The 144179-nt window shown below is 36.9% G+C and overlaps 3 protein-coding genes across 6 annotated transcripts; 1 reads left to right on the forward strand and 2 right to left on the reverse strand.

The window, feature by feature from the left end:
• Nucleotides 1–23420: 23420 nt before the first annotated feature.
• VTA1 (vesicle trafficking 1) lies at nucleotides 23421–63837 on the reverse strand. 2 transcript variants are annotated; one of them, XM_032184626.1, is made up of 8 exons: nucleotides 63678–63837; nucleotides 49656–49750; nucleotides 46283–46410; nucleotides 45548–45623; nucleotides 39099–39210; nucleotides 32776–32949; nucleotides 31573–31653; nucleotides 23421–25619 (listed from the first exon to the last, which is right to left on the reverse strand). In XM_032184626.1, exons 1-8 carry the CDS (start codon nucleotides 63787–63789, stop codon nucleotides 25474–25476), a joined length of 924 nt encoding a protein of 307 aa, XP_032040517.1. In that variant the 5' UTR covers nucleotides 63790–63837; the 3' UTR covers nucleotides 23421–25473. The 2 variants fall into 2 exon arrangements, with proteins under 2 accessions (XP_032040517.1, XP_032040518.1); XM_032184627.1 differs by lacking the exon at nucleotides 63678–63837 and adding an exon at nucleotides 63443–63461.
• A 5374-nt stretch (nucleotides 63838–69211) lies between these two features.
• On the reverse strand, nucleotides 69212–73035 carry GJE1 (gap junction protein epsilon 1). Its single transcript, XM_032183884.1, is given in 4 exon segments — nucleotides 69212–69607; nucleotides 70022–70134; nucleotides 70137–70197; nucleotides 72946–73035. Coding segments are annotated over 4 exon segments (660 nt in total).
• A 4003-nt stretch (nucleotides 73036–77038) lies between these two features.
• On the forward strand, nucleotides 77039–97975 carry NMBR (neuromedin B receptor). 3 transcript variants are annotated; one of them, XM_032185789.1, is made up of 3 exons: nucleotides 77039–77479; nucleotides 93132–93480; nucleotides 95751–97975. In XM_032185789.1, the coding sequence occupies exons 1-3, from the start codon at nucleotides 77064–77066 to the stop codon at nucleotides 96150–96152; spliced, it is 1167 nt and encodes a 388-aa protein (XP_032041680.1). In that variant the 5' UTR covers nucleotides 77039–77063; the 3' UTR covers nucleotides 96153–97975. The 3 variants fall into 3 exon arrangements, with proteins under 3 accessions (XP_032041680.1, XP_032041682.1, XP_032041681.1); XM_032185791.1 differs by lacking the exon at nucleotides 77039–77479 and adding an exon at nucleotides 89228–89392; XM_032185790.1 differs by lacking the exon at nucleotides 77039–77479 and adding an exon at nucleotides 89822–89909.
• The last annotated feature ends 46204 nt before the right edge of the window (nucleotides 97976–144179 follow it).

Consider the following 144179-nt stretch of genomic DNA (forward strand, 5'->3'; position numbering starts at 1 on the left):
ACATTTAATAAAATTATAATTATTAGATCAAAAGGAATAGGGGTGTAGAAAGATGATGTAAAAACTTAAACTTGGAATTCAGACGTTGCAAACAAGTATTTTTATAACCATTTTAAGAATATAACTTGTTATAACTAACAACTAATTGTTAGGAATATAACTTTGCTATATGGGAAATGTACTTTTCAGAGCTCTGTTTTTACATATCATACATACTATTTATAAGCATGTGTGTAGGAGTAATTCCCTCTATTCTAAATATTGGAAGGATGAATGATCTAAATCATCAAAAGCCATGAATTTACAGTCATTACATTTTTCATCCATTTCCCATTATTTTCTTTATTAACTTGGATGCAGATATTCATTGAGCTAATGAGGAATATGGAGCTGAATTTGCTCTAGTGTCTGGAATGGCTTCCAATGCTTCTTGGTTCTATAGTCAGACAGATTTAAATCTGACTTTTGTAGAGCTTCCATAAATAACCAGCTCAGATCAGGAAGATCTAAACACCCCAAATTTCTAATGAAGTCAGGAAGAACAGTATCTCTTAAACTGCTCTACAAAATTTGTCCCTTTATTTTATATCAGAGGAAATTCCTCTACTGATAAAAACAATCCCCAAACAAAACTTTCATTTTGGAGTTATAATTACGAGTTACCTTGAATTATTGACATAAACATTTCAAAGGACAAGAAGAATCATTATGATGTCTCCAGTGATGGTTATTAATGAAACAGTTTTAGAAGCTTACAAGTTGTTCTTAATTTATTTACTCTCAGTAGAGAAGAAAAAAGTCATTTATCTGTTGTTTCTTTGGCAGCTGTTAATAATTAAGATTATTAAAGTACAGCTAAAAGAGTATAATAGTAACTCAATACACCATAAATTTAGCTGTAGTGTAGTCTCAGGACAGGTTACGGATTTCAGCCAGTACTTCTACTGAAATCAGCAGTGGAAATAATTTGAAACTGCTCTGCCTACACAAGCAGAGCAGATTTCCCCCTGAGGTCAGGGGAAAGGAAAAGGTTCCCACTGACTTCAACAGGCTTTGGATTAAGTTGTGAGTAAGGAGCTGCACAGGGTAAATGATGGTGACAGAATCTGGGGCTTTGCCAGGTAAACACAGAAAGAGAAACAGGGAATTTAAGAATACTTAATTCCTGGAAGAGATGAGACTTTCTATCCTTTTTTTTTTTTTTTTTTTTTAACTGTAATTAGTCCTCATCCAAAAAAGGCCAGGAGGAAAGAAACAGAGAAAAATACGGAATTTTTCTTTTGTTTTCACTTCTTCCACAGAATGTGAGAACATGAGAAAGCAATCTGTTTTGAATATTCTTCACTAACAGTGACGACAGCCAAAATACAAGAAGATATGATCTAGGAGAATGGTTAGTGGTTTCAGTGCCATGGGCAATTCTTCTAAGCATGGTTTTAGATTAGACTGCATACTATAGAATTGCCAGCCATCATCTGTTGTGTGCTTGTTTGGAAATAGTTTGAAAATTAATATTGGGATATCATCTTTTGTAAAATAGATAATATGCCAATAAATGACCCCTTTATTGAATTCTGGTTTAATTGAGACATCCATGTAAAAGTTGATTTTCTGTGGGGACATAGCTAAAATTGCTCTGAATTTTCCATTGTTTTCATGTTTGTAAATTAGTTGTGTTAATTCCTTTGGAATTACACTAGATTTAAAAACTATTACAAGGAGGAAGACTTGAAAATCAGTAATGTATATACTAGACCAGATTTAAATATCTTGACTTATTTTCATGACATACATGTATGCTGGACATGTAACACAGTCATCAAATTAGGCATTGCAAGTGCTTAAACATTGTATTCTTTAGTTCATCAATAGATTAGCCTTTATTTCTCTTTTTAAGCACTTTCAACTGAAATAGACACAGGCAAAAGCAGCAAATGTTAATGCTATATATATGTAAACACTATATTAATTTTGTTGTGGTAAACTGATTTTTTAAGATATAATAGATAATTTTTACTGGTTAGCCATATTTGAACAAAGAGTGTCATAGGGAAGCAAGTTCATAAAGACTATGAACTTTAGTATAGAGGAAAGCATTTGTCATTTTCTGAGCCAGAAGCACATTCATCTTTACCAGGGTCAGCAGTACAAATATATGGAATTTACACATAATTTCTAAGCTGAAAAAATGTGGCACTTGAGGCTTTCTTCTTTTGCAAATAGAAAGTTAAAGAAGTTAAGCTTCCAGCTTTTATTTATTTATTTATTTTTATTTTTTAATCATGTAAAATGGGTTGGGAAACACAACTAAAATATCTTGACTGTAACCCATTCACCCCCAAACTCAAATTTAGCAGGAAAATAATACAGTGATACAGTAGGGTTCTTTGTCATGGCATAACTATAAAAATCATCCTAGCAATTAGATTACTATAGCACAGTAAATATAAAAAATGCAGTTTTAATTACCAAGACAAAAGTTGTTACGGCAAGCTTGAAGCAATATTTCATGTTCTACTTTTGTTAGTTGAGGCAATAGGTATATGAGTCTTGATGGGATTACAGGTCTTCTGACTTGGTTCTTTTTAAGGATGGAATAGGTTTTTTTTACTTTAAATGCATAATAGATCCAAACGTCTGAGGTTTGGATTTTATTTTCCCCTGGTGTATAGCTCCTTGACAAACTCACAAGGCTTTTTCTACTTGATTTCTATAAGAAATAGCAGGGCAGGATGAATATATAGTACAAAGACGTCCCTCTTCAGAGAAAATGTTATATGTCACTATCACAACATTTTTATATATCTTATATACATACAGTTATATATAGTTGACTGAGAACTAATTAATTTATTGCCTGCATGAGGATTAAGAACCCTAAGAAGCCGTAGATGCATGCTAAGAGAATGCTGTATTCAGAAAATAACACAGAAAAACAAGCAGCTTGCTGATATGTGTATTACTCAAGTAAAATATTGTGCTAATAAAGGAGCTAAGAACCCACTTGTGGCTACATAAATATATTATGTTATAGCTTATAGCTCTAGATTATATTAGAATTACTCATTTAAATTACCAACGTAATAAAGCAAGGTCTTGCACAGCCCAGTGAGTAAAATCACCCAGACAAGAGTTAAGGTCCATAATCCAAGTAAGGGTAATGCTGTTTAACCAAAAGTGTTTGTTTCCTCATGTAATATTTTATCCATTTATTTCTACTTGTATTTAAAGAAGATTAAACTGTCAAAATCAACCTTTTAGTCATTTCTCTCTAAACCATGATGCACTAATTTTTCAAAATTGCCTTTTGTTTGATGGATACTGAACCGTGTCCCCATGGTGTTGATACCCTAACAATAGAAAGCAACTACTTGGGACAATTTTCGTATCTAGAATATGGCCTTCTCTCCAACCCTTCTCACTGCCCACCTCTTCACAAAAACTCCTTCTTCTCTTCATTCTCCCCATGTGGTGGAGCCTCCAGCTCTGCAGCTTCCATCAAACAAACCTCAGCACTGTTGTATGTAGTGCTCAGGGGAATGTAAAAGGATGCCAGCCTGGCTCCCGCTCTGCCAGGGCCTCTGGCTTTCTTCCCTGTTGTTCTTATAAAACAAATTATTTCCTGTACTGTCTTTCTTAGAACCATGGCCTTTTATCTATGTCCCTTTTTCTTCATGCTCCCTCTGTCCCAGCCCGCCTCTCTGAATCCTCAGACTCAGAAAGTAGGGTTGTTAAATGAGAGAGACAAGCCAGCACAAATCAGACAAAATAAAGGCAACTGGCAGAATTTAAGTAACCTGTGGGCTGCTTGTAAAGAAGGCTGTGGGAAGTGGAAGTGGGAAAGATGTCTGAGCCATTATGGAACTATCCCTGTACTTTGAGTGGCTCTATGGCTGGTTCCAAACACAGTGGAAAAACAAATAAGCAAGTACCAAAATAAAAGTTTTGTGTCACTGAATTATACATTTTCTCACAATGCTATTGGATGCTTGGTCCACTGTAGAAGCAGCATGGATTTTATAAATAATTTTATACCTAATAACTGAAAATATAAAGTAGAATTCCCTGAACAGATAAAAGTTAAGTTATATAAAGGATAGGCATATAGATTAGCACAGGTATCTATGCTACTTCCTTTGTTAGGGGAGAGAGGAATAGCTTTAGAAAAGCTGTTCCATGTTTTTTGGATTATCTATAATGAGCTGGGAGAATTGCTTGCTGAAAGATGCAGTGACCACAGGAGTGAAGACCATCAGCTTACTGTGGATGCCTAACTTGAACCTGACCAATGTCACATGACATGAATCCAATATTCACTCCACAAAATCATAATTTTTTCCTTCCCCTTTTCCTCTTATCTCACCAACTCTTAGACTTATCTAGACATCTATCATACACTCTCCTGTAACTTACAGACCTGTTACAGAATGACAGAATGGCCGAGGTTGAAAGGAACCTCTGAAGAATCATCCAGTCCCAACCCCTGCTGAGCAGGATCACCTAGAGCACATTGTGCAGGGTGGCATCCAGGCAGGTTTTGAATATCTCCACAGAAGAAGACTCCACAACCTTGCTGGGCAACCTGTTCCGGTGCTCTGTCACGCTCGCAATAAAGAAGTGCCCTCTCATATTCAGATAGAATCACCTGTGTCTTCAGTTTGTGTCTGTTGCCTCTTGTCCTCTTGATGGGCACAACTGAAAATAGACTGGCTTCATCCTCTTGACACCCTTTCCTCAGATATTTATACACATTGGTGAGGTGTCCACCTCAGTCTTCTCTTTTCCAGGCTAAACAGGCCCAGCTCTCTCAGCCTGTCCTCGTATGACAGGTGCTCCAGTCCTCTAATCATCTTTGTAGCCCTCTATGGACTCATTCTAGTAGTTACATGTCCCTGTTGTACTCGGAGCCCAGAACTGGACAGAATACTCCAGGTGTGGCCTCACCACAGCTGAGTAGAAGGGGAGGGATCACCTCCCTTGGCCTGCTGCATCACAGTTCTGGACTGCAGCCCAGGATACCATTGGCTTTCCCTGGGCACAAGGACACATTGCTGCCCATGGTCAACCTGCTGTCCACCAGGACTCTCAGATCTCTCTCTGCAGAGCTGCTTTCTAGCAGGTCAGCCCCCAGCCTGTACTGGTGCTTGGGGTTATTACTTCCTGGTGCAGGACCCTGCTCGGAGTCAGGCATGTTTTAAAAATCACCATGACTAATGAACTGGCTATAACTGGCAGGATGTGGGGGACAGGAGGCTGCAGGGAAACCTGTGTAGGAGGAAGCCAAGAGCTGCTCTTGCTGGTTACAGATGGGGTTCAGTTGGCTCTGAGACCTGTGTGGGTAACCTGTTTCACACCACTACAGCTTGACAGAGCACTTCTCTTTGGATACGTAAGAAAGAGCAGTAGGTGCTAGGGAATGAGGTACAAAGGAGGGAAGCAGAAGGGGACATTGCTGGGGACACATCTGGAGACCTATCCTGGTAAGAGGTGTTTCCCAATAGAGCAGTTAGTATCTCTAAGTGACTTTAGTTATGGGTGACCTACGCAGGGCAGGGACAGCATGTTTAGACTGTGGCCCATGATGACCACACTAGGGCAGAGGATGGGTAAAAAGTGAAGAGCAGGGGAGAAAAAGGAGTAGCAAGGGCTGGCAAAAAGTAACCATTATGCACCAACCCCAGTCACGCACACTACTTTGTTATAAACACATTGGGACACTCTAAGTGTATCAGGTAATGCAAACAAAGGGAATTGAAATGAGGAAGAGGGTAAGAGAGGTATTTGACTGAGGTTGAGTCTGAGAAGGAAAGAGGAAAAATGTTTCTCTATGTGTTTATTTATTATTATTATTATTTTAATCAATAATTAGAAGTTTTTGTTAATTTGGAAATAATAATTTAAAATAGACATTGTTTTGTCCAAAATACTTTTGAAAACCCTTCTGGTATTTATAAGCTCTGGCGAGCAATTTCTTCCCTCTTAGCCTGGCTGTGCCTTTATTATTATTGAGTCATGGCAAGCTGAAACTACTTTTCACATGAAAGAATGCTTTTTCCCTATTTCAAGATAAGCCTAAGTTTTTCCAAAACATTTCAGGTAAAATTATGTCCTTAGCTAACATTATTAAACAATAGTTCCAGGTGAGGATAATTCCACTGTAGATTTTGTTAACTATGTAAACGTCATTGATAAACTTATGGAGTTTCACACAGTGAGATTACAGGCAAAGTCTTTGTCCTGACAACTGATGCTGATTTTTAAGAAAAGTCTGTTTTACATGTATATATATATGCACATATATATATGCATATAAAATTCCTGTTATGCAACAGGACATGTCATCTTTATTGGCTCAATAAAACTGCTTCACAAAATAATGAGAAACATTTTAAATAGTATTACACTTTAAACGTAAGACGGTGAGATGTAAATAATGAAATTCAGTACCAAAACACTTGATCTGCAACTCCTGACATATCCTGTTATAAACTTTAAGACAGGAAACTGCAATTTCCCAGTGCCAGCATTTACTTTAGGATTATTCTAATCAGGATCCCTGTATACCAATGATTCACAGGTTTTATGTGTACACCCTTATTATGATATACATACAACCATACTTATGAAAAACTTGGAGTACAATGTTACAGATATACAAAGAGAGATTGAGGTAAGCTCCAACAGAGATTGTCCTTAGAGTCACAGAGTTCCTTTTACTCCAGAAGAAATTACTCTAAAATGCTTACTTATTTGCATGACGTGTACTTGGATAGTAATTGCCGTATTCCTTTAGATGTTTTTTTGGCAGCTGAAGGTTTTATGGCCATTTATATTTGTTAGTTTGTCATCCACTTCTAATCTTTCCTTTACAGAATTAGTAAGAAAAGAGAATAGGCAAACAACTTAATTCAATCACAGCAAATGAAAGATGGAAAAGACACCCACTCAATAGTTGTATTTCCTTTCTCTCTTAAGAATGATACTGGCATCTAACAGAGACAAATTGAAGATGAGAAGGAATCTGGCTTTCATTTTTGGAAAGTATAACCATAAGCCAATGGTGTGTTTACAGAGACAATCATAACATATCAATCTCCACAGTTGCTTTTGGCAGTCATCCTTAGGTCTCAGTTTCCCTTACACAGTGTCAGAGTTCAAGGCACAAATGCTCTCTTCACCTGGTCCAATCTCCCTTCCCCTCACAACACTTATTGCTATGGTGGATGACGACCCAGGCTTCAGGCAGGTATTCCCTAAAGTGAGTGATACATGGTCCAGACCAGGCTTGTTCCAACTCCTTTCTCCACACTGTTTCCTGGGAATCTGATTTTCTTCCTGATTTGTCCTCTTATGATCATACCCACATGTTTTAGTCTCGGCACTACACCAGCTCTCTAGATGCCAAGTGAGAGAAAACATCCACCAGTGGGATTTCATCCACCTCCACGGCTGACCTCTGCTACTGCAATGCCATCTAACAAGGGCTATGCCTGATCTTAAGTGTCCAACTTTTCTCTCCTGTATTGAATCCATATTTCTCCTTCAGCTAGAAAGAATATACCTTAATCATTACCTCTACCATGAATGTTGATTATAGATTTTTAACTTTCTGCCCATGTGGTAATCCTGTCACATTTACTGAAAGCTGCATAAAGCCTTCAAGATTTTGTCTGTTGGATAGTATGGTGGGATCTCAAAACAGTGAATGTTTTGAGGTGGGTGTGCCTGTACTTCTTTTTAGAAGGGACTGTACTGAAAACCACAGCAAGAACTTTCACATGTACTGACATAGTCAGAACACAGGCTAAAACCAGGTAACTCAAAAGAGAGATCTTTAGATCAAAGATCTTTACACAAATCAAACAAAAAATCAAAGGGTTTGAGAAGACATTTTCTCTGTTGCCTACTCATGTTTTTGAATAGCAAGACCTTTATTTAAGTTCTGATTTCTAGTCTATTTCCAGTAGCTTTCTGCACAGCAAAGAGCACTGCACTGTTTCCCCTGGAGGTCTATGAAAACTACTTTCTTTTACTATTAACTTTCGTCTCATTCCTCATAATGCTCCTAATATTCCATTTGTTCTCTCTTTCACATTTGCTTTGTGATCTTCTCCCATGCTAAACTTGCTTGCTTTACAGCAGTGGTGCAATCTTCAACTTCTTTACAGGGTTTCCTAGGATGAGATAGCCGTTGGTAACACACAAGGTAAGCCTTTCTTATGAACATCTATATGATCCAACAGTTTAGAAAGATTTTTCTTTTAAGATCTGAGAACATTAATGGGACATTTTCCTTACTCGGTGTGTCTTCTCAGAGGTAATAGGGTGACTGATGATAGCCATGTGCATATAGTTTTCTACCATATGGTTTAAGACATTAGAGAAATGACTTTGAAGGAAAGTGTAGTGGGTTTACGTGTGCAAGGTTTTGGTAGCAGGGGGCCATAGGGGTTGGTTTCCGTGAGAATGATCTAGAAGCTGCCCCATGTTGGTAAGGGCCCCACTGCTGACCAGAGGCCGAGCCAATAAGCGATGTTGTTTTGTGCCTCTGTTCCTTTCCCTATCATACAAGAGAATTTCACAGCTGAGGCTTTCTTATCTGAAATATTTTTGTATCTGGTTTAGTAGTTTGTGGAGCACGATTTACAATACAGAATATGGAACTTAGCATTAATATATAGAAATAACCCATGTGTTTGACTGTAGGTGGAAATGGATGGGAGAGTACACACAGCGCTACCTTTTCACTAATTTCACTTGAGTCAGGCCCTCCTGCCTTTCGCTGGAACTCTTTTTAAGATTGGAATTCCTTTGGAAGAGTTTGCAGGTGGCTGCAGTGCGCACTAGTTGACTATGCTATTTCAGACCTTTTCTTTTTACTGAAACTGCTTCCAATTTGCAAGTGATTTGCAGTTTTTGTACTATTGAGAATGCCTGGTGCATTTTATTTCATATGAAAATGTATTACCTTGCTTCCATTAGAAAATTCTTTTAGAAAGGACCGCACAATGCTTTAATTATTTTGTTTTCATGATGATTTTTATGATTATATAACACTTCACTGTACACATGAATCCCTGTACACATCTTGGTTTTGCATTTACTTCTGTGCTCTGTTGTGAAATATATTTATTTTGGCTAGATGCAACAATCTATTCCTGTTCATAATTTTGGCAATTTCAAATTCAAAATGCTACCCAGGACTTATTAGAATTTGATTAAAAAAGATACAAAGACAAAACATAAGGATAATTCCAGAGGTAAAGAGTACTCCCTAAAAGTTGAAGTTTTCCATTTATTTAGTTATTTTAAATATTGTAGACAGGTTTTCTTTGCACAGAGATTGTTGCACTTGAACATCTGAGACAAATGATGCAATCATACGCTAAGCATGGACTTGGTAATTCTGAAATAATTTACATCTACCTGGAGGGAAGACTAAACTACGCAGTAAAAGAGCTAAATTTACGTTCCCAAAAGGAATTGTATTGATCTGACTCCCTGTAGAGTTCTACCAAAACGCAAATCATATAATTCAGCCTAAGGTGGCGCTGAACTAAATATTACATTATTTTTTCAAATCAACTACAGAATTAACAGGTTTGATTTATCAGTTATTCAATAAAAACTAGAGTCATATACAGTCAACAGAGATACACCATTGCTCCCAATAATAAAGTTTGAGAAACTCTATATTAAAGTGTGGATACTGAAAAAGAAAGCTTTGCTATTGTCAACATACAATTGTTATGGCCCTCTACATTGATATTTAATTAAACCGATTCATATAAGCAGTCTTAAAAGGGTAATAGACCTAAGGAGTAGCATAGAGTCAATTTTAAGACTGTTTTTCTGGTTTGTATACATATATATTTGTGTGTGTGTGTGTAATCTACTATTTCCAGTTATTGTTTACAGTTCTTTCATTTCAGACTGCTGCTGGTTATTAGACCATTTTGACAAGTCCCTCAAAATTTATTTATTTTTTTAATCTTCTCTAGAACTAATTTTTGTAATACTGACATAGTAATCATAAAGAGCAGGCTGCAGTCCAGACAAAGTCAGTTAAATTCAAATTTAGCTTAAGGGACAGCAGATAAAAGCTAACAATGCTAACACTGCACTAATGAGAATGCAGGCTCCACTGGAAAGTAAGTGCTTACACAGACTTAACAGAAGCTAAGTACACTGAGAGCTAACACCTGACAGAGAAATAGGCAAAATCCTTAGATTTTGGTGGTAAAGCCCTCTATCTTCCTTGCTTTCGTGTAACACTCAACTTATAATTCATCTTTCGTCACTTCAGAGAAAATCTTGTGCACTAGAATCATCTGTATTCCATATTTAACAGGTATTCAAGTACCTCCTGCAAATAGGATACAGCTTTAGCAAAGTTTCCAGAATCAAACTTACCTGGTGATGGAGAACATGATATCATTACCTGGAACTGAAAATTAGAAACATACTTTAGGAAACTTCAGTTTCCTTGGATAAAGTTAATTTTGGTGGATAACCTTTTCCACCTGAATATAGGCATATAAAGTAGATGTCAGTGAGGAAAACAGTGTAGCTTGTCACAGAAATATGCTGCACAAACTTCACTACAGTGGTTCACTTGGCTTCAGTGAATTTGAGCGGAATTTTAGCTGCGTTAATATTTGCACTTTGCATTTAACTGTAGCATATTTATATGATAAGGAAACTGCATTTATTATAACCACTTCTTTAGCACTGTTCTGCATTGACATTGAAGTATGAAAGCTTATAAAGACTCTTCTTCCACCAAGATGATTTTTTGCTTGGAAGTACTTTGTCTGAAGTATAGGCAATCCATGTGAAAACTCTAAAAGAATTTAAATATAAAAAGGAAACATTTTTCCATTTCTGCTAAGGGGATATATTGCTGAAGTATAGCTGATGCCAAATACTTCTCTACATTTCACTTATTAGTAGGATTTTCACATGCACTCTTTGGAAAACAGAAAACATTTGTGCAAATTAAATGGGATTTGGTATGGCTCCAAAGATGTTTCAGTCTGCATCAGTTTCAAAATAGAATAACTATTGTATAGCAGCAAAATAAAAGTCTTTGATGGCATTTTGGTCCGATTAAAAAAAAAAAAACAAAAAACATCAGTGGCTGAAGTTTCTGCACCAGTAGAAAATGCAGGTTTAATGCATTAGGAATAGTATTCTTAAAGTCAGCTCTCCCCCTGTAAAGGGCATAATCAAAATGCTTAATTTGACAAAGGAGTAACTGACAACGTTGTTCACTGTTCAGAAGAACCCGTTTAACACTTTAAGCATAACCTGGCTACTTAAACAGTAATGTACAGAGGTTAATATTTAAATGAACTCATTTCAGGAAAGCCCTGTAACTCCGTTGTTGCCTTTTGTAGCCACCCACAGCATTACTGTCAGTGAAGCACCCTGACACAGGTTTCAGTTGCAGCACCAGCACTCAGAACCACAGGGCAGTGAGGTAAACCAACAACATCAAAATCCAAGTTGCTAAAATATTGCTGTTAGCAGTATATAATAAAATTTAGATATGGCTACTTTTGCTATACTAATACTCCTCACTTGGAGTTTAACAGCCTTCCAAAATATGTCCTTGCTTTGCATAAAGAAACAAAGAGCTCCCTCTTGGCTTTATCTGTTGGTCTGAGTATTTGGGATTTCGACTGCATGGGGAGAAGGAAAAGGATATTTACACTACCCAACTTTAAGCACTTAATGTACTTCCTTCCCCCTTGTCTCCAATGTCTGCCAGGTTTACATTTGCTGTGGCTATAGCACTTCTGTCTTCTCTCAGAACAAAACACCAGAAACAGCCTATCACCTCTAGGCTTCTGATAAGCCTCAAGGAAACCACACTTAAATTCATAACAGGTACTCAGCTAATCATTTTTAATAAATGATAGTGCTACTATAAATATTTAATAAGGAAAATGTGTTCATGTGTACAAGCAGCCATTCACCTACTTCAAGTTTTCTACAGAGAAGTAAGTTTCTGATTTACTCCATTAATCCCCCCCCCCCAATTTATGCAAAATTATGATAATAAGCCTACAACATCAACAGTTCTGGTGAGATAACAACTGGAGAGAAACATCACAGGACATCATTTGATTTTCAGCTATGCAAAGAATTTATCTACAGAAAGCTATCAGTGTCATCAGAACTATCACTGAGTTGAGGAATATTAATATCAAACCAGGAGGCTGAACATTAGTAACAACGAAGAGTATGTCTTCTTTCCTCAAATTTCCTACACATACAACTATAGATCTCATAGAACACTCGTACCTGAAGCTTCCTTCACCTTGCTCTGAGAAATGCAGGAATATATCCTGGATGTGCAGCTCTGGAAGGCTCTGCTCAAGCAGAGGGGCTGGAGGAGTTGGACCAGACAACTTCCAGAGTCCCTTCCAACCTCAGCCATTCTCTTGTCCTGTGGTGTGGAGGTTCCTACCTGGAACAACTCTCAACCTTGGCAAATAGGTAATTTAAATGGAACTGGCATCTGTCTGGTGTGTTGAAAAAGTAGTTTTAAATAGTACATATCGATGAAATACAGATGTTCTTCACATCTTTGGGCATTATACAATGAGATATGTTTGCTCTATACCATGTTTTACCATCATACATGGAACTATTAACCCCACCCATCTGGATATAAGAAGAGCTGGACTTCTCCTGAGTCAAGTCTTTAGTCATGAAAAAGAAGCTGAAAGGCAACTGAAGCTTCTACTTTTGTGTTGTGTTTGAAAATGACTGTTAAACTACCTGTGATCACTGTCAGAATATTTCTGTGTTTCTATACAGATTTTTTGTGTTAAAAAGATACAATTTTAATAGTGACATGCTCAAAAGAGTTAAATGTTTGGAATTTCCTCATTTCACTAGAACAATACAATCATCCCTATTACACTGATTTAGTTTACAAACCATCTCTGTTCTTCATTGTGATAATTTCCAGAATGTATGTTTAGTACACAGTCCTTAATGTGTAACACCTTGTTCAGATTGTTCTCATCTAGGAGCTGTGATCACTCAGCCAAAAGCACAGCTTAAATTCAACAAAAGCAGAACTGGTGTTCAAAACTGGAAGTATGAAATCTGGAAGTATGAAAGGACTGGTTTAGCCTTTCTAAACTAGGTACTCACTGAATTCCAGGTGTGATTTAATTTTTTTCTTTTCTAGGCATTTGGATAATTTGGACTGCCACAAAGAAACATCCATGGGTCTTCTGTGTAGTACCATAATGATGCTGAGTCTTAGATCTTTTTCTGTAAGATTGAAATCTGGTACAGGTTATGGAAAGCAGAATTTAGCCAAAGATCTTTGCCTAATGTGTCCCACAACTTGGATAGAATGCATTGTTTCCCCCTTGTGTCCCTTCTTCAACACCAGTGTAATTTATATCTAAATTATTGTATTAGCATGCTTCATGATCAAAGGTCCTGTGTTTATACACAATACTTACTAGACCTAAATATTTCCTTCAAGTTTGGGCAGAACTACAGGAGGAAAAAAAAAAAGCAGAAAATACTGGGAAAATGAGATTAAAACAGAGATTCAGATTAGATCATTTGCTGGAGTAATCTGTCAGAGCACTGGATTCCAACTCCAAGGAGCAAGGAGTATGGGCCCTGTTACTGCTCTGTGGAAGTTGCTTAGCTCTGAGGAACAGATTTGTGCTGAAAATACCATTTGTAAGAGCACATTTGCCATTATGCATTTCAGGATTGTTGTTTAAAAGTTATTAATAGCCTATTTTTACTGCCAGCCTCTTTTGCGGGAAAGCAGAGGTCAGTGAAGACAGAACTCTCACACTTTACATTTCTTGTTGGTGAACATCTCCATAGATGTCTGTCTCTTTTCTGAGACAGAATCATTTAATAATTTGTACACACATTACAAAGTTCCTTTAGGAAGAAAGTAAGATATATTAGAACCTTTATAATCAACAAATTTTGTGATTAATAAATCTTAGGTGAAATAAGAAGCACTTGATTCTTGAGCCTTTTTTGATTTTTTGCTTACCCATAACAACAATTTTTCTTCAAATTGTTGGTTTTATTGAGCTTGTACTATAGAAAATAGAAATACCTAATAAAATGTCCACTAGTTGAATGAGACTAAATGAATTTACTAGTAAAAATAAATATAAAAAATCAGCTTTATACAACAAAAATTCATCACTGAATCATAGTAAAAGCAAGATTTATTTGTTTTGGTGCCAGTCCTATGTTAGTAAGTAAAACAAACAAATATAAAAACATACACCCTTCAGAAGTTCTGATCTATTAGGATGGTAGGAAAGTCAAAGCTCTGTCTGATCCTCTTCTCTGCATGGCTCCTATTTTTGCCAAGGAAGCAGTACACAACATCTATTGCCTCCAAACAGGCAGGAGTAGGAAGTCTAATTAGTCTGCAAAGAGATGGTTATTCCTTTGCAGTCGAACTGCTGCTAGATCTTAATACACTGCTGATTTAAAAGGAGAAGGGAGCTTTGTAAAGCTGACATACTTGCATCTTAATCTGTTTGTTATGCATTGTACTGTGGTCAGAAGTACTGCTCTTGGCTACCTCTCAGGAGTTTGCACTGCAAAATAGTGACTTATGCCTTATTTTCACCTAAATTAGGGGTCTTGGTGTAGTGGATTGTCATTTTGGCAAGTCTAGACAAGTTTCACATCCAAAACTGTAATTAGAGAAAATACACCGAGATGTATCCTGTTAAGAAATAATACACTCAAAACTACTATGGAAAACACTGAAAAACAAAAACAGCCACAAACATCCAGCATTTGCCAGTGTGGATTAATTGTGGATTTTGCCAGTGTGGAATAAGGCAAACGCTATATGAGTTTCTATATCCAGAAACTCACAGCAATAATACCCGTGAGGCAATTTTCTCTTTCTAGTTCACAACTTGCTTGTCTTGTGTAAGATGCTCAAGAAAAATATATTCAGGAATATTTGTAAGAAGAAAAAAATATCCTTGGCTAGTTTGCTGACTTTCAGGAGAGTTAGCAAGGTAAGTGAATCCTTCCATCCAAGACTAGGCTGCTTTGAACAAGAATGCATATCTAGAACAAAATGTGAGAAGTTGTGGAAATCTGTGATAGAGAACTGTATCCCAGAAGAAAACAAAAAGAGATTCTACAGCATGTCAATGAGTTCATGCTACAAGCCAAAAACTGTAGTTTTCGGTAGTAGACAGAGTGGGGTAGGCCAGCTGATCGTTAGGACATCTGCTTCTAAGTAAGTCTTGAAAGCTGCAAATACCATAAAGGTAGGAAGGAAAATACCTGATAAACGTGATATAAAAAAAAGTCTTCATTATATATACATAGTTCACTTTGTACCATATGTTCCACAGATACTAGACCCTAGCATTGCAAAGCAAATGGACAAAATCATGACACTCATTGATGAAATTAATTTTGTATAAATTTTGAACCCGCGTTAAGAAACTTAAGGGGCAGTTTAGCAGCTACAAATCTTCAGAACCAAATAAGCTCCAACTCAGAGCTGATTCTAAAGAGTATTTTGCTGTTTTCATTATCTCTTCTTCTTCTTCTGAGGAATCTCAATGTGAGTTCTCCTGCATCCTCAAACTATTTCCTCTCTCTACCCCTGGAGGCTTTCCCCAGTTCTCCTTTACTTTCACTGCAATCATATGTCACCAAAGAAAACGATGTCTCCAAGAACCTATTGATTCCTGTAGCAATTACAAGGACTCACAGAAATTGTGCTTGCAGCTATGCATAAAATAGCATACATATGTATAAACATGCTTCATCTTAGGAGAACAAAGCAAGTCATTCACCAGCTACTCCTAGTTTTTACAATGGAATGTCAATACTCAAAAAAAGCTATTGAAGAGCCTAAAGTACCTACCATTACTGTTGCCACATTGCAGGGCAGTGATTGAGTTTCTTTTATACTGTTTATGTGATTTGTTCATGATTCACGGCAACTTCAGCAAACAACAAGCTAGCTATGTGCATAAAACATTTATTGAGAGCAGTCAGAGAGAGAGGTAAACAGAATAAAAATAATAACTTTTCCTGTACATAAATATTCTTATTGCATAACTTCCTCTACACAGGATTCCACATACTTTCTTAAAGTTCTAATTTTGTCCCCTGGAAAGTGCTAATTTCACCATTTTAGTCAAAGATATCTACAGCCCTAGATTCCTCCTCCCATAAGCAGACACCTACACACTACATCTACAGACTAAATTAGATATGATCATCCAGACATTAGTAAACTAGAGGCCGGTATTCATACGCTGAATTTTATTAGCTTTCTTTTTATGAATAATCTGTCTAGGTCACTTTCCTCTCTCTCTGCCTATTTTGACAATACAAATCAAAATTTGTGGTGCCAGGGAAGCGAAACATCAAAGAAATCACTGTTTACATTCAACAGCTGAAAACCTGCAACGGATTTCAGGGTTTAGTGTGATCATGAAGAATGATGGCTTGTTTGCAAATGCCAAAATGCAAGTTACGATCTGTAATTTGGTGGCAAATTTAGCATTTAAAAGTATCAGATAAAAATGGATGTGCTAACTTTTAAAGCCACATTTCTCGAGTGTGGAATACATTTAAATGTCTATGGTGTGAAAAAAAAATATTTGCACCTAATATTCCTAAAATTTTTGTTTCTATGTGGTGTAAAATGCAGCTTTATGTACATTAGTTAGCTGAGCACTTTAACTTAGTGGATACAAGTCTATGGAAATCTCTCTCCAGGAAATCAAATGAACCTATGGTGTAATGCACTAAGAAAGATACATGGAGGAGGAGAATTTTGCTGTAGAAGTTTCCTCTCCCACTTCTATCCTCTTTTACAGTTTGCTGTTTTGAGATTTGAAATACATAAAACCTCTGGTTTCAGTTATATTTAACCAGATAGAAATATTAATTACATTAAAGTATGTTAAAGATTAGTTTGAAAAATTAATAAATGATAACTGTTTATGCTCACATGAATTAATCATGTTTATCTTATAAAGATGTCTGCATGACCAATGGTTTCAAATGAAACTCTGATTCCCATGTTCACAAAAAAATAAAAGAAGTGAATCCTTGGAGTCATTTCTCTTCTCCAGCCCATAACCTATCTCCTGATGGTAGAACATCAGGTTTGTGGACCTGACTCTTTCCTATTCTCCTGATTGGATGAATAGCTAGTAGAAAAAGCATTTTTTTGACAGAAGGTGGAATAGCACTTTGTCAGCACAATGGTAAATCAAAAATACAATACCAATATTAAGTCGCAGTGAGGTTTCTGGTTCTCAATAAATGGAAGAACCATCACACAATGCTTCAAACATAGTAGGAGAAAATATGCTGAAACCTGCAGCTACAAGCACCAGCTGCATCTCAGCTTCTGTGTTCAATGCTTGAGACACATGATCAGCTGGCTCCAAGCAAAGTGAAGAGGATCTCTGGGACTATGAATAGGACACTAATCTGGAATTGTCCTTATCAGTACTTACAGACTGAGAAACTGGAATTACTGAAGATGGCTGATTACTGAAAGATATATTCATGTTTTTAGGGGTTAAGACTGGCCTATGATATACTTATTTTTGACGTCAAGAAATAATTTTAAATTCCCTTTCTCTGAGGCACATTCTGAACATGATTCTATTAGAAATCTAATGAGATAATGGAAGCCTAATGGGAGGAGTTCTAGAAGAGAAACAAAAGAACAAAAAGAACAGGAGTTCAAATGTGGTGAAGAAAAAAATGTTTCATAATTTTAAGCATGTCTGAGGTTACCAGCTGTTAAACACTGGAGATGACTTGCAACTAAAATGAGATTAAGTCAATGAGGCAAGTCATAGTACAAAGGATAAAAAATTTGGATTCCATTCTACAAAAAGATTTCAAAACACTTCCTCTGCAGCTAGAACATGTAACTTCAGCAATCATATTGGTATGTCTGCGGAGGCTCCTCCATGGCGTTTACAAGAATGTTACACATGTAGGATTTTAGCAAACTGAGGGTAAGGGAACACAGCATACACAACAGATTATTTTTGAAAGTGAAGAGAGGTCCGCTAGAGACAAAAAGTATCAGGTAGCTATCCTTATCAAAATGACAACCTCACTGTACAGGTGCTAAACATGGTTTCCTTCAATGGATTACTCATCTTTGCAAGTTAAATTTTCTTCAGGAATAAAGAGACACAGTGGACATGCATGATATCTGTTATTCTCCTGGGACACCCACAGTCATGTGACAATAGCTTTGTGCTAATAACATACCAGAAAGCTGGAAGAAATTATTTAGCAAGTCTTGCAAATATTGTCAATTTGTCAAGCAGTTGTCTGTCTTCTATTATAAAACAAAGACACTCAAGTTTTTGTTTGATCACTCTCTTTTAAGGCTGTAGTAGACATGGTGGCTACTGAGTTTGGTCATAAGAACAAAACAAGCTTCTTCAGAAAACAGTACTTTTTTTCAATGTTTCTAGATTCAAGCATTATGCCAAATCTTTTGAACAGTGGGTGAGTGGCAGTCAGTAATACATTTATTTTGGAGTGATGATGAAAGAACCTAGAAAGATGTAGGCTGATACAACACATATTCCAGGAGCAGTACTTATGCCAGTTGCTTGCCAAAACCTCAGAAAAATGCTATAGTTTAACAGACTTTAACAGACAAAGATGAAGAATTTCAGGAAAAATGGCTGATACTCTCATGTCTTCTCTAGAGTTCTGTAGAGTTCCCTACAAATATCTTTCAAGAAGAAAGCATTTTCAGTCTCCAAAAATTTCACGTTTGGAAAATTCAAGGTTCCCACCCTGTTTTGCATTTCTCCTTTATAAAGGCTTGAACATGAAATAGCTTTTAAATCGGAAGTCATAAACAGATGTTTTTTTTCTTTGTTGCTCTAGAGACCCCACACTTTGGGTTGACTGAAGATCAAGAAATTTCTAGACAGAAGACTAACAGCAGTAGTTATTGAGAGTGAATGCTTGCATAAAGTCACTTATTATGCAATCTAAGACTGGAGCTGTGTGAACAAAGCAAAAAAAAGCAGCTGTTTTGTGGCTTGTCCTGAAGATTTGCATAGTGCAACATCTGTCTCTACATTGACTAGAAAGACTCAAAGCCGTCAGAATAAGCAAGATGACCTCTGAAAACTGAACTGTGACAGAAGAAGCTGCAGAATAGTGACTTGGATTTCAGTAGTCTTGGTAGATATTTCCATTGTCACATACTAAAGAAATGTGCAGGTGCTAGCTGTGCAGTAGCAGGATGCTTAGCATATTTCAATGTTCTTAAGTTCTATGAGCTTAGACATTTAAATAAATATGCATGATCAGTAAATTTGGCATATACCGGAGTAATCATTTACAAACATTGCTTCCCAGAAAGTTGACTAAGCAGTATCAAGCATCAGTTACTATGAAAAGTGGGCTAAAGAAAGAAACTTCACATTTTACACTGTATCTCGCTTAAGCTGCAGCAAGGGATGACTGACTACTTAGTATCCCAGAGCCTGCGGGAGAAATCATGTAAAGCTATGTGGTATAGGGAAGAACATTTCAATAATGCTATCTTCAAAAGAGATTAATGTTCTAATTTAGGTAGGTGATCGAGAGTGAACAAGAACAGAAGTTGCTGTCTTTCATGACCACCTCCTGCATACATGGCAAGTCTGTTATTGCATGTGCATGTTCCTGCAGATGTTGAGAATAAAAATTTCTTTCTAATAGAAGCTGTGTTTAGATATATTTGGACATAAAACAGACAGAGCCCTCAACAGAGGGCTTTTCAGCAAGTCTAGAGCAATTATGTTCAAAAAGATTTGTCATTATTGTTTTATTTAAGTCCACATAAAATCTCACCATTTCCCAACATAAATAGAAAAAAAGTTGGACTTCTGTCTCAAAAATATGTCAGCATAAAGATTATGAGATTGGGACCCCCACACTGGTAGAACTAGAGGTATGCCAGATTTAGCTCCATTAAAGCTGTTGCTATTGTTCTAGCTATACTTTACTGAACAACAGGCAACATGCCTCTTGCCAAAGCTTTCTATCGTAATACAGCAAACACTTACATACACGAGTACTCTTATTGCCTCAATAGGAACATTCAAATGGGTGAAGTCACTCACACAAATAAGTGTAGGATAAAGGCCAGATGTGTGTAAAACTTCTATTATCAAAGGGTTGCTGAGCTGAAGTGCAGTGATCATGAGCACTTGCACACTTGTTGCACAGTTTTAATATGTGCACCGAGTAAGGTATATTTCCCAATACTGTGCTGATATATCTGACTACCTTGACTACCTTCAGCAAAAAGTGTTTTTTTTTTTTTTTTGTTTGTTTGTTTGTTTGTTTGTTTGTTTGTTGGTTAAACAAAACAACACAGAAAAAAACAGTTTACAGGAATTTTATAAGGAGTAGGTCCTGCAAAGCTGTATTCACATAACAGGTATGGCCTCTATTTTAAGCAGCACTCTATCATGGCAATATGCTATACATCTGAATCTTTGATAAGCTTCTCATATGACTTCTCATATTTCTGCACTCAGACACATGCTCAAATAAAATACTTTGCATCACAGGGATATTTACTCACCATCACAAGTAAACACACAATAGGTATTGAATTCATACAATGCATAAAGATATTTTCATTCTGTCCTGTATTCACTATAAATCACAAAATGCTTCCAATGCACCATAACAAACATTAGATCTAATCAAGACAAAATGATGCATGGCTGGAAGGTACTGAGATCACGTCATCACAGTATCTCAGATTCTGCAAAACATGTTTTTCATGGGTAACATTTCCAGGTATTTTTGGTGATGGACCATGGTCCAGAAGCCAGGAAGACCTCCAAAACTCAGTGACAAATTGAAATTTTAACCCCAGAATAATTTCAAACTTATAACGCAATCCCATCTATAAAATTAATAAGATGTCTTAAAATAAATTAATCCTTTGTCCATAATGCCTTAAGAAAACCATTCCATAACTAGACTCATTCTATTTTCAATACTTAAGAAATTCAATTTTTCTTTATCATCTACTTAAGAATTTCAATTTTTCTTTATCATCTCAGTATCCCTTCTTTTTATTTCTTGGCAGTTAGTAACTTCCATCAACAATGATCGGAATCAAATCAAGTATTTTAAATAACAGTTTACTCTCTGGACTGAAAAAAAAATCATCCTACGTGTCTACTCAAAATCAAAATGCAAGGAAAAATCATGATTATGTAACAATTGTTAAATCTAAAGAAGCCCATTTTACAGATGGGTTAATTAAGGTAAGCAAAATTGACAATTTCAACAACCTGTTAGCTGGAGGTCTCAAAACTTCAAGAAATCCATTTGTTGAGCTATGATTGAAGAGCTAATTTCCACACAGCCTTCTGCAAATATTATAGTCATATTGCTGCCAAAGATTCTCTGAAAGCTCAGGGTTGGTGGAAGTACAATCCCCACTTTTTCTTTATAGTTCACATCAGGTAAAAACCCAGACCTGTTAACCTTCCCAAATTACCTGTGAATGTCTGAATACGTAGGCTATCACTGACACTTAGAACTGTAATAAAGCAAAACAAACTCCCCTGTACCTGTGGGAAAACTACAGAATAAAAACAGCAGAAAAAAATAGAGGTAAATCATCATGCGAAGGACAGCACAAAATCAGGAAACATTTTAAGGACAAACATGCATCTTTGCAGGTCTCTGCAGATACTATGTTGTTATTTATGAGATGTCTTACATTTTCCAAAGGGGACACCCCAACCCAATTTTAATAATTTACTAAACATGATGTACTTTAATGAGCACATTGGTCCCAAGGATGAAAAGTTCTGCTCCTCTCCATTTTCAGAATACTAACGACTTTTTTCCCCCATTTTTCTTTCCTTTTAGAGCTAGACTGTCTCTGCTGTAACTTACCTTTTCCACCTTGTTGCTCATAGCTTCCCCCCCCCCCCCCACTGTCATTCTAGTGCTTACACTTACATATTTACCTATCTTCCTGTAATCTTTTGCCTTTATGTCCAGCTTCTATCCCATCTCTTCCAAGGCCCTGAAGAAATCTTACTGCAGACACTGTGGGATTCTAAATATTTCTTCCATTCTCTTCTTCAATCATTTCTGTGTCCTCTCCAATTTTGTGGAATGTGAGATTCCCCCAATGTAAGAGATACCTCTACTCTCTTTCAAGTTGGTTTTCAATGCTCCCATTTATATCCCATTTATAAAGTTCCTATTCTGAGATCATCGCAAGCATTATATTCAGAAACATCTTTATCACCAGACTGTTCCAATAGACTTGCAACCCCAAAAGAGCTCCACTGGCAACTTCAGATTCCTTTATTTCTTGCTGATAGTGAAATATTTAATATAAATTCATGTTTTCTCCAATTCTCCTGTAACTACACCTGTGCACTGGAAAGCTGCAATGCAGTAAGAAAAAAACTTCATTGCATCACCTACTAAACTGGGTAAAAATTCCAACTTAAAATTAATGACTGAAGAAAATTGTGATCACTATTGGGAAGCACCAATGGTTTAGAAGCTTAGCACTGAACTTTAGGTTTCCCAAATCCACATACCCGGGCTCTAATTCCATAAATTGCACAATAAAGGGCATTATAAAAGGAAGCAAGAATAATACTTTATAAGTCAGGGAACCTTGTAATCTCAATCGGAACATTACCACAAAAACTTTGAAGTCTTTTTAAGTCTAATTTTCTCTAAATCTGTGTTCTCTCTCTTAACAGGCTCCTATTTTTACTGTTCAGAAGAAGAAAATCAAAGACCACTCATTTGGAACACTGCACAATTAAAAGCTAACTTTTGGCACTATAGTAGTATATTTAAAGGTCATTAAAAACACTTGTCAGAAGTATCTATATATTCATATCTGACATTTTTCCAATACTTGTAAACAAGATACAAGAATCCCTTTTTCTGAAGGCATTCTTATAGTTCACCATTGAATTTACATGCACATTACAGATGCTCATACACATGCACGTTGCCACCCCTTCCCACCCCCCCGCCCCCCCTCACTTTAGAGGGTAAGTTTCTCGGTTCTTGATTTCTGGTAGGTAAGTACCATAATACACCAAATAGTATAACTAAAATCATGATCATACTTAAGTCTGTGCTTCAGAAACTCCATTTACAATGGATATCCTTTAAATATTTCACCTGGTATGAGTGCAACAATTTGGAAAGTACACCTTCAGTATTACAAAACTCAGAGTACACATTTCATGAACAGCAACCTGATCTGCAAAACACTTTTCCAGAAGGAATCCTGAAGTATAATCTGGGAACTTTCCCTGCAGACATGTAAAAGCATAAAGAACTGTAAAAGCATTGAGCAACACCAAAAAGCCTTTTAAGTAACAAATATTGAACAGATTTACTGAAATTCTAGTTTACATAAACAGCACAACTGAACATGGAACATCTGAAAACTATTTTTCTTCTTTGCTAAACAAGGTTAAGATTGAGAGCTCACAATCCAAAGGAGAAAGGTGAGCACACATGGGTTGTAATCATCAGTGAAGAAGAGAGATCTGTTGGAGGTAGGTAGCAAACAACAGAAACAACACTCTCTTTTAGTTACTATTGTATGTGTCGGGAAGTGGCTTAAGAGGAATTATGGGTTGGTGCTTTATCATTTAGAGCAGTTGTAAAATGAATCAGTCAACACACAGACAAGCTCACACAATATTTAACAATGGGGCCATAAATTCCAGTGCCTACCACGAATTCCAATTTGGAATAATTAGTCTATCTACCCATGTTCTCCTGACATTTTCAAATAATTACACTTTTCAAACTGTTCTGCAACACTAGTTTGAACTTAAGGGTATCTGTCATATTTAAAGCTGTGCCAGAGGCTGTACTTAATGGAATTGACATGTTTTGCTATAATTTACTTTAGGCATCAGTTTGGACAATAAATACCAAACATTACCAGCTTAAATATGTGGCTTCAAACAAAGTTTGGTGAACTGTTGTAAAACTCCTACATTAAAAAATAAATGATTCTAGCCATTAAATCTTGCTTAATGATACATTACTAAGTTTCATACTACCCTTTTCAAACTTGTTGTCAAATAGGTCTGCACTCAAAATGATACCACCAGTGACATTTCAATGCATGCTTATGTGTGTGGTTTTTTTTTCCCCACCTTTTTGCTTTGAGTATCAGACTTATTTCAGACACTGAAAAAACAGTGCAGTTACAAAGAATATGTATATTTGATCTGGCAGGCTGGAAAGAAAGATGTTAAAAGTTATTACATAAATCGCACGTGCTTTGTGGTGTACTTAATTACTATGTCACACTGGTTAAAAGACTACTTATTCTTTCTTTCAAAGAGTGTGGATGAATTTTTAACAATCAAGAGCTCTAGAATTGCAAGGGTACACTTTATAAAGACTCAAAATTCCATTTCCAAGATATTTTAATTAATTCCCAAGTCCAAATAGTCTCCACAACAAAGCAGACAGGAAGAATATTAGCTGGAAATACAAAGTTCTATGACATTAGTACCAGAGATGAACCTGAACTGCTTTAATGGTTGAAGAACTGGTCTTTGATTCAGCCTATTAAAGAGATGGAACAGCCATGAAGTAAATCTCCCTAAAAGGTCACATTGTTTAGAACCTCTGCCTCTGGTTTCAGCCTCATCTCTGATAACTATTAGTACTTTCTCTAATTATCCATATATAAAGAAAATTGTAAGTGTTCATGTAAAAGGAGCAAGAACCAACGATCAAGACTACATATAGCAGCCCATGCAGTTGTAAGGAGTTTGTTTGGAACACTATCAAAATTATTTGCTCTGATGTATGAATAGATCCTTTTCCTGCACGTTTTAAAATTAAATACAAACATCCTCAAGACTCTCTTAACTTTATGTTTCAGATAATACCCAAATAACTTAGATATAGAAAAAAGTCCTTCCCACTGTTTATTTGTCAGTCTTCTCACATGCTCTCATTTCAGGAGGAAGCCCTGAATTTAGTTACCATTTTAAAGCTATTAAAGTTATCAAATAATTGTTTGAAATAATAAAATCAGCCAGAATTTTAACAGAGCTTTCTTATGTTTAAGCTTTTAACAGATTCAGCGTTTTTCCATTTTGATAATCTAAATATTGAAACATGAATTCTAACTCTTGAGCAGTGTCCACAGTACTTCTGTATTTTGCTTACAACAAACCACCGCGTTCATATGTTTCTAGCTCCACAATTTGTAAAATGAAAACAGAGATTCCTACTGTACTCTTAACTGCTAATCTGACACTGAAACAGTGATTTCATTGTCACAGGTGATGGAATTGAGAACTTCTTTATATTTCCACTCCCCTAATAGGTACTGTAATAAGCTGTTAGTTCTTTAGGCAAATGACATTAATCTGTTGAATAAAGGCTTCATTCTCTGCCCGTAATCAGTAACTTGAGGGCCTTCTGTAGATTCTGCACAGCAGTGCTCACATCTTCATATTGCAAAGCACTGCCAGCATATTTGCAGTATTTCTGAGCTCTGGCAAAGTCCTCTGGTGTCAAGTGGACTTCCCCTGCAAAAATATAATTATTAACAAGTTACAAAAAGGGATATCTGAATGACACTTCCCTCTACTTGGTTTCTATGTTTTACTCATATTTGCAGTAATATTACAAAGATCAGGCTGATATCTGTGGCAATATTATGAAGATGAGACCATGGTCTTCTGTTCACTCTTCTTTCCATTCATAGAAAGCTTAACTTCTTTGCTGCTGGCATTTGAAAAAGTATAAAAGAACCTTTCAAAACACTGTTTTTTATATGACCCAGTGCCTTTCACAGGTAAGTCAATACCTTTGAGAAAGATCTGCTCTTCATCTAAGGCAGCAAAAGAGAGCATTTTAACAATAAGCTAGCTGTAATCATATCTCAACTTGCAAGAGAAAAGAAATGTTTTTTGTGCTTACAGTATAATTACTTTGCTCTCTTCTTCAGGAATAATAAAATCAGTTAGAAACTGTTCACTCTCAACTGGACTGTTTAAGATTTAGAAGTATTTCTAACTGGGGTGTTTCTGCACATATTATATTTCTGTTTTTCTAAGTAATGTTTATATTTCAAATTTTATGTAAGGTGACCGCAAATGATAGTTTCATTAAATTACCCCATTTTTTTTTCATATTGGCGAACTCTAGTAAAAATATTCTCATAATAAAGTATAAAACAGTTGTCACTTATTAATCAGTGTATTTCCTTGACATAAGGTCCAACATAATGACGTCTAATGCTCACACACATGCATTCAACATTCTATAAAGTATAGTGGAGACTTAAGCCTTAACTAGAAAACATTTAGTATGTAATCACTGATGTGTGCATAACATAAAGCACAGTTATGTTAGTATCCCACCTCCCACCCATGAATTCACTGGGAGTTTAAAGGCTAATTCCATGCCACTCCAATAACTTCTGGATAAATTATAAAGTCTTTACTCAAGTACTTCAGAACGACTTAATTTGTAAAAGACAATTTTTATGAACACAGATAATTATATGAAATAGTAGAAACTAATAGACATTTATTTAGTAGGTTTCCTACACTGCATTTTATAAGCAATAAAGAGATTTCATAGACTGTGAACAAATGAATTTTTAAAAGCAAATATACTTAAATGCATTTTACAGGGTACAATTTGAGTTAGCTGGATCAATTTCTTTCAAAATAAAGCTCTACTGTTGGTAATACTATGAGAATGTTTACTAAAGAATCTCAGTTCTTATCAAAAAATGTCTATTATATTTGCTTTTCCTTACCCCAATCTTATTATTAAGAACAGTTCTTGAACAAATAAAATGGAAAACCTGGGAATATAAAAACTAGACTGATTTTCTGGTTTTCAAAACAACCTTACCTGAATAAAAAGCATGAGGGTAATTGCTTTTAAGATTAATTTTATCCATTTTTAAAATACACTCTAGAACTTTATTTTCCCTTCAATAAATAAATCTAACCACAAAATAACTTTTCAGTACGTGACAATTTGCTGGCCTTGTTTACACTGCAATGTATATTAGTTTACTGTTGAATAAGTGAAACCACATTAAAATCTCTTAAAATACACAAACATGAGTAAATACGTGTGAGGGAGTGCATAAACATAAGCATATGCTTAAGTTATTTTGCAACCTAAATAAAGTCACAGACTAAAAGCAGATGGGGTAAATCTGTGACCACATTACTGAACATCTTTAAGAAATTTGAAAGACCAAGTTCTCCTCAAAGTGGCTTTATGCTATGATGCCAAAAGAAACTACAAAATGATTCTTTAAAACCTGGCCAAGGCATCAGTCCACTATTCAGCTAACTTACTGGAAGGAAGCCTAAATTCACCAGTCTAATCTTATTTTTACAGTATGAGCCCTATTAATGTTTTGCTGGCATAAAGCCTTATTTATTATGAAATCTACTTTAGATGCTATTATGACATAACTTGAGGGGAAAAAAATAACAATTTTAAATTTATAAACCAAAGTTTACACAGTAAGGGTGTTGCTCTTTTGATGTGTTCAGTGGGCTCAACTCCTATTGAAGTCAGCAATTCACAATGGACAAGTAGAATAGAAATAGAGCAGCTGTGTTGTAAAGTTTTCAAAATAATGAGAAATTTAACTATAACATCTGTGTATATATATGTGTGTGTGTGATATATATGTGTGTATATATATATATATTATACATACATATAAAATGTACTCACATCAAGAGTGTCACCTCAAAAGTTGGTAACTAACTTCAATTTATACTTTCTAAGGGTTAATTAAGCAGCTTTGCAGCAAAGGAAGGACCTGCAGGTCTTGGTGGACACCAAGATGATTGTGAGATGACAACGTGGCCTTGCAGGAAAGAGAGCTAATGGTATCTTGAGCTGCCTTAGAAGAAACATTGGCAGCAGGTGATCCTTTGCCTCTACTCAGCATTGGTGAGGCTACACATGGAGTACTGTGTCCAGTTACTGGGCTCACCAGAACAAAAAGAGCTAGTGCAAAATCCAGAGAAGGGTCATGAAGATGATTATGGGACTGGAGCATCTCTCATATGAGGAAAGGCTGAAAGAGATGCAACTCTTTAGCCCACAGAAAGTTCTTGGAGATCTCTGAAGGAAATCTGTAAGGAAGGTGGAGCCACATGCTCTTTTGGTGATGTCCAGTGACTAGACAAGAGGCACAAACTGAAACATGGGAGGTTCCATATGGAAATCAGGAAATGCTTTTTTGACTGTGAAGGTGACTGAGCACTGGAACACGTTGCCCAGAGCAGTTGTGGAGTCTCCCTCCCTTGAGATATTCAAAAGCCGTCTGGACATGGTCCTGAGCAACTGGCTCTAGGTGTCTCTCCTTGAGTGGGGGGGTGGGACCAGATGAACTCCAGAGGTCTCTTCCAACCTCAACCAGTCCGTGATTCTGAGCTCTAAAATTACTAACAATATTGAGATGGGAAAAAGTGTACTGAAACACACCACTCCTACGTTCATCTGAAATTATTAGTAGTTATATTTATTACTGAAATGTGGCAGACATGGAATCCATAACTAATGTCAAAAAGCATCATTCTTTTAAGAGAATGATAAAATAAAAAAACAAAAGATGATTAGACTGGTGATGCCAAATATCATGTTAAGAAAATAGTTTTAGAATAAAATGTGTATTTTACATATGCATATATATATATACATATGTATATATGCCTCTCCTTGATATCCTTTTATATTTGTCAGATGTTCTTCCTTTTTATGAAATTGCCCAAATAAAAGGCAGATGATTTAAGAACAGTGTAATAAAACCAGTGCAAACTGGTATATAAAAATGGAAATGGCAAAGAATAAAAATGCTTTTTAAGCCAGATGGTTCCCCACCTCCCCCTCCCCCCCATTAAAGCAGTTATGACATTCAGGATACAATTCCTTAAAGATTTTTTTCTTAAGATTGTAAAAACATATGAAATGTGAAATTATTATTTTTATTTTCTGTGTGGAAAAACAAACATTATTATGAATGAACTAGAATGAACAAATGGTTTCTCTATACTATGCCACCTGTGGAGGGGAACATATGGTAATGTAAGAACATTTTATAAAAACTCAGTGTAATATAGCTATGAATGAATTTAGTGTTAGCAAAATCTAGAGGTAATAAAATTTTTAAACACCCTACCATCAGAGAAGTACATGAACTCACTATACAAAGTTGCTACATAGCTTTACATTCTGCTAGTAGACATTAAGCAACGCTTAATTGCATATACTTTGACACTTTCAAAAGCCAATGTTCAACTCTGAAACCTGTTCCCATAGGACAGGACAATTACTGAAGGTCTCGTGCTCACTAAAATCAAAGGACTACTCTTATTTTAACTAAATTTTCTTTTGATGAATATTCCAGTCTTCTCCACCAAAAGTTTCTTTCCCATCATAGCATTAATCAGATTGCTTCTCCCATGTAATGGGAAGCAAAGAAAATATATAATTTATTTTAAAAATATACATTTGATCTTACTACCACAAAGAGTCTTGCAGGAATATGTGGAATATCCTGTTTGGCTATGTCAATACTAGTACATTAAACAGTGCCAGGGAATGTGTCCCAACACTTAAACTTGACTGTCTACACTGTCAAAACTACTGGAACAGATTGCAGTATGGTTTTAGCCATGACAACTACCATTTTCCCAAACAATTCCTGGCACGATTCGTGGTTAGAGCAAGCTAAAGACCATTCAATATTGGCAGCCGTAATGAACTACCTTGTTTAAAAGGTTTAAAAGTTTAATAGTATGGATGTGAGCAGTTCTGTGCCATCTGTTCTCAGTGTCAAACAAATATTTACAGGCATATTTACTAGTATAGACACAGACATTGTGTCTAAATCATGGAGTAAGTGTACTCCACACTAAGCTAGCTGTATGAATCTGCTGGAAAGCTATACCAATCCCTCTTTCCCTCCCATAGGAAACTTCAGTTCCATAGGAACAGAGCATACCAAGACTTAACCTCAATATGCAGTCAGAATATATAGCCTGAATATATTTTGTGACTCAGAAACTGGGGAGGACTCCTGGGTCCCACAGCTTAGTATGTATGTTGTGAAATACAGCCATTTCCTAATCTACCTACAGGACAAGGCTATTCCACAGCACAGTACTGGAGGTATAAAAAGGAATCCTCAGCAGTCTAGGGAGAATGAAGATATTATTCTGACTAGCTGAAGGGAGAATGTTTTAGGTAATGATCATGCATGTATGGCAGGATGATGATAAGGTAAGGACCAATGCTTTTGACTTCTCATATGCATACAAAGAAAATGTTACTGTACTTCTACTGACTGACATGTCCTATACACCCTCTCAAGCTCCTGCATGACAGCTTATTTTCTAAGTTTTCAGCTAAGTTTTCACTTGTAGCTACCGAAACTTATAATAGCCGCCAAACTGCAAAACCATCACTCAGATTAAATGGTTCAGTAACAGGTTGGACTTTTTTTTCCCCAGTAAAAGATAACTGTAATAAGAGATGTTTTATTAATATGCCAGACAGAAAAATTAGGATGCACCTTTTGTTCTTCAAGGGAACACTAGAAATGGATTTGTAACTATCAAAGATGATTTTTATGATTTTTCTTTTTAAGACATCATTGACAAAATTGGCTTCTTAATATATTATGATGGACACATCCTTCAGGATTCTTATTACAACAGACTAGAATCAAGCTAAACACTAAATTTCTATTATAGTATTCCACTGATTAAAAATGCTTTTTCAGTAAAACTTATTTTAAAACAGAAGTAAGACCAGTGACATTTTAGAAGATAAAAGCCTTGACTAAATGGTAAATCATAATAACATCACTAGCAGTGGTTCCTTATATTATTTAATACAGGCACTACTTACAATCAACAAGCACTGCTGGTATGGAACACAACTATGCTGCAACAGAAAACATCACTGGAATGTGTTTCTTGATTATTTCTTGAAATGAATAAGTAACTTACAGACTAAGCCCAAAGAAGAAATTTTAGGGAAAGGGAATGTGTGTTAATTACCAAAAACAGAATTTAGAAAGGCTATCAGGAATACAGACTTTGTTGAGTATACCAGAACCTCATCTGAGAAACAGCTATGCAAAAGCTTAATACAAAGCTAGCTCACTGGCTAAAAATAGTAACAATAATTAAAAATAAAAATCACACATTAAAAAACCTAGACAACACTAAGCACACACTATTGGAAAGATTTCAGTAACTATTAAACTTTCAGCAACACAACGTTGATGATGTCCATTCTTTTTAAAATCTGTGAATTTATAGTGTTCTGATAATAGTTATCATTATTATGGCATTCTTCTAATGGTAATGATTACTTCTCAAACTTCTTAAGTGCTGCAAATTAAGCTATGAGGAAGCTGCAGGGGACAGGGAGAAACACACAGGACAGCACATCCATGTGTGGACAATACAAATGCCACCACCTTACCTGCAGACTGAGCACTGTAAAGGGCAGGATCTACTAAAGGAATATTCTGAGGAGCAGGTTGAATGGTATTACTTGTCACTCCTGCGAATCAATGCAAACAATTGGAATTGGGTTATTTTTGTTTATAGACTTCCACTTCAGATTAGGAATGTTTTATTAAATAATACTGAAGAATTTACAGTCTCATTTTATCACTACAGTACTTCACAGAATTTTAAATTTCAAGCATTAAACAAATTCAGAAAATACTAGTCCAAAAGACACCGTCTACCCTATTGTATCGAGGAAAATCTGCTAAGGAAGAGTATGAGTAAACTTTTTACATGGAAACTTATACTCTGCCTCTTCACATTAGAGTCTCTATTTTTAAAGCCCCATGTCTGCCATCTAACACTTGCAAGCTGTGCCCTTCCTAATTCCTTTGAAAACAGTTGGCGAGAATAAATAAGATAGATTTGAAAAGGAAATGCTGATGCTAGAAGAAACAGCACAGTGGGGTTAGAACTAAGTAATACACACAATTCATGTACTCCAACAAGCTACATATTCTATAATTTTCAGTTCTAGCAAAAACATAGAGTTAAACAATTTACCTAGTCTGAATATAAAAAAATAACACAAGCACCCCTGCCTCACCCCCCCAACTATCTGAAGGATTTCCCCTTGATAAAGTTGAAAAAAGAGCATCCTGAATTTTCACAGATTGTTTCAGAGAAACATTCTTAAAATAAGAAAGTAAAAGAAGGGGAGGGGATGCGTGAGAAAAACATCTCATATATTCCCTAATATAAAAATACATCTGAACAATCAAATGATCATCAGGATTGAAGACAAGCTTTTCACTCGGTAGCCTTACATAAAACTATAAAAAAGGCAAAAGGAAGTGGAAAAGGTGTGGGTTCACAAATAATCTAAAAATACAACTTTTTCTTTTTAATGCAGCTATTGGGAAGAACTTCACATTTTTAAGAACTTAGTTTTGGTCCAAAAATTACAGAGAATAAGAAGGATGTAGGAGCCAATATATTTAGCAGTATTTTTCCTATGGTATTTTTACAGCTTAAATTTATGAGGTTGCATCTGCCATAAAACATAACACATCTAAATGTTTTTTCTTTATATTTAAATGGAGGCCTATCCTAGCTAATCACGGAATTTGCTCCTTAATAAAGGTATGTTTTTTTGCATGTGATTGTGATATACCTGTGTTATGAGGTACTTCAGCTGGAGTGTTGGCTGGCGCATGGGCACCTGGTGGTATATGTATGCCAGTGAAATTAGTAGTTGGTGTGTTATTCGCTTCATATGTAGATGATGATGTTGGTTGAGTTGTTCCACTATGGAGAGATGACGACCCTGCTTCTTCTCTTTCAAGATCTGTTAATACAACACAAAATAGGAATTAGTCTTTTGTAAAAAACACTTGAAAAGTTAAGTGTTTCTTTTAAAATCTCTTATCAACTTTTCTTCGTAGAAAAAGTGCTACCACCACATTGTGATACAGAGCATTTAAACAAAACCACTTACCGCTGATTTTAACAAAGTTAAAAAAGCAACATAACACAGGATAAAGATCTAGAAACTCTCACACTCTCAAAGATCTCTTCTGTTTAAATTAATGAATCATTTCAGTACTGGTTGGAATATGAACAGTTTGGCTCATTAGTACAATCTTCCATGTACGACTTTTATACTTCCCTGTCAACTGATGCAGTTACTCCATCATAGGAGGCCACCAGATTGGTCAGGCATGAGTTGCCCTTGGTGAAGCTGTGCTGACTGTCTCCAATCACCTCTTCATGTGCCTTAACATTGCCTCCAGGAGGATCTGTTCCGTGATCTTCCCAAGCAGAGAGGTGATGCTCTCTGGTCTGTAATTCCCCAGGTTTTCCTTTCTACCCTTTTTAAAAATGGGACTGATGTTTCCCTTTTTCCAGTCACTGGGGACTTTGCCTGACTGCCATCATATACGATGGAGAGGGGCTTGGTAACTACATCAATCAGCTCACTCAGGACCTCAGGACCTGGGATGCATGGCATTGGGCCCCATAGGCTTTTCAATGTCATCAGGTGGTCTCAAACCTGCTCTTTGCTTATAGTGGAAAGGACTTTGCTCCCCCCGCCCCTGCCTGAAGGTTCAGGGAAATGAGAGACATGACAAGCTTCACTGCCAGTGACGTCAAAGGCAAAGAACTTGTTGAGTACCTTAGCATTCGCCATGTTAAATTCCATCCATGCCTTGGCTTTCTTGATTTCATCTTTACACATCCAGATAGTATCCCTGCACTCTCCCTGACCACATGTCCTTACCTCCACTGCCTGTGCATTTCCTTCTTGCACCTCAGTTTGACCTTTCTGCAGGTCAAAAAAGTTGAAAGAGGCAACTGCACTTCAGTTGGTCATTTCTCAGCCATGACAGTTTCCTGCCTTCCCTGCTTGATTTCTTGCACATAAGGATGGAGAGCTCTTGCACTCTGAGAAAAGTGTCCTTGAAGAGCTGCCATCTCTGATCTGTTCCTCTGTCCCTACATATAGCATCCCGGAGGATCTTATCCACTAGGTTTTTAAACAGCTGGAATTTTGGTCTTCTGTTCAGGATACTGAGTTTGCTCTTTGTGAGGCCCATATTCCTTGACATCACAAACTCAACCAGGACGTGGTCACTGCCTCCAAACTTAATCTGTTTCATGAGTTTATCCACATTGGTGAGCACAAGATGAGCTTCTTTACAGGAGTGACTAATTAATGGTTTCTAGGCACTCCTGTAGAAGTGGAATGCTACGCAACAATTGTTCATTCCCATCACCTCCTAATTTCCTTGTCCAGGAACACCTAATTGCAATGGTAGCCCTTTTCTCCCTATCCCTCCTGGTTCTCTGTCCCAACTTACCCTCCCCCTGCCATACCTCTCCCTCAGTTTGGACTCTGCCTTTGAATATGGAAGTTTTTTTCTGTGCCAAGCCAGTATGGAGAACACATAAAGCTTCCTGCTCTTAATTGCCAGTTTCCCACCCACAGCAGCTCTGAGATACAACTGTAGGAGCAGGAAACTCCCCTCAGCCTTAGGATTCTCCATTACATGGAACCTTTAGGGAATTCAGCTGTAAAATTCTAGCAAGCTCAAGAATTTGCAAACTGCAATTTCTCAAAGGTACAAAACTTGGGCCAAACACAGTCAGATTTTCTTAGAGACAGGAAAAGCCCATCCCTGGGAACTAGGGAAAGAAAAAACATCAACTAATCTTCTGCCAACTTCCTTCTCCAAGTTTCAAGCCCTTGCTGTCCATCTCTTTCTCTCTGATCTCTTTTCAGAAACAATTCTGACTAAAATTAATAAAACGAAAAAAATCTAAAACAAACAAAAAAACCATCAACTATAAAGAGCTCTGGCCATAGAAGATAGGAATTCAAATGGTTAAAAGTCCAGCAGTGTTAGAAAGAAGCCAGAAGAAAAGTGTTGGCCACCCTTAACAGCAGTCCATGTAAGAGGCAAATTCACAGGAGGGCAATATAATTTTATGCAGGCACAAAGAGATCAAGCTCAACTGTTTGCTCATTATGCAACTGGCAAATGTTAAACTGTATTAAACATAAAAGTAGCTTTGTTTAAATTAACGCTTATTAAGTGTTTACAGTAGCCAAGTGTCAACAAAGCATACTAAGTATTCTTACTGCAAAGTAAATATTTAAAATTTTATTAAATCAAAGATTAAATATTAAGACTATGTTGAGATATGTGCTTGCAGTATTCCTGAAGAGTTTTAATAGTAGTGGTGTAAATAAAAGAATTTCAGGCTGCTGGAAAAGTTTAATTCAACAAACTGTTTTATAGTTCTGTGATCAGAATATCCATAAGATTATTGAGAAATACATACTTTTCAGGGAATGAATGCTAAAAAATTAAAGACTTCATTTCTCATAAAGCAGTAATTACTCCAGAAATTTGAAAGACCTTTAAGTTTACTGAAATACTGTAAAAGAAGCCTGTAAAAAGAGTAACATTCACATTCATTTTTAGCTCCAGCCGAGTTTCTTGTCTTGGAGCCTCCTAAGCCTTTGTGCTATGATCTTAGTAGAATGGATCAAATCGGCTCTTTAGATTTTCCTCAGAAGCTGCAGTACTATGGCTATCACCAGCTATCTGTTTTGCTCTTTGCTTATTTTTTTACTGAGGGTAAGACTTTCTGGAATAAGGCTGATACCAAGCATTGGTGCTAAAACCATGTGTCCAAAAGATATTTTTATATAAATAAAGGATTCTCAAGGCTTAACAGTACTCCTTGTTAACCACCTAGATTACATCTACTAAATTTCTGGTAACACAGGATGTTAGTGATTTTGAGATAAACCCTAATACACAGAAATAAGCAGATGCTTGACATGTAGAACTGTAACAAACCTCAGGAAGTTAACTTTTATGAATTGATATGAATTGTGCCAGAAGTTGCAGCAAACAATGTTTAACATTCTCAGGAAATCTTTTTTTTTTGATGCATTCTGCATCACTTTAAAACTATCATCTAAACTAAATCATATTTTTATTATCTGGCAACATGCACATGCAACAAGTAACTTTGATCAAGACACTTACAGATCTAAAATTAGCCTTAGTAAAACACTATTAACATTAATAGTTGCTTTTTTTAAATTGCTATAGGAGGTTTTGCAACCACATGGACAGCAAAATCCATGAATTCATAAGTTTCGAAAATCTGTAAAGTGACTTCTTTCTAGAGTCTATGGGTTGACTGGGTAAGGTATGTAACTTAACCTACATTATCACTACAAATGGGTGCATGCTTTATATCAGAATACTGCATACAAATGTTTTCCCAATATTAACTTGATCACAATGTCTTTTTAATGTTACAAAGTATTATGCATTAAGATGTCAAGGAAAAACAAGAAACAGTGTATGGAAATGTACTGTCTAGTGTAAGGAAGTGGCAAACATAACTGAAATTCAACAGCCCAGAAGACTAAATTGAAAATTAGCATAATTTTTAAAGAGTCCAGAGATTTAAAAAGATAGTATTTTGGTCATCATCTTATAATTTTAATGTAAAAAAAAAAATCAAGTCTTTCCTACCTTGAGTTGCTAGAGAGAAGGCAAGGTTCTATTGGAACACTGCTTATTTTATATATGTATGTATGTATACATATATATTATATATTTTTTCCACCCCAGCATTGAGAAATAAACTATAAAAAAAAATCCACTGACACACTGACAGCTCACATACTGATCTTTCAGCTAGTTGGGACTATAAATGTTTCTTGGAACTCTGCAATATAAATGTAGTATATTTATTATATATTGCAATGAAAGTAGTGACAATACATTTTACTGTAGCTACACTGTGATTATTCAAGAACTTTTTCCCATATGAAATTATACTTTTAATTTTTCCATTAGTATTAAAACTTGTTGGATGACCTGGGGCTACTACTAAGTGACCTTTATGTGTACTCTACAACTTGTATTCCAAATGCATTAATAAATAACGCATGTCACTTTAAAGTTTCCATGGTGGCAACTTGACAAAAGCATCCATAAATCCAACAGCAGAACCGCATAAAGCATGTCTATGTTACTGTAAAAACATCTCTAAGAGTTACAGTATAGTTTTCAAGGAAAATAACACTTTGGAAAAAAATGGTAATTTGTCAAGCTACAGAGACCTAGTTTCACTCTGTTTAAACAGACATTTTCCACTTGCAAGGGAAGGAAGAGAATGAGCAAGCAGAAAGGAATGGGGAAGGTCCAGTTGTACATTCAAACAACGTTTCTTTTCTTCTTATGATGCACAAAGCAAGTACTGACACTTCTTTATTAAACTGTATCTTCCAGTAAAATATAATTTCCAAGTTTTTTTTGCCTTTGTTTACAATTCATTTTGTATCAGGAGAACTTCGTAAATATTCCTATAGCTATGCGCCCAATCACTAAAGAATATTCATCTAAAGCTATAAACATTTAATTGGGCCATAATTAATGACATAATTCATAACATTCACTCTGAAAGATTTTTTTCCTCACATCTTCTTCATTGAATTCCTATCAAACTGGTGTAATTTGACTTAAAGATGTGGCAATACTTGCAGCTGGAGTTGCAACATAATTCTCTCCTTGCAGCTGCACCAGTAGTTAAAAAACTACCTTGAAAAAGATCATATGTTGAAAAAAAAAACCAAAAACCAAAAAACAGTTTGAAAATGCTTTAATTGAAATACAGCTGTTCTAAGACTCAGGCATATTACAGTGGGTAAGATAGCTGTTCTAATGATGTAGGGCATCTTTAGGTAAGCAAAACAAGAAGAATGAAACAGTAGCTTGGAAATCAGACTAACATACACATTACTTGCTCACAATTACTTGAACTTTGGCTGAATGGCTGAGGTTGGAAAGAACATCTTGAGATTATCTATTCCAACCCCTGTTCCAACAGGGTCATTTAGAGGAGGCTGCCCAGGACTGCGTCCAGCCAGATTTTGAAAATTTTCAAGGACAGAGATGCTACAGTCTCTTTGATCTTCTACCAGCATTTGATCAGATTCATGATGAACATTATTTTTTCCCCTAATAATTAATCAGCATTTTCCTTATTGCAACCTGTCTTGACTTTCTCTACACTTTCCCATGAGGTAGTTAAAAAGAGCATTAAGAACTCTGTTTAGACTTCTCTTCTAAAGACTGAAGAAACCTGCTTAACTCCTTGTACGTCATATTCTCCAGTTCACATTTGGAAGACAATAGAAAGAAACCTCATACCTCAAGTGACACACTACTTTCTAGCAATGGTGAGTTTGGAGGGAGTAGACTGCCTATCTTTTTTCTATATTGCTCACTGTCAGATAAAGGTGGTAAGCTAAATAAGTCACTGTTTTCATTCAAGCTGCTTTGTCGTTTTTATCTTCTCCTGTACATTTAAATTCTGATAAAGAATCAGCTAGTGGCTGCCAATTGGAATACGATGATATACCTTCTTGGAAGGGACAACCAGTCTGTAAAGAGTAGGTCATGCTCATCCTCTTTACTCACAGACAAACAGGAAAGAAGCTTCAAAGTGTGGATTGCATGACAAAAATTTGAGAACTGGAAGAAACGCCAGTTTTCTAATGTTTTGACGTGTATAAAACAAAACCAATGTAAAGGTGATTACAAGTCTATTTAGAACATATTTGGAATTACAGGTTCAGATTTCAAAATCTACCAAAGATCCAGGTACAGAGCCCAGACATGAATGAATAACAAATAAATATTTAAGTGTGTGTGTACACATGACATATAGATCATCTGTACCAATCAAAACTTTATTTACCAGTTCACTAAGTCCCATTTCATGTTTATCTCCAATCTGGCAGAAAGAAAAAAAAAACACAACACTGGATAAATCAATCAAATACTGAAGTCCAATTAAAAGAGAAGATGACAAGAGAATGTAGAAAAGGGTTCATCATGAATGCAACTCTGCACAGGGAAGCTATACTTCCTGTGGATGTTCATAGAAAAATGCAATACATACCAAAGCTCTCTCCTTCCATTCCAATAGGTCCAGGCTGAGGAGTCTCTCCATTCTTTAAGCAGTTATGAATGTATGCTGCCTTCCACCTGGCATACTTTCTGTGCTGAACATTCTGAGAAAGGTAAAAGGCCAGCTATTTTAACCACTCACTTCTGTGAATTAATGCATTCAAGAAAGAAACATAAGTAGGTTTTCCACCCTGACAAGAGATTTCTAAGCTGCTATCGTTTGACGCTCATTTAAAGATAAGGCATGTGAATCTAATCAGTGAATAAAAAAAATATAAAAAGAACATCTCTAACAGGATCTCAGCATGAAATGAAAATGTAGAGATCTTCAATTAGTGCAGCATGTCAGGAAAAGGAAAAGGAAATAGTTATACAAAGACTATCTACTGTGAAAGACAGACCACCATGTAATTACTGACGTGAAATAATAAAGAAAACTTCCTTAGATGATTATTTACTTCAGATTAAAAAATCTGAAACAATGCTACTCTTTCTGATCAATAATATTATATTTTTTCTCATTATATTACTTTAAATTACAAATAGGTATTTAAAAGCATGAATAGAGAAAGGGTGGTGTAGTTGTGGATTAATGTGTAAGATATTCTAGACAAAATGTTTTAATTTTCTATCTTTACAACATTGCTTAAAATTAGATAAAGCACTTTAGCAATATATAAACTAACTGCAAAGAGACGGCTTATCATAATAATGACTTTAAATAAAACAATATTGTCAGGTCAATAGTTCAGTTATTTGTAACATGAGTATTTCTCGAAAAAAAATTACTATGTTGGTACTCAATTTCACTTTTGCCAATTCTTATCTTGTGAAGCAGTATATTTATGAAATAATAAAAGTGAGAAGCCAATCTGCTACTTGCCTTTCTGATTCTACCTCCATGGTTTGAACATTAAAAACTCTGGTAGTAGCCAGATTTTGGTATTTTAAATTATTTTAAAGAAAACAAATAGTTTACAGTATTTTAAAGAAAACAAATATTTTTCACTATTTTCAGTTTCTGGAAAAAAAACAAAACACTGAGGAGAAGCATTTCACTTGGGTTTTCAGAGATTATTCTCTTCACGGGGTGGAAAACGAGTGACAAATAAATGTCAGAATCTCACCTAGTCTGAGGTTTTCCATTTCATTTTTAAAAATATACTTGACTTTTTTAACATACAACACTAACATTTCAAAACATGACAAGAGGATTGGCCATTTCATATTTCCTGGGGTTGTTACGCTAGATTTTTTTTTAACAATTGAGAACTCTTTCTGGATTAAGAGAAATCTTAAACTGATTATTCAAATCAACTACTCTGTCAAAAGTTGTAACAGTAGCAACCAGTCACACATTCTGACAATTACAGGCTAATATATTTCATGGGATATAACTGAATGTGAACAGAGATGAGAAGTGTGGAAGGATGAATGGAATAATTTAGCCATATGAACAACGCAGGTTGATAGTGTGCCTCATACCAACAGTAACATCTGCAAGGCACTATTGAACTCAAATTTCCACAGTAACAATCACAGGTAGAGTCGTTTGGAAGCAGGTAGACACATTCATTTCTCTTTAAAAGTCCTGACTGAAATTACATCTGAAGTAAGAAAATTAGTAAACTGAAATGACAGATTTTACTTTACAAAGTCTACTGCACTATTACCTATGAAGGGAGAGAGAGCTATAGCATACTGGATAACTCCAGCAAGCTCCCTTGTTATCCACCAGAATGCTTATGCAGCTTAGTAGAAAGATATGCCCTTTTGTTTTTGCAGATGAAATGATCTCCAAAATAGCATACCCTGATGGCAAATGTTTAAAAATGCGTTCACTATACCTCAGAAAGGAAAAGCACAACTAGAAAGTATGACTTTCTGTTATGTACTTCCTTTGAAGCATCTTTCCTGGCCAGGTAGTGTTGCAGATTAAATTCTTTCATCATTCACAAATACTCTGGAAGCCACCAAATGCAGAATTATGTGTCCAGAACATTGTGCAATTCTTAACGGCCTGTACATCTCTCTTCTGTTTTCAATACACTGAAATTATTTCTTGATAATGTGTTCTATAAACATTATTATAGGGGTGTGGAAATGCTGTTGTACTGGGTGCCTATGTTAAGGTTTTGGCAGCTGGGGGATCATCTTTGAGAAGAGGCCAAGCCAGACCAATTCAGAACAGCTGAGCCTACAAGCCACAGGCACAGCACCTTTAGGACAATGTATTTAATGAAGGGCAAAAAAGCCCAAAGCTAAACCCAAAGAAGAGGGAACAATCAGAGTGAGAAACAGCAGGGGGAACACCTAGGTCAGAGAAGGAGGAAGAGAAGGTGTTGCTCCAAGCACTATAGCAGGTATTCTCTGCTGCCTGTAGAGAGGACGGTGTCAGAGTAGAGATTCACACTGCAGCCTATGGAGGACAGGGGAAAAGCCTATGGAACAAGGGAAATGTGAGAGGGAAGGAGAAGCAGAGAGGAATCAGCATGTGCTGACCATAACCTGCCTTATCCACCTCTGCAGTATTCAGGGCAGAGCAGAAGAGGAGTAGAGAGTGAAAGCATACATTAAAGCCTGGGAAAGCAGGGATGAAAGGGATTGTTTTAATGTTTCTCACTACCTGAATTTATTTCATCTGGCAATAAATTAAATTAGTTTTCTTCAAGTCTAGCCTGTTTCTCTAATGGTAAGCTATCTCCCTGTTTCATCTCAACCCACGAGCTTTCTCACCCTATTTTCTCCATCAGTACTGTGAAGAAGAGGCATTGAGCAAGTGGTTGAGTTGGAGTTACACTGTTAACTAAGGTTAAGAACACCACAGCTGTACAGATGTAGTTTTCACTTAAGTTTTACCTATAAAATTATATATGAAATGTTATTAACAGACTGAAATAAGAATATAAAAAAAAACAAAACAAAACACTCCAAATACCAATATAAAACACTGCAAAGCATACCAGACTAGATTAGATTACACTTTAGGATCTCAGGAATTAGATACCATTTTCTTCCCTGGAATCTGCTTTCCTTCGTATAGGTCTGAAACCAGATCATCTATTTTCTGTTCTTTTATTAAATGGCCATTAAGTAACCATAAAATTCAACTGCAACAGTATACTTGTTGATGATCTTAAAGAAGTTATTGAGCAACACTGCACAAAATGATCGATACAGAGGTTTTGAAAAAACAGTTGAAAAGCTAAACTATATTGGAATTCTATCCTACTTTTTCAATATTGAATACAACATTTTCAGCAGCATTTCTTGAAAATTAACTTTACATTTTTAATAAAGAGGTGTAATGTTACACTACAAAATATTTGACAAAGTTCAGTAATCTGTATTAAATACCAAAAGGACGTTCTAAAGATAATTTACCTAAAGAAATTTAACTGGAGTGTTCTGCCATACTGATGCAGTAAGACAGAATTCTTCAAGATTCACAGTTATGGGCTAGGAAAAACTCTTCCAAACGCCATTACTATTTTTAACACTCCTTTGAAACAACCCGAAGTTTACAGAAAACTTCCCTGAAAAAGTAAAAACTGCATTTCTCAGAAACTGTGAATGCTTTATTTTAATACAGTCTGTGAATGTTTTAAATACAGTCAACTAATTAGTTTTCAGTGGATGCTTTTCAGGAGTGCACGAAACACTGACATGCCCACTAATAATTTATCTGAGATTTAAATTAGTCAAAGTTATTTCCATAAGCTTTCTCCAAAATGAATAGAAGAAAATACCTAATTAATGGAAAGAACAGCTAGGGACATTTTGGACAGCCCACAATCACTGACTAAAATTAGTATTTTGGTAATGAACATTTCAGTTAAAGAAACATTAAAAAAAAAAAGCATAATCTAGATTTTTTTTTATTTAAAGGCATTTTTTTTTTCTGGCAGTGGTAGCAAGGCAATTTGAAGAATCTATAAAAGATCACAAAATTTATAGGCAAGTAAGTGAACCCTGTTTGACACATTATTATGCACGTAAATGTGTAACTCTAACGCCTGAACCCAGATGTTGCTTTTAGTCTGTTTTCAATGTGAATGTCTGTTTCTTTTCAGGCTGCCCTCTGAACAGCATTACTGAGGTAAAGGAAAATAACTCTATTACCACACAACTTCTTACCGATCTCATATGAGCTGTGTAAAACATGTCTTCTAGAGAACCCTTTTGTCTAGCTCTAATGCTGAGATACGGAATATCCAGCATTTCCTTTAATATAATCCATTCCTACTAACCTACAATCAACCACTTGACAGTTAGAAATATACACATTATTTAGAATACTGAATTTCTAATTTTAGGTGTCAAGTATCTGCTTTCTATGCTTTTTGCTGTTGATTTAAAAGCATTTTAATAGTCAACATTCCATACATGTGAAGGCAATTACCTACTGAAAAGAAACATGGATAGTCTGAATAGTAAGAAAAGGTAGAAAAGTTAGATATCTTGCTATATAACCAGGAGTCAGACTGAGACTTCCTTCAGGCTAAAAGAGGCTTTTGAAAAAATCTAAGACAGTCACATCATACTTGTTCCACCATTCCTTCATGTGACACTGGATAAGGAAAATGGTGAAACTTAATGATGCTAACCAGAAGTGCAAGCCTTTTACTGTATTTCTTGTACACACTCTTTTAATGTCTTCACTAATTAAACAACCAAAATGAGATAATTCTTCTTCCTAATTACAAAGCACTTCTGTACTTTCAACATCAATGAAAAAGCAGCATTCAGCAGTAAACATATCACTCCTAGCATTCCATTTCATTAACATTTTATTGTTTTTTCCCATATACATGACGGATTTTTTCAGGACTTCTGAAAGCTTGCTGAGTATTGGTAATGCACTGGATTCCTACAGTCAAAGGTGAGTGTCTTTTCGGTCCATTACATTACTCACTCTCTGGCTCTAGGGACTGTTATTATTTCATACCATAAAGGATGTGAGTGTGCAGAGCAGCCAGTTTAAACAGACCACATGAAACAACACTCGTACTTGTTGCACTTGATAGATGAAAAATTTAGATTAGTATATTCTCAGGTTATAGAAGATGTAGAATCGTGAAAGAACATTTGTATAAGTGTCCCCTTTCTTGCGCAACAACTCTATGATTAATATGAACGTGAAGCACACCACCACCAAAACTATTCTTTTACTTTCCTTCCAATGTTTACAAATGAAAGTAGCCACAGTTACTGCATTTTAAATGTAACAAATATGCCTGCACATGAAAAATGTTTATTAGACCTGAAATCTACATACAGAATGTCTAGTTTGTGTATTCCTAATATGGCATGGAGTAGTTTGGGACCAATGTAACCACACGTTTACATGATCAGTCCTTGCTGATTTTGTCACAAATTGTTTAGTATCACTGCCGTTTCTTATTTAAGGTATTTCAACCTTCCTTTAACAGCCTTTGAAACTTGCCTTCACCAGTCAGTATCATTTTTCTATATATTTTTTTCTTTGGCAGAAGTTATCAACTATACCATTACATTTCCAAAGTGAGTTTATCATTCAATTAAAACTGAAGTGTTCATTGCTAAACTAATTCTCAGAACAAGAAATACATTAAGAGTAAAGTATCTTCTCCACCATACTGGAGAGTAACTCTCCTGTGTGGCATGAATAACAGATAGCTGACTATACACCTAATTTAAAAGTTTTCTTTAAAAAAGACCAAAAGATTGTTTTGGTATACCTTAATAAAATCATGATTTTGTTCAGCCAGTTCTGGAAAACTTGGTTGATTGCACATAGTCTGCCAGAAAGAATGCTACAATGTATCTGTGTTAGTTACTTTGGTAGACAGTTTTTAAAAATAGAATATTCATTTCCAAATGGTCATACAGCAAGCCTTTTTTTTTTTTTTTTTTTTTTTTTTTTTTTTTTAAGTAAATTCATATCCTTTCAACTTAATATATCACCTTGTAAAGGTGAGATTTGTTGTGACAACAAAGATATCCATCATAGCTAAAAGTGTATATAATTCCAACTCAAATGTTAGCACTGAAGTTCTTGCAGGGTGAAAAATAGGAAGATGGAAAAAGCCAAGAGCCTTGCATCATTTTTCCCTATAATCATTCTCATTTGCTTGATATAACACTGCTGTTCCTCAGTAAAAATCTGACTTTGAAATTCTAACTGAATACTTGTTAAGTCTTGCTTATTTGCTAAGTCATCTTATAGCAGATATCTAGTATTTCACATTATTTCTAATATTCTATTGCTAATGTTTATCTAATATTTTACATAAAATTTGAAATGGCTATCACAATTCCTTACAATTTAGTGACGTGTATTTGACTACCTATGTTCTTTGAAGCTTGTATTCAAAGCTATATTAAAAAAAAATATTGCAGAACTAGAACAGTAACTTGCAACTCTGCTATGAAAAGCAATCATACATCCTTACCACTTACCTCTTCAGAGAGCTCCCCAAATACTGTCAGAACGTCTATCAGGAGGCTTGCAGTATAAAAGGACTTTATCATGTTTCTATTAAAAAAAAAAAGAAAAAGAAAACACTTTGCTAACTTGGCAATGTCATCCTCTTAGGATCATGTTTTAATGGTTTAGATTACACTGTCTTGTATTAAACAAATCTTCCCTCATTTCTTCTTTTAATCTGATGCTACAGAACTTCACAATGTTAAAATTCAGGTACATATTGACTAATACCATGCATACTATGCAGAAAGTCTTCAATATTTTTTCAAGCAGAACATGTGTTCTACACTTAGTTTCTAGTTTGGAATGTTCAATACAGGACACCCGACATCCTGTACTATCTTTAAAGGGCCCAGCCAAATCATTATCATGCTGTAGTAATCTCTGTAAATCAAACAACATCATGCATTGTCACAACAATTTTGATATCACTGGACAGTAAAAAATATAATATGCATGACGGCAAGTTCAATATTAGTCTGAGAAGGCTAATTAGAAGGCTTAACAGAAGGTGAGCAACCACTTAAAGAGCACAAGATGGAATATACCAGTGAAGTTAGACACAGAAATAGTAACACTTGGAGTTTTCTGGAAGATGAATGCATTAAAGCACAATTCCTGCTTATAGTCAAATTGAAAAGAGTTTAAAATTCAAATTTTCTGACCAATATCTTAATTCAGACAACAAAGCAAAGATTTTCACGTACTTATGAAACTGCCCAGCTCTGTCTTCATTGTCTGCATACAAAAACATCTTCAAAGCATAATTCTCCACATGAGCAGAACCAACAATATCCTGAGTAATTGCTTCATTATCACCAAATTGCTTTTTCATCTGAAAAAAAAAAAAAAAGTTGAAAAAAATACATTCATTACCTTATTAGACCCTAGGACTTCAATCTAATTCAAACACAAGAAGCAGCTGCTGATTTAGACAAACCTGAGTACAATTTAAAAAAGAAACCATATGCACTTCGATTATTTTTTCAAATCTCTACCTTCTAACGTAACAAACACTAAAAGCAGCATGCCAGAGAGAAGATACACTCTTTTGGAGAGAGAAATGTTAAGAATAAATAGATCTTAATACTATCTTCTAGTAGAAAATACTTTTTAAAGAAAAATCACCTTAAAAACAAACACAAAAACATACAACTGTAATATTCTGAAGGAATATCTGCAGATATTTTCCCCTTTTTATCCAAAAGACAAAGCACTCTGAAGCATGCACTGCAATTCAACACAGCTCAATTGATAAAGTATTGCATACATTATTAAGGTACTGTAGATCAGAGTGATTAAGCATCTTCTTTCTTATAATATATTTCACTGCAGTGCATTACATCTTTCACCAAGTTTGAGCCCCACCTTAACTGGTCTAGTGACTTATGGATTTACCGGAGTTTTCAGTCTAAGCAGTGTACTGCAATTGAAAGACCTCTTTTCAAAGATGCTGGAGTACAAGAATCCTCGGGTTTCCTAATAAAAATCAGTAAAGCAAATAATCCACTAACAGTTACAACAGGTGGACTTACAGCTTCTGAATAGGCTTACTGTTTGCACATAAGGAAATCTCAGGTTATCCTTAGAGAACAAAAACAGGAACACGGCATGATACTAACCTGCAGCCTTTATTTTGCCAAAAGATTTAAAACCAGCATCTGAATGGCTGTTATTTTTCACTTTGAATGTGTGAGGAAAATTTAATCACACAAGCTACATTTCCATAATATTTTTTACCTTGCTGCCAACTTTTTAATACACAGAATATTTTTTTAAAAATGATTTCAGTAGTGAAAAATAAACTTTCTAAATAGTACTTCAAATCTGCAGACTTGTCAAACTCCTACATATTTTTCAAAAAGTATTCATTTTACAAGTTATGACACACATGGAAAACAAAAGTTATACTTTGTAAACTGCAAGATATACTTCTGAAATGAAATACTGAAGTTCACAGAGAAATCAAATTGCTAATATGTATTTTACCAGCCTATATGCATACCTTACGCTTGGAAAATAATTTATTGCCATACTTAATCTAGTGTTCAATAGAGATAATTTCAAATGCACAAACGGCACTCAGATACATAAGCTCCTCAAAAATTCAAGTTAACCAAGTTATTTACTTCTGAAATTATCCTTCAAACATCTGAATTTGTGATTGAGTACAGTAGTGCCATTTTTTTAAAACTGTGATTCATAATTTGACCCTAAAATCAATCAAAATTGTATTTACTAAAATTAAACCATTTAAATGAAATAGTTACCTATTGAAAAAACAAAACAATACAATCATAAATAAAAATATTTCTGACTGAAACAAGCATATTATATCTAAAATCACTGTATTTAATTAATTACACATACTTGAAATAGTATGAAATTGCCTGCAAATTAACACACTTGGTAATTTCGAGATAAACCTATATTGATTTGTTCTTTGCTAATAAAAAATTCAGGATCACTTGTAAATTTCTGTCTTAACCTCTAAAATAATTGCGGCGAACCACAGAAAGCTGTGTGAACCATATAGCACAGACCTGTAACACTCCTTTGTGCCCCCTGGTGGTACGGGTAGACTGACAATGTTTGCTATTAAATTACTGCAGAGGCATTCACACACCAACTTACCAATACACTCAAGCTTCCTAGCCCTCAAATACTGTATTACACCTGCTTAGCATTCTCTCCAGTCTTCCGCCACCTGGCTACATAAAAGGAATGTTGATACCCTAGCATCAGTTGTCACAGAGAGAATCTTAAACTGACAGATTAACCTGTGGGTTTTGCTGGTTTTCTATTTTTTCCAAATTTGAAACAAAAGGGGTAACTGCACACTACAGACAGATTACCGCAGTACCACAAGGGATCCAATACACCTTCAAGAATCCTTACGGAATGAAGGTGAACACCTTTCAGAGAGCATAGGATTTTATCTTATTTTATCTTTATCATAGAATTTAAATCTTATCTCATGCTACCTCTTCCCTTTTCAGCATGAGAACCGGACCCACTAAAGATGTCAAAAATTGATGCAATAACACACCAAGTCACTGTACACAAGATTTTCCATTGCTAAAAAAAATCAGTAATAAAACATAACATGAACAACAAGGTACGAATACAAGGCAAATGGTTCAAGTCTCATTTTTTCCCTTGAAGAAATGAAGGCTGTTACATTATTTTCACACCAATTCTTCAGGTATTGCTATGGTTAGTTTGTGGATGGAATCATTAACACTGAACACAAAAAGAAGTGCCACTTCATTTTTCAGTGTTACTTTCTGCTTCCAAATGAGCACTTAAACCTTAAAATCCATGCTCTACTTCCTCCCAGGCTATTGAAAACTACTCTACAGAACAGGAACACAAACAGCTCCTGGAATTTAAACCATCTGTACAATGACTACCTTTCTTACCTTAACTCTGTTCTTTTCAAGACTGTTTGCTTTTTAATACTACCAGGTCTGCTCAAAAGAGCAAGGCATAACTACCTCTTAACCACAACAAGTAAGACTATGCTTACAAAAAATTATAGTACAAGATCCCTAATCTCTAACAGAGGATAACATCAAAAGTACCTTTATCTTTTAGAGAACATTAAAAGAAACTCCCAGGATACAACTTAGGTCAAAGATTTGAAAAGCAGTAAGGACTAAGCTAATCACTCCTACAGCATTACAAATAACTCTTACAGACTTCAAGGAAAGGCAAATCAATAAAAAGGTCTCCAGCATATATTTCATATTTAATTATGATTTCTCATGATAATATAAAGTATCATAATTCACATTGTCTAATCAAAATCTTATGGTAAATGTCCACTGCATGAAGCTACAGTTATGCTTATGCATGCATATATATACACACACACACAAATACACACACACAGCTTTATCTCCTTCCAACCCTTCTACTGATTTATGACAGACCACTTAAATTCTTACATTAAGCCTGCATACAGAACAGCTGCTTCAAAGAATGATGATAGAGAAAAGACAGTATTTACAGAAGCTTAAACAGAAATTAAAATAACATCATGAATAATTTTAAAGGACAGCAATAAATTATACTTACAGCTTCCAACTGATCCATAAGCTTAGATAAAAATTTACGGCATTCTGGGGTTTTACTATCGATCTTCATGCCTGTTTGCATTGCATACAAACGACCTTAAAGGAAACAAAACAAGAAAAAAAAATTACGTATCTAAGGCAAAACCCATAGCAATTCACCCCCCTAATATATCTGAAAGACAAGCTCATAAATCCAATACTATAGTGCTACTGAGCACTGACAGGTAATTTGAGATCTACTCAATCTTGGATAAATACTAGGAAATATTTTTTTCTAAGATTTATGCTTTATTTTTCACAATGAGTATCTCTGCTCATTTCAAATCGATGGTTGTATCACTGTAAGTGCTTTTCTAAATAATCAACACGCTACAATGCAACTCTCTAATACGAGCTTCAAGTTGATTTTTTCCCTAAGTGTCCACAAATAGTTTTCACACAACTCATATATAAGTACATAGTATATGGATATACCTAAAAAAAGATGAAGTTTCCTGTAGCAGGAACTAGTAAACTTTAAAACCATTACTTTAATAAATGGAATTAACAATCTGTTGTACCCACATAAATGCATACACATCATCAAAAGGCAAACAAGACACAAATCTGATCTTTAAATCAGACAAAACAGACTTTATTAAACTTTCCCTACAAGTAAAGTTTACAGTTCTTTTGTGTGATCTTGAAAAGCTTATGATTACTACCCTCTGGTTGAAAACAATGAACAGAATTATCAAAACCTATGAATTTCATATATATACATGGCAAAACTTCATATGCTTTAGGAAACTGTGGATGTAACCAAACAACTAATATTTAACAGAATTACTACACGCAGAAAGGATAACGGACAGAAACATTCAGTAACCCAATGGAGACAGTAACATTTTTCCACAAAAACACTCTATTAACTCTCATTTCTGACCATCAGAGGTGTCCTGCAAAACACCTTCAAATGCAGAGTGGAAGACCTATACATTTTTTAACTCTCCTGAACATTATCATGAACATTACAGCATATCCCAGTGCTATTTAAATTTAACGAGTTTATCTAGGTTTTAACAAGAGTATTTCCTGTTTCGTGTACAACTGATTATTCAAACCAGACAGAGCATATATATATATATATATATATATACACACACACTCCGTATTTAGGACTGCAAAACTGACACATTTTTGAATGTTAAAGCTGTTGGACTGCCCAACCATTTAAAGACCAAAACAAAACAAAAACATACACTGAAGTATGTTTTCTCTGTGTCCTCTCATGTCTCTCTGCTCTTGCATACATATCTGATAGAACAACCTAGCAACTTTCTATTTAAGTTTCCAATGAAGGATGAGAGAGAGTGAAGAATGGGGAGATGAGGAGGGGGTGTTGCCCTTTACGTCAGTGAGCAGCTGGAGTGCATGGAGCTCTGCCTGGGATGAGTATTTAAGGGTCACTTTCTCAAAGTTCAGGAGCAATGCATCCCAACAAAGAGGAAGTCAGGCAAAAATGCCAGAAGGCCTGCATGGATGAATAAGCACCTCCCGGACAAACTCAAACACAGAAAGGAAACCTATGGAGGATGAAAGCAAGGACAGGTAGCCTGGGAGGAACACAGAGACACTGTCCAAGCAGCCAGGAATCACGTTAGGAGAGCTAAAGCCATGACAGAATTAAGATCTGGCCAGCGACATCAAGGGCAACAAAAAAAGCTTTTCTAAGAATGTCAGTGATAAAAGGAAGCCTAGGGAAAATGTTCACCCTCTCCAGAGGGAAACAGAAGACCTGCTTGCTTACCTGGGATATGGAGGAGACGGAGGTACTCAATGGCTTTTTTGCCTCAGTCTTCACCAGCAAGTGTGCTAGCCAGCCAAGGCACAGAATGCAAAGACATGGATTAGAATGAAGAACCACTCACTACAGGAAAGGATCAGGTTCAAGACCAGCTAAAGAACCTGAAGGTGCACAAGTCCATTGGACATAATGAAATACATGTACATACAAAGATCCTGATGGAACTGGCAGATGAGGTTGCTAAGCCACTGTCCATCATATTTGAGAAGTCATAGCAGTCCGGTGAAGTTCCACTGACTGGAAGAGGGGAAACATAACCCCCATTTTTCAAAAATAGAAAAAATGAAGACCTGGGGAACTACAGGCCAGTTAGTGTCACCTCTGTGCCCTGCAGGACCACGGAGCAGATACTCTTGGAAACTATGCTAAGGCACATGGAAAATAAGGGGGTTACTGGTGACAGCCAGCATGGCTTCACTAAGGGCAGATTGTGCCTGACAAAGTTGGCAGCCTTCTATGATGGGGTTACAGCATTCGTGGACAAGGGAAGAGAAACTGATGTACTCTACCCGCACTTGTGGGAAGCATTTGACACTGTCCTACCTAACATCCTTGCCTAAATTAGTGAGATGTTGATTTGATTGATGTACAAGCCAGTGGATAAGGAACTGGGTGGATGGTTGCACCCAAAGAGTTGCAGTCAGTGGCTCAATGTCCAGGTGGAGACCAGTGACGAGTGGTATTCCTCAGGGGTCAGTAATGTGACCAGTGCTGTTTAATTTCTTTGTTGGCAACATGGACAGTGAGATTGAGCACACCCTCACCAAGTTTGCCAATGATGCTAAGCTGTGTAGTACAGTCAATATTCCGGAGGGAAGGGATACCATCCACAGGGACCTACCTGGATAGGCTGCAGAGGTGAGCCCGTGTGAACCCCATGAAGTTCAACAAGGTCAAGTGCAAGGTCCTGCACCTTGGCTGGGGCAATCCCATGTACAAATACCGGCTGGGAGAATAATGGATAGAGAGCAGCCATGAGGAGAAGGATTTGAGGGTGTTGGCCAATGAGAAACTCAACATGAGACACCAATGTGCACTTGGAGCCCAGAAAGCCAATCATATCCAGGGTTACATCAAAAGAATTATGGCCAGCAGGCCAAAGGTGGTGATTCTCCCATTCTGCTCTCATGAGACCCCATTTGGAGTGCTGTGTTCAGCTCTGGAGCCTCCAGCACAAGAAGGACATGGACATATTAGAACAAGCCCAAAGGAGGTCCACAAAGATGATCAAGTGGCTAGAGCACCTCTCCTATGAAGACAGACTGTGGTAGTTGGGGTTGTTCAGCCTGGAGAAGAGAGGGCTCCCGGCAGACCTTCTAATGGTCTTCCAGTGTCTAAAGGGGGCCTACAAGAAAGATGGAGAGGGACTCTGTATCGGTACAGTGATAGGATAAAAGGTATTAGCTTTAAACTAAAGGAGGACAAATTTACATTAGATATAAGGAAGAAATTCTTTACTATGAGAGCACTGAACGTGGTTGTCCAGAGTGCAGTTGCCTAAACTGTGGATACCAAGTTGGATGGCCTTCCCAAACCATTCCATGATACTGTGAACAACCATATAAAAGTCTACTCTGAGTCAAAATTCAGGAATGAGTAAATGCTATGAACAACTAAAATAACTGATGCAGACAAATTTTAACAAAAATTGTATTTGTTATGTAGTTATGTGACAACACTAAAATTAAACTAATTACTGATATATTCGCTTAAACTCATTTATCTTTATGATCCTGTCACATTAACATTTAAATTCTGAAACTACGACATGTAAATTTGAAATTATATTGGAAATAAATCCAAACAGAGAGATAAAGAGAACTTTATTTCAGGAACTCAAATTAATTTGAGTTTACTGCAGATTAAAGTCTCGTGATCTTACGTTCGTACTTAGTCTTCAACTAAATTGATCTTTAAGTACATATTTGATTGCAAGCTTCCCGGAACACGTTTCATGGCATAAAATCATAGAATATAATACATGCTCTACCTATATGAACACAGACATTCTACAGATTACTTATGTCATCTGAGCTAAGGTTAACTCTGCTCCACCTGTCACAGCAATGGCATTTCTGTATTGCACAACCAAATACATAGAGACATTTACCACACCTAGCCATCAAACTGTCTCACATTTACCAGCATCACAAGGGAGAACTCCTGCATCTTATTAGCTGGCAAAAGGTCAAAGCACACTTAAGTTAACTTAGCAAATTAAAAGAGTTTGTGGCAATCTTTAAGAACTTTCAAAGTTCAGAATTTTTACATGTTCACCTCTTCACACACAGTAATAAGTTCAAAAGGAATACTGCATATCAAGAGACACGCCTCTGATGACACAATCACTGAGGTAAGGGCAAAAGCTTTTCCTCCTTTCTCAAGAAAGTGGTGACCAAGATTATGACACTTATGTAAACTACTGTTGATGCTTTCCATTCTTGGAAGTGTTCAAGGACAGGCTGGATGGAGCTTTCAGCAACCTGGTCTAGTAGAAGATGTTCCTGCCAACGGCAGGAGGGTTGGAATTTGATGATCTTTAAGGTCCCTTCCAACCCAAACCTTCATCATATAATTCTATTAAAATGCTGCTAAGTACATTTTGGTGCTCTAGTCAAAATTCTGTTTGGAGGTTGAAAAACTATTATCAATCTTTCGATTCATTATGCAGAAATAAAATGAAATAGTTGAAAAACTGAAAGAATACAGAATTTCTGACAAAAGCTGAATAGGACACAGAGGAAATAATATTCTTTTTGCCCCTACCGACAGTACTGAAATAAAAATAATATTCTTTTAAAATTTTGAATTTTTGCTTTTAAAATTATGTGTATAAAGAGCAACGGACAAGTAAATACGAAGACACTAATCACTAAAGTTGTACTTACTGCATTTTGACCTAAATACCTTACCTTGTAGACAGTGACGAAGTGCTCAGTTGTTCTACTTTTTACATTTCCTACAAGACTACACTGTTTTCAAAACTACTACTTTTGCCAATTAAAGTGACAGAAGTCTTAAGTACCTTTCACTTTTACATGTAGTTTATCACACAAACATTACTTTTGGTAAGCATAAACAATAGTAACTAAAGATATGTTTTGATCTAGTATAGGAAATCCATTTACTGTCCTTATCCTATCTGACTTACAGCAAATAGGTAAATTCACTTCATTGCTGAATTTTCAGCAGGAGTAAACAAAACATTCTTTCTATGTTAGTATCCTCAGCGAAATTTTAAACTAGTAATTAACGTTCAAAGAACTGTCCTCTATGTTTATGTTGACAAGTAATCTCCTGAGCAAGAAGCCAACTATTTATCACCTCCAAAATGTTTGCTGTGAAGGCCAAACACAAGTTAAGATTTTTTTTCTCTGTTTCTGAAAGAAAACAGAGAAATTATTTACATTCCTTTAAATACAGCTATCTTGGTTTCTATAATACTGTAAACGCAATAGAGTGCATTATTACTGTGATTGCTAAATCACACATTTTTTCACATTTTAAAAATACAGCACGTGAATTTTTAAATGACTTGAGATTTCATTTTACATCAAAATGATTTTGGAGCACTTTTCTTCAAGAACCTGAGTTGTAAATGTTTAAAATGTCCTCAATGACCATAGTAATATTTCATAAAACTAAACAACTTGACTTATATTACCATATGCTTGGTAATATTTGATATTAGGTTTCTTATGTGAGAAGCCAAGCCGCTAAAAATGTTGATATAAAAAGACAATGAAAACTACATCGTAGCCGGAAAAATTTCCAAGACTTTAAAGCCTAAACAAAGTATTTGGAGAACGCATCCACTCGTGGAAATAACTGACCTATAATTGTCATCTCTATTCAATACTGTGATGAAGATCTGGAATACCTGCAAACACACCAATGAATGAAATTACTCGGTCTTTTTAATCTATATTTACAATCTAAGTTTTTGTCTCCTTTACCCAAACCAAGCAGAAGGAAAGATTTTTAATGTGACTAACAACGGGAGTATATGCAGAAAGTGAAGCACAAAAGAGGTAAAGACTACATCGTGCTTATGTCTAATATTATTAATATTTTAAGTAGGGCTAAAGTCACTTGTAATCTTTTATGCACAAAGACAGGACTGTTTAGCCAATTATTAACTAAAAGAGGGTTTGCTCTCAGTTTGCAGACAGGACATTTATCTTCAAAGTCATAAAGACTTGGCAAGCAATCATTCTCAGAAAAATGTTTTGCCAAGACAACGACAAAATTTATGTCTTGATTTGTTGCCCTTAATCTTTGTTCAGTAAATACTAAGTGTGGGTGTACTGGAAGGAATTATACAGTGAGCTTTACAGAAACTTCTCTGCTTTTATTTATGTCACGTAATACCACGTTATTTTTCCTTTGCTAATACACAGCACAATTTCAGAGCGAGTATTTCGTCTTCAGTATGTGCCAGGCATTCATTCCTAATACACAGTAAGTTATTCCAGATTTATGTTTGGATAACAACTGAAACTCCCCCTGCTCCCATTTTAAACTAACTCTGTGCCAAGTAAAAATACTGGATAACCAAGGTTCTAGCCAGCAAGTATGCACAATACACCGATTCTGTCTTCTCAATTCTGTCCTACTTATCTATCTTGATTTTTCCTGGTCTACCAGGATCAAAAGATTACAGTTCTTTTCCCCTAACACGTATTTAATTTTCTTCCAGTACAGAAAAATAAATTAATAAGAACTGGAATACTTTTAATACTTTTCATTCACATGTTCCACAATTAACATTAAATGGTAACAAAAACATTTCCATAACCTTCAGTCATATTTTGATTCTGATTAAGAACTGAAAGCTTTTTCACTCTGTAATTTATTATTCACTGATATTCTACACCTTCTTCTTCCCACTGCCAACCAACCCACTGGCAGAAAAATGTTTGTTAACTGCTTGTAACAGGAAAACAATAGCTGGAATACAAATGCGGGGAGTAGGGAGACACAAAAACATGAAAATTAGATTGTACTAAAACTACTGTAAAAGTATTTTCCTAAAGAAATCTGCACAGGAAACGAATTATTCTTTCTTCCATGAACATTAACGTATCATACCAATCACATAATTTTTGCATGCATATCATGAATATATGCTATTTCTACATGAAATGTTGGAGGGTCCTATACCACTTCTCCATTATACGGTGCTGAAGGAAATTGGCACAAGACAAGAAACATATTAGGCTAGTAGCATCCACTCAAGATCTGAAATTTTCCACAGAATACAAATTATTTATAAATACTTTCAAGTAAAATTAGTTAAAGGAGAAATGCAAGAGAAAAAAAAAATCTTTCTTTCTGAGGAGAAAGGTCTGGTCTGGGATGAAGACAACACAAATTTCACTAGGAAACCCAAAACAATAAAAGGCTTGACACCCTCTTCAGTTCAGATTCTTTTATAATATTCTAAATCCTATATAACAGAATTTCAAGGTTATGTTACATGCGAGACAAACCTTGTCAGGTCAAAATAATCTCAAGAAAAATGTTTTAAGAAAGAAAACTACTGAAAGTTGCAGTGAGTTACATTAAAATTCACCATTATTCCAAGAACAGCAACTTGTAAACAAGGTAAATAATGAAAAAACCTGCAATTTCAAACAATTGCGTTAATTGTTAAGGTCAGATGAGACAACCCAAGTAAGCTAACAGTATCTATTATCTATGCTATGACTCAGTATTCTATACTTCATGCCATTCTTCACCACAGTTTAAAGACCACCTTTGCTCTCAAAAATTTGAATAAGTGATCTATATGTGGAATCACCACGTTTCTAAACTTTTGCACAATATTTAAACAATCTGTATTTTTAAAGCCTATCTAATATTCTAAAGCCTATTCTAATATTCTAATACAGATAACAAAACATTTATAATTGAAATAGAAGAACTACCTGAACTGTAGGATGTAGTAATTGAGCTCTCAAGAAGGCAAAAAAGAAGGCAGATACTCTTCACTTACGGACAAGTTCATATGGATAAAACAGCTTGTAGCTATTCGAGAGCAAATTTGAAGCATTCGTGTGGAACACCTTCTAGTTAAGTTTCAAGTGGAAGAAACCCATTTTGCGCTCTCAACTACTCTGTGAGGTGAACCAAAGCACTCTAGGTGAGCACGACTCAGATATGTTTCCTAACCTTAACTGCTAACAGCATCCTGCACTGCATTAGGAGAATGCCAGCAGGTTGTGGGAAATTATCGCTCTTTCCTACTCAGGTCCAGTGAGACACACCTGGAGTGCTGCATCCAGTTTTCTGCTCCCCGGTAGAGGAGACATGGGAAGTAGCACAAAAATGACGAAGGACTAAGAGAATTTATCATACCAGAAGAGGCTGTTTGAGCTGTGACTGTTTGGTGTTGATGCATGATAGTGCATCAATACCTGACCTGGGAATGAAGGGAACAAAGACAAAGCCAGACCCATCTCAGTTGTTCCCAATGACAGGACAAGTGGCAACAGGTGCAAAATAAAATATTAGAAATTTCACTTAAATATAAGAAAAAAACTTCTACTGCAAGGGTGGTCAAACAATGGAATGGGTTGCTCCCAGAAGTTGTAGAGTCTCCATCCTCAGAGACATTCAAAACCTGCCTGGACACAGTCCTGACTAACCTAACTAGTGACCAGGAGATTACACTAAAGGGTGTCCACAATTCTCTTCAACCTCAATGATTCTGCTATTCTGCAAACTGAAACGTTGACATTGATGCACCCCTTCTTCAGAAGTGCAGCAAATCTCAGGCAGTTCTTCATTCTACTTTCAGAGGTTCAAGTTGAACAGATCCACCAAAGGCATGTGAAATATTTGGTGGAAAAATGCATGTTAGTATATTCACACCATACAACTGAACTTTAGGATTTTAAGATAAATACACACACCTCAGAAATTAAAATTAAGTTTTAATCTCTGAAATGCACTTTTATATTTTCATTCCTCTCTCTGTCAGAGTAGTTGCTTTTAAAATACTACCTCTGTAATCACCAGCACATGCCAGAAACACTATACAGTAGTTAACGTCTTTACTATTTAGTTCTACATACAGCTTGTTCTGAGGTCTGTGGATTTCATGTATTTATCTTTGTTATTCCCATCAGTTCTGCCTGTTCTTCTGTTTCTACAGAAAAACAGTGCACAATGTTCTGAGTACAGTTTTCCTACTGTCACAAAACAGTTTTCTCAGTACATTTTTCCTACTTACAAATCTCTGAAACAAATCAGAGCAAATAAACTAAGATTGAAGACAAAAAAAAAAAAAAAAAAAAAAAAAGCAATGGAAAAAAAAAAAAAGAGAAATACTTTAAGTTTATACTCATAGCACAATCAGAAAAATTCTCCAGTACATTATGGAGATCTACTTCTTAAATATTTGACTTGATCAATTAACTTCTTATGGGTAAAGAACTGAGTAAATCTATTCTTCAGTACCTGATCTCTAATAATAGGTTTTAAATACTTTGTACTATTAGTAGCAAGCAAAACTGCTTTATGGCAACATAAGATTATGGTAAATGTACTCTTACAAATGGATTATATAAAACTAGTACAGAAGTATTTAAACCAGAAAGCTACAGAATTTGATTTTAGTAGCTAGCTGATGTTAAGAACATTATTTCATGCATTTCAATTCTAGAATGTCACAGTTAAACCAAGTCAGTGAGTATACGCAGAGCCTCTCCAGTGAAATATAGCAAACATTAGTCAATTTTATTTCCATTTAATACTTATGAATTACATGCATCTTCCTAAATAATCATTCCAAATTAGGTCAAAATGCATCAAGATGAGTAAGAAGTTGAATAAAATAGAAGTTCAATATTGATTATTAGGGTTCTCTGCTTTGAGGAAAAATCATTAGACAAAATAGTGTTTAAGTTGTAAAATTCAAAGGTCATTTTATATTCCTAAAGTTCTGATTCAGGACAGAAGTTCTACTTTGTTCTTCTCCCCCACAATATAAATTATAAAATTATAATTTATAATAAAATTATAATTGGTTTGTACTGAGAACCTTGCTTCACTGATGTCTGATTAAACTTGAAAGTAAAAGACTGTCAAATTTAGCAGATGGGTATTCCACTATGAGCTGAATGACTTCTGATTCACGGGACTGTCAACTAGTTGTGGGGGAAAAAAATCACCTCTTTTTCTCTCCTGCTGTATCCCACGAAAACACAAATGTCAACACAAAAGTAAGATCCTCTGAAATAATTATCTTGCACTTTTCTATTTGAAGAATTTAAGAATTATGGGAGATCTTCACATCTTCTTAAACAGATCCAGTCTACTGATTTCACGTTAATGCTTTCTGATGCTTAGCTGACTATCAAAGACTTTCAGAAGCTACTAGAATCATATGATTTCATGCTGCATTTACTAGATACCCAAACACCACGTGGGTTTTAGGATGTCACTTCGAATATATATTTTTCTGGCAACTCACTAGCACTCTCTCAAAACGTTTGAATTAAAACATCAAGGAGTAACAGGTACAAAAGAATAAAATTAATAGCACTACCAACCATCTTTAAAAAGATGTACTACTGAAACACTACCGAAAGCCTGAAACAACAACTATTAAGGAAAAAACTGCTTTAAACATTAAAACAAAAGTCTTTAGAACACAGACCTACCTCGCAAACAATGCAATTTATCAAAAAGTAACTTCGCAATATATCTGCCTATGGCACAATTTAGATTTCTTCAACTACTAAGCAGGCCAAAGATTTCTTATCAAAGCCTGCCTCCTTGTGTTTGCAATACAACATCTCAAAGTAGCCAAAGAGTCAAGTTCATTAAAGAGTCAAGTTCATTTAAGTGTTTTTTGTTTTTTTTTTTTTTTTTTAAAACAAACAAACAAACAAACAAACAAACAAAAAAACCAAGAAAGTTACTTTATTGACGAACAATCACTTCCTTTCCTTTGCTGGGCAACCTATGTAGCATTCTTTACTGGTATTCTCTTACACCTATTGAAACAACTGCCCTTTACTGAACACAGAGTAACTACAGTAAGACTATAACAAAATTATATGAAATGTGGAGTAATAGGGAACAATACAGATTTTAAAGGGAGGTAGTAGAGTATAACAGGCCTGAACATTTTATTGACTATAAAGCATCTCCTAATCTCTTTAAAAGGAGAATAGTGTCGGAAGATAGTCTTGTATGAATTAAAAAATAAGCATGGTATAATTGTTCTTCTTAGAACATAGACTGTAGAGAAACAATTTTTACAGACAAGTAAATTTACAGTACATGCTGTCAGAAACCAAATATATTTTTATTGTTTCTACCAAAAGTTGAAAGTTCTGTTCAGCTATTAACAGTAGCTATGACTAAAAAAAGTCATTATTTTCATACAACGTATAAAGCCGATTTGATCACATACCAATCTGAACGCTAAAAACTGAGTGAAGGGCTTGTAAGGAATGTACAGAACCACAAGAAATAAAATCAGATCTCAATTTCTGTGGATTTTCCAGCAAGCACCACAACAAATACCACTTGTCATGCTGCACAAGAGCACCAATGCTGTTCTGTAACATTTGATTTTTCATGTGGAAAAGTACATGCTTCTTGAAAAACACAAACCATCCCTGCTGCAGCTATCTGTATTGTGTAAAACAGAGCTTAACATCCATCAAATTACATTTTCTTTAAATTAACATAAACCAGCAACACCAAAAAAAGTCCTGCTTTCTCCCCATGTTACTGCTATTTATTCCTTGCCTCTGTGCATGAGCACAGCTGTTTAGGTGGTAGCAAACTGGCCTGGCTGAAAATGCCTGCTGTTCCTGTTCACCATACAATTACACCAAGGTTTGCTTCTGAAGTATTTTTGGTGTGTGAATGTGAGACCAGAGACAAACTACAATATCTTCTTGAGGTAGCAGCACTGGTTTATACTAGCTTCAGACTTCAGATGAACTACATCTAAAAAAAGTAAGAGAAGAAAATTTAAAATGGGATATGCAAATGAAATGTGCAACTGCCATTGAAATTCCAGACTTTAAGAACACACCCCTGCCAACAGCAGATGCTGAAGAGACACAAAATATTAACGTGTAGTAAGTGGTTCCCTCCGACAATTTTATTGCTAAGGCACAGGATGTAATATTTTAGGCTGCAAACACATCTTACCAGAATCCATCTGTTTCTGGTATTCAAATTAGAATGTGGAACAGCTCTTACTATCGGAAACATATAAGTGAAATTAAATTAAAATGCACGTAAATCAAAATCCTAGCCAATATATGTCTGTGTTCAAAGCAACAGTGCCATGAAGATGTTACTATTAGGATGAAAACTTTCGGCTGTGGACGAACCACTTCTGGCAATACACCAAAGCTATAAACACCTTCCTGGCATCTCTGCACTGACAGCTATTCCCATCATATTACCAAATGGCAGATATTCCCCCTCACACAGAGGTGTGCAAGCAGCCCCGTGACAGAATAGGCAGCACTGTCCCATCTCGTGACCACAGGCCCCCCTGGCTGACTGCTGCACCACACCACCAGCCTGGTCCCACGCAGGCGTGTTTGCAGGCATACCTGTACAGACAAGGGCAGTGGAGGTGTGCCAATGTGTTTCAGCACACAGCAAGCTTTTCTCACACAATCCATTTCGCAAAGTATGTTATTGGAAATGCACAGAGTTCCTCTGAAGCGTATTTCAAAGGCTCAACAATGAGATGCTGTTTAAGTGTTGTTTTTTTTTTTTTTCTTTTCAGTAAAGCATCTATTAAGAAATATTGCTTTCTCTCTGAACACTAAATAGTATGTGTTGCCTTTCAAAACATTACCTGAAAAACATCTTGAACATTCTTTGCATATCCAGTTCTACCTTTTTAGGAAAACCTTTGTTATTATCATGTGGTAGAAGTAGACATTTGGAACTTTACATTTTTTTTGACAACAGCCATATTTAATAATTAACGCTTTGGGACCCCATACAATTGTTCCAAGCACAATGTTTTAAAATTAATGGTTCAGAAACTTACTTCAGGTTCAAAGCCAGAAATAAAAATCACGTGGCAGAGACCAGCCACAAGAACATTTCAGTTTAAAATAAAAAATAACAATGACATGTGTTGCCTTTTTTTAATAGCCAGACATTCTGATAAAAAAAGAACAAATAAAAACAAAACTGCAATGCATCTTGACCTAGCTGGTGTTTCCTGTCACACAAAGAACAATTTGTCCTATGTTCTTCCAGTAAAAACATGGCAAATACTACTGAGAACATCCAGGGTTCTCATATGTGGCTATCTGGCTTCTCTAGTGGTACTTTTCTGCGTTAGTTGTGCAATTAATTAATTAATTAGCTGTGTAAATTAGCTGTTCCTGTATAACATGTGAAAATTAAATCAGTCTTCTGACACATTTTTCAGAGCTTTCTAAAGCCTGAACTCTGTGAGTTCATCCTTTTAAAACTAAGACTGTTTATTACAAATCAAGCAATCAGTTCCACCCGTATTTTTTTTTAACGTCTTGAACCCAGGCTGTTGCCAAGTAAGCCCCCCAAATGATGTCCCAACTCAAGAATAGAAAAAAAAAAAAAAAAAAGGTAACACATAAAGACACATTTCTAGTCAGTGCACTTTGTAACTCTTCATAATCTGTTTGTTTTAGGGATTGCCAAGTGTGGTGGTGATCAACCGTGACACTAATTGAAGCTGACTAACAGGCTGCCATTTCTTAAACGGCAGCAGGAAGCTTTTAGAAAGGGTGACAGATCAGAACCAGGGGAGAAGATGGGTTTGTCTGAAAGATACATTGCTTCGTGCAGTTCAAGGAAACACAAACAAATGAAACAAACAAGAAGAATCAAAACAGCCTGAAGAAGCGGCAACACGAGCTCGCTAGTAAATAAAGCGGACGTTGCTATACAGACTGCCAAACCCAAACTGCTTCATCCGACACAGGACGGAAGAGGGAGGGCTTCTCAGCGGCAGGACAACCCTGCAGAGCCCCTCGGATGACAGCTCCGAGCGATACCCGTGGGCAGCACCCCGACACCCCACCGGGCCGGGGGAACGGGGGCGGCGGCGGGGCGGGCCCGGCCGGGAGGGGACGGGCCGGGATGGGAGGGGAGGGTATGGGAGGGTATGGGCGGCGCTGCCCCCGCCGCACTCACAGTAGTACGCCACCACCGGCTCTCGCTTGTCCAGCTCCTGCGCTGTCCGCAGGTGGTGCTGGATGCTCTTGAACTGCGGCGGCAGCGGGGGGAGCGCGGCGGCGGCGGCCATCTCGCAGCAACGCCGAGCGGGCGGCTGCCGATCCCCGACGCCGGCGCCGGAGCCGGAGCCTTCCGCTTCCGGCCCGCTGAGGGACGCGGGGCGCTCCCGGCGGCGCTAGGCCCGGGGAGAGCGGCCCCTGCCGGGCGGGAGGCCGCCCGCGGGACCCCTGAGCCGCTCAACCGGGGCCCGGGTGGCTCCGTCCCCCGTGCCCACACGCTGCCCCCGTAGCTCCCTGCTCAGAGAAACCCCCGGGGCTTTTCGTTTTTTTTTTTCGAGCGGGGGTGAGAGCAGCGAAAGAAAGGGGAGCTGTTGGAGGAAAGTCGTTCAAAATGGTGCTCCCCCACGTTGTGATACTGTCGCACCTGTTGTCTTCTGGCGGTGTGGTGAAATGTTTTTTTAATTTTTATTTGTTTTAAATAGCTCTGGTGCCAAGCTTCCCCTGGGCTCCAAATGGCTGTCTGTGAGGCAGGAGGATGTCAGTGCTCCAGAGCATAAAGAAAGCTGCGTGTTGGAGGGAGCACGGGGCAGGAGAGGTGGCGGCGTTGCCTCATGGCTGTCCTGGGAGAGTGCGGAGAGGAGACTGGAAGGGAAACGATGGCTGAGCAGAAGAAAGGAAGACAAAGAAACCAAGAGAACAACGAGTGGTTATAGGACTGGGATGTTGTGGTGGTGTAGAAGCCAGCTGGCCCAAAGCAGCTATGCCTTTGATGTAAAGGCAGCCACGTCACTTGATGGGTGTATTGAGCTTGTTTCGCTGAAGATCATGGAGGGAACAATTACGGCTGTTTGTTAAGAGAGAACTGAAATGGGTGTGATGTCTGGCTAGAGACGAATCTGACTTGCAAACGCATGAGCTGGGGATTGCTTTGAGCACTGTCTGAGAAAACAGGCAGCTAGAGTAGGGTGGAAAGCAATGAAAAAGTCAAAGAAGCACTTAAAATGTGTGCTTGATGTAAGCCACAAAAATACTTTGTATTGTGTTCCGGGAGGCAGGACTGTATGTTAATTCTGTAAAAAAGTAGAACTGAATCAAAGAATCCCCAAGTTTATTATGTAATTCCTTTCATAATGAGAATAAAAGCCTCCAAGATCATCTCAAATAATTGCTAAGTATTTGAAGTAAAATCAGCACAACATTGAGAAATAAGCACAGGCATGCTATAAATCTCAGAGGGTGTGAGGGTGGAGGGAAGCTGATAGAAAGCAACATAAATGATGACAAAAGTGATGGGAATTGGGAAGAACGGAAGAAAGAAAAGTTGAGAGGCACTTAAGGATACGTTAGATGTTAGGAAAACAGATGACAAATATAGGAAAAAGAAGTTTTGACAGCCATGGGGAAAAGGTTTCTTTACATGGATGTAAAATCACAATCTGTTTGTTCAAGAAACTAATGATGGAATCAGTAACAGAAAAACATTTGCACTAAAAGGCAACAATGCACATTTTGTTTGCCAGTGAAAAACTGAAACTGAGGAATTTTCATTTTACTGGAAATGTAGAAAAAAATCTACATCTGGTCTGATTTTGAACAAGAACAGGTTTTGAAAATTTCCAGACTTTGACCACTAAAGGAAAGGGCATGGTGATGGGTAGTCCAGCTCCTACACACGCCCAAAGGGACCTCAGGCAGTCCTGTGCCAGTCCTGGCTCTGCAATGCTCCTGGAGGTAATAGGAAAGTTCCCTGAGGGGCTGGGGACTTTGACACTCTTCTAACCTTTCTGAAGTATTTTGAAATCTGCAGAAGAACAACAAGCAATGGAAATATGAAGTACTAGGAAAAATAATGATGGGGTGGTGATAAAGCTACTTTCTTATTGAATGAAAGTCTGATTAAGTGTGATTTGAGTACAATATTTTGCCACAGTACTTAAAACATAGAAGTAATTCTTTTTAGTAGATGGTGTTATATATGTATATGTATACATATGTTATATGTATACATGGTGTTTTATTTATAAGTATAAAGTTTTTTTTTTGTTTGTTTGTTTTTTTTTTTTGTTTTTTAACTGAAATTAAAAGTTTAAATTGCAAAAAGTAACTCCAGATGGATACCAATACATACAACAAAAAATTAAATGTATTGACCAAAGCACATGACGTATTATGCAAATAAGAAGTTAGCACAGTGATTGTTATTCCACTTGCAATGCTTATAAATATCAAATAACTAGTTTATCATTGCACAGATTTGATAGTGTTGTCTGCACATATATTTAAGACAACATATAACTTATTTCCACAGGGAAAAATGTCACAACATTAATGCCCTAATACAGTGAAAGTATCTTGTTCTTGACAAACATATTAAAAAAAGACAGAGCTAGTTGTGAGCTACTTCAATGTCCATGGCACAGAAGCAATCAATTCCTAGAAATCTAAATCATGCAATTCCGTTTACATAAGGAGGACTACTTTTGTGGATGAGGATTACAAAGCATTTATAACCCAGCCTTGTTTGAGACTGCTTAACTAACAGCTGGTGCTAAAAGGTTTTCTTGTAAATTTTCCAGAATTTTTCAAATATTCCTAAAAGGACCCTTCCTCTCAGCAGGATCTCAACTTCATCTGCTTTTCTACTGGATGAAAGCATCTTAAATGCTTCTTTCCATTTCCATTTCACATTTTAGTTTCCTTTTCCCTTTTACCTTTCCCTTTCCATTCCCTTTCCCTTTTCCTTCTCTTTCCCTTTCCTTTCCCTCCCCCTCCCTTCCCAAAGCTACACTTAATTCAAGAAGTAATGCTGTTCTTATTTCCTTCAGTGTTACAGGCCTCAGACTGTGCTGAAAGACACTAATGGATTCTGTTTGACTTTGCTGGTTCCTGTGATAAATTAGTGGGGGTTTGTTCATTGTCTTTGAGGAATTTGGAGAATCTGCTGAGGGGATAAGGTTGCACAATTTAACGGCCTTGGTAAGGGGGAGGATTAAGCGAACAGATAGCAGGAGGGGGTGTTGGGTAAACATCCTTGAGTGAAACAAGACTCTGTGAAATCCCTTACCACAAGACATCCTGTCGACCCCCCTCTCAACAATAGACTGCGCAGCCTCAGCCAGTTCGACAAGTCCCGATAAGCTGGAACTCGACTGCTGTAAAACAGCAACCCTGGAAAGGGAAGTTGCGTGCTGTTGCGGAGCGGAGACTCCCCAGCTGCCCAGCGCTGTTTTGCTTGTGTCTGCTTACTTGATTAATAAAATAATTTCAATAGACCAGAAAATTGTGTGGTCTAATTTATAACAGTTCCCAAATCTTTGTTAAGTAGTGACAGAGTCACTGCTCAGTGCATCTGGGGGAGGAATGCCCCTGGGTGAGTAACAATCCCAGGCACCAGTACACATTGGGGACCACTCAGCTGGACAGCAGCTTTGCAAAAAAGGACCTTGGAGTCCTGGCAAATATCAAGTTGAACTTAAGTGCCCTTGCTGCTAAGAAGGCTAACAGTATTCTTGGCTGTATTAGGCAAAGTATTGTCAGCAGGTCAAAGGAGGTGATCCTTCCTTTCTTCTCAGCATTGTTGAGGCTGCACCTGGAGTACTGTATCCAGTTCTGCCACCCATGCAGTACAAGGGAGACCTGAATGTACTGGAAAGGGTTCAACACAGACTCACCAAGGTGATCAGGGGGCTGGAGCCCCTCTCGTATGAGGAGAAGCTGAGGGAGCTGGGTCTTTTCAGCCTGGAGAAGAGGAGGCTCAGGGGGGATCTTATCAATGTGTATAAATACTTGACGGGAGGATGCAAGGAAGATGGATCCAGGCTCTCCTCAGTGTTGTCCAGTGACAGGAAAAGAGGCAATGAGCACAAACTGGAACACAGGAGGTTCTGTATGAACATCAGGAAGCACGTTACTGTGCAGTTGGCTGAACACTAGCACAATGGGCAGCCTAGTGTGAGTATCTCATCTTGAGCAGAGGATTGGAACAGAAGGCCTCCAAAAGTCCCATCAAAACCAGCCATTCTGTGATTCTATGTCTGAGTCTCTTGGCATATTGAGATTCAGAACAAAATTGTTCAGTTGCAGAAAATTATTAGCAAAGAAGAGGAGATTTTTTTTTTTTTTTTTTTTTTTCCTCTTGGAAATTGAGGGTATTTGAAAAACAAATGAAAAATAGCCGATTGTTATGACTGTAATTTGTCCATATTTTATGCAGGAAGCTATCTCCTCATTTCCATTTCTAAAATCTGATTTTTTCCATGACCTCACTTCAGCACAAGGAATGAAATTACTTCTAAGCTGAGGTACCTATTAGTCCTTAAAATGAAACTGTAGCACAAGAAAACATCTTGTTCTTGTCCAAACCTAGAAAAATACACATATTTCATTGAATGATTTCTGTATGCAGACTTCTTTTTAATTGTTACACTAGCAACTTAGTCAAAACAATAGCTAGTCAGATATGACATTGCAGAAAATTTGACGGGTCTAATTCTGCAGTCATACACAGGCAAACCTCTCACTGAAATCATGACTGGACCAAAAAAAGACTTCTTTTTTTTTTTTTTTTTCACACTTTTAAGCTTCTTGTGCAAAATGAAGTCATAAAACCCCTTTACTCCTTCAAATTGTAATTGTACAAAATTGGTAAATGCTTTGTGAAAGTGCTCCATTTTTCCCTTTAATACTGCATCTTAAACCATAAGTATATGTTCCAGCAAGTTACACACACACATAGAAAAAAAAACAAAAAACAAAACCAGAACAAAACAAACAAAAAACAAAGGAACCCTAAAATTTATTTTAAATTCAAAGGATAATGAAGGCAAGACATTCAAATCAGCATGAAGAGTACCATGCCAGTCTCTCACTTCTAAAAGGAGATTCACAACTAGCAGGTGACTACAGCTGGAATGCTGCACCCTAGGCGGATACCAATGAATGTGTTGTCACCACAGTGGATTGCAACAGTGGTGCTGCTTGGGAAAAATGTTTGAACAGTTTCTGATACTTAGAGAGTATCACATATTACTGATTAATTCTCAAACCATATGAACATGGAAGGGATTTGGAATAGCTTTTCTTGGCAGGCTGACAACCTTATTAACCAGTAACAAGCAAATTCAATTGCATATGTTAAGAAAAGTACCATATTCTATGAAGCTGTCAATAAAAATATGGATATAAATAACCTCCTCATCACAAAGACATTCCTCTGGAAGACAAATTACTGTAGGCAGCAGGTCATAAACATATTACTTGTGTGAATGTTATTATTATCTTTGTCCTATACGTAGAAACAAAAATTATTCACATAATGAGGTGTCTTTTAGATTGGAATTAAGTGTTAGATGACTTCTCTTTGGCAGTAATCATGAGTGTGATTCTCTTCTGCAATGCTGCATAGAGGACAGGAGATTTTTTTTTTTGTTATAGCTTTAGATCTTTATAAATATGCAGGTGGACAGGGTAATAAATGACTAAAAATGATTGACATCACTGACTTTTTATGAAACATAGCCTTCTAAATGTGATCTCAAAAAATTCAGCAACACACAAGACCAATGTAATCACAGTGAATGTGTATATAGCAGGAAGGAAAATTGTATTTTCAATGCCCTCTGGCACCATGCATGAAGTAATGTTAGATGTTTTATCAAGTGCTGCCACATTACACATGTATATTGCATTCACTTCAAAACCAAAAAGTTGAGTCTGAAGCCTAAAAGCCACAACTTCAAGAATAATCCTTAACTAAACAGAGAAGATATAAAAGATAGTGTAAAACATCTTCTGGAGGATGTTTTCCTGTTTGATGCTCTTACATGTGGCATAAAGGTGAAAAAACGCTCTGGGTGCCATTACAATCACCAGCTGTAATGCCCAGAATACCTAATCTGTAGCAGAAACATTGTTAGGTCATTTAAAACTGCATTAGGATAGCTAAAGTTGGCACATGCTGGAATAATCTGCAAGCCTGTTTTTTAAAAAAATCAAATGTATAAGAACATAGGTGACACAGTAAAGGTAAAAATCACTGTTATGTTTCAACTGGAAAAGCTCACTTGCTTTCTGAAAGGTCTGGATTGTTGTTATGAAGGACAGAAAGTACAACTCCATATTTAGTCACAAATGCAAGGTCATTGAAAGGAAAGTATCCATTAAAAAGCTAAGTGATAATTAGACCAATCAGTTAGTGCTTCTTATATGGAAAAATTATGTTTAATTTTTAGGAGTTTATTGTCTTAGTATTGGATCTCTACAATTAAAAAAAAAAAAAAGAGAGAGAGAGAGAGAGAGAATTACCTGAGGAATTTTATGGCTGAACTGGTTGTAACAGAAAAGATTAACCTCCCTGTCATCTGGGTCACAGCTGAAATGCAAGGCCTCATTTCCATAAACAGCAAAGCCCAAAACACAAGGAGAAACATACGGACTGAGCCAAAGCAAAGGGTGTGGAACTAGCCAATTACCTCAGTGGCCTGAGTTGCACATCACAGAGTTATTCAACATGAAAACAAAAATGAGCACAATAATTATTGTTGGAGGCCTACTTGCTCTTTATCACTATCCAAAATATTTATTTTATCCTCCCTGTTTTAAAAGGAAAGAGTTTGCCTGTGAAGGCAGTGGTAGCTCTCTAAAAAAATAATGGCTTAGAACAAGTTATTTTTGCTGCATGTTTTCTATAAACACTCATTTATCTAACCTTTATCAACTAATCTGTCAGTTTTACTACCCAGCCCACTCAAGTCTTTCTCCCCTGGCTGGGGGGACCCACAGCCCTAGTTGCCAGGTACCGATGGTCACACCTCAGCTGTAGGAGTCCCCCGGCACCACCACTTTCCCACCCCAGCTGGGATGCTGACAGGTTCAGTTTGCAGCATCTGGGGTTATTAAGTTAAAAGTATTTTATATTTAAAGTCCCATAAAAAAGAGGGATGTAGCCAAACTTGGAAGTTGTTGGTCTAAGATTAGCTGAGTGCTCAGTTATGAAGACGGTGAAAAATGCTTCTGTGACTGTGTTATTTACTACACGTCCTTTGTCAAGCAGTTAATTTATGTCTATTTATCTCTTGGAGGGCTGTAAAAGGTGTTGTGTTAGTAGTGAGACTGGGTTTTTAAATTTTTTAAAAGTGCTCTGCTGCATATAGAAAATGCTAATGCTTGTGTATATTACATCAGTTACAAACAATATCTCACAGTGGTATGTGATCAGCAATAAAATATTGTGCTTCTTAGGGTATGTGATGAACCTTTACATTTTAAAAAATGCAGTAATTACAATTGCTGTGCATTCTTTTTCTTCTGCTCATAATACATGTGGAGCTTAATTAGCATCCAAAGCAATTTCTATTGTTCCTGCAATACTATAAAATCACTAAATTAGCTCAGCATGCTGGACATATTTTTAATATCAGTAATATTTTAATCATTTAATTATTTTAAAATGTCAGTTTGCCATTGAAAACCTATGGTTGAATGTACTTTAAGAATATATGTAGTGGTATTTTTTTGCCTTTTAAGCAATGTTTAAAAAAGCAGTAATGGAGAAATCTACTAGTTTCTAAGCTGAGATAGATCTTGCAATGCTTTTTATTATGCTTTATATATAGTAGCCATTATTTTCATGTTAATCCATGAACATGAATCTTCAGTAAACACTACATTTGGTTAGGATGATTTTGATTTCATTATAGATAGAAGCAATATTTAAGGACACTTTCTGGGTAAAAAACTGCACTATACAAATGTTACTCTATAGCTTTTTGTTGTTAGTTGGAGATAAGATAACTACTTATCTGACTGAGTCACCTAATCTAAGACAATCAAATCATCTTTGTATGACTGCAGTAACAATACGGAAACTTGGATATCTGTCTTGTGATAAGATGCTAAGAGTTAGCTGGCAATGCTCTGCTCTAGTTCTGATAGCACATAATGACTACAGCTGAACTGAAATTAAAAATGAATTTTGGAGAGGCTGTCAAATAAGCCTGATACAAACCCCATGGGTGTCTGTGCTCGAACCCCACTGACTGTGATGAATGGGTCCATAATAAATCTGTCAGATTCTTAGAAGTGGTTCAAACATGTGTCGTATGAGCTAAAGTACAGGAAGCCCATTATCTTCCCACTAGGAGGAACGGAAAGCAGTGATTTTTCTTTTTGTCTTGTGTGTTCAATAATGTGTTTCATAACACTGCATTAAGAGGATGACTTGAGATGGGAGTAGTGTAAACTGGCATTGTGCCTTCTGAATACTGTCTGCTAAGGCAACTCAAATAGTTCTTTGAGACTTTCTTGACAGAAAATCTTTGTTGTTGTTGTTTTGAATTTGCAGGAGAGGCTTGCCTGTGGTTGTCTATTTCACATAGATAAGACAGAAGATGTTGGTATCCTTGTTTCTAAGTGTGTCTTTACCCTGTCTTGTAGCTTGAGGTTGCAACTCAAGAGTGTGCTCCTTAACCTTTTAATGAGTTTAAGTTCTACTGAACAATCACAGTTAATTAAAAAAAATGCACGCATAAAGATGCACTTTTGCTTGAAGTTTGATAGGGATGAACTAATACTTTAACAGTAAGCAACCAGTTCATTGCTTTATTAGTGTGTTAAATGTAATGACACATATTAACATTATGAAATAATAATTACAATGAAAGAAGACTTTTTGAAAATAAACTAGTAAGATAAGATTTTGTCTGCCAAAAGAGAACTCTCATGGCTAAACCTTGTAAAATAGCCTCTTCTCTCAGCTTTGGTTTGCAGAGTTCCCTGTGGATCAAAGCTTAGGGCCAGTGGAGGCCTCTGCTAGGTACAGATTAGTGCCTCCACTGCAATTCTGACCTGAGATGGAGGCTGGCTCACCTTCAGCTAGGCCAGGAGGCTCGTGGTATCAGTGACTTCCTCATTTCCTCCTGACTGTTTTATGTTTAGGCATGAAGAGCATTGGCAAGACCACATGCGTCTTACAGGATGTGTCAGGGTGCAAAGGCTGAGAGCTGAGAAGGATGGACAAAAGAGAGCCTGGGTTTATTACAGAAGGGTATGGCCTTAGCCATGGCACTCAGTCTGGGAAGGTGCATGTCATATGTTAAGTTTCTCCATCACAGCTTTTTTTTTTTTTTTTTTTTTTTTTTTTTATGAATACAAAATTTGTAACTGAAAAAGCATATTTTAAAAAGTTAAGAAATAGGCACAAAGAATCACTCTCTTGTTATCTTTTATACAGTCCTCATGTCCAGTAATCCAGTGTGGCTACTTCTTCCATTATCAGGAGTCTCAGGAGAAGAAAGGGCTGCATGACACATATCTGACATCATTTCTATTAATTAGCTTGCTGTTTAGAGCTTGTCCCTGGGCAGCCATAGTTGTATTTGGCATTTCTCTTTTGAACATAAACAGTTTGCTAGCTCACGCTGTTTGTGACGTTCCCTACACAAAACCACAACAATTCTTTTTAGAATAGTTCTTCCCACATCCATTTCTCCTAGGAAACCCATTGGCATTGCCTATGAGATGATTAACTTTCAGTGCTGTTTTACTAGTAAAAGAGTCATAGGAGTTTGATGTTTAGATGTCTAACCTTAGAGTTTGGATTCTATGCTAAGAGATGCAGCCTTAGAAGCTGAACGTTGTCCTTCTTCAAGGTTCCCCAGTATAGAGTATTACATATCCAGGGAGATCTTTGTCTCCATCCTCTCTCAAAGTCCAGCTACTGCTTGAGCTCCTTGAGATCCTGCTACCCACATAGAAGCAGTGGAAAAGCCTGTTATCTGTTCTGAAACCTGGGGAGAGAGAAAGTGATCTATTTCTACCCTTTAAATCATGTCCTCTTACTCCTTAAATAGATCCTCTGACTCAAGAAGCTGGAAGGTAATGGAAGTCTCTGCCAAAACAATCTCCCAAAAAGAAAGAAAGGCTATACTCATGTAACAAGAAAGAAGACATGACTTACTTAAGGTTATTATATATCCAGCTGTCTGGGAGAACTCACTCTGCACTACAATGCACTTTTCCCAACTGTTGGTCTAATGTCTGGTGCTAGAAACTTTTCCCAAAGGTTTGGTCCTTAATGCTCAGTGTTTTAAAGTCAAATAATAGTTGTTGCTTGTTTTTTTGTCTTGTTTCTTCTTCATGTGACTGATGATCAGGCTTTAAACATGATCACTTTCAAGGCTGTATTTAAATGCAGCTACACAGTTCTCTCACTCAGTTTGCAAGCCTGCATACTTAATTACAGGCTACTTACTGTAGGTAGTTTTAGTGGCAGATATACTTGGATCTTTGTGGGACTATGCCAAAGTTTTGTTTGATGTGCAAATTCCGCAATTAGCCCTTGGAGTATAAAGTGCCTCAAACTGCCTGAATACATGGGAAGGGAAACCTTTTCCCTGCTGTTAGCACGTCTCAGTAGAGGGCGTTGTGAGATTCGTGGGAGTTCTTCATTCCTACACAGACTTTTGGCATCCCTACATTTGGGAATTACTGATGAGGCAGATTTGCTTCCCACGTTTCCCAGTTGTCACAGTCCCTGCCCTGTGATATTGCACTCCCAGATATGCTCCCTCTGCGCTGCCTGATTTCAGTTTGTGCGCAGATTCTTTCCCACTAGGGAGACACACCTGCACTGCTCATTCTCTCCTTTGCTCTTGTGCTAAAAATTTGTGTCAATAGCTGCAAGATGAAGTTGTCTCTAGACTATAATCTGAAACAAAATCCAAAGAGATGGATAGATTTTTTTGTTTGAAAAGAGAATGACGAACAGTTTGCCTGTGAGGATCTAAATTCTGGCTGTTTTATGTCAGGGTCTGTGGAGCTTTTTCCTCTTCTTTTTGCCTCTGCAGGAAATTATATTCATGCTGTTTCAGTATATTCTCTTGCCTTTACACAGACATCCGCTGAATGACATTAGAAACATAATCTAACTTTCTGTTTCCTTTGAGCTGGAGACACTCATAGTCTCCAAATGTTATTTCCTTGCTGTTTAGAGTTCTGAAAACACAGAGTAGATACAATCAAGTGCTGGTGAAAATCAGTAAGGTATATTCCTGCTGAAAATGTTCCTAATTCTACCTAATTCTAAGGAATTCCATACTTCAGTCTGGATGATAGGTATAACTTACTTGGGTAGAAGAAAATTATCCTGGAGGACAGCAGTGGAGTGTAGTTTTCAGTGCAACAAAACCCAAGGGGTCTCACTTTTTTCCATTCAAGCTGCAAGTGAAGTTTATGCCAACAGAAGCTTTAAATTGTTCTTCTGTTGATATTCATGTAAAAAGACTCACCTTCTGGTGTTTTGGTAAATTGATATCAGATACATGTTGACTTTGAACTATGGGATATGGGAGTTACACTGATTGTTCACATACAAGCCCATTTTCAAATAATTAAGTGGAAGGACAACAGCTCATATTCTGGTCTTACAGGGTTAAAGACAAATATTGGATCCAACCAATGGAAATCAAAAAGAATGGTTCAGATTGCTTGCAGAAGCATGAATATTGATGTTCCTAGCAAAGTCTATGTGCACTCAAAAAAGCAGAGGATGCTTTTGTGATAATTTCCAAGCAAATTGGAAGGCTGCCTCAGAGGGAGTGTAGATGAATTTAATACAGTGTGGAGGAAAGCACTGTCAGTGCCAGGAATCACTTATGAGGGAGATCCATGACAATTCCTATTACCTGCCTAGTAAACATGAAGTCTCTAGCCTGATTATTTCCAAGCACTAGCACTGACTTTCCAGAAGATAAATCATACGCAGGCCATGTGTAACTGCACATATGTGGTACACCACTTCCGGTATTTCAGTGCTCATACTCATTCTCCCACTTCAGCAAGCCATCCATGCATTCATTTTATTTTTCCATATACCTGTCATAAACCTCTAGGGCTTCAAGAGAACTATTTCAATAATATGAGCAAGCAAGGTCACTGCAAACTTATACATCCTCCTTCCTGAGAAGAGGAAGGGCAAAATCAGTCCATGGATAATGTAACTGGCAAATGCTGTTATTCCTCTGTGTTAACTCTTTATCTTGAAAACTTGAGTGCAGTAGAACTGTTTGTCTTGCAGCATAGTTGCACTGCTACCTGAATTCATGGCTTCTGCTGGAAATAGATGGAACTGTTTGTAAAGTCAATATATGTACATGCACTAGGAAATAAAATATACTACCTCAATGAAAAGCAAGAGACACTTCATAGAAGAAAACGTTATTATCCATTCAGATATACAATTTGCATAAAAAGTGATAGATTATCTCATCAGCTTTCCCCATGTCCCTATCTGAGACTAATATGTGTTACAGTTTGTAGAGTAAACCCCAAAACTTTAAAGGTAGCTAATGTCTTTCAGTAGGAGCTGTTCAGAACCCACATATGGGTGACAGGAAGAAATCCCCTTCATCTCCAAGTCCCTTGCTCCTCGGTACCCTGCGTTTCAAAGTGCTGTGGTTTCAGCTGCGTGAACTGGGAAGATCCGTGCTTGGAAGACGGGTTTCCCGAAGGCGAGCCCACCTCTCACCCGACGCCGTGGCCAGCTCTCCGGCTTCCCCAGGCGGCGCCTCTCCGGGATGGCAGCGGCGGGGAGCACCGTCACCTTCGGCCCCTCCGGGGACATCCCCATCGCTCGGGGACGGGGACCCCCGCGGCTCCCCTCCACGCAGGGCCCTCCTCGGCGTCTCGGGGCTGGGGCGAGGGCACGAGCGCTGGCGGGAGGGCGGGGAGGCTCCTCCCAGCACCGGGTATAAATCGGGGCGGCGGAATAGGGAGCGGGGCTTGCTCTGCGCCTCGCCCCCCGCTAGGGAGCCAGCCGCCCGCCGCCGCCGTGGGGACAACAGCACCGGCGCCACTGGACAGCTCCGGAGGCTCCGCCGCGGCCCCGGGGGGCGGCAGCACCGCGCGGGGGGGCCGGGGAGTCCGGAGGGGCGAGGGCAAGCTGCTGTCGTGATGCCTCCTGCCGACCCCCAGGCTCAGGATCTCGCCCTCCTGCACCCCCGGGGAAGGGCTCGTCCGCAGAGCTGAAAGGCAGCGGCGTAGTTCTCTCTCTCTCTTTTTTTTTTTTTTTTTCTTTTCATTTTTTCCCTATTCCCCCCCTCCCCTTTTTCATTTTTTTTTTCTCTCTTTTTTTTTTTTTTTTTTTCTCCTTTCTTTCCCTCCCTACTCTGCTGGCAAATGGTGTGCCCTTCACATTTCTGAGCAGACAAACGCCAACAGAGAAAAACGGGGAGGAAGAAAGGCAGAAGGGAAAGGGAATAAAGTTAGTTGACTTGCAGAGAGGTGAAGATTCTCAGTGACTCCCACTGCACTTTACACAGGAGACCTCCACTCTGCCGGGAGGTGAAGGATGGAGGCAGAGCTGCTGTCCGAGCTCACGGCTATGTTCCTTGAGGGGAATGGGAGTGCCCAGCTGGTGCCAGATGCAGTCCTGCTGCCCCCAGGGCAGGGCACAGCCATGTTCACCGTCCGCTGCGTGATCCCTTCACTTTACCTGCTCATCATCACAGTGGGCTTGCTGGGAAATGTCACCCTCATGAAGATATTCATCTCCAACAGTGCCATGAGGAGCGTGCCCAACATCTTCATATCCAGCCTTGCTGCTGGTGACCTGCTGCTGCTGGTGACCTGTGTGCCAGTGGATGCCTCCCGCTACTTCTCCGAGGAGTGGCTCTTTGGAGAGGTGGGCTGCAAGATCATCCCTGCCATCCAGCTCACCTCTGTTGGTGTCTCTGTCTTCACACTCACGGCCCTCAGTGCTGACAGGTAGGAAAGCTGGGCTGCCCTTCCCAGTCCTCTGTGTCTTGGGCTAAAGCTAGCCAGTGCTGGCACGAAAGGTAAGACACCCCTCTCATGAGCTATCCTTGGTTTTCAATCCCCTCAATCCAACCTGTGTTTAACCCATGGGTCTCCTTCCCTCACTGACTGAAGGCATGTCTGGTACTAACTGAAGTTAAAGTGTTTCTGGACATGGGTGTGCCTGTGGCTCCAACTTCCAGGGTGCTGGAAGCAGGAACTGGAATTTAGTCCTGTCGTCTGTACCTCTGAGATAACCCAGAGCCATTCCAGAACCTGTGTATTGAAATACAGCCTGTGTATTAGAGGAAAGATTTAGGTCCTAAATGCCAAGCCACAGTGGTATGTCAATGGTCAGCAAGCAGCTTAAATCAAGGAAAGCACAGGGTGATTTTCAATAGATTTATTTCTTCTTGCTGGGAAAGTGTGTGTGAGAGCATGTGTGTGTCTTTGTGTGCTTGTGCCGTAAGAGAACACCAGGTTACCTGAGGTGACTGCCAGAAGTTGTGCAGCCCTCTGGGAACTTGGAGGCACCAAACTGTTCTATTGGAATAGTCAGTCTTAAACTTTTTATTCAGACGATCCATTTTGTCTTCTTTGAAACTTAAGAAAAAGGGGTGGAGGGCAACAAAACTAGCAAGGAACAAATCCATCTCTAGTAATTATCAGTTTAGGAAGAAACAAAGACCTGGACCCCAAACTTTTCCTGACAATTAGTTTAAACAGATTTTTAAGTGATTTATAGAAACTGGGTAGCTGTTGAACTGTGCTTCAGGCTCTGAAAGACCTAATCTGGCAGCATAATTGGCAACCTTAAACTGAATTAAATTATCCTATCCCCCCCCATCTAAACACTTTTATTCAGACAGAAATGAAAATGTTAAATTCCTTATTCATAGGAAGTACCCTTTTTTTTTTTTTTTGGATTTTAAGCCAAACATCTGTGTTACATTAGTGCATGAAGTAAAGTGACATATCTGCAAACTTATAGTAAAGTTTCCTCAAAACTTTTAATCTTCTCATCTCTCTTCTCTTCTCTTCTCTTCTCTTCTCTTCTCTTCTCTTCTCTTCTCTTCTCTTCTCTTCTCTTCTCTTCTCTTCTCTTCTCTTCTCTTCTCTTCTCTTCTCTTCTCTTCTCTTCTCTTCTCTTCTCTTCTCTTCTCTCTTCTCTTCTCTTCTCTTCTCTCTTCTCTTCTCTTCTCTTCTCTTCTCTTCTCTTCTCTTCTCTTCTCTTCTCTTCTCTTCTCTTCTCTTCTCTTCTCTTCTCTTCTCTTCTCTTCTCTTCTCTTCTCTTCTCTTCTTCTCATTGTAAATGTAATTTATTTATTTTTCCCAGACAGTTCAGTAAATCATTTGATTCCACTTAACAATACTCTTCAGTGGCCATCAATTTCACTGGTATTTGAATTAGGACCTGAAATGCTTCTGTATAAAGACTTTATAACTTATGAAAATGTTCTTGTTCTTGTTCAGGAATGTTCTTGTTCTTGAACAAGAGCATGCAAAACATACTTTAAGGTGAACACCTGTAACTCCCTGATTAGCTCAGTTAAGGAATATGTCAAAAACTGTCCTCAGAGAGACAAGCAGACCTTTCATTATCCTTTCTGCTCTATTTTCACCGTTTAAAAAGAATGAATGTGGCATATTACTTGAAATGGAAAAAAATTATTTGCAGAAGAGATATCTCTAGTGAAATATAATGAGAAGGAATGTTGGTGGTTTAATGTTAAGGATTCATTCGTTTACTTTTTATAGTTTTGGAACATTTTTTCCCCATATAATTTTATATTCTTCTTTTAACGTCAGAATAAATTCAAGAAGTAATAATGCTTAATCTGTTTGCACTGAATGCATTTAGAATTACACATCCTACCAAACAGCTATAGATGGTGTGATGTGACCATATAAGCTCATAATAAATGCATTCCTCCAGCAATTTGAAGTGCACATTATATGCAATTATCAGAAATGGTTATACAAAGAATTCAGCAACTGTTTCTTTAACCCCTGTAATACATTTTCAGTTTTTGAGAAAGCAAAACAAAAAACAGAACAAAACAAAAAATCATCACTTATTTTTCAGTCAGGAAGAGAAGCCACTGACTTCATAAAACAGTCTTTTATCCTGGGGGCCCAGGTCATCTCTCAGTGAAGCTGGGATTGACTCTTAATGGAATTTGAATTGGACTCAGTTCTACTTTTTTAGTACAGCAGAAACTTGTATTAAAAGATTAGGCATTGGTGTGGAGGGGTTTTTGTTATGCTAATTTGTGGCCAGATCCTAAGCTGCATCATCTCTACAAGATTCAGTTATGGAGAAATTATGTACAGGCAATTATGTTGGCACATGGGAAGCACTGGAAGCATTCTTCAGCTAAGAGCTGATGAGGAGGCAAGGCCTGGTGGGGACAATATTGTCTCCAGATAGGCAAAATAGGATTTTAGCAATTTGGTAACTGTGATATGGCTAAAAAGGCTCTGTTATAATCTGGTACGAGTTTGATCCAGCAGACTATATTGTCTTCACAGTGGCTTCTTTCACAGTTAATATTCCAAGCAGTTTCCTACTTTTTACTCAGTATTACCACAGAAATATATAGAACTGCAGGCAGTGATTGCATAAAGGAAGAGACTTAAAAATATTTACAGTTCTTTATAATTTGCCTGCATGTATTAGGATAACAAAGGATATCTTGGTTTCCACAGTGAATTTAGCATTTACTGTTTATGTGGAAATTTGGCATAGCAAATTACATCTATGTGATACGTTTAGCAGTTAGAGCTATATTAGAAATAACCTTTGATATATCACTTACTACAAACTGAAGCCACAAGGAAGAAAAAAATAGCATACATTAGGTATGTCTCTTCTAAACTTTCTTAATTTCATATGGCTTTTTGCCACAGAAGCCTCTAGTCAATAGCACATCACTAGTGCTTTTAGTTTGACACCTTCTGTTTTTAAGCTTCATTACCTGATACTGAGATTTGTTTATTTGTTTGCTTATTTATTTATTTTGGTGTACATACATTATATGAAATTTGTAACAGTACTTCCTAGTCTTCCCTAAAGCATGCTTTCAGGTTACAGTCAATAGCACACAACAAATGTGCTCAAGTTTGTCCGTCCCCATCCGAAGACTAGCTGTGGGTTCCAAAGAGACATTTTGTCAGCCTTGGGTTTGTGCAAGCTGTCTCTCCATGTCTGTATGCTGTGGTGAGCACTAGTGCCCTGCTGTGGCCCCACACTTTGGGGCACGGGAGGGTGGCAGCAGAGACAGTACAGTGTTGGAACTGTTGGTGCAGTGTGTTGGCATAAGAGGTGGGCACAATCTCCACCTCTGGTAGAGGCCTGGGGCTGCAGAATGTGATGAAGGAGCAGTATTGCTGAGCCCTCTCACTGACACAGATGAAATGTACAGGGACAGCACCCCTTCCTCTCATGGCCATTGCTCCTATTGATTTTTCTCTATCACAGAGAAACCAAACCAGCTCTAGGTAACTTAACAATTCCCTATTTAAAACAACAACAACAACAAACGCAACCAACCAAACCAACAACAAAAAAACAAAGGTGGATTACAGAAAGAGAAAAAATAATAAGTAGAGTGGATGAAAAATGAAAAAAGGAAGGAGACTGAGGTGCAAAATAAATAAATAAAAAATAATGTAAAAGAAAAACAACAACACAAGAGAACCAAGGGGCAAAACAACCCCAATAGCACTCAGCACACCCTGAAGATACATACAGATCTTGTGCATGATGTCCAGGGATGCACTTACTAGAGGAGTGGTGGTCTGAGAAAATGAAAACGGGACCCTTGCCAATGCTTCTTCTCCATGGGCCATGGACCAGTCTTTGACTGGGCCTATGGGTGTTGATGAGGAAGTCCTAGGACTCAGTGTGGTCTTGGATGAGGATGTTAAGGATAAGAGGTGACAGAATTGTAGCCAGAGGGACTGCAGCATGGCATACATGAAGAAAAGTTGTGCCAGCAACTCCTTGCTTGAAAAAGGACAGAGGTCATAGCTCACCTGACCTGAGCTGTGCCTGTCTTGATCTATGGCATGAAATTGTTCACTGTGTTTTTCCAAAACACATCCATGGTAGGACACAAAGTTAGCTCAGAATGTAAATTGGGGCCATGGGGCTCTTCTCATGGGACTCTTACCCTCTTCTCAGGGTAAGGGATCTTGCAATGTTGTGCCTGGGAAGTACTCTAGGGTGAGGGAGTGAAACACCAGATAAGTGTTTCCAAAATGCCTCTCAGAGCTAAGGGTGCACAAATTTTGAAAGAATAAATGGCAGTCCCTTACAACAGCTTTAGAATTGTCCCTTTCTCTTTCGCTGTCATTTATGCCTCATTTATGCCTTTATGTGAACTATAGAACTAGGATTAAATTTAACTCTGCTACTTTTTCTAGATTTAATTTTCTTTCTAATGAAGGTTTTAAATGTGTTAACTCAAATACAGTCCTGCTGCACTCTAATAAAGACAGTGAAGCTGAACAGTGAAGCAACAGGCCCTACTGCAATTTAAATAACATCTTCTTAATATTCTTCCCCCAAAATATGGCCTCTGATGAGACATTTACTGGAGTAACCAGGTAACAGAATTATTTTATGAGTTGTATGACACCTTTCCTATATTTTAATAAGAAAGTATTTTAAATATTTAAATTCATACTTATATAACTAGGGTGCCTGAATTAAATGCTTACAAATAAATGCTATAAATGTGAATAGCTGAAGTATTTGATTCTTTGATGATGATTATTATTATTTATTTGATTTAATTTTGGAAGATTGCAATTGGCATTTTTAAAAGTGTACAGAGATTCAAAAACATTCTGTGCAAGTTTAATATCGATGTGCTGACTTCTGACTGCAGCAGATGACAAAAAATGGTCTGGCTCAATTTGCACACCTTGTCTTCTTTTTACTTTTCTTCAGAACTTATTTAAAGTTTCTTCTTTTGTCAGGTGCTGATTAAAGCTGAAACATAGTGATTAGAGACCTCTAAAATCCTCATTTCTTATTACAAGTTGTGGAATAGGTGAAGCAGAAAAGTGGATATGATTTCCTTTTGAGTTCTAATAGCCAACATCCAATGACTAAAACACCTTGACGAGGAAAGTAGCATTAAATGACATCCTGGAAATGACTTTAAATAATTAAAGAAGAAGAAATAAAAAAGTATCCAGAAGTAGAATAAGAGTGTATAAGAGTCTATCGGTATAAGAGAGAAAAAAAATACCTATATATAATAGATACAAAACAAAATTATGTGGAGCTAGGAGAACTATGAAATCTGTACGTGTAAATCCTGGAAACCCTAACATTTGAAATTAAAATATTGAATGAATGACTTATATTAAACAAAATTGATGGTCCAGATGTTTTTCACTGTAGGCTGTAGCAGTATGGTTATAATTATGTGATAACAAGCAAGGCAAAATAAGTTGAAGAAAGAATGGGCAAGCTTTTACTTTTTTTTCAGCTCACCTTTTAATTTATATGTGCAAATGTGACTCACAAAATAAAACTTTCCAGACATGAAACTCTGGTTTATTTTGTAGGCATCAAAATGTATCAGAACAGCCTCAATCCTTATCAACCTTTTATTTATGAGAGACGTGGGGTTGGGACTGGACTTTTTCTCAGCTTTTCATACAAAGAAACTCCATCTGTTCATGTGGCTTCTGTCTTGGGAGGCTATATGAATTAGAAGAAGGTACTGTGAAGCTCATGTAGCAGCAGCAGTCATGTAAAACAATTCCTTGCATAAAATTCAAGCATTTTGGTCCAATGAACAATGGCATGATATAAAAGTATCAAATCACAGCACCAGTGAAATGGGAAGGATCCTCTGGAAATTGCCTAGTCCAAACCCCTTCTCAGAGCAGAGTCATCTAGTGCAGGGTGCTCAGGACAATGGGCATCTGAGTTTTGAATCTCTCCAAGGATGGAGGCTTCACAACCTCCCTGGGAATACCTTTTTGATCACCCTAACAGTAAACATTTATTTTCCCTATGTTTTGAAAGAGATTTTTCTTGTATTTAATCCATAGCTCAGTGCCATCACACAGGATAAAGGATGTGTACAGGAGAAAACCCTCTACCTCCCAGCTCAGCTGCTTAGAATGAAGATGATGAGTGATGGGACAGTGTAGTCCCAATCAGTACAAGGTGGTTATCATTACTGGAGCTCTGCCTCTATGACCACCTTTATGTCCTTTGTGTGTTTACAAACCCGGAGGGTTCTTATTGGACAGAGCTGGGCCTACCCTCTTCGAAAGCTTCTCTCCTTGCTGTTACCATACATATAAGACAAATATTTGTGAAGATGAGTAGCCAGCATGCTGAAAGTGGTGGTCCAAGTAACATAGCATGTTACTAATTGACCAGCTTTGTGGTTTCACAAGGCAAGCAGGGGAGTGGGATATTTGCCCTTAGCAGGGCAATTATCATATTAGTCTCACACTTGCCTGCATTACAGTTCAAGAGAATTTTTATAGATGGTCAGTTGTAAAAGGAAGTTCAGTTTTTACATGTATTGGTCTATTTGCTCTTCTCTGCCTTCTTGCATATAAGATGTCCTTAGGTTGAACTTCACCCAGAAACAGGAGCAATCACTTTTTTCAAGTTAACAGTGAAACCTGTTCTTACCTTTTCCCACTCCAAAATGTTCTAATTTGTTTGTAACCATTCCATACAGATAAAGTGAATACAATGGAAAATATTTCAGAAAGAAAAAGAGGATGGGAAAAATGCAGGAGAAATTTTATGTTTGAAGTAGATTCAGGAATTACCTATTCTAGGATAACTTAGTCTAAGCCAGGCAATTCAGATCATCTGTTAGAGAAGTTCATCTTTGCACAGCTGAAAGTGATATCTCAAAAATAACATTTTCTACCCACATTAGGCAAACTATGTTTTTCCTATTCTCAAATTTCTCAGACAGAAGCATCTGTTAAACTATTTTCACTGTGTGTGTGTGTCTTGTGTGTGCTCTTCAACTCATACAAAAACAGATTAGTCCTCAACATGGCAAAGTGAGAAATGGCTGTGTTGTTTATCCTAGTCTGTGATCAGTGCAATGCCTTTATTGTGCTGACAGCAGCCAACCTAGCTTTGATTAATGTAAATGCCAGTGTCCGATAGCCTTTTGTAGGTTGCAGCCTAAAACCTGGAGAACTGTTACAAAACCATTTTGTCTGTTTCCTGTTTCTTTGATCAGTTCAGTAAGAGCCTATGCCTCTGATGGGTAAAATAGCTACTGAAAAGCAGATCTAGATGAACTCTTACTAAGCAGGGCTGAACATAGATCTCCATATTTTGTTTGTTTGCCTTTCCCACCAACATGGTGAACATGATTCCCTTATATACTTTGTTGCAATGTGTTTATCTCAATTGGACTGTTGGAATCCTCAAGTCTGCATTTATCAGGTGCTGAGAAATAATGTGGAAGATCAGATATGCTTTACCAATTCTACCCTGAGGGAAAAGCTTTCACTTGTTTTCTGTGAAGATAAATTTGTTAGAGAATGAGTAATAAATATACTTGTCTATTATAGATGTGCAGAGTGATGGATCACTCAAATGTCCTATCCAAAAGGGACAATTTCATTGAATCCTTGTTTTAAATAGTTTAATTATAGAAGAACTGGTGTATTTCTTACATAGGTTATTGCTGTAGGCCCATTCTTCCAGACTATATATTCTAGTGCTAAATTTTGCGCGTTTTAGTATGTACTAATAAAAAAAAGCATGTGCAACCACAATTCCTAAGCCCGATTAAGTGTCTCCACTATTAACATTTAGTAGTCCATGACAAGCCTGAGCCCAATTTGACAACATGATCACAAATAGCAAGTTCTTACAAGTTCACAAAAAGTTGTGGAAGGCAAGAAGCAAATTTCTGTCCCTTAAAGAGAAGTTTGTTTTGTAATTATGTTGATAGAAGTTGTCAGATGTTAGAGAAAGTAACAGAGACAAATAACCTGTATGCACCTTGGTGCAATTAATTTTGCTGTGTGTAGTATTAATCAAATATCTCCAGCTTTGCACAAGCATACTTACAAATAGTATTATGGTGTGTGTATGAATATGAAAGAAGTGGATTATTCTAATATGTTATCATATCATATTCTAATATCATTTTTCTAATATGTTATCATTCTATCTTGTATGATTCTCTTCAGTCCTTTACATGTCTAACCCATTTTTTTTCCCCCAACTATTTTTCACAGTATTTTTTAACTTAGTGTTATGTTGGTACTTTGGCTCAAAGTTTGTTTGACTGTAATTTAGAGATTTCTATTTTAACTTTTTTTCCCCCATGATTTTTAATGTTTAATGCCATCTACATTGATTTCAATGCCAGTTTACAACAGAAGTTACAAATTAAATGGAAATGGAAACAAGCTTTAAAGTGCCGGAGTGGAGCTTCCTAGATGATAATACTGGAGCAAATCTATTAAATTGTAGTTTTTTGAATTTAGAAATCAGAGATTTTGGGTCTAGATTTTCAAATGGTAAACTCTAAATCTGTTCCAGATCCATTAATAGATTTAGTTATTTAATTCTTCATGGCTTGTATCATTTCTAAAAATCACCTGACAATATAATGTTCTCCTCAACTGTTATCTGCCATAGTCATGAGATATTACTGAATTAATCAAGGAAATAGGTTTTGTAACAACAACAATTTTATAAGGGCAAACTAGCACTGAGCATATTTTACATGTGGGATTTCTGCTTCTGGGCAGAACATTTCTTATTGATCTTCTGCTCCAGCATGAATGATTCTATGAGATAGGACTCATGCTTTTATGAGATAGGAAATGATCTTTTTCATTCAAGTATCTATGGATATCATTGCTGCAAGACATGCAATAAACATAGTTGATATGCAGATAAATGCATCATCAATCTAAATCTGTCATCAATCTGTCTCATCAATCTAAAGGCACAAATATCAACAGGATTTGGACTGAGCCTCATTTGGGAAATGTTTCTTTCCTGAAAATCCTTTGATCTTTCAAGGTCCAGAATATAAACTCAGAAAGAACAAGAGAAGGTTAGGTGTGATTTTCTATGATTTATTTTATTTTATTTTATTTTATTTTATTTTATTTTATTTTATTTTATTTTATTTTTTTTTAAGAAATGGAATTAGAGAAAGGTAGAAGAAATATCTAAATAGAGAACAAAGCACTGGGAGACAAATCCAAACAGCACTAAGGGACAAACCCATACAGTATGTGAGCTTGTCTAGGCTAAACTTGGCAATGCCTATCCTCTAAATTAGGCGTTGATCTTCCTGCCTAACCCTCCCAAGCAGAATCCAAAATCCAAAATTCCAATTAGTGTTTCACTGAGGTAAGGGCTCCAGATAGGCACCAAAAATCAAGAGAAAATACATACTGAGTTGTTTCATACTTCCCAGGGGGAAATGCAAAATCTAGGATTTGTATGACACAGCCTAGTAAGAATAAGGTTCTCTTGTCATTGATGAAATATTACTTTTACACCACTGTCTGGCAGGCCTGGACAATGAACCTTGGATATGCTGGCTGAATGAGTGCTCCATTTTCTTTTTGGAGAGGCAGGTACCAGAGTTGCCTCTGTCACAGTCACAGCTGTTTTATGAAAGCTGATGCCTTCGGTGGGCTCCAGGCATTATTTAAACCCTACATTGAGCTCAGGTTCCTCAGCTTCGCTGGGCTTAGTTTCAGGGTCCCAGTAAAGTTCAGATGCAAACTAAGTAGATCAGAGTCAGGGGAGCTCTGTGCATGCACAGCAGGGGAAATAACAGCTACTTGCCTAATTTAAAATTCAAGAAAGGAGGGACAGAGTGGAAGAGGGTAGGCCAGCCATTGAGTGAGTTTTTTGGGTGGTTTTCTTGGGATCCAGCACTGGAAAATATATATATTTTGTTGTGCATGTACGTACATGTGCTCATATATGCATATAGACATATATATACATACAGACATATTCAGCTGTGCCAAAACATAAACCTGAGCGCTGGAAGTCAACTACCTTGTCAAACTGTTAGAGCACCCCACAGTGTGGGCTTCCCTTCCCTTCCCTTCCCTTCCCTTCCCTTCCCTTCCCTTCCCTTCCCTTCCCTTCCCTTCCCTTCCCTTCCCTTCCCTTCCCTTCCCTTCCCTTCCCTTCCCTTCCCTTCCCTTCCCTTCCCTTCCCTTCCCTTCCCTTCCCTTCCCTTCCCTTCCCTTCCCTTCCCTGCCCTGCCCTGCCCTGCCCTTCCCTGCCCTTCCCTTCCCTTCCCTCCCTGCCCCTCCCCTACCCCCCTCCTCCTCCCATCTCCTCTTCTTTTTCCCTTCCATTTAATTTGTCTATCTTAAAAATGTGTAAAAATATTTTCATCAGTGACTCTTTCTGGGCATTATCAAAGTTAAATATTAATCTATCAGAAATACTAATATATACCAACTCTTCTGAATAATAGTCAATGCAGTACTTTACTATTACTCTCCTCAGGAGGACAACTGAACAAACGAATGATGGTGCTTTTAACTAGTGCAGTTACAAGTAAATGGACTTACACAAGTAGAAGTAAAAAGCCAGATTGCAGGCAATGAGCTATCACTGCAGGATTTGTACTAGGTCATAATAAATATAGCTACCTAATGTGAGGGGAGTAGCAAGAGAAAGAAATAGCAAGAGATGGGAAAATTAAAAATAAAGATAAAACACAGACAAAAATCAACACTCTCATCTGAAATGGTAATTTGACAGGGCAAGTCATATTTCATGTGGAAAAAAAACACACAGAAACAAACAAAAAACCCTCCAACATCCTGAGAATCTTCTGTTTTCATTATTTTCTAAATCATCATTCAAAAGGCTAAATAAGACTTTTTGTTGAAGTATTACTGACAGTTTTTGTTTCAAAAGAGTGCATTTCTATAGAGTGGAAAAATCTTTCCCCTTCAAAAAATCTTAGGAATTTACCCCTGAGAGATACAGAGCACATGCCATTGAGATTCATTTGAATTGTGTTTATATATGGTCTGCTAGTCTTCACTTCAAGCACTGTTTATTATACTAAGCTATCAGACCTTATTCCTGGTGAATGCAATTCTCTGCACTTAAGAGATAAACAAAGAACAAAAATGTTAGCACTAATTATATATACATATATATGCACTTTAAATTGCAAAAATGTAAAAAGAATAAAAGAGAATACTTGATAATCTCAGACTTCTTGTATGTAATCAAAGATGTTCCCACAACTCTGGACACCAAATGGTTCCATCTTTTTCTCAACTAGTTATATTGTTCTGCTCTTTAATGATCAACTATTTAGTCAACAGAACTGCTAATACTAGGGAAAGGGATTTGACCCCATGCAAAACTTCATTCTACTTTAGTGGAGTGGACAACTACTGGACATAACTTGAAGGCTGAGGTTTATGGAAAACTGCAGAACTGGGGGTTTTCATTCTGTCAGACTGATGGACTTTGCAGAATGTGAAACTTAAAACGACATTTCTTAGAGATTAATATGAAAATCACTGTTCTTGGTGAGTATTGCAATTGTTTTCTTGTACAATTAGATAAGATGGTTTTAAGGTTCTACTTGTGTATTCAGTTACTCCCTCAGTCTTCAGTGGTATGAATTCAAGACCTACACATGCCAATTGTGTCAATGATAGAAATACTAGGAAAATTTTGGCATTGCATTTTTGTGACAAATATTTCCTTAGGCTGTTGCTACATGAAGCAGATATAGCTGGGAAACAAGAATGAAAAGAAACATCACAGACAGATAGAGTGATATTTTCAGTTTGTTCTTCTGTGTTGAAACAGGACACTCCAGATGACTGAAGAACATTGGAAAGCTTGAGGTTAGTATGCTTGAGGGCTTTATGAATAAACAGTCTAATCCAGCAGTTAAGAAATGGAAGTGAAGCATGTAAACCAGCTCCATAACAAGATCTACTATATATCTTTGTATATGAGAATACTCAGAGCAGCCTAGGGCACAAGCAAGGCATGAGTGCACTACTAGGAGAGGAGACAGACCCTTATGTAGAAGGTGGCTGCAATCGTTGAACCAAACATTTGAAAATGGCAGTTTTTGAAGGAATATATTCCCTTTCTGCTTTATCTTCAGCCAGTTAGAAACTGTTGCTTGGTAAAGAGTTGAAAACAATTAGGAGGAAGAGAAATAGATGTTGTTTTGTATTCAGATTTACTTATATTATCTGATTGATAATATATTACCTTCCACATTTGTTCTCATGGTTTTATGAACAAGAAGAAGAAAGTCGCTGACCAAAAAGGTTTTTTTTTTTGAGTAAGAGAAAAAAAGATACATAAACAAGAGGACAAAGAAATATTGAGGCAACCCAGGTTATTATGGTAAGTTGTAATTATAGTCCAGTGGCTTCTTAAGTATTGTCTGTTATTAATTAATTAATTAATTTATTGTTATTATTAATGTGTTTTTGAAGGACATCACAGCAAAGCACTCTAGAGAAAGAGGTCACAGTGTAATGGAGAGATGGCTGAGGATGAACCATGAAGCAACTTCTTAGGAGAGGGGAATAGCATTATGGACTCAGTACAGACAAGTGCTTTTCCCAGTTAGCTTTACATGCTAATTGGGAACTGAGACATACATTTATGAAGGTCTTTGAATATACAGATAGGGAGGAATAGATAACCTATACATATATACCTATACCTATATAGTTTATAAGGTAGCAACAAGTTATAACTCTGTAGGAAGAAGATATTCTTTCTTTCATGATTCATGATTTTTTTTTTTTTTTTTTTTTTTTTTTGGGTGTGTATGGGAAGAGATTGCTTTGGAGTGAAAAAACACTATACAAATAAAAATAGTATTTGCAGAATGGGCAAATTTTTGCCGGTGTCCATTGGCAGAAACCATAGCTCCAAAGAAAGGAAACTCACTATAAAAATGTTTCCTGAATTGGGATGCCTTTGTCGGCAGCAATAATAACAGAGGATGTAGGAAGACAGAATTTACATGAAAGCATTTAATTAAAACCAAATGCATACTTATAATTATTTCCTGATCCTCATGACAACCTATAATTTTATTTTTTCATCAGCGAAGTAAAGAAAAAGATGGATTTTGCTTACTAATCTGACTAAATAATTTGCTCCTTACTCTGGCTTGCTTGGTTTTATCATTTATAGAAAATACACACTTTCTAATTTCAACAGTAGGTGACAAGCTTTAGCTTTATGTTGTTTTTATACAAAGAAAGAGGCTTGGTATTCATTCTGGGAACACTTCTAAGTTCACCCAGTTTATATTTGATTTCATCTGTTGCCTGTCTCTACTCTACATCTTTTCAGAGATATAAACAACATGGCAGATTTTGTAAAGTGCTTAGTGCCTTTCTACTCCCATTGACACAGACTACCAAAACCTTAGAAGAAGAGTGCTGTCTTGCAGTTGGCTGGTCAACTAAAGTACAATTTTGAAATTTTTTGGACTGAACTGTTTTTATTTATTTATTTTACTTTTATTTTATATTTGCTGAAACAGCAGTATCTACGAAAGCACAGATATATGCCACCTTTTTTGGTATTATAAAGGCTTCTGAAAAGTCTCCCATTTAGACACTAACCAGACAAAATGCTGCTTAAACAATAAATTGTGACAAGGTCACTATCTTGAGTGATAGGACAAAAGAGCATGAAGTGGTCAAAATAGCATGAAGTGGCTGGTCACTTGGTTTGTGCAGCTGAGAGAAGAGGAGGCTGAGGGGAGGCCTCACGGTGGCCTACAGTTTATGAGGAGAATGGAGAGGCAGGCGGTGATCTCTGCTCTCTGGTGACAGTGACAGGACTCAAGCGAATGGCATGGAGCTGTGACAGGGGAGGGTCAGACTGGGTGTTAGGAAAAGGTTCGTCACTGAGAGGGTGGTTGAGCACTGGAACGGGATCCCCAGGGAAGTGGTCATTGTACCGAGCCTGAATCAGAGTTCAAGAAGTGTTGGACAATGCTCTCAGATATGTCTGATTTTTGGGGCGTTGTGTGTGGAGCTAGACTTGATGATCCTGTGGGTCCTTTCCAACTCAGGATATTCAATGATTCTCTGATTCTATGAATCACTACATTGCAAAAAGAGAGAAAAATATTCTAGTACAAAATAGTATACATGTATATATATTTTTAATCCAATGTCCTTCCCCTCTAAGTTCCCAAATCAGCTCTTCTCCATCAATATAAAGTTTAAAAGAAATGAGCAGGACTTGACGTCACCTAAGTTGAATGAAATGAAATAGAAGGTCTGCCTTCATGTAATGAAATCAAGACAGACAGCAATAGGAAGCAAATTATTGACTAACAAGGTCACAGTTTATGCTGGGGAGACTGTGCTTTGTGCAGAAGTTTCTATCCTTGCTATGACAGTATAAAGGATTTCTTTACACCTTTGTGTCCAGGGAGTTTCTCACTATGTATTAGAAGAAATGCTAAACAGCATTTACAGCATTAACAGAAACACTTTCCTGAGTTTAATTTTCTATTTTTTATTTTTTTTTCTAATTTTCTAAACTTCTAATTTTCCACAACTTTTCAATTAAAATGAAATGTTTTATTAAATGTTCAGTTTTTAATAGAAGCAAAAACATTAATTTACTTTTTGAAAATAAATAATTTTCAAAATCAGAATTAAAAAAATAAGCAAAACATTAAGTTAGTTTTGAAACATTTCTCTCAAAATACATCTAGCCTTTTAAAACAGACCTTTTCTTGTGGAAAGTATCCCTCTGTGTCAACTTCTGCAACATTTTTTTTTTAATAGAATTCCTAACATGTATCTACTTCTATTATTTTGCTTTACTGTAGTGTGATATTTCCTTCCTATGCAATGTTTCCTGTTTTCATTGTAATGGTCATGAAATTATCAATACTCCCAAAGTTTATGTGTAATCATATATTATGGGACAGTTTCCCAAAATGTGGAGGCAGCAGTTTCCAACTATTTATGTGAAAATGTTTACTTTATTTAAGAGTTTAATATTTCTGCCCAGGCTTTTGGGAGTCATTCCTGCCTGAAGAGGCTTATATTCTGAGTGTTGCAGTCAGGACAGTATATCCACGTATGCAAAGGTCCTGAGGTGAAAAAACAAGGAGGGGGCTAGTGCAGTGGCACTGATATTGTGAGTGGAAACGAGGTGGTGTCAGGCAGGAGTCCTGGGCTGGAGGAGCTGATGAAGAAAACAAACCCTGTCACGAATGTGCTGGTAGGAGACTCAGTTGTAAGTATGGAGGTAGGCTGTGCATTTGGGGATTTGCTGGGACAGTCACAGGAAAGGAAAAATGGAGTGGTGCCTGCTTCTGTGTTTTCACAAGGCTGGCACAGAATGGGCTCCTACAGCCACAGATTGCAACCAGGGCTTCATTTGGCACTTCTAAAATGGGTATATATGAACTGGAAGCTTAGAGATTTAGAAAATGTAAATTTGTTAAAGATTACACATGCCTTGATGTTTCAAAGAGGAACAAAAAATGACCTTTTTTTAACCAAAGGTATGAAGTGGCCTTATGCATCATACAAAAATATACCTATTAATTTACATCTGCATTTTTATCACTTTCAGGTACAAAGCAATTGTAAATCCCATGGACATCCAGACCTCCAGTGCAGTGCTATGGACCTGTGTTAAAGCCATTACCATCTGGATAATCTCCATGCTCCTGGCAGTTCCTGAAGCAGTGTTCTCTGAGCTGGCCCATATCAATAACACAGATAATGCCACTTTCAAAGCATGCATACCATACCCCATGAAGGATGACATGCACCCGAAGATCCATTCTGTGCTGATTTTTCTAGTATATTTTCTTATCCCTCTGACCATTATTAGTATCTACTATTGTCACATTGCAAAGAGTTTAATAAAAAGTGCCCACAACATCCCTGGAGAATACAGCGAACATTCCAAAAGACAGGTAAGCAGTTTTCTATTTACTTTCCAATGAAAGATTTATCTGCTGTGTACACTTATAAAAAGCAAAAAAACTTAAACATCCAAATTGTTGGTTTTTGCAGAGGATTAATTCAGTCTCCACATGTATGAGCTAAGCTCAGGATTAGCTGAGAAATCTCCTTGTTTTCACAATTAATTAATATTAGGACCAGTATGTAAATGAATATGAGGAAAAACATAAATTCAATGCCATCAAAGCATATTCCTAAAAAGAAATAGGATTGGTGTATGTATATGTATGTGCTGCTAGTGTAACTGTTGCTTGTGTTCTTACTGAATTCATCTTTTATTTGTACTTGGAAATTTAAAAAAAATGACATAGGAAGGTAAATATTTTCTTAGGGTCTCTGAGGTTCTTCCCAGACCAAGGACTGCTGAAAATATCAACACAGAGCATGAAATGATTATTTTTTATCTTTCTGAGTAGATCTTTCCTAGATACAATCCTGAGCTAACAACTGAACTTTTCTTAATAGCCTATTATATTTGCTATAGAACTTTCAGTATAGATTCTGTACATCTTTGAGACAGAGCATTTTAACAGCCAGCTTCCGTGTAATGAGTATCAGGCAGTAAGATCTCAACAGGCTGTTCATTAGCAGGAACATTTGTATATGAACCACAGCTTTTGCAGTAAAGTACCTCAAACAGTTTACAAACACATTGGTATTGAAAGAGAAAAATACTTATGTCCATTAAAACAATTTGGAAGAGTTTTCTCTGACAATATTGTAGAAAACACCTTTTTACTCACTGAGACTTCTTTGCATATATAGAACATACACATTCTTTGAAAAAAAAAAAAACACATTCCCTCATGCCCTTTTTGTTCAACATTTCATTTCTACTCTAGCCTGTTTCTTGTCAAAATGCAAGCATATTAGCACTTCATGTACTATTTTATTTTCCTGTGAGATATAGAGAGAATTTTGGCTGAACCCTCAGGTTAGAAAAAATATTTAATTTATATCACCTTTCTGAACTCACATTCTGAAATGTATTTTCAAATTTTTTTATCATTCAACTTAGGTTTATTTATTTATTTATGCATTTATTTAATCTATGAGACTCAGGAGAGTAGAAAATTCCAGTGTACTTCCACATCTCTCAGTAAGAAAAAGTAAATTCAGACTATTGTTTTCAACTCAAGTTTCTTTAGGCACAAAAGTTTAATATTCACAAAATACCTCTATACCTTTTAGTCTGCTGTTGCCATCTGATATACAGTGCAAATCCTACAGAATTGAAATGTTTTTCCATCCTTTGAGAACTCTTCACTTTTTTTTTTTTTTTTTTTTTTTTTTTATGTGGAGCAGAGAAAACTGTACTTTTTTATTTTTTTATTTCACAGATTTTGAAAACCTATTAAAAAAATCACTTGATATTGTTCAGGTCACATTTGACAGAAAATTGAGGAAAGTCAGAAAAATTTCCTTTCTGGGAAAGTTTGGTACCTGACATACATAGTAAATATTTTGGAGGAATATATAGAAAGGTCCTGCTTCCCTTTTGTACCTTCTACCTGGCCCATTTCTCTCTTTCAGTTTTGGAACCACTGTGTAGCTCATTTCCTTTCATCTCTTCAACCACTCTAAATATTTACATTGTAATCCAATTATATTTTAGCATTGCAATTAAGGTACATTTCTTTCAAGTCATTATTGAAGATTGGTCAAGCTTTTCAACTTACCCTGGAATTAAGATGCTTTAGTGTGTATGATGCAAAATTTTACTCATTTCCCTAGGAGACAGGTGCAAGCTGAGTCATTTCAAGCAAAATAATGGGATGCACCTTATAGCTAAAACCCTAGGTGTCAGACTTGCAATGTCTCTACATTTCAAAACCAACAGTTTCTAAATAGCTTTCTAATTAAAGCTAAGTTTCAAGCCAAGTACTGACATCTCATCAGAAAATGTTATATTTTATGGCACCCTTCGGTGCGTGCTTTCAGGCTATACACCAATGCATACTTGGGTCATGAATTGCTCTTGTTGAGTAAAACCAAACTTATGTAACTGCAGACATCTAGGATATTTCTCTGTAAATAAACTGAAAATGGGGAAGGAAAGTAAATAATATAGAAAAATAACTGAGCCCTGGAAGGAAGTATTTTTACTTATGATAATTGTTAAAGTTAATATAAAGGGAAATGCTACATGTTTTAATTGTCTGTTATATGCAATAGTAGTTCTATTCCTTGTTGTTCATTTGGGTTCTCTTCATCTTTTTAGATGGAAACTCGGAAACGCCTGGCAAAAATAGTTCTAGTTTTTGTTGGCTTCTTTGCTATCTGTTGGTTTCCTAACCATGTGTTATACATGTACCGGTCTTTTAATTACAATGAGATTGATTCATCAATAGGTCATATGGTTGTTACCTTAGTTGCCCGAGTACTAAGCTTCTGCAACTCTTGTGTCAACCCATTTGCACTGTATTTTCTCAGTGAGAGTTTTAGAAGACATTTCAACAACCAGCTTCGCTGCAGGAAGAAATCTCAGCAAGAGAGATCTGCCAGTTACTCGCACAACTCTTCTGCTGTTCAGATGACTTCCCTGAAAAGTAATACCAGGAACACAGTGACTAGTGTGACACAATTGAATGGGCACAACTCGAAACAAGAAATGTCATTATGATTTAATAGGTGTGATCTTTGACTGTGGAACAAATCTGAACTTTTTGTTTGTGGCTTGTAGCTCAATTTTGGCTCGCATATGCTTAGATGGTCTAAACAGAGGATCTACTGAAGTCTGTCCAATACAAGGTTGTTTCACATTTTGTTTTACTTTTAGACAGAAGTGAAGAGAAGACAAAGCTGACTGGCTCCATTTTGTATGTTAAAGGAGATGACAGTATAGAATTAACATATAAGAAAAAAAAAATAATGGTGTGAATATTAGTATAGCTTATTAAATGCTTGGAAAAGTATAGATTTTATGATCTAAAAAATATGTATTTTTAAGCAAATATTCATCCAGGCTTATGTCTTACCCCAATAGACTGTTGCATGATTTTAGCTGTGTTGTTTATACAAGCATTTCTCATTGAAGACTTTTAGGCATTTTGGGAGCATTAGGCATTAAGGAGCCATTTGAAGGCATAGATTCTAGTTTCAGATAAAAAATATTAAAGCATCAAGTGCCAGATCTGTGCTTTATTTAAATCTGCCTTGTTTATTCATTTTGGCAGATATAAAGATGAGAATTTACTTTTTGGGGTATTTGTTTACCGTTTTCTGTAGTGGTCATAAGTTTATCTGCTAAAATTTCATTCTTGTCAAGAATAACAACTCAGAAGAAAAATGTTGTGTGTGACATGCAGAACTCATTGTCTGAATCCTCATTTCTCTAATTTGTCAATTCTACAACAACCTTGGCTTAGAGTAATTACGTGCTTTATATTTGCTACAAGCTACAGATCATTCTGATATCACTACACAGCTAAGAAGGACACTAAATGGAATGGAACATTCAGAAACGTAAAGTTCAGAGTGGCTTTTTCAAAGGGTCTGTGGCAAGGCTTCCTACAACTACTATAAACTTAAACCAATATTAAAATTAAAAAGCAATAATAAGATTGTTCTGAAATTAATTGGCCTGAGGACCAAGTCTAATTTAGGACAGTTATAACCAGGAAGTTAGGTACTCACATGCATGTCTGTGTTTGAGCTGAAACAAGAGAAACTCCTTTAAAGCAAATTTCCCGGTCATCATTTATTTCTGGTTTTCAGTTTACATCTCAGAGTGGTCTCATTATGTAGAAACCAGATCACATCCAGGCAAAACCAAATTAAAGGATGGCCTGCAGAAACACACCTACATTCTCTGACCATTAATGGTCATCCAGCCCATGGGACCAGACAAGCTCTAATATGAAATAATGCCCAAGTGAAACATAAACAGCCAGCATTTGATGCTCAGTCATCTTGCACAAGGTGTTTACCAGTCTAAACAAAATGTAAATACAGTTATAAATCTCACCTTTAAAAGGCATTTATTTTCCTGAAGACCCTTGTGTATAAATAGCCAATGCACTTCTGAAAATTCTAGCTGGGTGACCTATAATAAAGATGATGATGATGATGATGATGATGATGATGATGATGATTATTTTGGAGAATCATTTCCCAGTGCCATGAACAATGCATACCATTTTGTGGTTAGGGAAAGCTGTTCTTTGTTAGTATTCTGAAAATCACCTCACAGGTCATGACAAGTAGCAAAATAGACACAATGACTGAAGTTTGTTGCTGCAACAAGTCATGTAAGGGCATCTATATGAACGTTTCTAAACTGTAACATGACTGCACGAAATCTTGTTCAAATAGATGATGGGGTAGGAGTTGATTCTCCCCTTACACAGCTATGTACTATCATTCTCCATCCCACATAAAAGGTTAAGGAGACACTTACAATGTTCTTCTTACAAGAGGAGTCTGTAGTGGCAAACAAAGGCACTTTCTGGAAGTGTGTTTTTTTTTTTTTTGTTGTTGTTGTTGGTTTTTTTTTTTTTTTTTTTTTGTATTTTGTGGCTAGTTCATGAGGCAAAGGTGATTTTAGCACTTCCTTTCAAATTGGACAGAACTGCTCCATCACAGATCTTCTGTTGCAACGTTTTAACCTGCACTTCTGCAGCAACTTTAAATTGAATAGTAGAAATGACACCAGAAGTTTTGATTGGTTTCAAAACTTGGTTTCAAAAACCTTATAAATTCGAAAGCTGAAGTGTTAATGCAGTGTAGTAGCTTACATTTCCTTTTGTCCTTAATAGTGCACTTGCTGTTACTTCCATCTGTAACTCTGTGGAATGAGCTGAAGTTCAAAATTTCTTTACTAGATCCCATACCTTTAAGGATAGTCATCATCCAACTGCTATTTTTAAAATAACAAGAAGAATATTGTTATAACCTTCACATGGTTTGAGCTGGCAAAACCTGTAGTATGTAACAGCTGTAGCCAAAATTGTGCCCCTAGTAGACAAGCTCTATACTGCTTGCCCTACCTGACTGCAGTATCTCAATAACTACAGTGGATCCATGGGAGACTTTACATGAAGATGCAGATTGACAAAATCTTGTAACTCTATCTGGAATAGTTAAGGAAACTGCCATCCATAATTGTGTGATACTGTTTCATCCTCCCGATATCTCCATTTCTCCTCTTCTCTCCCTCTATGCCTTAACTCTGCATGAGCTAACACGTTTTCAGGACTTGTCTTTACTGCACTAATTCCTGGATGTCAGCCAGAGTTTTCAGTTCCCCTATTATGGTCAGTCTTGAATAAATTTTTAGCTCCAGATATTTTCCACCCACAAAACACAAAAGCTTGAAGCCTTCCTTTCTCATTTTTCAATGGTTGCCATTGACTGTGATTAAGTTTCCCTTTTATTTCTGAATTTTATTTTTCTGGTTCTCTGCCTGTCATTTTATTTGGCAATCTCTGCACAATATAACATTTCATAGGACTTTTAAATCCACTGTGGCTTTATTTATTTATTTATGTATTTAATTTCCTAAAGGCATTTATCTGATATAGACATTCCCAGATGATACAGATAGATACCCTACCAAAAAAAAAAAATCTAATTTACAGTAGATCTGATGTTTATGTTTGATTGATATTCCTTTCACTCAGCACCTTAAATTGTTATGTGTGGTATGGACAGTGTGACTGTGCCTTCTGGCAGAACTGCAAGGTGCAACCTGTTCTTTTTAATTGTGTGGGAAAGGTACTCCCAGGTAGACTGTAACTCCTTCTTGTCAGGAAATCAGAACATAATTTTGCTTCATTATTTCCTAAGGCTAATATTCAAAGCTGGTTTTGATTAAGTAATCTAAATTGTATATGTCTCTTCTCAAATTCCTGTAGCACAATGTGAGAGAATTATTTGATCTGTCTGGAGCTTTGCTAGGCATATTGCTAATACAACTTGAATATTTTGGAAGTTACTGTTACTGTGCTTTCATACACATTGAGTACAAATACAGCTGTATATATGTTGCTATTATACTTCCAGAAAACACTGTTTCCTAATAATGAAAGAGATGGTTGTAGAATGGAGTACTAAAAGGAGTATTTTCTTCTAATTTTGAAGTCAAACAAAGGAAATCTGTCAATCAGTTAATGGCAATTTTTCAGGTGTTACATTGAGATCTATGCCAAAATAGTGATTAAAAGGCTATCTTATTCTTCTTCCACTGTGATATTTTTCCTTATTTCAGAAACATCAGTTCTCTTTTTGTCTCTCTCCTGAGTTTTGCTAGCATCTTTCACTAATATTGTTTTCAATTTTTGACAAAACTACCACACAGTCTCTGAAAAATAAGACAATAGAAGTAATTACTCTTTCCTCTGTGTAAGACTTTTTTTTTTTTTTTTTTTTTCCCAGACTAGAACTAGTTCAAGGTAAGTCTGACAGCATGTTTTCACCCCACCAACTTGTAATAGGAACACCACAATGCTGAATTCTGAGGATGGCAGTATGGTTAAATTCTCAATAGACCTGAGACCTGACAAACCTCAGGTATGTTGTGAAGTGAAACTGTCTTCAACAGAACCACTTTAGTTATAATACAGAACAATGTATTTCTGTTTCATAAGACACCTGACCCATTTATATATATATATATTTTTTTTCTCTCATTGAAAACAGATTAACAGAAACATAGGCACAAAAAGAGTAAATTTGGGAGTAGGAGAGAAAAGATATTTTCTCATAATCTAAATAGACTCATATTAAGTTGAAGACTTGCAGTGTTGATTTCCAGTACCATTTGTTTTGTCACTTATTTCTAAAATAAGAGTCTGTCACATATAAGTTAGCCTTTCAAAGACATTGCAGTTGAAGCCTAAAAAAATAATTCAAAAATCCACCTGAATGCTTTTAGTACTTGCAACAAACACAGGGCTCTACACTGATGCTAAGTATTACCTGCTACTGCTTTCTTCCCTCTTTCTGGTGCCATGATGAGTCTTCACATTCTCCTCCCTGAGAAAGACTAAAGGGACCCTATCTGCCAGGCCAAAAGACAGTATGGGAAGAGGAAAGAATGAGAACAAGGATAGACCAAAAATAAGCCTTCAAGTGGTCTTTACTGGTTCTAAGACTGCCAGCATGACCACATCTTGGCAGACACAGTTTGAAAGCATAGAAACTTTTAATAGTTAGGGGACCCTTGGGATCTAGGAATTATGAACAGAAAGAAAGACATCTAAAAATGTGGCTGCTATAGCTCAAGAGATGTATCTTTCCAAAAGAGAATGAAAGTTTTATATTTCAAGTTGTGGAAATACACAATGAAGGTAGAACTAACTACAATTCACTAGTTCATTCAGACAGTTCTACAGCTGATCTTGGTCCAGTGGAGAGGGGATCTTTAAAAAGCAAACTGACATCACAGCAATAAGTCAAATCTGTGAAGGGAGAAGTCTGAGCAAAGAACTTGAGTCCATACTATACATAACAGTGTGTTTTGTAGCTGCTAAACTGGCAGCATGACACCAAAAACATGGTTTAGTCAGATATTTTTAATTTAGACAACAGTCTAATTAATTTTGGGCAGGTTACCTTGATTTCTGGTTGTTTCTGACTTATTTCTGTCTCCAAGTACTACTTCTATCTTGGCAAATAGCAGTAATGCAAAAGAATTTTTTTTGCTTTTAAAAAACATCCATTAATGACCTTTATGACCTAAGTCAAAAGGAAAATAAAAATATACTGGAGCTGAAAATGTTTGTTTGTTTGTTTGTTTGTTTTTTACTCTTCTTTTTGTCTTTTAGGATGTACAGTTGGGGGATTGTCATTGAAGAAAGTAAATTAGAGAAGTTTGGGTTTTATATTATGCTGATACACTTAGTAAATTTCCGTAGCATTGGTTTTGAATAGAAAAGGTAAAATCTATGCCCTTACTCAACTAATATGTTGAACTGTTTTTAATCTATCAGTCAGGAGAGGGATTTTATTACTTCATTCTTTAAACAAGGGGAATCATGTGTAAGTCAGAAGCTCTGTGTCATTACTGGGTCAATGCACTACAAAGTTACCTCATCATGGTATTTTATTCAGAAAAAAAAATGTTTTGGAGTGAACACAAAAAGGTCTTGATAATGCCTCACTCCCATGAGAGCATAGCATAACAGTTTTCAACACTTCCCACTTTTGAGCTGCTGTATGAACCAGTGTGGAGGGCTGTCTGTATTACTACTGCCCCATGCCTACAGACTGCCAGTGCCATGCATCTCCAGCCATCCACCTCCAGCAGAATTGCTGTGCCACAACATTCTGCCCTAGTTCTCGTAAAGCTGGAGGGCCCCATCTGCATCAAAAACTGGAGACTGCTATAGAGTAGAACAATTATTTCCACATAACATCAGAGACAAGATATCCTGGTGGACATTAGCAATTTTGCAAGCCCTGGCTCTATAGCAGGCAGCCCCTCTAGCATTTGTGCCATGTAATACTTATCTGCCGGTCACATAACGTCCCTCCCATTACAGTCCTCTCACCATCCTCCCATTTCATGGCCAAGGCATGCAGCAGCCAGCTTCTCACAGTAGCTGGGGACTTGAAGGAGAGAGCAGAGAAAGGATGAGAGAGCAGTGCTCCAGCTGTATCTTATACATGTTTGTCCACTTCCTATACTCATACAGGAAAACAAGTTCCAACACGGGTGAACATCTTTGGAAAGCTAGCTATGCTTGATGTCACTAACTCTGTTACATCTGAACTACTAAAGAAATTATTGTATGTATATAATAGGCATAAAGGGTGAATGCGTGAGAGTTGTTTGTGTCCTCTCTCCATGCATTGTGACTGTCACTCCTCACACTGCAAACCCCAGACTGATATGAAACCTATAAGCTTATCCAAAGATTTGTCTAATGGTGTTGAAAATCTTTGCAAAAGCTGGCATGTAAAACTAGTCCTTGCCTGAGTGCCAGGGCTGTTGCTTTTGGGGTCCTGCTATTCACAGTGATGGTACTGTCTTTTGGCATTGCTGCAGCACTGCCCACAGCTGTACACGGCCCACTGCCCAGGTGGATCTGCAAATTGCATTCCAGTGTTCAATTACGCATAGCTTTTGACTGTATATATTTTTAGATTTGTGAGAGTTGAGTAATACTCAGGGTAGATGAGCTGAAGACAACAAAATAAAATCAATAAGATAGAAAGCACTGCCAGTTACAAAATGACAAAGTATCCTTATCTTCAAGCATCCTAATGCTTGAAACTAAATACTGCCAAGCCTCCTTCAGCTTTGCCAGTCTGAGAGCTGTTACCTGATTTCTGTAACAGAGCAGCCATTTCAGCAGAGCTCAGCACATCTTTGGGCTTAGGAGTCTACAGCAACTTCTCTGAGTTGATCTTGTAGCAGAGGAAATATCTGTAAGAGAGAATGCCAGCAGTGGCAAACATTATAAATTCTGCTGGGCACCTGCTGCAGTTAAATGCTTCTTCCATGTCTAGACACTGTGTGCTTTCATTTCCTCCAGACAAAGACAGATGTATTCACCATATTTTATTGTTATCACTTTCCTACAGATTCAGCAAAGAAAACACATGGTTTTCATAGCAGCATTTCACTCAGTGAAGGAACAAGTCTGTTTTAAACCACCTTTTTGCCCTCAGGATTTGTGTAGGTTCCCGTGCTTCAATTTGACATGATATCTATCGATGGATGCTCTAATAGTCTGGCTCAGATTCTGGCTGAGCACTGACAAAGAAGGGAAAGCTAAAATCACCAATGCCTCTTTTTTTTTTTTTTTTTTTTTTTTTTTTTTTTTTTTTTGTGTGTGTGTGTGTGAGATTTCATTCAGGTAGTTGTTACTTCTAGGACCAGAGATTCTTCATTCCAATGGGATTTCTCTTTACTGATTGCACAACACAGGTCCTGAAGATAGCAAGGATCACTCTACATCCAACATTTCCTAATTTTAGAGTGCTTAACTTTTCTAATGACCTTTTACTATGATTTTCTGGAATGTTCTGTGTGATGTTTACAGGGGAACAGTATGTTTGTCTCTGTGTGTGTGGGTTTATCCTTTATTGAAATGAAGTGTCCCAATCACTCTAACAGCTTGTATCATAAGAAGTCAGGCTGCATTTTCCAGCACAATGGCCAATACTAAGAAGCTCAAAAACATAATTCAATTAAACATCAAAGCTTCAAGCCAGCCTGTACTTAGGCAGTATTCAGAAGTGCCTGACCATAAAAGCAACTGATAAAGATGCATGTCCAAATAATATTATTAGAACCTGAGCAGAAGCAAATTCAGTGTGGCTCTTTTACCCACAAGTGAAATAGATAGGAGAGAATACATGCAGAGGACAAAAATGGTACTTTTGCACCACAGATACAAGAAGGCCAGCATGCCAATGATCACACACTGCAAGATTCCTGAATGGGCAAATATGTGCTCTGCAATTAACCAATTTCACAACTCCTTTTCAATTCTGAACTGACTGTAAAGGTGTTTTATGATGGTTTTATAAGGGCAATTCAGCCTGAACTGGGCTAATAAGAAGAATACACTGCTGTAGTGTTTTCTACTTTTCAATAGAGTATAATCAAATATTGAATGCTGTAGAGTAATGGTTGTTTGCATGGGAGATCATAGAGTCCAGCCTCCTCTTAGTATTCCCTGTTACCTTTTTCTGGCAGTGTTTGGGTTGTATATACAGGTGTGATCTAAGAAGTTACAAGCTGATGTGCCCTGTCAACATCCAGTGAAATTATTATTTTTTTTTAGGTCTTATCTTTACAAAACTGTTATTTAGAGTTATTTAGTAGACTAATGTGGTATATTACTGCCATTTAGCTAGCCTGCAAAATCAGTTTTTTTTTTTTTTTATTATTTTTTTTAGATGTAGGTTGTTATCTTACAGAAATTTTGAAAATACAAAACGTCATCTGGAGAAATAGTTTGAATGTAACTAGATAGCCCAAGTCCACTTCAGAGTTATCTCACTGGAAATGTTAAGCTGTAAGTAACTAATTACCATTTGACTATTAACATTTCCTGTTAGACTTAAAAAAATTAGCAATTGCTACTTCTGAAGTTTTGCTGAAAGTCATTTCGAGCATGAGTCAAAAAAGGTAATTTCTCCAGACCAACTTTACCATTTTTAACCTTGCTCATTTTCCATTGCCTCGTACCTCTTATTGTCCCTGATGTAGAGTGAGTACTAAGACAGCTTTCTGCTCTATGTTTTGGTTAAGAAATTAACTAACAGTCTCAGATACAAGTCCTTTAAAAGTGTTAGGAATTCTCTGAGATAAACATGAAAGAGGGTGAGAAAGTGGTCTGGCAAAATACCTCTGGGTGTTTGTTACTGGCCCAGAAAGAGACAGGGAACCTGGGCAGATGGTTTGATGCTTTATGGCTGTTCTTATAAATTACATGAACCTCTGCAAGTTCTGATCCTCAGAGTTACCTTGATCAGTCCTAGATCCTCATATGTCTGTATCTTACTGGCATTGCTAGTTGCAAAACCATGGAGATCTCAGAGCTGCAAAAGGCCAGATGCTTAGAAGGTGTGGTGGTCTTACCATGCTAGGCAGCTAAACACCAAAACCGCTCTCTCACTCCCCCTCCTTAGATGAGGAGGGAAGCAGTAAAGTAAAGAACAACCCACGGGCTGAGATAAGGATAATTTAATTAAAGAGAAAAATAATAATAATTATGAAGGAAAGATTATTATGAACTAAACAATTTAACTAAAGGAAAAAAAAAAGGGGGAAAGGGGGAAAGGGGAGGGAAAAAAAAAGGCTATGTGGAAGTGCAGAGGAAAGAAATTACTCTCCACTTCCCACAAATGAGCGATGCTTGACCACGTCATTGAAGCAGGGCCTCAACACACATAGCCGGGATTACGTGCTGCTGCAGGGAAAGTTAACATCCCAGCCAGACCCAGTACAGAAGGTGCTCATGGAAGTTACAACTTGGATGTACCCTCTTCTTATACTATTCCCTTGGCATACTCTTTTGACCACTGCAGGAGATACTATTTTTATAGACTTTTGCTTTGGTCCTGTAAGGATCATATTGTTAGCCATATAGCTTTAGAGATGTTAGACAAAATTATAGCTTTGGAATAACTGGAAATGATGAGTTTGGAAACATTATTTTGGTCTTACATTAGCGTACATGGGTACAAAATAGGAAACCTTACGCTGCATTTTTTAGGAAGACTTTACTGTACTAAAGAATAAAGGTGATACTGTTGATCAAATATACACTTACTGTCTTTACCTTTCTCACATGGTTTATAAGGTTTGGAAATTTAACATAAACTTATGCAAGCTTATTTTTGGCAGTGTAAAGCAATGATAAATATTTAAGAAAGTTGAGATTCTAATATGACTTTATTTAAAAATCTTTCAAATAAATGCAAAGTTGTTCTGTACAGTTATCATTGATATTAATAGGAAGTGCATGTGAATACAGAAAGGACAATAAAGTGGTTCTTCAAATGCCAGTGGACTATAAATCAGACCATATGGGATTGAGTATTTGTTGCACTACCTCAGCAGTTACCTCAATTTCAGTATAATTGGGTTCTAATTAAATTTTACTTTTGGAGAAAGGCTGCTAAAAATTAAATCTTAAGAGCTTTATTTTTCAAGCTGAGAGCATGTTGGCAAGTGTTCACTGTAATAAGCCTGTTAAAAATCAGTTTATTTATCTGACTTGGCCTCTATAATTCCCATGGAAGTAAAAAAAAAAACAAACAATGAAGAACATCTAAAAACCAAACCCAGGTGTCCTGAGCTATGATTTTCAATAGGATTGTCTGAAAAAAAAAATAAAAAAAATAAAATCCTTCCCAAGAAAACAAATCATACAAAAACAAAACAAAACATTTTTTTTTTCTTGAAAATGTCACAATTTTGTGTGATAATAAGGTAATAGAAAGTCCATTAAAGTAAATGACAAACTTGTTTGAATTTAACCAAGAAGCAGAGAAAAATGAGATTTAACTTCAGAGAGTCTTTGTTTTTGAGGAGAAGAACAAAATGCCCAATTCATACTCTCTGGTGTTGGTTTTAAATCTAAGGAAGCGACTGACAGTTCCCATGCAGCCGTGATGTGCAGCAAGCTAAATAAAAAATCAAATTTTAAAGGGTCTGTCCTGTCTATAGAGAATTTTTACTAGAAAATCCCCTTGATATTTAAGAAAATTACACGTCTTTTCTTTCATGTGAAAGATATTGATATGAACAAGCACAATATAGCAATTTGATGAAAAGTGCAGAAAGTTAGAATGTTGATTCCATCAGTGTGTAAGGTGAAAATAAAGATATTTTCTGACAAATTCTTGTATCAGACACTGCTCAGCTGAAGACAGGGTAGACCATAACACTTAATCTTTTTCCCAGAGCTTGTATAATGGCAGAACAAAAAGAAAATTTTAAATGAAAAAACATTTTCCCTTCTTGCTGTGACAAAAATTTACACAACAGATAGAGACTCTTCCATTCCTATTAAATATATTGAAAGTTTTCCTGTTTTGTAAATCGTCTTTAATGAAATTTTGTTGGTTCAATGACTGTGCAGATTGCTCATAAAGAACATACAAAATATTGTAGGTGGTGTGAACAATGGGACAATGCTGATTTTGTAGTGTATTTATTATATACTTTGCTTAGTGGCAAACATGTCTAGATGGATAAAAAACCCTCACGATTTGTAAACACATAGAAGACCAGAATAAGTCATGTAGCTGATACAGCTGAGTAGACACACACATAGTCCTGCTGAGGTCTTCAATATTCTTCAAAAAGTGTGTTATCTTAGGGGACTGCTCAGAAGTGGGAACAGCTAACAACACAAGACTTGTCAAAATCATAGAATCATTAAGGTTGGAAAAGACTTCCAAGATCATCTGGTCCAACCATCCCCCTACCACCAATATTGCCCACTAAAACATGTCTCTAAGCACGAGGTCCAACCTTTCCTTAAACAACCCTAGGGATGGTGACTCCACCACCTTCCTGGGCAACCTGTTCCAATGCCTGACTGCTCTTTCTGAGAATAAATGTCTCCTAATTTCCAACCTAAACCTCCCGTGGAGTAACTTGAAACCATTCCCTCTAGTCTTATTGCTAGTTATCTGTGAGAAGAGGCCAACCCCAAATCCCCACAACTTCCTTTCAGGTAGTTGTAGAGAGCAATAAGGTCTCCCCTGAGCCTCCTCTTTTCAAGACTAAACAACCCCAGTTCTCTCAGCCACTCCTCACAGGACTTGTGTTCCAGACACTTTGTAGCCCTTCTCTGGACCTGTTCCAGGGCCTCAATGTCCTTCTTGTAGTGAGGGACCCAAATCTGAACACAGTACTTGAGCTGCAGTCTCGAGAATCCTGCAACAGAGAATCCTTAGGGGTAGAGGGGGACGATCACCTCCCTGGTCCTGCTGGCTACACTATTCCTGAAACTGACCAGGATGTTGCTGGCCTTCTTGGCCACCTGGGCATGGACTTGACAAAACCCCATGAAATCAGACAAGTATCAGTCTTCAGATGATGTAGTAAATTAACATTTATATTAAAATTAAGTTAATATCCAATATATGTTAATTATGTTGATAGAAATATCAGAATACTTCATCTGGCTGTAAGTATTCATTCAAATATAGGCTAGACACATCTTCCTGCACTGGTGCTCCTTTTAAATCCTAACCTCTCCTCCTAGCACAGATGTTTAATTCACCTTCTATGGAATGTGTTCCACTGTAGATGTTTTTGCCCTCATTAGAATAACGCAGAGCCTGAATGTCTGGTTGGTTATATAGTACTGCAACTAGAAAGTAGGTACTTGCTGGGCAGTCACAAGTGAACACTGGTTTCTGTACTCAGTGCTCCTTTGTCATCATCATAAACATAACTCTCTATTGTAAAAAATGAAATGAAATGAAATAATAAATATAAAATAAAATAAAATAAAATAAAATAAAATAAAATAAAATAAATAAAATAAAATAAACCCTTTTTGCTTATCAAAACCCAATAACAGAGGAATTCTATGACCTGACCTACAAATAATAGTGGTGTGTTTTTTTTCTTTTCTTTTTTTCTTTTTTTTTCTTTTTTTTTTTTTTTTTTCTTTTTTAGTAGAGGAAGGTGCAGCCTCTATAAGACCAGTGCTGAAATTAGAAGTGGTGGGATTTCTCAGAGAATACTGTAACATGACCATGATGACTGATTCATTTTCCAGAAAGAGAATTTTCTCTGACATGGGATGGGGAAATAATCTAGGAGAAGACAGTGGGAAGGTATCAGAGAAGAAACTCCTAAGGATTCCCAAAACAGTAAATAATACTCTGGAAACCTGACTTGGTTTCATCCTTGAAGTTACAGTTCAGAAGGAAGTTGTCATGTACCTCATCAAGGACCTCAGTGTACCTCAGTGTATTTTTTGGGGTATGGTGGACTATAAAAGGTTAATGCTATGAAGGTAGGCATACATCTTCCTGGTAGGTGTATTGAAGTGCTCTCTTTCAGTGATCACTTCAATGTCATGCTCCACAGATGGATTTTTTCATTTTATTGGATATTCTGATATTCCATACCGTAAGAAATATCTAGACAATTTTGTATACCGCAGTATGTTCTATAGCGGTTGAGAGATTTTTTTTTTCTTCCTATTTAAATTCAGTGAGTTTTTCAGTTCCAAGAAAGAAGGAAAAAAAAAAAAAAAAAAAAACAAACAAAAAAAAACAAACACCAGAAATTAATATTTCATATAGTAGTGTGATAGAAATGCCTTAAAAGAAAAAATGAGGAATATGATTTTCTCAGTCTGTTGTTACAGCCGCAGGGTATGGTGATAAATAACATTTTGCTTTTCTTCTCTTCCCCATTACTGTGGCAGTGCTAGCGTTGTTCCTTCTGGAAAAACTCCATGGTACAAATAACAAGATAAAACCACTTTCTCCATGTTGTGAGCTGAACATAGAACATTAACTTGAAAAATCAATGGTCCTCATAAGATTATAGTTTTCTGGGATGGGGAAAGGAGACTTTTGAGACCAGCCTCAAGTCTTAAGAAGTAATATATGAGACTTCACAGGCTATGCAGTACTAACTTTACCTACAGAAAGTTTATGGTGCTTAGGAAGGCAACTTAAGCTGGTGCTTACATACATCTGTGCTTACAACCCTCTGTGATATGCCCTATGTGGCGACCGGAGAGTGTAATATATGCCAGGGTCTTGTGCTGTTATAAAGTTGGGATAAGTGTAGGGCATTCACCCTGACCTGGAAGCTGGAATATGTCAGGTAATACAAACATACTCTTACAGCACTGGTATTTTGGTATTTATTATTTCAGGAAGAAATAATACAATGCCATTGAGGCTGGTCTCTAAAACACTAAGACTTATATATATATATATATATATATATATATATATATATATATATATATATATATATAAAGAGGGAAATTCTCTTGTTTTGTGATCATGTTAGAAAGGAATGGTAGGTATTTGTGGTAGGACCCTTACTGTAATTTGGATGAGAACTTTATTGTAAGTATGACAGAAGGAGAGAAAAGTAGCTGAAAGGAATCATAAAATAGAGTCATGGTAAAAGAATCATAAAATACTCTTACTTAGTTTTGAAAGTAAATCCTAGCATCTTGTATCAACAGAAGAGATCTTATATTTGTTTTAAAACCTTGCTGAAATAAGACAAAGCAATCTCAGCCTGAGCAGATAAAGAAAATTTCAAGGGCAGATTGCATGTCTGGAATAACTCTGAAACTATTGCTGAGAAAAAAAAGCTATCTCTTTTCTCTCTCTCTCTCTTTCTCTCTCTCTCTCTTTTTTTTTTTTTTCTCCAGTCTTTACATCTGAAAACTGACTGGTACTTGAGGCACCACAAAAAGTTAAAGATCCTCAGGCTCCCCCCCCCCCCTATGTCCGTGTTCCAGCACGAACATGGACATGACAATCACAGCAGTGCAGTTTTTTCCTGGCCTTGACGTGTTTTAAGTGGTCCTCCATTTCATTTCCTCTTCTTTCATTGGCTTTCATATTTATCCTGCAAATATGTGTGTATAAATAGTGTTTTTGAAGGTGCCCACTCTTTGTTGGCATTTTAAGTAGCACTATGAAACCTCTGTTAATAAAAATAATGCTGTGTTATCTATTTCTGAACTCTGGGTATAATGCTAGAGGAATGTTTTTGTTACATCCTACTTAAAATACCTCTTCACAACTCTTTTCATATCTGCAAATGCTGATGTATAAAATGGCTGCTTTTTGTGTACTCTGTGACCCTTGATGTGTGATGATGTGCTCCTCCCTGACATTGATCTGGCCATTGCTTTGCTCAAATACTGGCCTTGCTCAAGCAGATAGTGACTAGTAGATAGAGTACTAGTTATGCTTGAGGCCTTGCTCATACAGAGAGTAATTTCCTGTGCATGCTTTATAGGGAGATCTTAGCTAAGCAACATAGAGGACTGCATATATAGAATCCTTTAGACATAAACTGTTGACCAAGTCTGGGACTGAGACTGGATTCAGCCACACTTATGCTCCTTACCTCCTTGTCTCAAGGAGTTTAGGAATCAAGGGCCAACGGGGGGAGGAGAGGAGCAGGGGGTGGGGGACGAACAACACACACAGACATTCTGAACCTTGTGGCTTAATGGGAGGGCTTCCCTAACAATCTTATCTATCCCTATCCTCTATGCAGTAAATTATCAAATGTGCACCTTCCCATCATTGAATCTTTGTGAACTCATGTAAGCTTTACTAAATCAATACTTCAAATAAATAAACCATATTGCTGTTTCTCTCTTCTGAGAACTGTGTTTCTTGTCTGTGACACAGTGGCCCCATTTGGGCCAATAACATTGAGGATTGAGAGGCTGAATTTTTCTTGTCTTGTGGTTTATTTCTGAAAGAACATTTAATAAACTCAGACTTACTGTCTCTTGTACTAAACAGACAAGTAGATGTATCATTAAGTTGTATAGACATTGGTTTACATTTCTTTTCTGGGACATTTCATTTTTTTTCCCCTACCTTATCATGATAAATACAATCTTAATTGGAAGAAATAATGTTGGCCAAACTATGCAGCTTAGCTATCTTTTGAAAATATTTTTGATAAAGCTGACACAATATGTGGTGCTTGATTCCCCAATTCTCTCTAAAACCATTTAATATGTCTGTTAAAAAAGGGTAAGAACAGTGTGTACAAAGATGATTATTATGGGAAAAAGAAGGGGATAAATCAGAAGCCTAATCACTAGTTTTGTTTTATTAGCCTTAGGCGAATACTATACTTCTCCCCTAATGACAATATTCAATACCTAATACATATAGAAAAGCATTTGTCTCTGGTGTACTTCACAATATGCATATCCCCAAATTGTTAGCAGCTGCCTGGTTCTCAGACTTCATGTTCATTCAGCTGTTGACTTATCTGTAATGACTGCCAAGAAGAGGATTAAGTAGTACATACTGTAGTAGCTGTTCTAATGAAGGCTTTTCTCGCCAAGATTTTGAATTTCATATTTTGGTTGTAAACCATAATGGATTGGGCTCTTTGGTGACACAGCTGAACAGAATGTGAGGTTACTTTAAATCCCCTAATGACTGGCCTCTCAAACTTTTGCCAGTTAACTTCCCTAGAATAATATTTCATGATACACAATTTCAAACCTCACTTTTTCCAGGTATTTTCAACATAGAAGTACTTTTAGGCAGGGTTGTTACTTTGAACTGGTTCTTAGCAGATATTCCTGTTCTGCAGAATCTCCTGAGATACAGGATGTCCAAAGGATTCTTACACTAGAAACTGACCAAATAGGTATCCAAATATGTATTTCTCTCGCAAGTAGTTCTTCCTCTAGCTGTTTGTCTAAGACCAGCTATCTTGTTATGCAAATGATGTCACTTTAATATAAACGCAGAGAAGGCTTAAGCTTATTGGGAGAAAAAAAAAAAAAAAAAGTGAGGTTGAATGGTTGAATGATAACCCTTGCTAAAAGAGAAAAATTATCCTTCTTGGATAAATATGTGCTCTTTAGGTATGTCTACAACAATGTGATTGACTTAAAGTAGCAATGGCTCAATGCAGCACTCGTGAAATGAAGTGGCTGCAATTCTTCAAGCCACACACAAAAGGACTGTCTCACTTGAAAGAAAGTATTCTCTGAATGACATATTTGGCATTTTGAAAATCAGGAAAACATAAGAACAAGTATCAATTAGGTAAGTAGACAAGAAGTTGAAACCTATGAGCTGAGTTTCAACATCTAAATCTTACTCACTGATATACCCTACCAACCCACCACTTTCTCTGGGATTCACAATGAATTTAAGTATGGTAATTCTGCTGTTATATTCCTGCTTAATGTGCATAGCGTATGCTCTCATTTTATCTTCCATCTGCTGAATTTAATTTAGCTTTTTAAAAGTGTGTGTTTCACAAAGTCTGCCAGAGAAGTCAGTAATCCAAGCAGAGTGTGGACCACCAGCAGTTTCCATGCAATGTACTAAACAGTGTATCCAAAATTGGAAACAAGACATATCTGCTAGAATAAAGCCAACAGTGTGTTCATGATCATCTTGACCTTTGAGAAAATGACAAGAGAAAATGGGATGAGAAGGAGAGTGAGCAATTGATTAATCTGTTTGCCAGCAGCTACCTAAAATGGAGTAGAGTAGGGTTTAGAAGACAGGAAAACTGCGGAGATTGAGGAGATGCCAGGAGTCTGTCATACAGTAATGAGGAAAAAGCACACAGGAAACCCTGGGCTGGACAGACAAACCAAGCAGTGACTTATCATCTGTTGGCTTGGAAATAAGGTACCTCAGAGGGAAGAGGCAGCAGTGAGCTGGGAAACAGGCTAAGGAATGCTGAAGCTACTCAGTATATTTGTCAGTAGGCTGCAGTCTCGTGTCTTTTGGCCATGCAGAAGCTCTCTTCAAGGAAGACAGCTCTACTAAGAGATCATGGCTCAGTGCTAAACTGTGTAGCACCTGTGGGACTTCTGGCAGCTGCTGTAACAGCTTGATTTGTTTTCAATTTACTGTATATTGCGTTCTGTGAAAAAGGTCTAGCTGGGAAACAAGGAGCAAGGTTGCTTATTTCTAGGTGATGCTGTCTGACTCCTACACCACTCTATGGTGTAGAAAGAAACTTTTCTTTCAAACTCTCTTGAAAGAAACTGGGCAATGCCAGGAAAGAAAATCTGTGTGGGTCAGAAAAGCAGACTGCAGCTAGAAAATAAGGAGTGAGAGGAGCTCTTACAGCAGAGGGCAGACATATAAGTGACAGAGAGAAGGAAATTCAAGGGAACAGAATGAAATAATGGCAGCTTCTGATGAAAATATCCTGTCCTTTAAAATATCCTGTCCTTTCTGTTCTGTGGGAACAGAAGACGTTTGCTTTCACGCAACTAGTTTTAATTTGCTTCACCTGACCTTTGATCTGAGATTTTCTCTGTATGAAGAAGTATTTTTTTTTGCAGCGCTAATGTTTCCTGCTCTAATAAAACTTAAGTATAAGTGGGAAACACTAATATAGAAACATATAAAAATATATATTTATGTTATATATATACATTAATCAGCAAGTCCAAACGCTCTGGGATCCATGCTCCAGGTAGCATCCAGGTATTTTCCACAGCAGCTTCCATGGTGGAGACAGAGGAAAGTGTGTCAGACAATAATCCTCAGAGAAGAAGGTTCAAATAACAAATTGGACAGAAATCTTGTATGCCTTTGGTATATGCTTTAAATCCTGACTCACTGGCAACTTCTCACTATTAGTGCCTCCTACTCATTTCCCCTGCAAGAGGAAGGATGTGTTCAGAGAAAGTCTCTTGGATGAGGCTCCATTGAGAAGAACAAAAATAGCCAACTGGCAAATCTTTCAGATGTTTAGATCCTGATCATTTTATTGTTGCCAAGGCATTTACTGTTGGAAGGTCCCAGACACACTTCACAGAAGAAGTGTAGATACTTTGGAGTTGAATGGTGATCTGAACTTTGTGATCCTGGGACCAAAACTGTAGGTAATTTAAGTGGCAAATTTGGGTTCCCATGTCCCGTCTAGGACTTAACCTTGAAGTTTCACATTGCCTTTTGTTCCTGTACTAGCAAGTTGCAAAGTCATTTAAATAGCATAAATTGGTTGGCCTTGTACTCATCTGTCTAAAAAAGGCCTGCCAAGCATCTAGCTAATAGCTAGCTCATAATCTTTGGATGCTTTGCAGGATCTCTTTTCCATTTCAGCTCATTTGTTGAAGCAGTACAAATTAGAAGAAAGAAGCTTCAAATGAAAATTAGTTTAAACCCAGTCTATGTAACATCTCTGCCACTGCATTGAAAGAAGGTTCCAGCACAGGAGACAAGTGTGTTGTGCCCTAGGAGTTCCTACCTGATACAGCCTTAAGGCCAACTGACATCAGCTCACAGCAGCCAGGAACCATAAATGACACCTTATAGCTTCTAGTCATCAATCCCTGAGTAAACACTTCTCTGTGCAAGAGGAAAAAATTCTTCTAAGCATAAGTGTCAGGAGATTATTTTTACTAAAATAATACATAGTATATTCTGGCAGCAACCCAGCAACAGTTGTTTCCTTTTACTTAAGAAAAGAGTATTATAAACACAGAATTATTTCTAAGGTTCAGCAAAAATCAGCACACTAATTAAATACCAGCTTATATAAATTATTTTTAAGGTTCAGCAAAATTCATTTGACTAATTAAATACCAGGCTATGATAATTATGGTATTAATACTGTAGTAATGAAATTTTCTAGTTATCAATCTAATGTCAGTGTGAAAAAAATATAAACATTGTTGAACAGAGAAAAGTGAGCTTTTAGCAGAAAAAAGTATGCAAAACAAAGGATGTGGTGTCATCAGTGGACTGGCTCAATTATTTAATAGAACAATTCATTTGAAATGAGCGTTTGGGAGTGCCGTTAAAAAATTATTTTCTGTGTATCTGCTGTGTTGAATTCATTCACTCCAAAGCTGGTGCTGTCATCTGTGACCATGAGACTCATAAAATAATAAGTGGATAAAAATTATCTAACAAGTTATTTTAATTCCGTGCATCGATGCTGATATTTCAGTCTTCATTATTCCAGTTTTGACGTTTTAACACCTCAGACAGAGGTTTCACTGAAAAAAAAAGTCATGTTATCAAACCTTAGAGAAATGACTGGAAATGAAGACAGGTAGTTGTTTGACAGAACTAAATCAGGCCAATTATTTACTTAGAAATGAATTAATGATTTTGCAGGGAAGTCTTTCTGCCTTCATGGAAGACAAACTTCATCTCTTAATAACAGGAAATACATTTCCTTGCTCTATTTCACTCTAGCTACTTTATTTATTTATTTATTTTCTGTTGTGGACACTGAGTTGGGGCCAAGGACAAAACCTCTAAATTTTAAAGAAAGCCATGTAATTTTTACTAAAATACATGGCATATTCTGACAACAACCCATGAAGCAAGTAGTAACATACTTTTTTACATAGTAACAAGCTCCTGTCAGCATATCTGCACAAGGTATATGCTTGGTTTCCTATCATTCTTTACTGATGATTCATATGACAGCTACAAAACCACTTTTCCTTCACAAGGATTAGTCATGTTTCAGCTGTGAAAACCGTGAAAATGCCTTTTTCTCCTGATCAAAGCAAGGCTCAAGGAACTACTAACTCAAATGAGAACTTAGGTGTTCATTCCTCACCAGATTGCTTGCAAATGATGACAGAAAGATGGGAAAACTCATTTTCAGTAATGTGATAAGAAAGAACTAAATTAATGGATATACAATTAGAGAAAAGAGGAGATGATTATAAACGAAATATCTTTAATTTAGATCTGAATATGTAGATCTGCTTTGATGAGTTAACAAAATGTATTGCCTTTTCAGCACAATATTTGTTCATAATAATATTAAAGGGATTTGATTTCTTTGACTGGGAAGAAAGCCAATCCTAATCACAGGCACAATAAATTTGCTCTAATCCCTTTCTCTGCTTTTTTTTTTCTTTCTTTTTTTTTTTTTCCTCTCTCAGATATTTATATAACAACATTTCTGCACTGTCTAGTCATTTATATGTATTGTTAATCCAGCACAATGTCCTCTACAATGAATATTATTTTATTCTATACAGGCCCTAAAATGGCTGCAGCAATCATTTTCTTAATTACATTATTAACCACAAGGATACCACATGGTTTTTTTTCAGAGAGCATGAGTTTCTATTACTCACTACAGTTATTGTAGCCAATAGTGAATAGAAAAAGATGAAGGAAAGGGGAAGAATTATCAGAAAAAGGGAAGAGAATGAATTAGAGAATCATCCTAAGGGAATGAAAATAAAATTGATTTTAAAAATCTGTTTTATCTCTTTTCTCTGTTCTTTGGCTGGAGGTAATCATCGTAGCTACTTCAGAAACAATTGAGCTATATCATCTTATGAGAATTTGGGCATAAGGGTAAATCATGAGCAAGAATGATTTGCTTAAATACATTTAATGAACCTTTTAACTTCCTGAATGATTTGTGTAGTCAGGAAATCTCTAATGCAGAGGCTGAAATAATACTGTTTATGTCTTGGGGTGAGAAGAGAGACATATAGGAGAAATCTGAAATAACAAAAATTAAAACGAACTTTAAAGGACTTCTTAGTCTATTATCTCTAGCAGCAAGTTTAACCACTGATATTTTATCTCTGATAAGGAGATACAAAGTCTAGCTTGAAATAAAAGGATGAATCCACTCACTATGATTTCATGATCTGCTTTGCCAATGAGCACCATTGACCTGATGGTTGATACACTGCCATTATTGAACTTTTCTTTTGATATTTAGCCTATTTCTTCCTTGTATGAAGAGGAAAGTAACTTATTTTAGTCTCTAAAGTAAATAGAAAAACTGGTGTCTGTTCTATCTCAAGCACTGAATCACATGACCTTTGTCAGATTAGTCTCCATTCTTTTGTCTCTGAATAAAGAAATAAATCAAAGAAGTGTCACTGTAAAACTCTTTGATTTATTTATCACTCCTTAGGAAGACATTGTTAGCTTTCTGAATTATATTCATTAAAACATCAGCTTACATTCCTCTTCTATATTCTTGAATTTAATTGAAAAAAGGAGATGATTTAGAGGAAATTAAAACAAAGCAAAACAAAACAAAACAAAAAATCTTATCATGATTTAGCTTAGTTTTCATGCTGGAAGATCCAAAAGTGGTTTTCATGTTGTTTTTCTAGAAGTCCCTTTTATGAGTAGCCAAGGATTAGGACGCAGTCTAAGTGCCATTAAGCATTTCTACAATGTCACCCCATCCCACAGCCTCACATAGCCTTCTCAAAGGAGATGTACCTTAAGAAAGAAAAAAAACCCAAAAACTGGAAACACTGCTGAAAAAGGACTGTCCTATTAAATGCCCTTCCATTCTTAAGGGTTTCTTTCACTGTAGTTGCAGATATGCTCACAGCTCCTACAACTATGTATTTCCTTGTACAAATCTGCTGATAGCTTTTTGCATCATGAATACATGAAAATGGAATTCCAAGGAACTGCATGTATGGAAGAAAAGAATATTAAGGCATGAGAGATTATCTGAATTAATCATTATTTTCTGTTTCTCAGACAGTGAAATGGAAGTCAGCATGGACTTAACATGCATTTGGCATCTCATGTTAGAGCTAAAAAGCATTTGTGAGGATCCAAAACAGTAACTGCAGAGGGAAGCATGCTGTGTTGTGACACAGGCCAGCCTGGTTTCCATGATGGATGCATTTCCATGCATCTACCACCACCTAAGTAAGGTGAGAAATGAAGGTCGCTGTACTCTTATTCAAGAGATTAGATTATATTTAAGTAATATATGAGTATTCCCATCCAGTGTGCTGGGTCTGGCTGGGACAGAGTTAATTTTCCCTGTAGCAGCCCATATAGTGCTGTGCTCCGCACTTGTACCTAGAACAGCACTGGTATCACAGCAGTGTTGTGTCTGCTGCTGCACAATATTGACACCACATCAGGACTCCCTCCAACCCTGCCAAGAGCCAGCAGGCTGAGTGTGAGCAAGAGATGGGGAGGGGACATCACCAGGGCAGCTGACCTAAACCGACTAAAGGGATATTCCATACCATATTATGTCACACTCAGCAATAAAATGTGGAAAAGGGGAAAGAGAAGGTTGGGATCTCATTATGAAAATGTTTGTCCTCCCAAACAACCACTACATGTATTGAGGCCCTGCTTCCCAGGACATGGCTGAACATCGCTTGTTGATGGGAAGTAGAGTAATTTTATTTCTCTTTGCTTCTGTGCAGCCTTTGCTTGTGTTTAACCTTGAGTTCTTTTCATTGTATTTTCTCTCCCTTCCCTTCTGAGGAGGGGGAATGAGAGAGCAACTTGGCTGCCCACCCAAGTAAAACCACAACACACAGTAACAGGAAAGATGTAAAGTTTTAACCATGATTTTAAAGGATATGTCTTATCTTCTCTTGTTATTTAGTACTTTTCTTTTTTCTTTTTTTTTTTCTTTTTTTTTTTTTTTTTTTTTAGGAAAGCTTTACTCATATGATTATGTTAAATACAAAGACAAAACAAATCATGTGGGTGCTCTTTCTGCTCTGATCATAAAACCTGTGACTTCCAGAGATACTTATGTTGAAATATGACAGGGATGCCAAAGAAAATAGACTCATCTCTAGCTTTCCTCACTCCAATAGACTCAGCATTTGTATTTGTCTTGATAAAGAAATTATTATTATTATTATTATAATCCCCATAGGAGGCGGTATCTCCAGCAGCAAAATACCTTTTAATCTTTTTTTCTGAACACGTTTGTGTGGAGTTTGAGGAACTGAGTAAGTGGAGATTTTTCTTACAAAATTAAACTGTGAATAATACCTAATGCCAAATCAGACTACAAGTCTGAATTCTGGATTACACTTAATTACATTAATCACTGCTGTTTCATTACTCTCTACAAAAATGATAAAATCTTGACTTATCTATAATAATAATTGCTGGTTGTGATCAAGCATTTGACTGAGCTTTTAAAGAAGAATACTCTTGTACATGAAGCTCAGGTGGATGTTGGCTCTTATTGATGATCATGCAAAGTTCAGCTCATGAACAAGTGCTCTCTGATTTGCTTTCTGACAAAGGAACTGGTCTTAGGAACAAATGCTCTAGCAATGCTTTCTAATACTGTGGGGCTTGCAGGTGTTATGAGTCTAAGTCTAGCACTGGAAATTAATTTCAATAACTCACATGGACAATTTAGTTATCAGCTTTTCTTGTTATGACTCTGAAGACAGCATCTCTTTCTGATAGCATGGAATAATAAGAAGATTCATAAGCTACTAGGAAGACACTATGAAGAATGATTTTAAACATTTTGGAATGCAGTAATACCTCCCAAATTACATTTAGATTTTTTGCTTTTCTACTTAACAATCAAAATGCCAGTCAGTAATACAGCTTTTCCTTTTCTGGAGATACCTTCTACCTTCATCCTGTCTAACTTGTTTTGCATGACTGTCTATTAGAAACAACATTTATCTCACCTCTAGATAAAGGTTGCAACTCCACATACTAGCATTAGGACCTATTAAAATCAGGAGCAGTGCTTGCATTCTACCCTGTGATCAGCCGGTCCTTGCTTCCCCATCTCCAAAGGAGAAAGGCAGAGGGAAGACAAGGGCAGCGGAAGTGGGACCCAGTCACTCAAAAGTTTTTTTTTTTTGTTAAGGCACGGGACTCAAAATGCTCCTTTATGCTTTGAAAAAAGCAGAAGAAAAGGGCTTTATGCTTTGAAAAAGCAGAAGAAAATGGTTACCTTGTGTTTTCTTCCTCATACTGTTATTCTGACCATTTTTAGGTGCAACTACAATAAGTGCTAGCATGTTTGAGATATTAATGTGTGAATGGAATAGGTGGGTGTGGCTTGAAATATGTGGTTGTAAAAATGTGATTAATTTGTGGGGTCAATATTCTCAGCTAATGCAGCAGTAACATTTTCTCTACAATATGGTTTTCAACATGAGCAATTCCTTCACCAAAAGTAACTTATTACAAACTGAACCTAATACTTGCTAGAGTGCAGTAGCATTAATTTGCAAGTATTAAGCATCAAAAAGTGAATGAAATTCCTTAGAGTATCATTCAATTATTTCCCTTCCTTTTCTGTATACCTGGACATCTGTTGCTGCCTCCTGCTGTAGATGACATAAAAAGGAGAAGCTGTCCTTCTGTTCAAAATATATACACACCTTGTTATTTCCTATTTATGACTAAGTTCTTATTTGTTGTAACAAACAAACAAACACAAACAAACCACCACCACCAACAACAACTTGAAGTGAAAATAGAACTATACAATCATTACTGCAGATAACTAGAAGGATGCCCATTGATTACCTGGAATGAGCAATGTGAAGCTCAACCTTGATGCAGCTCAAGGACATAGTTTTAGTGCCTTTTGCATTGTTTGCACTACCAGAATTATTAGCTTATCAAGATGACATTTGCTGTTAATCTGTGTTTGTAAAATGCCTTAAGTTATGCCAGCAACAGCATCCCAGTATGTGTGGCAGTATGCACAGAAAATCCAGTGTCCTATGAGCTCCAGTTCCAAATCTGGTCATCATTTGTTGAGGTCATCTCTCTGTCTACATATACTACTTATATGTCTACATATATATATATATACATGTAGATGACTTTGCATCCTCACCTGGATCCTGGAATGAACATAATTTAGATTTCTGGGTTGCAGCCTTTTAATTCTAGGTTGAAGAACTTCTCTATAGCAAAATCATACCCCAGTAATTTCAACAGAGTAACAAGCACCACATTTTTTTTGCAATTGCAACATTGTTCTGTTTCTTGTTGTTGTTTTGTTGTTTTTATTGTTGTTTTGTTGTTTTTATTGTTGTTTGATCATAAATTCGGTCAGTTCATGAGATGTAGACATGTAGACATTTCACAAATGTTATTCTTTAGTCCACAAATTAAACACTTTAGTTATATCTGATCTTATTAATGTTAAGTATATCAGATGTTGATGTAAAGTGTTGATCTACAAAATATTGCATAGCAACAATAGCCTATTTTTGCATTTTGAAGCTTTGAAATGGTCAATTTCAGGTGAGAACCTGAAATATTTGAAGGTTTTTCCTTGACATCTGGGTGATTTTTTTCAAATAGTGAAATGTGGAAACAAAAACAATTGGAAAGCTCATGTATTACATCACACCTACTCTAATGCCTTAGTTCTTTCCTTCTTGTTTCTGTAGAAGTTAAAACATGGTGGAGAGAAAACTATATTTAAGGTTTTAATACACCTTTATAAACTGTTAAATAGTATGCTGTGCTTTGTTTGATTCTTCTTGATTTTGTTAATTTGGTGATATATTTATTACATTTCACTACAACACTTTTATAAAGAATTGTACTTGTTTGAAGAACAACCTTTTATTTTTTTTTCTTTTTTATTGTCCTCTCATGTAATGCCATAATCCTCTGTGATTTTAAGACAATGTTCTCAGCAAGAGACCGAAATATCACAAAGAATAATCTCCTGATAAGCAAAAGCAAAAGACCGATTTCTCTTTGCAAAAGGTAAATTCTTTTCATGGGGTTGTGCTTAGCATAACAAAGGAAGCCATAGCAACATAAGTAAGCATAGACATTCTTGTTGTTTCAAAAGCTGTAATTGACCAGTAGGGTTGAGACAAAATTAAAGACCAAAATCACTAGTGTTCAAAGTTTGCAAGCAAAAAATGTGATGTTACGTCAAGGTTTGGATTCAGACTTCACAAAAATTCAGGGATAAGGATCACAGAGAAGTACATTTGAAATCCCTGGGATTTATGTCTACTTTACAGCAGACTTAACAACTAGAAGGGTGTGTTGTGAAATACAAGACTTCTTGCAGAGTGCAGGATATTTGGTGATAACTTTCCTAACTTCTGGAGGTTCAATGAATTAGAAAGAAAATCTCCCATGCTGGCTATTATTGCTTATATTACATTTCTAACTAACAATCCTGTTTTTTTCCTATAGACAGGGTGTCATGACACCAGCACCAGCATCAGTGTAAAACTACTGTTTTACACCTCCTGCAGACCAGATGACACTTTATTTGGATATTTTATTATCCGCAGGCATGGTCTGCCTGCGGATAATAAGAGAAAAATTTGGCCTAGATTCAATCCATAAAGACTTAATGGGAGAGAATATTATCAATGGCAGCCATTGTAGCTTCCAGTAGGGTGGTAGTGGTGAGGAAACAAAGAAAACACAACCAACAAACACACACAAAACAAACAAAGAAGTTGGAAAAAATAAACAAAACAAACAAACAAACAAAACAGAGTACTGGAGTATATCAATTTTTGCAATATATATATATATGATATATATCATCTTCTTAACTTGAGATAATAATTTTGTCTGATTAAGGAAAAAATAATCTGTAAAACATAAAGCCTTAGGTAATCAGTTTCAATTGTATTTATGACCTTCAGATTGAAAAGTGACACTTATGTTTGTGATAATTAGATGAGAGCTGACATGCAGTTCTCAAACCCTGTCATTAATAAGAAATAAGCAAATGGAGTTTGTAGTGCTGGAATTTCCACTGAGGATTTTCAAGGAGCACTTTTTAGCATAGTACGACACAGTATTTTCATCAGTAATCAAGAACCAGATTTAAAATACAACAACAAAACAGAAAAGAAAAAACAATGTACATATTACACAAGGCTGATTCTGAGTGGTAAATAATGATAGCTAGACAGTCATACTTACAAGTTTTGTTAAATAGTAGCCATCCAAAGAAAAAGATGCATAAGCAATACCAATTGCAAATGCAGAAGTTACCACCGTGATTCTTTCATGGCAAAATGTATTTTCTAAAAAGATAAATAACTGAGGATAAAATTACAGTGTTATGGTGTAACAGAAAGTCTAGTGTCACCCTTAGTGCCATGAAAATGGAATTATTGAGTAGAAGCATGGCTTCACCTCTATAAAGGGCTTTGTTCCTACAGTATGGGTGTACTTTATGCTGTGGTTATCCACGCTTTCAGAAGGATGTTGAAAAATTGCACAAGACTAGAAGTGATGAACGGTCTGTAACATATGGCTTTCTTTTAAAGAATGGAGGAGTTCACTTTGTTTAGTATATCAAAAGGAAGTGTAGTATATCAAAAGGAAGAGTGAGAACTGGCATGATTCAGCTGGAAGTTTTTATCCTTCAGAAGGTGAAAGGACTGGGATTATTAAAATTATTTCCAGCTCAGTAAAACAGAAAATGTGAAGAAAGTCAATGATCTGGAATCAAAGCTGAATAATTTAGATGAGAAAATAAATACATTTTGATGAAAGACATAATCAATTATACAAATTACCAAGATACATTAAATATAAACATTAACAAGAAACAAAGAAATATAAGCAAGAACAGTATTTTTATAATCAGAACTATTATTGATTAAGGTCTTTTGATTGGAATTAAATACTTTATATGAAAACATTTGGCTTAATATTAGAATAACTATGAGAAATTCAAGATGTACTCTCAATCAAATAATATAACAGTTCTTCCTGGCCTTCAGGTTTTGCAGGTTTTCTATCAACATTTCTATGTCTATCTTCTTTTTAAAAAAAATACTGTATATGTAGTAACAATGCATGAAACAAGCATAAGGGATGTGTATAAAGAAGTAGTGATGGAATAGGAAATCTGTTTCTGTACATCTCCTGCAATGCCTTTTTCTTTCCTTTTCTCCCTTTCTTTAAAACTATCAGGGTTGTTTCCTGATACTGAGGTTGTATAAAGAAGGATTTATCTTAGAAGGATAAGAAAGCTCTATAGAGATAATACTTAGCAAAATGCTTTTATGTCTCAATTGCACTTTCCAGTTCAACTGATAAATCCACAGAGTGCATTGGAGGAGGCAGGGGGGAGGTTGTTCCACATAATCGTTCAAAACTGGCTGTGATATCTAATAAAATCTGGAGATTGGTAGTAAAACCTACCTTTCCTAATTTCTGTTCCAACACGTAGTAAAACGTAACTTTCAGAACCAAAAAATGACCTGAAAAACAGTTCAGAGAGATGAAATAAACAGATGAGCTTCAGAAGAACTGAGCAATAGTTCAGAACAACACTGTAGATGATGTAAAGATCAAGCCATGGGAAATTGTGTGACCGTGGCTTGCTAAGTAGAATGTGTGCAATGCAGAGTTAGTATTTATTCCCCCCAGAAAATACTTTTAGAGCAACCTTGGGCTTTTATTTATTCTCTCTCTCTCTTTTTTTTTTTTTTTTTTTCCAAACAAAGTTTCAGTATTCTAATCATTTATGAATTCCTTTAGTTTCTGAAAGTTTTGTACATGAAGGAGGGCAATCATTTTGCAATGTCTCATCCCAGACTCATACTGGGATACCTCAACCACGGATACCTCACATGTTTCTATGATTGTGATGAAACACTTGATTATCTTAATATCATTATTATCAGTGGATATCATGGAAAATTAATGCTTAAGATGCCTGAGAACATGCTTGCACTACAAATGTAGACCAAGACAGAGAGTCCCTAATTTAACAATGGATACCAAGCTAACAAGTTACAACAGAAATTCTTTGTGGTATAGCAGTTCAGATCCAGAAATAGTCATGAGGTGATGTCTCTTAGGCAGGGCAAGGCAGGCTTAGGTGAATACGTCTTTTAGGAATAGCTTTGGTGGACTGGAGTATGGTAGCAATAGTCTGGTGGTTCTGTTGACATGAAAGTTTTCTGGAAAATTTTACCTCAACAGTATACTATATTGAAGCATCAGAATCAGTGCTATACCACCTACAATCTTGATAATTATGGTGAAATTAACTTCCTAAATGTGCATGTACATAAAATGTGTTATTTATAATGCGGCTTTTACATGAAAGCTCCTTGCCTTTATCACATGCTTTATAATATAAATGTTGTTTCTTTTCAGATCAGTACCAACATTATTTTTTAAGTGTGTTTTCCTTCCTTTCTTTCTTTTTTTCCTCTCTGTTTTTCCATAGCAGAGCCAATTCTAAGCTGTATGAAGTCAGTAGAAAGACTACTGTAAACTTCAAAGGAACCTGAATGTGTTTTTAAGAACATTTTAACATGAGCCTTCTCCTGTGTTGAAGGATCATTTAATCAGTAGCATAGGAAATACAAGCTGACAGCTCCAGGCTCTGTCATACTCCACAGAAAAGGACAGCTCTTCTGAACAGAGTATCTCATTAGTTCAGATCACCCGTCATGTTTGGGGAGGCATGCTTAGTATGGCATTGAGTAGTCTTGAGAACATAGAAGACATTTTCTTGACTGGTGACAAGCCAAGACCAGTTTATACAATTAAAAACCTGCTGGTGGAAATGGCTATACATTTTGTTCCCAGCACCTGTTTGCACTGATACCATATCCTGAATTAAGTCTGATTTGATTTGATTTAAGTGAATCTGCTAGTGTTAATTTGTTTGTTCCAGAGTCCCACACTTTCCCACATACAGCCTGACTGATTTCCAAAGCAGACACTAAACACTTCTGTTTACCAATGACCTATTTTATAAATCAGTGTGAGACAGAAATGATGTCTTAAATAATGCTTTGCTGGTAGAGGTTCTGACTGTCATATCTGGAATTGAAGGAAACATTGACAAAACAGGCTTAATTTATTATTACTACTATTATTTTTTATTTTACTATGCAAAGAATGATGGCTGTTTATGTCTACCTGCTTTATGCATTGTTGGAATATCCAGATATAACATGTTTTTTCTCATGCAAGGGAAGATGCTCTCTCACTGTGCTCTGCAAAATACATCCAGATCAATCCTCTCTGCAAGGCTAAAATTCATGAAAATAGGGGCTTTTGTTGATTGTCAACAAAACCAGCTAGATTTATCCACATTTCTCTTTTGATTATTGATTTATCTTTTATGATTGATATAAGTAGCTTTGCACATTTTGCCTTGTACTTTCTTTATCATTTGCCATTCATCCTGTCTTATGCAGTCTCAACTTAGATCTACAAACAATTTATGAAGCAAGATCCCACTAAGAGTATGTGCATACTGATTTCCTTTCTTTCTCATCACGTCTCCATCTCATAACAAAAGGGCACAGACAGTGCTGGGAGGACTACTGTGTAAACTATACATACATGTACCTGAAGGTAAATAAAACCTTTTTCTTTATGCACACGGAGAATCGTCCCTCTTCTAAGAATGCATTGGAACTTCTACAGAAAGGATGTCTTAGGCAAAGTTAGTGAGTATTTATGTTGTGAACAGAATTAGTATCTAAATGAAACAAACAGAAGCACAACTTGCTTGAACAATTAGCATAAGGATAATGTGTTTCCCTGACTGGCTATGTGACTCCATGAGCTCTGTGTTTTAAATGATATTATCCGTATAATTAATATAGATTGAGGAGATGTCCAGAATTATAATGAATATGGTAACTCTTGAGCTAAACAGATAATTATATCAGGAGGAAAGAATTAGCCAAATTGTGTTGGGTTTTGGCAGACACTAGCATTGGATAAGTATATTCACTTTCATTTGTCCCTAGCTGATAAAAGCAACCCAGTCTCCAGAGATGAACAGATGTACAGAGCTCACTCTGTCACCTGGTTCACCATCTTGTCCTTTACTGTGTTCTGTCAATGGCAACAAGCTGGTACTGGCAACAATTGGCATGGAAATTCAGGAATGAAGCATTTGTATGCTTCATTCACAGAAAGCATTTGAATTATAGCAACACCCTTCCATCCCCCTGCCCCCCCCTTTTTTTTTCTTACTTTATGTTCATTTTAATAAATCAAATGTCTCAAAATCCAAACCATTAGGGCTTAGCAGGAAGCTCATTATTTTGGATTCAGTGACTCTAATTTTAGCCTCTTGGAAACAGTTAAAATTACTGTAACTGCTCTTCATTTGGAAAGCTTTTGAGACTGATAGTCTGCCTGGTGTCTCTCACTTCTGCCTTGGCAAAGTATATGCCAATTTAGTCCTTGCCGGTGTGCCAAGTAACTAAAGATTATCACCAGTGATAATGTGAATTATGATTATTCTTAAAAACTATGCCAAAAATAATCGTTATTGGTCAAAGACAATGTGCATACATGTTATAAAATTATAAAGGTCTGAACCAACATTACAAAATCCCTAGGATATGGGATTCTAAACAGAGTCAAGTCTTTTCCAAACAAAAGTTTTTTAAAAAGAATTTCATAGATGCTCAAAACAAAAATAGTCAAGAAGTAAAATATTAGAAATGTGTTACCTATACATATGAGTATATACATGACTCTCTCCTCTCTTCCCTCCTCCCCATTTGTATATCACATATATTATGTTATTGTATATTATTTGTTTGCAATGTTATATAGCATATAACATAATTAAATTATATATATACGTGCATACAAACATATGTGCATGCATGTGTATATTATGTGTGCACTTTGTATGTAAAAATATAGGATGAATAATATATACTATATATACCTACTTATAATATTATGAACAAAACATTAAACTCTGAATATCTTTAAGGTTTCCTAAATTTCTTGACTGTTTCCATTTTTGTATCATTTCCTTTTGAACTTTATTCAAAATCACCTATGAAGCTAATTTTTCTACCAATCCTAATGAAAATATATTTTATTCTCATTACTATGGACCACTACATGACCTTCTAAAGTCATGACCTTGTCCTTTTCAAATGCTGATTGTGGGGTGCAAATTTATGCATGGAAAAAATATTTGTATTAAGCTTACACTCATCTTCTCCTGTTTATGCTTTTACATCTTATTTGTTGACACAACTTTTGTGGTGTTAATTTTCCTCTTACTACTTGTATGCTTTCCCTTCTAATGTCTCATATCTTTATTTATAGTGTGAAATAGCTGTAGTGTCCTACAGCTTCCTTACTTCAGGAAACTGCTTTTTGTGGATTCATCTTACTTGTTCCGAAAATAGAGATACTATGAGTGAAAATGAAAACAAAATTAAACCAAAATCTGAAAATGAAAGCAAAAAGGAATTATCCATTTGATACATGCAAAGAGTCATTCATCCTTGGCAGCTGTTAATATGAAGTAATAATATACACGTGAAACATGAGCCCCCCTTGTGGCATATTCTGTTTCTGTCAGGTTTCTATTAGAGCAGTGTATACATGTATGTACTTTCTGTAGGCAAAACAATGTGAACTCTGTTTTGTTGCTTAAGATTCTTATTGCATCTATGAAAAGAGTAAAAAGAGACAGATTATTTTTTTTACATTCTCAAAGAATATTAAAAGTTATTCAGAATAAGAAATGGTTTTATTAAACATTTTCCAAACTAAAATTAGTTTATCATGTTATGAAGACTTTTTTGTAATTAATACTATTCTGACATCTCTTGCTTTTATTTTCTGACTGCAGCATTGCAGGTAAGGCAGAGCTGTGATTTAAAACACTTTGTAGATGAAAGATTTATCTTCCAGGACAGTACCACAGAGCTCTTATTGAGTGTTAATACTGCTGAACAAATTGTCTCTTAGAGTGTTAAATTCTGTGTTTTCAGACAATTTATGTGATCGAAGTAACAAGAGGTTCAATTTTGCTTTTTAAATATAAAGCAACTGTGTATAAATTACTGCTCACAAGTTATAATTCAGTAGTTAGGACTTTTCTGCAAGATGAATGCAGATAATACAACGAAGCCATAGATTGCTCATTTAAATTTTATTTTTAATTTTATTGCATAAGATAGTATATAACATAATCCACATGAAACATACTTGTAACAATACTAGGTCATTTTTCAAATTTGTAGAGCAAAATAGAATTATAAAACCATGCCACATGGATGATGCTAGAGCACTTCTATATATCTCGTACTTATATTGGTTATTCAATATATGAGTAGGGAAAGGAAAATCATGACTTGTATAAAATCTTAGACTTCGGCCTACCTGTCAAGACTAGTAAATGACTGTTGACTTATATTACAAGCCACTGAAAATAGAAAGGCCCCTATTACACCACAAAAGTGTATTGTTTCTTGCTATGGAGGTGTGAGGCCCAAAGGATACAATGCAGCTCTATATGATATCCTCTACGTCCCAAGCAAACAGAAAAGTGTCATCCATGTGTTCTTTTCATCTTTTTTTTTGTTAAATTATTATTTTTATTTATTTTTTTAATATGCTCTATATTGGCTTTTAAATGGAAAATATTTTCAATTTCTTTTTAAAAAGAAAATCTATGACAAATGAAAATTCAGTATTATGTCTATCTACAATTCGTAACTGAGAACTGTGACATCTGTTTTGCATGGGTTTTCATGGATTCTGCAGAGCATGCCTGGAGGTCCCTTTGGACGTCAAGACAGTCACTGATATCAGACTCATTAGCCTGTGCCTGGTTCAACAGCTACCACAGCTGCTGATATGAACAACTTGGCAACCTGCTGTCACCAGATCTCATTGCTAGTTGCGTGACTTTGCCCTGGGCTGGGAGCTGCTCGTGAGCTATTCGTGAGCCACAGGATATTAAAGGGCCACAGAGCAGCTGTACTGCACCGTATCAATCAGTTGCCCTAACTCATATCTTCATCTACTTTCCTTGGTGACTGCTAACGGGAAAAAGGAGTGTTTAATTCCTAATCCTCACTTGATGGAAATCAGTGTCACCGATATGAATAGAGCTGCACCAGTATGTGCTGGCCCATGCTGTGTTCTGCTCCTTAGAGTGTATTTTTCTCTACATTAATTTTTAGGGAGTCTCACCCCCAAGTAGTGTTGTTATACTCTACATTACTAAAGGCATGTTTTATTTATATGACAATATTGTCCTAGATAATTTAATATAATGGATCCTTAACTTGCAGCACTGGCTATTTAATGCAAATAATGTAACCATCATAAAGCAGCAGACATAATTTTATGCAAAGAACGCTCTAGCTGGCTATTAGTATCCACATGAAAAGCTGTTACTACGATAAGTATTTCAGGCTAAATTTTGTTATATATTTCAGAGCCACTTGTAAAAAAAAGGGCAATGAAATATATTTCCTAAATTTAGATCAATCACACAGATTTTTCTCAAGATGATTTTAGAATATACAGCAAATTTGTGATGTTCGGTATTTCAAAGGGTAACAATGATTTTTAAAAACTTTATATTTCTTTACTGTTTTCATTTGTAAACATATTGTGTATCTTGAAAACATTGTCTTGATTGTACAGGAAATTATTAATTTCCTTTGTCTGTTTCAATTTTTTATATGCTTGTTCTGTCATTTTCAGGCTCTGTTTCTTCCTTCTAGTTTCTTTGTCATTTGCAGGGGAAGAAGGGGAAAAAAAAAAAAAGCTCTCTTGTTCTTATATACTTTTATTTCATTATCTCTGTCCTGTTACCTTTGTGCATCTCCTGCCTCATCAGAGGTTCATGATATTTCTATCAGAATTTAATTGATATAAATGTTATAAGTGTCATTTCAATATTTTTTTCTTAAAAGAACAGATTTATTGCAATGTAATCCTTTTACTAGTGAAGTAACAGGCTTAACAACCAGGATCTGGTCTTCAAACGTACTTTCTAACAAAAGGGTCAGATTGAGGGCAACATCCTCACAATAAAATCTGTAACAATGACCTGTACTTGTTTCTCACTAAAAACACTACTGCAGAAGAATGAGTAGGGGGAGAGTTTAATGTATTTCCCCTTACCCATTCCCAATTTCTGCTACAGCGGTGCTTTGGAGCTGATCCGGACAAAAGTGATGGTGATGAAGGATATATTAAGTCAGGCACCCTGACTGAATGTACCAGGGTGCAGACAGCTGATTGAAACTGAGCAGCCATAGAAGTCTTAACGCCAGAACTCCAGTTGCATTTTAACTGCTCACACATGGAAAAATGTGTTGAGCCATCAAGGATGAGATCATATTTAGTTTTAGTACAACCATTGTAACAATGTTTTATAATGCTGACAATCCTATGTAACTGCAAGTAGTTTGTATAATGTTTTACATTGTTGTTATGCGAACATTTTATTTATCAAGACACTTTTTCAAGAAGCCAAAAGAAATGAGCTTTACAGAATTTGACTCGTAAGGCAAATGTTCCAGTTTGTAACTGTTAAAGAAGAAATGATAAATACATGTGCAACTTGCATCACAAACACAAACTAATTCTTGTAAGTGTTCAACACATTGGGTGATTCACTCTTGGACACATACAACATCAGAGTTGTGGCTCTTATTTTGTATATACTGAGGTCTACCTCCACAAAGAACTTCTGGGTAACATCTTTCTGAAGCTCATTTCCCACCTGGCCATCCCAGCACCCAGAGAGCCCCCACTGCTAGAAGAAGCAGTGCACTGCATACATGCAGCAGACCACCACTGAGGGTTTGCTGGGCATCCTTGCAGCTGAAGGTGTGTGGTTGTATGGGCTAAGCATAAGAACATTGTGTATGAGAAAGGTGTAGGGCCTGAACAACCAGCCTCCTTGTCATCTTGTTCGTAAAATATGTAGTGAGGACTTACGATAGAGTTGTCTTTTGATCCTGCATTTTACAAGGAAGTTTGTTTAGTGAGGCAAAGGACAATGACTTGAGCTGCCTCCTCCAGCTTCTCTAGTCCAAGACCACTCCTGTTCAGCTGCTGGTGCCCAGCCCAGTACCTGCAAACTGTGGGTCTCTGACCAGGCTGGGGGATACAGCTTCTGCTTTTCCCTTTGTAGGCTCAACCAGTAGCAAAGCTGAGCATGTGTCCTAGAGACAGGCAGCTCTAGCCAAAGGCTGCCTTCAACAGGATTCACATAAAACATAGAAAGATAGTTGACCCTCCTTCCTCCTCTCTGGCTGACACACAGACACCAATCTCTAGGCTCAAAAGCATGCACATACCCACGGATCATTCAAGTACGTGGCATGGCCCCTCTGCCTGTCCAGCAGCCCTCACCTGGATTTTAAAGTACCAATGTGACCACTTTGTCAGCCCAGCACCCCTGCCCAGTCCCTGGCCGTTCCAGCTTGAAGTTTGCTGCAATGTGCACACACTCACACACTTGACCCTCATGCACACCACATTTATAAGTCCCCTTGGGCATACCATCACAGACCTACCACCCACCTGATACTCTGGCCAGGAGCCATAACCCCTGCTACTTGCTGGCAAGTCCAGCTTAATGTTTGCTAGTGAATACACATACACACCCCGTGCACACCATGTTGAGGAAGATACACTCACCCCTCCTCAGCCAGGCACATCAGCTATGACACATGGCCCTGCTCCAGCTGCTGGTTCAGAGCTGGTCACTTGCCTCACCCCTACAGAAGTAGCTGAACTGCTCCCATCCCAGGTGGATGGAAGTAGAAGACACTGCTCACTCAAGGAGCTGATGCTAGGACCCCACTCACTCTAGTATGCGACACCACAGTCTGTGGGCCTACACCTCCTGGTCTAACTCCACTGGTTGTCACCCAGTAGCTGGCATTCTGGGCATAAAGTCTTTGGAAACCTGTGTAGGTCTAGAGAAGAACCTTCAGATACCAATGCTAGGACCCTCACTTGCTCCAACAGCAGACACCACAGGCATGGGTGCCTACACCCCTTGTTCGATTCCAGTAGCTTGCACTAGAATTCCCCTCACACCAGTACCTCCAGAAGCTAATTTTCTGGGCTCAAAGTCTGTAGGTCTCTTCTTAGATCCAGACTGCTACATTCCCTCCAGCTACTGATGCTAGGACTCCCACTTGCTCCAGTAGCTAGCACCACAGCCCGTGGGGCCTACACCCTCAGCCTGACTCAGTAGCTGGCACCAAGTTCACACAACAATTTACCAGCAGCTGTTTTTCCATGCACAAAATATGTAGGATGTTTACTAGATTCAGAGAGCTATGCCCCCCACCCTCACTACTGACACTAAGATCCTCACTTGCTCTAGTAGCTGGCGTTATAGTCCACAGGCACCTACACCCCTGGCTTTACCCCCGTAGTTAGCAGCAACTCCATTCACACAGGTTCACACCATTCACACCAGTGACTGATTGAGACCCCCACACTTGCTCCTGAAGCTGGCAACTCAGGCCCTTTCCTGACCCAATTCCAGTTGCTGGCACCAAAGTTCACTCACCCACATCCAGATTTCACCAATAGCTGGCACTTAATCCTTGCAGCTCAAGTACACATAGGAGAGAAAGGGCAGATATGCAAAGAGATAGCTAAGAAAATATTTAATGAGAGAAAAACAGAATACAGGACAGACTGTGGTGATTAGGCAAACAAGCATACTGACCAGTTGTGCTTTACATGTGACTGGCCCTTTTATACACTCTTCTACCTAGCAGCCCTCTTTGTTGCTCTTGCGCCCCCTTCTACGTGCCCACCTGGGGTCTGGAGGACTCTGCACCCTCTCAGCCCTGCCCCTCCCTGGCTCAAAGTCTTATCAACTGTGAAGCTGTTATTATCAGCTGCTGATCTTCCTAGAAGTGATGCCTATAGCTTGATAGCTCCTTAACTAAGTGTGACTGGGAGGTTTGTTTCTTGTTATTGTCTCCATTTTTGCTTTGTCAGGTCTGTGTCTCAGCATTTTGGTTATTCTTTCCCCTTCTTTACTTCTTATCATCCTGATCCATGGATTCTCACTCAGAATTCTCACTTGCTTGAATTAACAATCCCATATTCCATCTTTCCCTATCAATTAGTACAACTCACTGGGCTTTCCTGCCATTGTCTTCCAAATTAGAAGTCCTCAAACAGATAACCCAGCTGGAAAGACTGGGTTAGATGAGGCCCTGAGCAACCTGGCATCCCTGCCTATGGCAGGGGGGTGGAACTAGATGATCTTTGAGGTGCCTTCCAAACTAAGTCATTCTATGATTCTATGAATAAACACTCTCACATTCTCACATGCCCTCATCAATTAGTGTGACTGATCAGACTTGGTTCCCATCACTTCCTCCTCTTCTTATTAATCCTTTGTTGCACTGGAAAAGGTTCTTGACCAGATATTCTTAAAATAGCAGACACTCTCCTATACGCCTTTACAAATTTAATGAGGTAGGCTTTTTGACATCTCCACTGTTGAAAAAGAATTAAAGCTGCTGCTGTGCTGAAAGACTGTCTGCAATGGAGGAGGCCTGTTCGAGTGAGACACTTCATCCTTGTAATACCGAGGATGGAAATTTGAAAATTTCTTATACAGTTTTGTATATGTGGATCTCAAAGATGCAGAGACATTATAGATCTTCCTGTCTTCTCATCAGAATGTGCTTTTTTTTTTTTTTTTTTTTTTTTTTTGTACAATTTAGACTGAGATTAATGTGTTTGACTATTATGAAGCCAAGATTTTTATTATGCATTAGCAGTTAATAAAAACACTATGTTTTCTAGATCCATTTGAAACTCACACATTTCTCTCAGCTTCCTTGTAATTGCTATGAAATAGAGTTTCAGATTATTATTTACCTGCTGTGTTACAATTAGCATGTTTCTAATAGCTTCAAGATGGAAAACTAAAGCTGAGCATCTGGGTCTAATTATAGTCCTTGTCACCCATTACAGGAACTGATACTTGTTGCTCTTGACAGAGTTAACAGCCAATAGAATAAAACATAATGGTCTTATCAGGGTGCCAAGCCTAAAACTCTAATTAGTCAAAAATGAATGTAATTTGATTTGTGGAGAAACATATCTGAGGAAGATGGGGATGCTACATTATGTTTGTGTGTTTGATTAATAGGACAGAAAATAAGCCTGTTTTCTTCAAAGTGCATATTCAAAACCAGAAGAAACCCGATTCATTTTTTATTGGCATTATTTATAAAGTTTATAAACAGGGTACATCAACAGAGCATGAAAAAGCTATCGTTTGGATTTCTGCAGCCATAGTCTCTCATCCTCGTGTGGAATGATGGTACAGATGTCTCTCTGGGCTGGCTGCCAGTTCCCTACCAAGCCACTCTTACACTTTTCCTCTTCAGCAGGACAGGGGGAGAAAATAAGATGAAAAAAGTCATGGGTTGAGATAAGGTTGGGGAGATTGTTTTGCCCATGAGAGTACTTGGTGAACAGACTCAACTTGGGGAAAATTAATTTAATTTATTGACAATTAAAGAAAATTAGGATAGTGAGAATTAAAACCAAATTAAAACACTTTGCCCCAATCACCTGGTTCCTAGGCTGAGCTTCAACCTCAACTTCTTTACCTCCTTCCTGTTTGAGCAGTGCAGAGGGATGAGGAACGGGAGTTTCAGTCAGTCCATAACAAGTCTCTGCTGTGCCTTCATTGTATCTCTCTTTGCCTGCTCTGGTGTGGTGTCCTTCCCACAGGATGCAGTTCTTCAAGAATTGCTCCAACGTGGGTCTGTACCACAGGGTCTTCAGGAACACACTGCTCCAGCATGTGTCCCTTATGTGAAGCAGCTTCTTTCAGAGTTTATCTACTTGCTATAGTGGGGGTTCCTCCATGGGCTGCAGAGTGGAGATCTGCTCTGCCGTGGGACCCATGGGCTGCAGGGGGACAGCTGGCTCCACCAAGGGCCTCTCCATAGGCTGCAGGGGAGCTGCTGCTTCACCACCTCCTGAACAACTCCTCCCCTCCTTCCTCACTGACTTTGTCTGCAGAGTTGTTTCTCTCAACATTTTAAATCACTCCTCTCTCCCAGCAGCTGTTGCACAGCATTTCCCCCCCTCTTAAACATGATCTCACAGAGGCACAACCAACATCACTCCTTGTTTTGGCTCTGGCCAGTGGTGGGTCCCTTGGAGTCACTTGGAACTGAGTCTTATATAACAGGGGGAAGTTTCTGGACTTCTCATAGAGGCCACCCCCACAGCCTCCCTGCTACCAAAACCTTACCTTTATAGATCCAATACACTCATGTATAAAATACTTTGGCAAGGCTAAGTAGCTTTCAGTTAATGTTGATTGTGGGAATGAAAATCCTGATTCTTACTTATCTCAGGGTTTCTTAAAGGGTTAATTAAACATCATTGAAGATCATCTAGATATCTGTCTGGGAATTGTCAGCCTTGTTCTACTTAAACAGGAGCCTTGAAATAACATAATCTTGAAAATTATTATGAGTGATTTTTTTATTCCCTTTCAGCAATAGGTGTTCTTGATCCTGGCAGAAACTCTTCTGATATCCACACTGCAGTCCATGGAGGAGCCCACAGTAGAACAGGTGGATGTGGACTGAAGGAGGCTGCAGCCCATGGAGAGCCCCCACAGCAGGAGGCTCTGTGCTGGACCTGACACCTGTGGGGAACCCAAGCTGGAGCGGTCAGCTCCTGAAGGGTGGATCCTGTGGTACGGACCCATATTGGAGCAGTTCTTGAAAAACACCAGCCTGTCGGAAGCTCACATAGAAGTTTCTGGGACTTGTTCTATTTTTGTTGTTTTTGTTTCCCACAAATGTATGCTAAGTCCTTCAGCCAAAAAAGAAATAAAATAAAAAAATGGAAATTCATCAAAATGTTTCAAGTACTTACGTGCCTAGAAAACTCTATGTTTATCAAATAACACATATTTGATCTTGTTCTCAAGCTTACACTTTCCAGTCAGTCACACATTTACACACAGGCAAATGAATGGCACAAACTCCAGAAGAATTCTGGATTTTTTTCTGCAGGTGTAAGTGAGCTTGGCTTGCCATAGCCCAGCTATTCTGGCACTTGCCTCTTCATGAGCACAGTGTGAAATCCTGTTCTACAGTCAGCTCATCAAAATACAGGACAGTTTAGGAAGGAGGTCTATTCACCTCACAGTTGTAGATAGCCTCTTTCCCTCTACAATTACTTTGGCCTTCAGCTGCTGTTCCAGACTCTCTCATACCCCTCTTTTCACTGTCTATCCTTCCAATTTTGAAGTTTGGCAAATCCATAAACCTATGTGGCTTATCACTGATGTACAATGAAGATTACTGCATTGAGCTGCCCATTCATTGTGTTTACTATTTTAAGGAGGCCTAACTTTTCCATCTCCTGAGCCAGAAGCACAGTTTTAATGTGTTTATTGGTGTTTATAGGGTTAAGTCTCTAAACCTCTTAGATCCTAGTGAATCTTGGTTTGCAGTCATGAGCAGCCTGGAGTATAATATTATTTATAGAAAAGTTACCTTTTCCTCACGTTTTTTCCCCCAAGAAGCCATCTAATTAAGGTTTTTATCGTTATTATTATTAATTTTTAATGAGGGCTTCAATAAACTTCAATTGTTATTTAATTTGTAAACCTACTCAGATTTGCAAAATGGATTAAAAGAGAACATTTTAGTTCAAATATCTCCCAGAGAAAATTGGAGCCATTCCAATCCTCCTGGCTTTCCCGACACACGACAGCTTCCATTACGTTGTTTTCAATTCTCCACAACTGTTATGACAAATTGTAAAGACTACATTGCAATGCCTGTGTTATACTTGCCAAACTTTTAAGCAGAACTGGTTTATCAAAAAATAGGCAGACATATTTAATATAATCAGCGGCTTTCTAAAGTTAACAGGCTTTAACCTCTGACAATGTAGCCATGGCAACCTTTTGTGAAATGACTACTAATCAGTAACAACAACTAAAGAAAAGCTGATATGCCAGCAGCTTTAATGTAGGTGACATTACACAGGTCTGTTTTGATGCTGGACATGAAATATACAGACACAGTAGGGAGAGTGAAGGAAAGAACTTGTAGTTCAGCTGTAATTGTCACAGAAGATGAGGTTTGATTCAGTCATTGCAGAGATGTACCAAGTAGCTGCCTGCTGGAAGGCTGCACCTCCATGTGTCTCCAGTGGAAAACCCACCCTGAGACTGCAGAGAAATTACTCTGGATTCCTCTCCCTGCATAGATACAGACTGGCATGGTAAGGCAGCCACTGAATATTTCTTAATCTGTAAATGAATGAGTAATTTACTGCTTATGCACTTACCATGGCCTGTTTGCAAGGTTTGTGACTCTTCTCTACATTAATCTGCTTCTCCCCAGTGGTGCTTTCCAGCTTGGCAGCTAAAGCCACACCCCTTTCAAGTATGTTCCTTTATTGTAATACTCTGCTGAATGCCAAAATGTTGAAAAGAAAAATCTGTTGTTTCTGTACTCATCCTCATGAATAAAATGCTCCCTTTTTTCAGTGTGGTGTTCCTAATTCTTCCACAAACTAGTTCTAGAACATCCACAACATAACACATTTCCACTCTTTCTGAATAATACCATTATAATACACAGTAGTTGCACAGAAAACACAAACAAAACAAAACAAAACAACAACAACAACAATTCTCTAAAGGAAAGAAAGACAGCATTGTAATGCTGTCAGAGAAGAGCCTGGGGTAGAGCCAGGGCATCTCAGTGCTGTACCAAGGTGAGGCAGACTTCCCTTCCTACCTTTCCAGAGTCAAAGGCACTCTTTCACTGTTAGCATGAAGAAAGGATAAGATAGACACATCTCTCTTTATGAAATAGTAAAAAAGAGCTGCTGTATTTCTTGTTTTTCCCTAATTTCTTTGTCATTATATTACTGAATTTCTCCTCTGAGTCCTTTCTCTGGATTAATATTTTTAGTTCCAGAAGTTTCCAATAGCACCTGCTGTGCTATTCACCTCAGGAGTAATCCTTCTCACCTCAGATTTTAAAGCAGGTGAGATATCACTGGAACACTAACTATTTTTTGCCTTTCAGTATGTAGATTAAATGGGTGAGGGTGAGTAAAGAGGTCTTTCTGGATGAGAGAAAAACGTTATTATGAACATGACTATGGCATGGAATATATCATGGTGAAGATTTCTTTGTAGTGGATAGAAATCTAAGGTAAATATGTCTCTCTCCCCTTCATGTGTAGTGTGACACAGCACTTTGCAGACTCACATGCTTCAGGCTAGAGGCTATGTACTTGCAGATACATGATGACAGTTTAGTAGGTACTACACAAATATAAGAATATACAGGATTCAGACCACAGATAGTTAATGTACATCCAAAATGAATATCTGCAAAGCAGCATCCCCATTTGTTGAATGTCAGAAGAGTCAAACTGGTTCTATATGTGTGTGTGCTTCTAAGAAGAGCCAAGGGTTTTTGTTGCTTTTCTTGATCAGTTATTTGGATCTCTGAAAGTATTACTGTATTTGATAATCCATGAATGCTACAAACATCTTCATTTTCATTTTGATTTTATTCCACAAAATGGACTTGGTAAAGTTTTGGTCAGTTAAAATGATTTCATTGGAATAATTACACAATATTTCTGTAATCTTTTAATTAACAAAGTTGATACAATTCCTGATAGTATATTTATTTTCATTTTATTGCAAGTAAGGCATATGACTTCCTGAGTGACCCAGGCAATTGAATGGAACACCTAATTTTTGTAGTTTTAAACTAATTGAGTTATTTTGTAACTAAATAGCTGGGCTTATTTTAAATAGATTCTAAATGAATTTTATTTTCATATAATAATTTACTTTCAATAATGATTGCAAATAAATAAATACATGGTTCAACCTCATTCCCAACAGATTTTCTGTTTTGCCAATATTGGATTAAGAAGTTCCAATTCTTAAAAATTGTTAACTACATTTGCAGACTGTCTTTCTCAGATTCTGGGAAACACAATTGTTTGTCATACTACAGAAAGCAAAAACTGCTTAGATTTTGACTAACACAGGCACAGCCAGAGTGTTTGTTGGTGTCAGGGAGGGGAATATAATTCCAATGAAAGCTTTAAAAGTCACAGTAATACCAGTCTTGCAGCAGTTTTCCATGTCAGCTTGCAATTTTCTGAGCTTCACAAAGATCAATGCACATTTATCTGAATCATGGGCAAAATATGATAGTAAAGATCACCTTTTATTGCACTGAGTTGATCTCTGATGAAATTTTTGCACATTATAAGAGCTGTATAAGGTATTGCTCCAATAAACCTAGGACTCACTGTGATATTATAAATAACATGACACTAGGCATTGGTGAGGACACTTCCCATTAGCTTTCAACTGTCTCTGTACTTCTATGTACAGTATTCAAATAAATTCCTTTTTCTTGAATAAAAGCACTGCTGATGTATTGAATACCTATTTAATTATCTGGATATAATAGACCTAAAATTACTTATGCTTTATACCTCTTTTATACCAGTTCAATTTTAAAGGGGGTTAATTTTCAAAAGTAATGGTAACACCATGTTTCTTACTCCATCAATTTAGCTACATAACTTATATATAACTCATTATAACTGAGAACGGTAAAGTAATAAAGCTGTTTGCTGAAAACAATACCAGTATAGATCAATGCCACAGATCTTATAGTCACTCAGCTATTGTACTCAATCAAAGTAAAAAATGAAACATTCCAGTGACCCAGTATAACCTTAATATGCATATTGCTGTAACCAAATCATTCAGCTCTTATTATTTATTCACAGCACACCAATATCCCATTGTGCTAAGCAAGAGTGGAGACATAGAAACAGTCTCTGCTCTACTAGAGTTTCTAGTCTGAATTACAGTTAAGTCTATACGTGTTGAATAGAAGAAGAAAGGTAACAATACCAAATACATTTCTTGGTATTTTAAAAATGCATAAAGCTGTAGTTTCATTCCCTTGAAAACATGAAACAAACAGACAAACAAAAAACTCACCATGAGCTGTATGAGTTTCCATATGGAAATTCATTGTAAGGATGCTAGCATTTCATTTTCCCTCAGTATCTCTGACACATCAGAATGACAAAATGTAAATTCAGCTTTCATTTCAGTTCTGACATGGATCGGATAGGAGTCCTAAAAAAAACTTCACTCTGCTTTGAAGAGGGGGGTGATATAATCATAATACAGACTGGTACATTCCTGCCCACTATCTTTGCTCATTTAAAAATTAATTCAATTAGCTTGTCTCAGTATTAAAGAGAAGAAATTGAAAACAAACTGAAATAAAAATATCCATTGCACCTTCATAAAAGGATCAGGTGATTTGGAATTAAATAGTTCATGTATGTATGAGGAGCAAATAACATCAGAAGTAGAATCACTCAGATATTTAATTTTAGTAGGATTTGTATGATGAAAAGTAAGGTTAAAATATATATTGGCATGCCAGTTAAGAGGTTAAAATTTTTGAAGGCCATTTTGAGAGATATTTTTTTTTTTTTTTGGTCTTCTGAATGTCCAAAAAGCCTTCCATATTTTCTTTTTCACATTTTCCCCTTCATCTTTCTTGGTTCACAGGATAGACAAACAACGTAAGCATAACACACAATAAAGAAACATGACTAGATCGTCCCTAGAGGGAAAAAAGTTTCAGTGGAGTCATTTTAAAGGCCAGTTGTCCTTTCAGAAGTAGATTAAATGGAATAGTGAATCTGTATTCTATTTCCACTTCAGCATCAGCCCAGGCAGTAAAAACTAAACAGTATTAAAGGCTGCACTATCTGCCGTGTGCACAGGGTAGGAAAAGAGATGAAAGGAATGGCAAAAATTTACACTGAAAGGCCAGAAGAATCAACACTATGCGGAATGGCCTCAATTAAATTCTACCTGAGCTAAGAGTTCTACAGTTAAGTCCTTTTTGACCTCATCCTTCCATGATTCTTCCAGAAGGATCCCCATGATTCTTCTTGCCTGATATTGGCCTAGCTTTATTTGGAAGTAGTCTATCTGGAACACTATACAGAAAAAGGATAATCTTCTGGCATTTTGAAATTTCACACTCCTCCACAGATCCAAGCTCAGCCCACGTTTCTTCAGTGAGTTTCAGTTTCTCCAACCGTTAGTGTTTTGTGCAATAGTCAGATGTTTCTTCAACACCTCTGCATTTTAAGATGCCATTGTCTTACATTCTGGATATATGGAATTTGGGTGACTAAGCTTGCATTGTGAATGAATTTCAGTCCTGGAACTGAATGTCTAACTTTTCGGTGTAGCAGTGTTGATTTCCTCTTTGTATTTGGCTCAATGTGATTTCCAGGTTCTCCTAGACACTACATCTGAATCTACCCTTCATTAGTTTTGTTATTCTAAAAAGAATGTACAAGTTTTACAGTCCTTATTAGATGTTTAGGTGCTAGTAATTTATTGCAGAATGGACACCAGATCATCCACACTGCTGTTTTTAAACCAGATTGGTGAGCTTCATAAAGTCACCACTATACTGAGTTCACCCCTCTATATTTAGCTATAAATTTCCATCTTAAAAAACAGGCAGTCTTGTCTAAGGATAGCAAGAGACAGAAGCAGTAGTATTATCCTTGGTAATTGATTTTCATGGTTTAATCACTGTCAAAGGAGATTATGCTTAATTTGTTAGTTTGAATTTGTCTGGCTTTTACTTTCAATCATTGGTTTTATCATGCCTTTCTTCACTAGACTAAAGAGCTGTTTAATGATTGGTAGTTCATCCTTGTAAAGAATCATATATCATATATATACATGTATATATATATATATATATATTTTTTTTTTTTTCCAAATTTAAAAACATTAATAATCTCTTCAATCCTTCAGTAATTTTTCTATATTGTTCTTATTTACTTATTTTACTACCCTTCTAAACTTATGGAAACCAGAAGCAGATATATTACTCTATTGTCATCTCATTAAAGTCCTGAATTTGTTGTAGTGCTGCATGATAAAAGCATACTGCTTTTTAGGACACAGAATGTAGTCCTTGTCATAGATCTATTACTTCACATTTGTTGTATTGAAAGGCTGTGCTTAAGCAGGTTTCATTTGACCAGCATTTCGGAGCATTCTCTGACTCTCCTTATCAACATTTACCATTTTGTCAGCTCTGTATCACCTACAAATATTACCGGATTTTGTTTAAATGCTCCTCATCATTAAGGTACTGAAAGCTTTCAGTCCATTATCAGGCTCTTCAAATGCTGGAAATACATCTATTTTATGATGATTCCCCTTGAGAATGACATTTTTTCATCAGTTAATTGTATAAATTTTAATCCATCTAACTTATGCTTCATGGATGCTGTGTCTAATTATTTTTAAATTAGACTGTTGCTCAACATGAAGTCGAATGCCTTACTTTATCCTACACTGTGCTTCTGTTATGTCTTTATCCACTTAAGTGAAATCCTCTCCACTGATATCCCATTTGTTTGACAACACTGTGCTGATATTCCCTATATGCTTTCTCTCAAATTCTTTATACTTTTAATTCTTTATACTTTTACAGGCTTAGTGGCCTGAATGTTGCCTTCAGGGGGCAGTGGCGACCTGGTTCAGGAATGGCACGGTGACCAACCCCAGGCCACTCGGTCCATTGGCTCACAGACACCAATGTGGTGGATGGCAAATGGCATTTATTGTCGAGTCACATGGGGTTATATACCCGAGGCCCATAACGTCACTTCCGCTTGCTTACATCACAGACCACATGCTACTGTCCATCAAGGGAGGGGCTCCACCTTTCCATACAGCGTGACATCTTCCGGCCGCCAGACCCTAACTACCCACACCTGAACAACAAGCTTACAGACTGACCAGTCAATACAGTCAACAAATGCAATACTATCAATACAATATAATACAATAAAGCCAAAAAATATCAATTATTCCAGCTTCAGCTGCTGTAAGAGCTGGATCCAG

This window comes from Aythya fuligula, chromosome 3, assembly GCF_009819795.1.
Source record: "Aythya fuligula isolate bAytFul2 chromosome 3, bAytFul2.pri, whole genome shotgun sequence".
Lineage (NCBI taxonomy): Eukaryota > Metazoa > Chordata > Aves > Anseriformes > Anatidae > Aythya > Aythya fuligula.

What these genes read in the sequence shown, in the direction of transcription:
- VTA1 (XM_032184626.1), bottom strand. Translation starts at nt 63,789, where the DNA reads ATGGCCGCCGCCGCCGCGCTCCCCCCGCTGCCGCCGCAGTTCAAGAGC. An exon ending in TTATGGATCAGTTGGAAGCT is followed by an intron (nt 46,411 to 49,655) that starts GTAAGTATAATT and finishes TTTTTTTTTCAG; the next exon opens with ATGAAAAAGCAATTTGGTGA. An exon ending in TGAAGTACCTCATAACACAG is followed by an intron (nt 31,654 to 32,775) that starts GTATATCACAAT and finishes ATTGATTCGCAG; the next exon opens with GAGTGACAAGTAATACCATT.
- NMBR (XM_032185789.1), top strand. Translation starts at nt 77,064, where the DNA reads ATGGAGGCAGAGCTGCTGTCCGAGCTCACGGCTATGTTCCTTGAGGGG. An exon ending in ACGGCCCTCAGTGCTGACAG is followed by an intron (nt 77,480 to 93,131) that starts GTAGGAAAGCTG and finishes TATCACTTTCAG; the next exon opens with GTACAAAGCAATTGTAAATC. An exon ending in GCGAACATTCCAAAAGACAG is followed by an intron (nt 93,481 to 95,750) that starts GTAAGCAGTTTT and finishes TCATCTTTTTAG; the next exon opens with ATGGAAACTCGGAAACGCCT.